Below are 144179 nucleotides of genomic sequence, written 5' to 3'. Positions count from 1 at the left end.
AACCATGAGACATATCACAATGAAAATACTTAAAACCAATAATATGATATAAAATCTTAAAAGTAACCAAAGAAAATAGATACAGAAAGGCAATTTTTAAAAAAGGTCTTCAGGGGGCTTCCCTGGTGGTGCAGTGGTTGAGAGTCTGCCTGCTGATGCAGGGGACACGGGTTCGTGCCCTGGTCCGGGAGGATCCCACATGTCGCGGAGCAGCTGGGCCCGTGAGCCATGGCCGCTGAGCCTGCGCGTCCAGAGCCTGTGTTCCGCAACGGGAGAGGTCACAACAGTGAGAGGCCCGCGTACCACAAAAAAAAAAAAAAAAAAAAAAAAAAAAAAAGTCTTCAAAATGAAAACCTCTGTACTTTGAAAGACTCCACTAAGAAAATGAAGGGCTTCCTTGGTGGCACAGTGGTTAAGAATCCGCCTGCCAATGCAGGGGATACAGGTTCGAACCCTGGTCCAGGAAGATCCCACATGCTGCAGAACAACTAAGCCCGTGTGCCACAACTACTGAGCCTGCACTCTAGAGTCCGTGAGCCACGACTACTGAGCCCAAATGCCACAACCAGTGAAGCCCACGTGTCTAGAGCCCATGCTCTGCAATGAGAAGCCACCCAATGAGAAGCCCGTGCACCGCAATGAAGAGTAGTCCCTGCTCGCCACAACTAGAGAAAAGCCTGCGCGCAGCAACAAACACCCAATGCGGCCAAAAATATAAATAAATAAATATATTTAAAAAGAAAATGAAAAAGCAAGCCTCAGACTGGGAGAAAATATTTAATACATATATCTTTCAAAGGAATTGCACCTAAATATATAAACAACTCTTACAGTTTCATAAAACAACTCAATTTTTTTTTTTTTTTTTTTTTTTTTTTTGCGGTACGCGGTCCTCTCACTGTTGTGGCTTCTCCCGTTGCGGAGCACAGGCTCTGGACGCGCAGGCTCAGTGGCCATGGCTCACGGGCCCAGCCGCTCTGCGGCATGTGGGATCTTCCCAGACTGGGGCACGAACCCGTGTCCCCTGCTTCGGCAGGTGGACTCTCAACCACTGCGCCACCAGGGAAGCCCCAACTCAATTTTTTAAATGGGGAAAAATGTTTGGACAGACAGTCCATAAAATAAAGTATGCAAATTGCCAATAAGTACCAGAAAATATGCTTAACATTGTGCAAATTAAGCACATGCAAGTCAAACCCACAATGAGATGCTACTACATGTCCACTAATTGTCTAAAATTTAAAAGCTGACAACATCAAGTGTTGATGAGAATGCAGAACAATTAGAACGTTTGTATGTTGCTGGTGGGGAAATAAAATGGTGCAGACTTTAGAAATCAATTTGTCAGTTTCCTATAAAGTTAAACTGTGAGACCAGAGGAGGGGTTGGGATATCACAGCACATTACCTTAGTCGTGCTCTCCTCTTGTTCTCTGAAGACCCTCATTTCTCCAATTTCCAAGTCTTCTGGAAGCTGCCTTCCAAAGAGAGTGGCTGTGAGGAAATCACCTTTCAAGAAAGCTCAAAGCTGGAAGCAGGACTTTTGTTTGCTCATGGACTCGTGTAAATTATTCCTGAGCAGTGACCCGAGCCATGAAGGCTGACAGATCTGTGTTCTATGGAGTCCAGGGCCTTGGCTGGTCCAGGTGGGACCTGGTGAGCCAGACATGGGATGTGTTTGTGTGGGTCCTTCCTGTCCATCCTTCCCACCTGTGCCCTCCACTTGCAGCTTCTCCTATGGTGCCTGCTTTTGATTCTTCCAATGAGTATGTGGTACTGTTTTCTACAGTGGTAAAATACACATACCATAAAATTTGCCATCTTAACCTTTTTTTGTTTTTTTTTTTTAATATTTATTTATTTATTTTGGCTGCACCGGATCTTAGTTGTGGCACACGAGATCTTTGTTGCAGCATGCGGGATCTGTAGTTGCGGCATGCAGACTTCCTAGTTGTGGCATGTGGACGTCTTAGTTGCAGCATGAGAACTCTCAGCTGCGGCATGTGGGATCTAGCTCCCTGACCAGGGGTCGAACCTGGGCCCCCTGCTGGAGTCATACCCACTGGACCACCAGGGAAGTTCCATATTAATCATTTTAAGTGCACAGTTCAATGGCATTAAGTACATCACTGCCATCCATCTACAGACCTTTCTCATCTTCCCAGACAAACTCTGTCCCCATTAAACACTAACTCACCATTCCCCCTTCCCTTGGCCCCTGTCACCCACCATCCTACTTTCTATCCTTGTGGATTTGCCCTAGATATCTCATAGAAGTGGAATTATACAGTATTTATCTTTTGTGACTGGCTTATTTCACTTAGAATAAAGCCTCAAGATTCATCCACATTGCAGCCTTTTAAGGCTGAATAATATTCCCTGTATGGATGGGCCACGTTCTGTCTACTCCTTCATCCGTCAGTGGATACTTGGGATATGTTTCTTCTTGAATCAAAAAAAACATTAAGTGTTGAAAACAACATTAATCTCATCTCTCAGAAATTCCTTTAGCTCTGATGGCGTCAAGCACTGAGCTCTGAAATGCTTCCGATTCTTGCCTTCGGTGCTGGGAAGCTTGAGATGACACCTGGAAAGCTTTCTCTCTGCGTGTCTGCTCTTACTAACGTGCAGCTCTGGAAAAGGGTCTTCACTCTCTTTCACACGTGCGTGAGTGTGTGCTGTGTGTGTGTCTCCATCACAGACACACAGGCCAGGGCTCTGTGTTACAACGTCCTCGGCCAGGGTGAAAACACGGGCCTCTCATCCAAAACACAGGGGGAAAGTGCTGTGAGAGCTACATTTAAAGCCTTTTCTTTCTTCCAAGATTGTTCTCTTGACTTATTATATTTTTTATTTGCTATTCATCATTGTTCTAAGAAAATCTAAGAATTTCAATTATGCATGAATTTTACTATTCTTTATGTTGTGCAATACAGTTTTAAATGCAAACATCAGAGCGTTTAACTTGTATGCAGAATCACTGAAATGACGCCAATTCTGTTTGTTGGCTCGACCCTGGACGATGCCTCCATCCACCAGCAGAGACAAAACAGGCCAGATGGGGCAGGGCTGGAAGGAGAAAAGGGCCCCTGCACACGGCAGACAGCAACACCAGGGGTCAGTGTGACCCAGCTCCAGCCAGGCCGAGGCGCCAGCAGGGTGGGCGGGGAGGATGCAGGAAGGGGGCAGAGGGGCAGGTGGCTCCAGGCCCCGCACACACAAGCACAGGTCAGAAGACAGGGTCATTGAGAAGCTGGAGACACAGTCCCTGGCCCAGGCAGCCAGTGTCCATCAGCCATCCAGCCCTCGCACAGACGGCTCCTCCCAAGGGATGAACAGCTCACCTGGGGCCTCTGCCCAGCAGCAGGGGTCATGCCCTTGACCCTCCAGCTAACACCCGGGCCTCTCTCTCCCAGGGTCCTCCCAGGACCCCTTTGGAGTCCCCAGGGGCCGGTCAGCTTGGCCAGGTGGGGTCAAGATGAGAACTCAGGGAGCAGCCCCAGTGGACAGAGCATGCAGGGCACCAGGACACCCACCATCAGCCCCCTCCTCTGCCCAGTGTTAGACTAAAGGAAGCCTTCATCGTTATCTACAGGAAGGTGCAGGTGCTGAGCGAGAGCTTCTATCAGTTACAGCTCTGGCCCAGGTCCCGTCCAAGTTCCCTTCCCTTCCCTGGTTGAGCCCCGTATGTGTCCTGTGCTTCACGCATTTCTCCTCTGCCTCTTTCCAAAAAAGGACTTGAGGCAGCTGCTTGCCCTGGGTATCTGGAACCACCCCCAGAAGCATCTTTCCACTAGAAGTTTAACTGGTATTCTCTCTTGAATTTCCTGCAAAAAGAAAATTACTTTCTGTACAATGTGGATACTGGTAAAATCTCTGATTTCATCCTTAGCTTTAAAAACCGCAGCTAACAGTACGGTAGACTCTGGTGAAATCAACCTGGTGGCTCAGAGAGGACATCCCACGTCCAACACTTCTCCTATTTTTACACCCAGAAATTCATTTTGGCTTTGATTCCTTCTTTTCATCTTTATGGATTTTAAATTTCACACTGTAGCAGCGTTTGTCTGTATGCGCAATGAGATACCGGACAAACTTTGAAACTCTGACCTGAGCAATCTCGGCGTGTCAGCCCCTCCCAGTGCTTCCCAGGAGATTCAGAGGGCCATGTGCTCTCGGTAACCAGCCAACTGCAAAGCTCACAGCACCCCCAAATAAATGGAAAGTTCTCTTCCCTGCCTTGCTGTAGTCCCACTTGGTGGGCTCTCTGAAGGGCCATTTCACACTTCCTGGGCTCTTCCCCTTAAGAGGCAGAGCAAATCACAGCCCTGCCAGGCTTTCCCGGGGTCTCCACTGTATTGGCTGTTTTGGGAAACAAACAGGAGAGGGTAGAGGAATGTTGGCTGGGTGGTTTCTAAAGCCCCCTGGCTGCGTGGCAGACAGAGAGGAAAGTGCACTTGTTCAAAAAGCGCATTCATGACGGAAGGGGTGAAAAGGCAGATTCAGGATCCTGAGGGGCAGGTACCGACCTGGGCCTGGCACAACACTGCCCAGCGATTTTCAGATGTGGACAATGGCATTGTTGGCAAGGTGACTTGGGGCAAACTGGGGTGAATTGGGGACTTTGGCGTCATGATATGAAGCTTGGCAAAAAAAAAAATACACTGCGTTTTCTTTGTAATTATGTAGACGTGACAAGAAAAAATATTGACTTTGCATAAAACTTCCAAATGAAATCGTTTCAAAAAACCTTGTAGGGGCTTCCCTGGTGGCGCAGTGGCTGAGAGTCCGCCTGCCGATGCAGGGGACACGGGTTCGTGCCCTGGTCCGGGAAGATCCCACATGCCGCGGAGCGGCTAGGCCCGTGAGCCATGGCCGCTGAGCCTGCGCGTCCGGAGCCTGTGCTCTGCAATGGGAGAGGCCGCAACAGTGAGAGGCCCATGTACCGCAAAAAAAAAAAAAAAAACCTTGTAAAACTTGATTTAGAAAAACATAACCTCCTCACAGCAGGATTTAGCCTTGAAACGGCCACACGTAAGTCCTTACCGAGACCTTCTAACGACGCACTCTTCCAAGTCTTGACACCCGCTTGCAGTGAGAAGCACAAGGAGAATTTCGAGACAATTTTGTAACCACCTAAAAGTCAAAAGTTGGAATTTCATCTAAGATTTTGGTACCTCCCTTCCTTTCCCTGTAACATGGGCATCTTTTAAAATTTTATTGAAAAAAATGTTACTGTAGTAAGAGCACTTAACACAAGATCTGTCCTCTTAGATTTTAGGTGCCAACCCCGGGCTGTTACACGTGTGGTACAGCCTGTGGGGGATTGGAGCCCTGGACACTGGGGCTGGCAATGCAAATGGTTGGCATTTCTTATCATCTGAATGGATCTGGAAACCAATCAAACTCCCTCAACGTGGAAGGCCCCCTCTACTATGTGCGGGTGCATTTTAAACAGTTCCCGGAGGCTGGCAGCAATGGTGGGAGGGCAGCTGTGGAAGGAGAAAGGGTGGAGAAATGGGGGCGGGGCTGTCCCAGGACCTCGGCCGCCCGTCCCCACAGGACACAAGTCCCCCGGCAGCGCACAGGCCCTCGGCCACTCGGGGCGTGCTCTGCCCAGGTGCCAGGGACCGGTAGCCCTGTGGCTCTGCTGCGGACAGGAGGACCGACTGTCACTCTGGTACCCGCCGCCTACAGGGCCGGGGCCCCCCAGACGCCACCCCTCGGGTCAGGCGAAGCTGCGTGAGGCTCTGGCCTCAGGTGCTGGCGGTTCCCACCAGGCATGTGGGCGGGGGAGGATGTGCTGGAGGGCTGGGCGGGGTGGAGCAGAGACAGAGCCCCAGGGCTGCAGCCACGTTGTGGGAGAGGAGAGGTTGGGTGTGACAGACTGGGACCCAGGGCTGAAGAAAGCACCGCAAAAGACAGGTGAGACAGGCTCACACAGACACGCAAGAAAGACAACATGAACTGTCTCAACAATAATTTTTATATTGATTTCATGTTGAAACAATATAATGGATATGATGTTTAAGTAAAATATTTTATTAATTTTACCTGTTTTTTACTTCCTAAATGTGACCAGTAGGGAACATTAAATGTCCGGAGGGCAAGCGTCCTGTCACCATTGCACACGCCAGGCTTCCCGGCCGGCTACCCGTTGATTAAAGGCTGCTGTCACCTGGGCCCCGTGCCAAGAGTTCAGGTGACTGTGTCGGAGCCAGGTGACACGAGAACACCCCCTGGGACCTGTCAGGGCAGAAACGGAGGCGGGGTCAGCCTGCTCGGGTGACACAATCTCTGAAAAGATCCTGAATCTGGAGAGATTTAATTTCAAGAGACACAGGCAAGTCTCAGCACTGAGCCAACCCCAGACAGCACGGGTGTGGGTGATGGAGGAGACGCAGCTCCTGGCGATGGACAAGAAGCTGGGGGTCTTATTGTGCAGGGAGGGGAGGGTCGTTTTGACCAGAGTCCAATCACCTTGGCAGTAGCTGAAGTATATTTGCTGTTCGTTCCCTCATTCGACCACCAGGTGCTGGACCCCCGCCTACGCCCAGGGGTCAGGAGTGATGGGCTGGCCTAGCACACAGGCAAGGACACAGCCCATGGGAGAGGCCAGGAGAGTGGAGCTGGAGGGGACGGAGAGGGATGAGGAGTTGGGGGGTGGCTTCTGAAGTGGGACCAGACAGGGCCTGGGGTGTGCTGGGGCTGAGGGGGCAGGGGCTGGGTGCTAGGTGTCAGGAACCTTCTAGAAGGCGCTGGGAACTTTGGGTTTGATCAAAGTGCTATGGGTGAGGTGGTGGATTCACACTTTCCGGTGGCCCTGGGGACACGAGCCTTGAAGTGGAGTGTTGAGAAGGGGCTGGATTTGGGCAAAGCTGCAGGAGAAGGCCAGCCACCAGTCAGAGCATCACACTGGGGCCTTCTCTGCAGAACTAGGGACATGGAACTGTCTTCAAGGGCAGGAGGCAGACTGGAAGGGAGCTCCCGGGGAGGGGACACCCTTGCTCTTCAGTGAAGGAGCTGCTGGGCAGTGGGCTGAGCAGGTGGACGTCAGCTTGGCTCAGAGTGACCCTCCTGACCCCAAGAGTCAGTGTTTCTGAGAAGAGGGAGGTGGATGGAGGCTAAGAGCAGGGCCGGGCAAGTTCTCCAGGCGGCACCGAGGGGCCTGCATCCCCATGAACAGCTGGCACATTGCACTTCAGTCCCTCTGACCTCAGAGTGCTGGTCCCTGCCCCAGAGGAGAAGAGGGGAGGAGGAGGGGAGGAGAGGGGAGGAGAGGGGAAGAGGAGGGGAGGAGGAGGGAGGGGAGGAGGAGGGAGGGGAGGAGGAGGGGAGGGGAGGAGGAGGGAGGGGAGGAGGAGGGGAGGAGAGGGGAGGTGGGGGGGAGGTGGGGGGAGAGGAGGAGAAGGGGAGGGGAGGAGAAGGGGAGGGGAGGAGAAGGGGAGGGGAGGAGGAGGGAGGGGAGGAGGAGGGAGGGGAACCAGCCCAGACCCGGCCAGCCTGCCTCAAACTTCACTGTGCTGGCCCATCCCTACGAGACCTGGCCCAGGTGGTAGTGGACCAGCTGGTCGTGGGGCCTGAGAGTCTGCATTTCTGACACCCGCCACCACCCCCTGCCCCAGGCGATGCCTGTGCTGCAGAGTGGGTCAAACTGAGCAGAACAACGTGACCTGGACTCTGTGTCGTCCAGCAGCTGGAGGGGAGGCCTAGAGAGCGCCTGTGAAGAGCGAGGAGGCTGAACATTGTGCAATCTTTTCAGAGTAGTAGTATTCTTCTCCTCGGGATACTTTGTGCAGCCCCAGGGCGCCCTCAAAAATTCTGGCTCTGACAGGAGGTTTGAGTGGCCTTTCTAGATGTTTGCCTGGGGCCCAAATCTGAATCCATGCGCTGCTTCGGAGGATGGCAGCAGTGGGCCAGTGACGGCCGAGCACTTTCAGGAGGACTCGCGTCTCATCCCTGTGTGGTTTTCCCAAGTCACCGACCCTAATCCACAGGCAGGAAGGACTCCCACAAAAGCAAAGTTAACAGTGAGAAGCTCAGTGCTCACGCGGAGCTTTTTGGCAGCTGGACTGCAAAGATGTCCCCGATGGACATGCCCCAAGTGGTCCCTCCCCTTGACACTGGGCCAGCCCCCTGAGGCCAGCAGAAGACAATGGAAACTTCCAGTTGGGTTGGAAGCCCTGCAGCTGCCATCCTGCTCCGGGGAAGGCAGACACCACCCCGAGTCTGCCTGCCCCAGGCAGGGAGGAAACCCAGGCTGGCTGCGTGGAGGCAGTGTGGACACAGGGGGGCCCCGGCACAGGTGACACGGAGAAGATGGAGGGACCCGGCAGACAGCTGGCCCCAAGGACCAAGCTACCTCCGCTAAGACACCTCTGCTCTGCCTGCATTCCTGACCCACAGAATCACGGGCGGATTAAAACGAGTTTTGAAGGTGAATGTGTTGCCGTGACTGGTGACCGAAGCAAGTCTGAGGGTGATGCATAAGCAGTAACTAGTCACACAAGCACATGTAAAAGGTGGTGGCACTAATCATGGGAAAGAGCAGAAGACGGCTCTCTCAGCACAGGAAGTAGAGATTTCCCCAGTCAGAGAGGTCAGGGAAGGCTTCCTGAAAGAAGCAGCATTTGAGATGAAATCCAAAACCAGCAAAGAGGGTTGAAAGCGGAGGAAACAGCAGGTGGAAAGGCTCTGAGGTCAGAGAGCTCCATAAGCCCAGACGCAGAGGGCAGGGAGAGGGGGCTGTTGTCTGAGGTGGAGCCGAGAGGGGGGTGGTGCGCTGGGAGGCCCTCAGGGCACTAAACAGGGAGGTGACAGCATCAGGTTTGGTGGGAGTGGGGGGGCCTCAGATCTTAGCAGCTGGTGGGGCCTCTTGGGACAAGAGCTGCTGAAATGAAACCCACACACAGCAGCGCCTGGGCCCATAAGCCCCCTCTCCAATCCCCTGGGGCAAGACACGTCCCCTGGGCCTGCGGTCAGTTGGTCAGTCGGTTGGTGTAAAGGAGGGTGGCTCGTGGGACACTCCCCTCTCCATTGCCCCGCCAGCGCCACCCCTACACACCGGGACCCCCGCACCGCAGAGGCTGTCGTGTCAGCAACCCCCCGCGCCCCCCAATGCCGTGACAGCTCCCTACCTGCGGTGCGACCATAGGACAGTCTCCAGAGCAGTGGCGTCTCCTCCACCCCCCCTGGAGCCGGTCAGGCCTGTGAGGGCTGGCGTTGGAGGTGGGCTTAGAAGGGCAGCGGGCGAGGCTTTAATTTCCCTTCCACCTGTGTCTGCTCCCGCCCACCTGCAACCCGGGCCTGGTGAGGCTTCCGGGAGAGAACCCGGGGGATCCTGATGAGGCCCACCTGGCTCAGGCCTCAGGCGGGACGCCCGGGCCACGGCGAGGCCCCTGGGTGGCCGGCGGGTGGGGTGGGGGTGTCCAGGGGCTTCGAGGGAGGCGAGCAGCTCACAGCCCCTCACAGGATGTGCTAGAGGGGGCGATGCTGCAGGACGTTCCCCAAGCCTCCCTGACCCTGACCCTGACCCTGACCTGGAGGCTCATGGGAGACCCAGCACTCACCTGGGGAGGCCACCCCACGAGCCGGGCCGGGGCCCCAGGGCCCTACTTCCTGCACATGAGCCCTGCCTCCTCCCTGACAGCTTGGCCGCCTGAGAGGAAGCCGCTCCACAGCTTCTGGGAGGGCAGCCCATGGCCCCAGCTCCAGGTGCCCTGGGCTCCATTCGGCCTGTAGGGCCAGGCCCAGGAGCCACAGAGCAGAGAGCTTCCAGGAGATTCTAATGCGTCATCAGTGAGAAGCCCTGGTCTGAAACCAGCTTTCTGCCTTCAACCTAATTCCAAGGCAGCTGCTGTAAATCCACACCCGGCCGAGGACGCCTTCCCTGAAGCTGGGAAGGCTTGCCCTGTTCTCTGAGGACAAAGCCCAGAGTCCGCAGAGCTCCGCCCTGGGCCAGGCTGCTGGCAGCCCTGCGGAGACGGCTCGCTCTCCTGGGTTATTGAGGTCAGGTGCAGACCCCCGGCTAAGCCCTCAGCAGCTCCTCTCCAGCGCCTGGCAGGTGGCCAGGGAAACACTCAGGCCATGGCCACCGTTTCCTGGGAGGCTGGAAGCTGGGAGCACTTTGTCCTCGTGGAAGGCGGGTGACCCATGGAGCCCGCCGCCCCAGCATCCTCGGGCAGACCTGCAGCCGGAGGGTTTCAGAGGCGTGCTTCCCCCCCTTCACCGTCCCGCTGATGTTTGTCCTATTTATCCTGCAGTGATGGGCCCTTGACATTTGCCAAGTGTGTTGAGAAGACTTGTCAGCTCACCCTCTCGTTGCCTCGATGGGAAAAGGAGGACCGTCTGACGTGAGGCTCTCGAGACGGCTGAAAGGCACAGGCTGCATGCTTTGTGGCCACCTGGGTCGCACCTGCTGGCCAGCATCCCCCTCTGATCACCCGAGACCCAGCCCGGCTTTCCTGGGCTGTAGGAGGGGCTCCTGTGTGGAGGTGGAGGTAATATCCTAGATTCCTCTTCCAGGGACCCCAGGCCTGCCCATGACTGTCCAGAGGCTGGACAAGGCTCCTGGGCTCTGCTGTCCCCCTCCCCGTCTCCCCGACTGGCTCTTCTGTGACCACCTCCCAAATAAACTACGGGCCCCCAAACACCGGCCTCAGCTCTTCTTCGGGGAAGCCGCAGCCCGAGTCACGTGCACATGGGCTCCCAACAGAAGTGGGTTATTTCAAGTCCCCCTGGCTCCCCGCCCCACCCCAGGCCTGGGCAGCAGGGAGGGCCAGCAGTGGGGGAACGGGGTTAATCAGGGATCCACACGTGGGCTGAGGCCTGGGGGATGGGAGGGTCTTCACCTTAAGTAGACTTTTTTGGGAAGTTGTGACTCTGTTGTCCGAATGCCGTGGGGAGAAAAGACAAGAGAGCAAATGAGAGTCAAGCTGGAAACCAGAACCTAAGCATGTTTTGTTTTGGGCCCAGGATTTGCCCTCTCTCTGCATCCATCCCAACACATCACAGCCCCTGAGGCCAGGAGCACCTCCTGCAGATGCTGGCCCACTGTCACCCCCTCTGGGGGAAGGTTGCCTTCTACCTGGGAGAAGTGAAGTGATCCCAACCCTCCTGGGGGCAGGGATGCCCTGTTGCACACTCGGATCTGTGGTGGGGTTTCCTCTGCCCTCACCTGGTGGGAACCAGCCCAGACTTGGCATCAGACTCCTGAGTTGGGTCAAAAGACCCTCCCAATCCCCGTGCAGGGAGGATGAGTCATTCCTTCCTTCACGGCAAATGCCTCTTAACCACTGAGTCAGTGCTTGGAAATGCCGTTTTTAGAGCCTCACTGAGGGCTCAGTGCCAGTGAATCAGAATTTCCACTATTGAAATAGAATTTGCAGAAGTGCTATTTCCCAGCAGGCAGAGCAGGAAGGGAAGGAGCCCACGCAATGAATGAAGACTCCCACACAGGTCCTGGGACCCAGCCTCTTCCAAGGGGGTCAGGCCCTGCGGCCCTGCAACTAGATCCAGCATGTGGAAGGAGGGTCCACATGGGGACGGGACCCAGGTCTCCACAGAGGGTCCACATGGGGATGGGACTCAGGTCTGCAGAACCCAGTTTGAGCTGTGTCTGTGTGCACACTGGTGGGTGACTATTGACCCCAACAACCAAAGTCTTCTGGGTGAGGCCAGGTGAGAACTTGGAGCCAGGCCCTGCTGCCCTGGTCAGCGGGCTGGAGGGGACATGGCACGTCTGCAGCTCACACTGCACTCACATGGCTCAAAGTGACACCTGGACTTAGAGGGCTGCTCTCCACAGCGTGAGGCTTGATTTCCCAAGAGAAGTGTTACTGAACTTTGACAGGGTCTCGGTGGGAGTCCCCTCCAGGACACACTAAGGACTGGCCGGGTGTCCGAGGTTGGTCGTGGTGGCGTGGTGACTCAGGGCAATCTCTGGACAAAGGCTGGGGCTCCCTCTGTCATCCTGAAGCACTCGGCCTCCCAGGGAAATGCCCCATCACGCAGGGGACGGTCAAGGCTGCCCCTGGGGTGATTAATCAGAGTGGGGCCCTGTGGGCACTGGAGACACACACGCCTTGAAGGGGCTTGTACCCTTGGATGACTCCGTCTTTGGCCCAGGAGAGCTCAGAGAAGTGCAGAGCCCTCCCGTCCATACTGCCAGGACAAAGCACTGCCGTGCACAGGTCACGGGCTTTTGTGGCGCCTGAGGGAAGCCACGTGCCAGGCCTGCCAGACTGTGGTGGGTGGAGCAGGCTGGCCACAGGCAGCCACTGCCCTGTTCGCAAGCCCTGACCACCCCAGTGGACGGACAGCACCCTCTGCCCCGGCTCTGCCCCTCCTGCTAAGGGCAGGTACGCCGCCTGCTCTGTTCTCTGTTGCTTTGCGGGGCTGTGGCCATGGTTGGGCAGGGAGAGTATTTATCACCATCCTGGGAGTAACGCTAAGGGTCAAGCCCAGGGTCAGAGTCCAGTTGAACAGGCTGCACTTGGAAGTTACACTCAGACAAGAACAAACACAGTAATGGTTGTAATGGCTATCCACGGCTGTGTAACAAATGGGCCTTGCTCAGCAGCTCAAAGGCACTGACGGTTGTAATCTCAGTGTCTGGCTCTGGAGTCCTGGCGTGGCTTAGCTGGGCATCAGCCAGGGCTGCGAGGTTGAGGGACACCATCCCTCTGTGACCTGATCTTGGAAGTGACATTCCAGCTCATTTCCCACATTGACTTTCTCCTCAGGATATGGAAGAGTTGTGCTGGGTCCAGCCCATGCCCGGAGCAGGGCCACAGCACAGAACACAGCAGCAGAACTACCTTCCCCGGCACCAGCACAGGCTCCTCACGATGCTGAGGGGCCTCACTTCCCCACTCAGATGCTCGGCCAGCATCCTGCTGGCAGGGAAGCCCCCAGATTGAGGAGGGCCAGCCACAGCCTTCCCACCGCAGACAGACAAGTGTGCTGAGCCGGGACGGGAGGATGGGATGGCCAGAGTCAAGTGGAGCAGGGCATGTGGGTGGTACCACCTGGGGTCCCTGTGGGACGGGCAGGAGGACCCAGAGTGCTGGGTGGAGGTGGGAGGTGGGCTCCCCACCATACCAGGAGCAAGACTGCGGCCCCAGGGAGGGAGCCCCATGTCCCCCAGGCTGCAGGGACAGCTGTGGGTCCCCGAGCCAGGCCCGGGCACCATGGCCAGCACAGCATAGGGGCCCCATTGGGTCCCCCTCCATGGTGGGACAGCACCTTGGGCTGTCACCCTGTCTCACCCATGCTTGTGCAGTCTCAGGGCTTGCAGAGGACCGTGGGCCATCTACACCTACTCAGGCAGGAGCATCTCATGAATGCTAGGTAGGAGGTGCCACCGGGCCTCACGTGGGGGCTGGACCCAGGCCAGACTCCCCGCCCAGCACGTTCCCAGAGTCTCTCGTCTCTCTCTCTGTCTCTCTCAGAGAATTGGTCTGTGTGGGAGGTGGGTTGAGGCTGATGGGACACGGCGCAGGAAGGGTGGCTGGGCCTGGGGCTGGGTGGTCCTGGGGGAACAGGTGGTCCTCGTGGGTGCAGCTCCCTGTGCTGAGGTGAGGGAGGGGGCTTGCTGCCCCACACGCAGGGAGGGGGTGAACTGGAGTCCTCCTCGGTCCTGGTCTCAGCATTTTCATGTGATCTCCTTCAATCCTCTCCAAAGACCCTGAAGGTCGGTTCTATTTCCCCCATTCGTCAGGTGTGTAAACTGGGGCTCAGAGAGGTTAGGTGACATGCCAAAGGTCACACAGCTATTAAATGATGGAGAACTTGGACCCCGGATGCATCCCCTTGGCCTCCTCGGGCTGCTCGGGAGCTGGCAGGGCACCTGTGCCCCAGCACCGGCACCGTCCAGGGCCTCTCTCTTGTGGGAGGGGGGCTGATGCATCCAAAGCTGCGCTGTCCCTGCCTCAGCAGAGAAACGCGGCTCAGGGGAGCAACTCAGCCTGTGGCTGCGAGCCCTCTGCACCTCGGGCTGTCTGGATGGAGGGAGCCCAGGTAGGGGTCTCGCAGAGGGCCCGCAGCACAATGGGCATTTGGCCTGAACCCACAGAGACAAAGTGGTCTCGCTGTGCAGACGAGCCCCAGAGATCCTCCAGGGAGGGGGACAGGCTCCCCGGGGAGCTGTCATTCCAGTGCCCCCTCCCAAAGCAGCGCCACCCAGTGCAGCACCTTCTCCCAAAGCAGCTCCTTGAAGAAATCATTAGACAGTGCAACAAACACGAGTCCCTCACACTTCACCTCCTGTTCTGTCTCACGCACCCAGGCACACACGCACACACACACATACACATACACACTCATGCACACACACAGCTTTACCTACAAAGAAAACCATGTGTGCCCATAACTTGCCTGTCGCCTGCTCAGGCTTGCTTTTTACTTCCTCCTCGGTATTTCTTCGTGGGCTGGCCCTGCTCCGTTGAAAGCCCAGGTGGCCGCACTGGCCTCTCCCTGCCCCACTACCGCAGCCCCGCTCTGGGTGGAGCCATGCCTGGCTGTGGCGGGGAGGGGCACCTCCGTGAGCTGCCTGACCTGTGGTTTTAGACAATCGCAGGGCCAGCAAGACCAGCGCTGCCCAGGGGTGGCCACTGGCCCTGGGCTGCTGGCTCTTGAGAAAAGGTGGGGCCGGCAGTTGTGCAACACAGCTGCTCCCCAAGGTAAGTGTGAGCCCCCGTGGATAGTGTCTGATACTCACTACCTGTTGAAGTGATGGTGTTTGGGGCGTACTGAGTAAATAAAATTCATTAAAATCAGCGTAGCCTGGCTTCGAGGCAGGTTATAGCCACACCAATGCCTCGCACTACATTTCTACGGGGGGGCGCGGGCCCAGGCTCCAGAAATAGCTCTCCGACGTGGGATTGGCGGGAGGACTTGCTGCAGCCACTTTGGGTGCGTCTGTGCAGGAAGCGGGGCCCCAGGATGGGGCGGCGTGGCGCCCTCTGCCCTCCCTGCCCGCCCCCTGCCCAGATCCACAGTGGGCGTCACGCTCGGTCAGCCTGTCCCTGTCTCGTCTCAGACGAGAATCAGAGCCGATCGTTGAGGCTGAAAAGAACCTTAGCAGCGCCGATGCAGGGGCTGGGCGGTGGGCCGACCCTCTCTCGTTTAGAAAGTGGGAGGCGGCCGCTGCTGCCCTCACGGCCCCCGAAAGCCAGCCCACGGCCCTCCTCGGTCGCCAGGCGCCGAGCACAGATGCCTCCAGAGGGAAGCCGCCCTCAGCCAGAGGTGCGCGGAAGGCGCTGAGTCACAGAGTCACCCAGCGCCCCCCCACCCCCACGACTCCCAAGGCGCCGGCGCTGCAGAGAGAAGGGCTGCGGCCCAGGGGCGCCGGGAGCAGCCTCCTGCAGCGAGCGAGGGTCCAGCCCCTCCTGCCCGCCCCACGTGACCTCTACACCGCGGCTCGGCTCGGCTCCCCTCCTCTCCGGAGCGCTGCGCCTCCGAGTAGCGTTCCTCTGCGCTTCCGGAGCCACTGCTCCTGCATTTTCATTTGTCAGCTTCTGCTGCAGGATCAGGGGCTGAAATCACCTGCCTTCGCATCCTCGCCGCTCTTGTAGCTCCACTCACCTTGCAACGCTGTGTACACAGCTGTGCTGCTTTCCACCTTTTGGAAGCCAATCCTGAATCATTTCAGGTTGGCAGTAAATCGTTTGACTTATGGAACCAGGCTGTTTTCTTCCCCCTGAGCTAATGCGGGTGTTCAAAAAGCAGATAAAGCAATTATAACAGTGCACCAAAGCAGTTATTTTTTAGTATTTCATTGCTGATCTCCTTTCTCCTTCTATATTATGTACTCAGCTGATTAGCTCTAATGAGCACCAGAAAGTAACTGGCAAAACATTAGAGGAATTCGTCACCCATAAATGGGGGAATGACGCTGTCTATGCTTGGAAGCGGTTGCGTTCAGGTGGCGCTCGTCCAGGAAATGCACCTGACGCTTCTGAGCGCACGACCCGGTTGAAACCGGATGGAATGTGCAGGCTCCTCATCCTGACAACCGCTTGTTTCCCGTCAGCTCCTGCTTTCTCCCAATTATAGAAACCAGAACCCCTTCCAGCTCCGCGAGGACCTGCCGCTGCGGCACCTGCTCCCGGGCGTCCTTTCTGCTGTCAGCGTGGTCAGCCGAGGCTCCCGAGAGCGGCATTCCCAAGTGCACGGGTAGCTCCCAGCCCAGCCCCACGCCCAGCACACGGCTTCCCGTCCAGAGGAGGGCCGTGTCGTCACTGGTCCCCGCCCGCCCTCCGCCTGCACAAGCATCATTTCTGAGTCTCTCCAGAAGGAGGCAGGAGGGTCCCGGTGTGACAGAGCCGCTGGGGGAGTGGGGAGAAGGGGGGAGCCAGCGTGTGCTGCCAGGACGGCCGGCTATGCTGCGTCACAAGCACCCCGGACTGGGCCGCTCTCCCGCTGGCTCCCACGGGTGGCACTCCAGGGCAGCTGAGCTCACCTGTCTTACCTCCGAGGCTGCACGTGCACACATGGGCCAAGGAGGAACCTGAGAATCAGGATACAGCTCTCAGACACCCCCCTTGGGGAAACGTCGCCCAGCTCCCTCATGCTGGTCAAAGGGCGCCGGGGCGGGGGTTCTCCCGGGGCTGACCTGGAAGGAGGGCGAGCGGCAGCCACCGGCCTGCGACGCGCACTTTGCGGAGCAGGGATGCCGCAGGTCCAGGCCTGGGGACAGCGTAGAAGGAGGATAGAGAGGAGACAGAGGCAGGGTTTTCCCCACAGAGGACATGCAGAACATCGGGATAGGCTTTGAGTAATCGGGGACACTGTGGGCGCCTTTATAGCAAACGGGCAGTGGATCCTGACCAGGGAAGAGAGCTAATGCCCAGTTCAGAGACACCCATGGAGCCAGAGATGGGGGGACAGAGCTCCCAGCTCCATCCAGGGCCTCGGGGCATCGTGTGGTGTGGTTGAGGTCAGAGGTCGGAGGAACACAGAGGGTGGCACTTAAGAGCTTTCAATTCAAAGCACAGATTAGAATGATTCAATGTGAAAACTCAGTCCTCAGGCTCTTCCCTGTACAAACTGAGACAGAACATAATTACTTTTCATAGACAAAAAAGCGTGCAGGTGCCAAGGACCCCAGGTAGAGGGGGGCTCCCTCCCTCCCTGCCCTCCAGCCCCCTCCCCAAAAGCCACCACAGGGCCAGTTTCTGCTGTCCTGCTCCGTCTCCCGTGGTGTGGAAGTAAGGAGAGGCTTCCTTTTCTCCCAGCGAGCACAAGACCTTGCTGGGTGCAGAATGTTCTTGTCCACGCAGGCCGTCCGCCTGCACCTGCCTGGGCTGGTCTTTGGCCAGCTTCCATCTCCCTGAGCGACTGCACCGGGACCAGGACCGGGGTGGCTCCCCACATGACCTGCTGGATGGTGACACCCCCCCGCCATGTGCACTCTGAGGTCCCACGGGCTGCGTGCTGTCTGCAGTGGGGGACACGGCACAAAGGCACCGTCTTTAGGCTGGGGAGACAGTGGAACAGGAAGCAGCCCAGCCAGCACCGAGGTCTCAGAGTCCAGCCTCCAGAACTGTGAGAAATAAACATCTGTTGTTTAGGCCAGTGTCTGTGGTGTTTTGTTGCAGCAGCTGAGCTGCCTGAGACACTCTGGAGCCGTGAAGTGGATGCTGTGTAACAAACACCGCAACACAAGGAAGTGGCTGTGGCCTGGGTGAGTGTGGAGGCTGGAAGCTTGGGGAGTTCGTTAGGAGAAGCCCAGATGGCAAGAATAGACTGTTGGTGGAAATAATGGCGACTCAGGTGGGAGCTCAGGAGAGCAGAGGAGGGGGAGAGGTAGCGTCTGTCACTTAGGGAGCACGTGTCACCACGAGGGGGACGGGGACGAGGGAATGCTGGCGGGTGCAGTGGGGAGGCCGCATGGAGCCAGGGACGGCAGTCCTCATCAGGAAGCAGCAGAGAGCTCCGCTGGGCCCCCCAGAGCTTCGTGGGAGGTGGACCCGCAGAGATGAGACTGGGCGTTTCCCCGGGTAGGGGAGGGGCAGACTCTTCTCCTGGTGGTGGTAAAACGTGAGGAGACGGAACTGAAGGGACTGCTCAGCAAAAAGGAATCAGAACTCGGAGATTTGGAAAATTCTCAACCTGTCTGCATTGCGAAAAATGAGTGTGTGTTGTGGAGGGAAGCCAGGGTGTGGCTGGACCATCAGAGATTTTGAGTGTGAACCATGCCCCAGAGGGAGCCAGGATAGGACCTGAGCGTGCCCCCCGCCGGCCCCGGCCAGCAGAGACCCTGACAGATTTAGCTCCAGGGGACAAAGACAGGACAAGATCAAGGCAGGCTCTCAGATTCTCCAGGACCAGACAGCCACAGACACGCTCCATCCTTCCAGAAGAGAGTGACCCCTGGCGGTTCAGGGACAGGCACCACAGGCCCAGAGTGTTGCACGGGGCGAGGCTGCCTCATCCTTGGTTTCACAGGCCAGGATGCCACTGCCCAGGGCTGAGGGGGCTGGTGTACCCCAGCAGCCTGGAGGGCAGAGCATTCTCCATTTCTGAGATCTGGTGGAATTTCTTTGCTTCGCGTGGGACTTGCTTGGTACCTGTCGCCCTTCCTTCCTTCCTCTGATCTCTCCCTTCTTGATGGGAACGTCTATTCCATGCCTGGCCCATCATTCTAATTCAAAAGCACACAGTTCACTGGGTTAAATATATTCACAGCTGGAGAGGAATCTTGCGTCTGGATGTAGGGTACCTGGAGTCTCACTCAGACCCGACATGGATGGTGTTTCTGTGAGACTGTGGACTTTAGAGTTGGTGCTGGAACCAGCTAAGATTTGGGGGATGTTGGGATGGGATGAACATATTTTGCATTTGAAAAGGACCTGAATTTGGTGGGGGTGCAGGATGGAAGAGGAAGGAACATTTCCAAGCTTATTTTACAAGGCCGGCATTACCCTGATACCAAAACCAAACAACAACATAACAAGAAAAGAAAATTACAGGCCAATATCCCAGATGAACATAGATGCAAAAATCTTCAATAAAATATTAGCAAACCAGACTTCCCTGGTGGCACAGTGGTTAAGAATCCACCTGCTAATGCAGGGGACGCGGGTTCAAGCCCTGGTCCAGGAAGATCCCACATGCTGTGGAGCAACTAAGCCCATGCGCCACAACTACTGAGCCCGCGTGCCACAACTACTGAAGCCCGCGCGCCTAGAGCCCGTGCTCTGCAACAAGAGAAGCCACCACAATGAGAAGCCCGTGCAATGCAACAAAGAGTAGCCCCCAATTGCCGCAACTAGAGAAAGCCCGCACACAGTAACAAAGACCCAAAGCAGCCTCTCTCTCTCTCTCTCTCTCTCTCTCTCTCTCTCTCTCTCTATATATATATATATATATATATATATATATATACACACACACTAGCAAACCAAATTCAACAATACTTTAAAAGGATCATATACCATGATCAAGTGGGATTTATTCCTGGGATGCAAGGATGGCTCAACATCGACAAATCAATCAGTGATACACAATGAATGTGAAAATGAAGGATAAAAATCAATCATCATCATTTCAATAGATGCAGAAAGCATTTGACAAAGTTCAATATCCATTTATGATAAAAACTTCCAACAGAGTGGGTACAGAGGAAACATACCTCAACATAATAAAGAGAATATATGACAAGCCCACAGCTAACATACTCAATGGTGAAAAGATGAAAGCCCTTCCTCTAAGATCAGGAACAGACAAGGGTGCCCACTCTTATCACTCCTATTCAAGATAGTATTGAAAGTCCCAGGCAGAATGATTAGACAAGAAAAAGACATGAAAGGCATCTAAATCAGAAAAGAAGAAGTAAGACTGTCTCTATTTGCAGATGACATGATTTTATATTTAGAAAACCTTAAAGACTCCACCAGAAAAACTGTTAGAATTAATAACCAAATTCAGTAAAGTTTATACAAAATCAACATACAAAATCAGGAGTATACTATATACACTAATTAAAAAAAACTATCAGAATGAGAAATTAAGAAAAGAATTCACTTACAATTGCATCAAAAAGACTAAATTACCTAGGAATAAATTTAATCAAGGTGAAAGACCCGTACACTGAAAACTATAAAACACTGATGAAAAAAATTGAAGATGACACAAATAAATGCAAAGATATTCCGTGTTCATGGATGGAAGAATTAATATTGTTAAAATGTCCGTACTATCCAAAGCAATCTACAGATTCAGTGCAATCCCTATTAAAATACCAATAGCATTTTTTACTAAAGTAGAATAAACAATCCTAAAATTTGTACGGAACCACCAGACCCCAGATATCCAAAGCAATCTTGAGAAAAAAGAACAAAGCTGGAGACATCATGCTCCCTGATATTACAAAGCTATAGTAATCAAAACAGTATAGTATTGGCATAAAAACAGACATACAGATCAATGAAACAGAATAGCCCAGAGGTAAACCACGCATACATGGCCAATTAATCTATGACAAAGGAGCCAAGAAAATACAATGGGGAACAGACAGTCTCTTCAATAAATGGTGTTGGGAAAACTGCAAAAGAATGAAACTTGACCACTTTCTTTTACCATAGACAAAAATCAACTCAAAATGTATGAAAGGGGCTTCCCTGGTGGTGCAGTGGTTGAGAGTCCGCCAGCCGATGCAGGGGATGCAGGTTCGTGCCCCAGTCTGGGAGGATCCCACATGCCGCGGAGCGGCTGGGCCGGTGAGCCATGGCCGCTGAGCCTGCGCGTCCGGAGCCCATGCTCCGCAGCGGGAGGGGCCCCAGCGGTGAGAGGCCCACGTACCGCAAAGAAAAAAGAAATGGATTAAAGACTTGAACATAGGATCTGAAACAATAAAACTCCTAGAAGAAAACATAAGTAGTAGGCTCCTTCACATCAGTCTTGATGATGATTTTATGGGTCTGACATCGAAAGTAAGACAAAATCAAACTAAAAAGCTTCTGCACAGAAAAGTAAGCCATCAATAAAATGAAACAGCAACCTACCGAATGGGGGAAAATATTTGCAAATCATATATCTGATAAGAGGTTAATGGCCAAAATATAAAGTAACTCATCCAACTCAATAGCAAAAAACCCCAAATAATCCAATTTAAAATTGAGCAAAGAATCTGAATAGACATTTTTCCAAAGAAGACACATAGATGGCCAACACGTCTAAGAAAAGATGCTCAACATCACTTAGCATTGGGTAAATGCAAATCAAAACCACAGTGAGACATCACCCCACGCCTGCTGGGATGGGCATCATCAAAAAGATAACAAATAACAAGTGCTAGTGAGGATGTGGAGGAAAGGGAAGCCTCATACACTGTGGGAATGTAAATTGGTGCAATTACTATGGGAAACAAAAAGTTAAAACAGAACTACCATATGATCCAGCAATCCCACTTCTGGGTATTTATCTGAGGAAAATGAAAACACTAACTCGAAAAGATATCTGCACCCCCATGTTCACTGCAGCATTAATTATAATAGTCAAGTTATGGAAGCAACGTAAGTGGCCATTGATGGATAAATGGATAAAGAGATTGGGTGAATGGATAAAGATAATATTATTCAGCCATAAAAAAGAATGAAATCTTGCCAACTGAGACAACATGGATGGACCTTGAGGGCATTGTACTAAGTGAAATAAGTCAGTCAGAGAAAGACAAATACCATATGATCTCACTTATATGTGGAATCTCAAAACAAAACAAAACAAAACAAGCAAGCTCATAGATACAATGAACAGATTGGTGGTTGTAAGAGGCGGGGGTGAGGGGTGGGTGAAATGGGTGAAGGAGGTTAAAATAAAATAATTAAGTCCTGGGGATGTAACGTACAGCATGGTGACAATAGTTAACAATACTGTATTGTGTATTTGAAAGCTACTAAGAGAGCAAGTATTAGATATTCTAATCACAAAGATATAAAAGTTGAACCAATGTGAGGTGATGGATGTTGACGAGACTTACTGTGAGCATGTCACAATACACACATGTATCTAATCACTATGCCGTAAGCCTGACACTAATATAATGTTAACTGTCAATTACATCTCAATAATTTAAAAATCATTTAGTACCACCTCTTAGGAAATGTAAACCTCCGGGGAAACACCCGACGTTGGCCGTGGCATCGATATGAGTCAGCAAAGAGGCTGGAGACCAGAGGCCTCACGCTTCTCCCGGAGAGGCACGAAGCCTGTCCCCTTCTCACGCGGCACAAACACGACGCCAGCCCTCTTTACTCCCCATCGTTGGTATTCTCTGTTCTGGCTCTCGGGACCCTCCACCCACTTTTGGGGAGGTGTGATTTCGGGAACCTGGGCTGGGTCTCCTCCAGCTGCCCACGACCTAGGGCATCCTGTCCCCGAGGCCTGCCCACCGCAGGGGCAGAGTGCACAGCTGCCCTGGGGGCCATCTGAGAAGTCCCCACAAGAACCATTTGCCCAAAAATAGCTCCTTACCTGCCAGCATCGTCGCTTGGTGGGTGCTGGGAGCTGTGTTCCCGGATGCCCTTCTCTCTAGGCTCAGGCGTTATGCCCTGAGCAGTCGCCCTTTGGCCCGTGGGTCTGGCAACCCTGCAGGTTGCTGGGCCTGCCCACAGGTCCTACCCAGCAGGTCAGGGAACTTGCATTTCTACAGGTTCCAGGGGAGCCAGCCTGGGGACCTCACTTTGAGAAGGACGTGAGCATTTCACGGTAGGAAGAGAAAGATGAAGGGCTAGAGGCAGGCACGTCCATCCTGACCAGAGCCCTGAGCTCACTTGGTCAGCAGACAGGCACAGACCAAAGAGAAGGTGTGGAGACAGCCTCACCCATCTGGCCCCACTGAACCAATTAAATCAGACTCCGCAGGGTGGGGCGGAGCTTCAAAGTAGTCCCAGGTGCTTCTGAGAATGTTGAGCTGCTTGAAATCAGGTGATGCTGCTGAGGAGGGCGTTGGAATTCTGCAGGTGTGCATTTGTGTTCATCCCATGTGCACACGTGTGTGTGTGCAGGCTCCACAGCCGTCTCAGGCAAATTCGGTGGGGACACACCTACCGTGGGCAACACCTACCACGCTAAACAACAACAAACCTGGATTCCTGTGTTTGGTGGCGCCAGACCTCCGGGGTGAGGCCCAGGAGCCTGTGCTCCAGCAGGTGCTGGCTGACTCCACAAGGCTGGCTGGCTGTGGGCTGGGCTGAGCCTGGCCTCTGCAGCCCTACCCAGGGGGAGGAAACATGAGTGGTCCTCAAGCTGGCTGGGCAGGAGCCTGTGGGCGGCCCTTGGAAGGCAGGTGTGGCCCATCCACACCCGGAATATGTATGAAAAAGTAAAAGTATGTTTTACATATTTGAAACTTCATTTTAAAAGTCTAAAAACCTCTCTGTTTCTTTTCATGGTTACTGTTGAGGGAGCTGCACCAAAGCCTGGCCTCCAGGCCGCTCTGTTGAGCGGGGTCTCTGCACAGTGGCAGCCTGTGTTTTCACGGATTTCTGGTGTGTCAACACACTCCAGAGAAACACACAAATGGGATGCGATGGGGCTGGGATGGGAGGAGATGGTGGGACCCAGATGTTCAGAAACTGAGCTAAAACTGGTTTCTCTTTGGTGTTTCTGCTTGGCCTCGCTGGCTCTCATTTGGCTCCACTTTCATTCCCTCAAAGTGGATGAGTCTGAGGGAAAACTGGGGAAAGCCACATTATTCAGACTTTAAACAGTGTTGTTGAATATTTTTAATATTCAAATCCCTGAGCTGGGCTGAGGGGGAGGCTCCTGAGGGATACAGGAGAGGGCTGAGGGCAGGCTGCTCACGGCAGGGCGGTGTCCGCAGCTGTGTGTGTGCACAGTTTAATCCATCAGTCTCTGGGGACATGTCCATTCTTCAGGGGGCTTATTTGATTCTGTAAAATGGGCAGGGGTGGCCACTTATGTTCAGTTCAAAGACAGATTCATAAGGGCTCAGCGAGATTACATTTGTCCCAAGTGTCAAAATGGGCGACAGGAAGTAGTGGGGCTAGGCTTTGAATCAGCTCTAACAGTCGAAGGAAAATATGTAGTAGTTGTAGTTTTGTGTGCTATCGACGAACAATAAGAAACTGGAAAAATACCATTTACAATAGCATCGAAATAGGAAATATAGAGAGAGAAACTTAACGAGAGATGTGCAGGACCTGTGCATCATAGTTACAAAGCATCGCTGAGGGAAGTCAAGAAGAATTCAGTAAAGGGTCAGGAGACCTGACATGGTTGAGATTGACAGCTCCAACAGAATCCCAATCAAAATCCCAGCAGGGCTTTCTGTAGAAAGTGACAAGCTGGTCCTAAAATTTACATGGAGATACAAAGAGCCTCAAATAGCCGAAATAACCTTGGAAATGAAGGATGCCGTTGGAGGACGAACACTACCTGATTCCAAGATGTGTTTCAAAGCTATGGTAAACGAGAGGGCGTGAAGATGGAAATATGGACCCACGGGACGCAAACGGTCCATAACAGATCCAAACAGACCCCAACAGCAGACTTTCAACAAAGGTGCCAAAGAAACCCCGAAAAAGATGTTTTTAAGAACTGATGCTGGGTCCACAGGAGTACCCACTGCATACTCACACCTTATGCAAAAAGTAAAAACAGTGGGTCACAGACCTAACACTGTAGAACTTTCAGGAAAAACATGGAGGAAATCTTTGTGATCTTGGGTTTGGCAAAGTTCTACTCTTAGAGACCCAGGATTGAAAAGGCAGATGACAGCTGGAGAAGTATTTGCAGTGGGTCCATCCAGCAGAGGGTCGGAACCCAGAACACAGACAGACTCAGGGTCCACAGGAGCGAAGGCTGCAGCTCAGGCCTGGGGCTTGCGGTTGTCAACGCCTCTCCCACCCCCATCTGGTGGGGGCCTCTGGTGTCAAGGCCTACAGGGGCTGCTCCCAGCCCTTCCTCCAGGTGACGACACAGCAGGAAGACCCCGTCTGTGAACCAGGAAGAGGGTCCTCACCAGACACTGAATCCGCCGGCACCTTGATCTTGGACGTCCAGCCTCCAGAACCGGAAGAAATAAATGTTCACATCCACTCCACACACAAACACACAAAAAACAACACGGGGGCGCTCACGTGGCATTTCCACTGGGGCTCTGAGCTGGGCCTATGGAGCTGGCGAAAAGCCTGGGCAGGGTCTGTAGAAAAGGCCGAGAGAAGCCGCCTCCCCCTGCCTCCTTCACACACACTCTCACCGACACATACCCACATACTCCCGGGGCGCAGCCGCGGAGGCGCGAGCACTGCTCCGAGGTGTCCATCCTGGGGGGCGCGGACAGAGGCGCCCAGATCCTGCTCAGGTGCCCCGTCTGCACAAGTGCCCCCACCCCGACCCTGACTCCGGTCTAGGGGCTCTGACCCGAAAGGGGCTTCAAAGGTGCCCTTTGTGTCGAGCCGCGAGCGCCCAGCCAGCCGGGCGGAGCCCATTTTGTTTCAGGACCTCGGGTGCCGCCGCAGACAAGGGGCCCAGGGGGAGGAAGGAGGCGACCCGTGCGCGACACTCACGGCACCGGGATCCCCGCTCCTCTCGGGGAGGACTCGCCCCTCCCCCCCACGCCTCCGCCCCCCACACACCGCATGACTCCTCCAGACGCCCACACCGCCTCCGGGAGGCGAGGGCACCTGCGGGCCCCGCCCCAGTCTCTCCCCCACGCCTCCGCACCTGCGCCGCAGCACTATCCGGACCCGCCGAGAGGCCCCCGCCGACACGCGCGGCGCGGGCTGGGTCCGCAGAGGCTAGCGCCCCGGCTGGTCCACCTTCCAGGGGCGACCCCGCAGGCTGGTGTCCGGCCCGAGGAGGTCCCAAGAGGTCAGGTCTCCGGGTCCCAGGACTGTGACCTCGGCTCCTGTGCGCAGAGGCCAAGAGCGCCCCCAAAGCTCGTGGCCGCGGCGGGGCTCCCCCTCCTCCCTCTGCCCAGGATGCTCTGGACGCGCGACTGAAGCGCCCACAAGATTCCTTACGGGAGACTTGGCGGGGGTGTGTCTGGGGGTCCCCGCGGGGCGCGTTCCCACCGCGGTCACCCCTGCAATCTCCGAAACTCCGACCCCGTCCCAGGTCTGCGGGCTCCGCAGTACAGGACCAAAAAGCAAAAAAAGAGTAAAAATCTGAAATGTAAGCATTGAGGGTTTCACAGAAATGCGAACCGCAGCTGTGCCGGCGAGCGGGCAGTTAGAGGGAGAGGTCTGGGGGGCCCCGTGGGTGACAGTGATTGGGACAAAGCAGGTCTTCTTACGTGGCTGCTGAGTCAACACGTGAGTGGGTTTGTGATCCATCCCTCCAGGGCCCGGCGGTGCTCCCGGCCCTGGGGAGACAGAGGTGTAGACGCGGACAAGGTCTGAAGAATTGGCGCCAAAGACGGGAATAGGAATAAAATAAGAGGGACCAGATAAGAGGGGGCCCCGGGTGGGGGTATCGGAGAGGGTGCTCAGCATATGCTCTGCGAGGGGTCAAGATCTGAACTGAAGCTCGGGAAAAACGAGGAAGAGATTCCCAGTGCAGGAGATGCTGAGTGCGAGCCGGGTGTGCGGAGTGGCTGGTGTGCTCAGGTGGGGTGGACAGCGCCTGGAGAGGGGCCTGGAGGCCACACTGGTGCTCGGGCTTTATTCGGCCTCCCGAGGAACAATCACGGGGTTCTGAGCCAGGGAACCACGAAAGGCTCCAGAGCTGGGCATGGGGGACCAGAGGAGGCCCCCTACGAGGCCCTGGTAAGAGAGAACTGTGGCTGGACAGGGCGCGCGAGGGCTGGGGAGCACGTGGAGGCAGGGCTGGCAGCATCGTTGATGGGTTAGATCTGGGAGAGAGAACATGGGGGACGGAGCGTGGCTCACCTTTCTGACTGGAGTAACTGGGTGGATGGTGGTACCAGTTGAGATGGTGTTTTGTGGAGGTAACAAGGGCCCTATTTTGGACCTACTTTGGGCATATCAAGTCTGAGATGTTGACTGAATTCGGATATTGACTCCCCGCCACAAGCCTGGAGTCTGAGGGGCAGTGGGGTTGGGGTACATTCCAGGGTCAACAGTGGGTGCAGCTGGCTGCCACTCCGTCTTTCCTAACAGAGTTTGGGTGTGTCCAGGGCCCCACCCCAGAGCCCCAAGGGTGACCTAACTGGTCTGGAAGCCCATTTCCCTTGATAGTCACTGGGTCAAGAATAGTAATGGGTCCCAGCTCTGGCTGAGACGTGAAATTTACTGGCAGCTTTGACATTATTCCTAAAGGCCACACATCCCCCCAGATGCTAATGGGTCTGCCCACAGCATTCTTGCTCTCTGTCCAAGGAAGACACTGACCCCGATGTGGCAGAAGAGGGTGATGTCAAGGATACGGGTCCTCCAGGCTCCGCTCCCCCTCGTGCATCGTCCTCCCGCCAGCTCCCTCATCACGTCCTCAGCCCACAGCACCCAGAGGCAGAGGAGGAATTTCAGGTTATCACAGGAGTTCCTAGGGTCTCACTCACCTGCACTTGGTCACACGTCCACCCTAAGCCAATCTCCATGGCCAGGGGTGTGGTATGCCCTCTCTCGTTTAGCCAACAGGGGGACATGCCAGTACCCAGACTTGGGAATCATACCACCCAAGCCTCTGAGAACGGAGGAGGGACAGTTTCTCAAACTCCTGGGCCCTGGCTGCGCAGGGCATGCGTTCAGGTGCAGGGGGTGGCACTTTCAATGTTCGCTGTGTCTTCATAACAACCAGAGGAGGTAGGCACTGTGCGAGTCCCACTAAAAAATAAAGGTCCAGGCTTAGCAACACTACATAACTCGCTCAAGTTATCTGTAAGGAGAGGATTCCCTGGAGGAGAGACTGACCTCCTGCAGAGCCCACTCTGGCAAACACATCTTCAGGCATAGAATGTCTTTTTAAAAATAATTCCTGATCTGGGAGTTAAGAATCAGCAAATTATAACTCCCAGGAAGGCAAGAAAGAAAGAAACAGAGGGAGCAAGTGGAAAATAAACAAACTGGCCGGCGTAGGCCAGTCAATAGTTACTTTACGTGTAAATGGTCTGCACACACTAGTGAGCAGAGAGAGATTGGCCGAGTGGATTGAAGAACAAGACCCAACTATATGCTGCTTACAAGGGACTCGCTCTAAATATGACGGCAGAGGCAGGTTGAAAGTAAAGATGCGAAAAGGTGCATCTCCAAACATAAAGGAAAAGAAAAGCAGGAATGGGTATATTAATGTCAGATACAGGAGAACTTGAGGGCAAAGACAGTTACTGGGGACCAAGAGGGAGATTACTGACATTAAAGGATACACCCCCAAGAAGACACAGCCATCCTAAGAGTGCAGGCACCCAACACAGCTTCAAAATACATGAAGCAAAAACTGAGGGGAATGAGAAACAGTGAAACACAGGAAGACAAATCTGTCACTTTCGTTAGGGATGTGACTGAGAGAACCAGGCAGAATGTCAGCCGGGGTGTGGACTTGACGGCACCTCGCCCCCCAGGATTGGGCCCACGTTACACACTCAAGCAAGCTCTGCATCTGGTGCATGTTCTTTTCAAGCACCCGTGGAACAGTCACCAGGGTGACCACATCCAGGGTCACAGACAAGCCCTAACATGTAAGTGGACTGATCACACAGAGCGTGTTATCTGACCACAGTGGACCCTGGTCTCGCAGGGGATCCAGCCCATGGCTGCGTCCCTGCCCCATGGCTCCCCTGCCATGACAGCCCTTCCCCTGGTCGGTACCAGATGGCCTCCTCCGTAACACCATCCTGAACCTAGTGGGTCCTGCTGACCATCCTTTCCCTCAGCTTCAGTGGGACCCACAGATGGCATAGCCCCGACATGGAAGACACGGACCAGGCCCACTGAGCTGGGCACCCACGCTGGCCACGCTCCATGGCGCTCGAGCTCTGAGAACTGTGGGAAGTCTTGTTAAGACCCCCAAACCTTCCTGCAGTACCGTCTTTCTCATATCTCCCCCACCCACCACCCATGGTGAACTGGGAACACAGTATGTAAAGGGGAAGAGCCCCCCACACCTCAATCTAGGTGGCCCAGCACTTCATCCGGATCAGGAAGCGCTAGTGGCCCGCCAGGCCCAGCTGCCTCGGTGCTGGGGGTGCTCCTCTGACTGCTGGTTTTACCCAGTGATTTAGATAAACAGAGGGCTTTAACGTTAGTAAAAAAAACATGCACATGCCAAGGAACGGAATGCAACGACTGCAACTTCTTGGTGGAGGGGGAGGTGCAAACATCTGGGGTCCTTCGGGGTTCAGCTCTGTGCCACTCCACGGCCACAAGAGAACACGCCTCGGCTGGCCCGCGGACGACACACATGGCCACGAGCTGTGTGTCCCTGGCCAGGCCCAGAGCGGCTGACGCGCACCTGGGAGCAAGAGGGGTCGAGGGCTGGCAGAGCTGCCAAGCTGGGCGTACATCTGCCAGTCCCGATGTATGACTTGTCATTTCAAGCCACTGAGTTTGCGAAGAGTTATCTGGAAAAGGCAAATCAACACATCACCCCATTTCTCCCCCAATTTCCTATGCCAGGGCTGTGCATGGAGAACACATAGTCAGCAGATACTTCATCAACTTTACAGGTATTTATTGAGCTTCTACTATGTTGCAGACAGTGTACTGAGACCAAGGGGATACAAGGGTGACAGAGACGGGCTTGATTCCCACCTTCAGGGAGCACTTCGAATTATTTTTGTGATGAGTCCTACGAAGGAAATTCCTAGGAAGGCAGAATGGTGGGTGAGTGGAATTCCACGGTGTCCGCAGAGAAATGAGCCCAGAGGCACAGACTAGAGAGGCTAGAAAAAGCTGCCTGTGCAGGTGGGAGGGAACACCAAGTAACAAGAGTGGCACACGGATCAGTGGAGGAGTAATGAGCTACTCAATAGGCAAGTTTCCACATGGCAAAAAGTAAAACTGGGTTCTCACCTCAGACTACACACACCACACACAGACACACAGACACACACACACACACATCAATCAATTCCACATGGGCTGAAGACACATGTATTCATCAAGGGAGATTGTCTTCATGGCTCTGGAGTAGGGAGACTTCATAAACAAGACCAAGACACTCAACCATAAAGGAGAAGATGGGTCAATTTTACTACATAATTAAAAACTGTAAGATAAAAGCTACTCTAAATAGAGTTTAGACAGCTGGTAGGGATTGAGAGGAAATATCTGCAACACGTAACAAAGAATGAACAGCCAGAGACAAAGAAGCCCACATCAACAAGGGAAGGATAACCAAGTAGAAACACGGGGGAGGGGGTGCGCAGGTCAGTCACCAGCTGGCAGACTAGCCATCACACTTAACACATGCTGGAGGCCCAACCACCGCTGCTGGCGTCACCCTGATTTAGGGTGAAGTCCATCACCGTTTCTGAGGCTCACTTAGGATCTGAACACGATGGCCCCACCTCCACCCCAGGTGACTTTATGGGGATGTCTCCTGAGACGTTGCCATTTAACACGAGAAACAAGAGCCCGACACAGGGATACTTATTTCTGTGGTAAACCTCAAATTTAACAAAATGTGCCCTCACGAACACTGGCTTGAGGGCCAACCCTGGAGGCCCACAGCTGAGCTGCTGGGCATGGTGCCCCTGCTGCGACGACTCGGGCTACGATCCGAACATGGGTGGACGGAACCCGCATTTCATTCTCACGACACAGATGGGTTCAAACAAAATACTATTTTTTAAAAAGGTGCACTCTTGAAGAAAATTTTAATTAAAAAAAAATGAAAAGAAAACCCAAACAGTGCCTAAATCTTTATTTTTCATAACCTACATTTTTTCAAATTAGACAGTTTTACACTGAATGACACAAAGGAAACTTAAATTACCAATAGTTTACACATAAGCTTGATTCCAGTCTTAATGAAAAGAAATAGAACAGAAACAAAAGCCCTGGCGAGGCGTCCGCGTCACTGCCCTCCTGCGAGCTGGTGCCGTGGCCGCTCCTTCAGGCCGATTGTCCGCCGCTCCCCGCGGACGCAGATGCAGACACGGGTTGTACCTGCCCCCGAGGCCCGCGAGGCCCCAGACTGGCCTCCACACGGCACCGTGGTGGCCCTGACCACGTGGCAACTTGACAGGTTTCTTGCCACCACTAGTGACAACCAGTGATGCAGTTACAAGAGGGCCTGATCAGAAACATGATGACACGGACTCTTAAAAATCAACGACTCTTCTTGAATTCATGTCTGGTGAAACGGGGCTGGGTTCTCATTCTTATCTCTCCAAATGACAAGTATCATCACACAATTGTCCAAGTTAAAATGCCATTTGTGATGCTGTGTCTCTGACTCTGTACCTTGAGGTACTGCCAGGGGAAAGGAAAGAGTTATATTTTACACGGACGAAGCCAGACACCAGCTGTGCATGGCGGGGCTGCCCGTGGGCTGGCGCCACAGCTTCCCACTGTGCACCCCCTGTGCTTTTCTGTGAGTGGAAAACCTCAGGAATATCAGAAAGGTGGAGGTTGGGGGACATTATATAGCTCTTTGGCATATCGCCCTTGCTTAATTAAAAAAAATGCTATAAAAATCACATCAGAGTGAAGTCTTAACTCGGCTGCGGGAGCATAGGCCTCATGTGCCCAGCCGGCCATGCCACCTGGCTGGGCCCGGCTGCTGTCACAGTCACCTTCATCCCAGCTGCACGCACAGCTCCACCCTGGTCACACAAAGGGCGGACAGCACAGCTGGCCCCCCACACCTGCCTCCAGGGAAAGGATCTGCCACTATTAAAAACCAGTGTCTGGGCTGCACAGGGTTTGGGATTCGGGGATGGTGCTGACAGCATCGCTCCCTCCTCCAGCAGAGACCGCCATGTCATGGGATCCCGGGGGCTCAGAGCTGGCCTTTCCAGCTCTTTCTACAGTACTCATTAGTTTGGGTGTAAGAGGTCAATTATTTCTGATTTTTTCAGTCAGCAATTTCAAAACTACAAAGAAATTAATTCCCCTGTTCCTTTTAACAGGCATTTGCAAATAGGAGCGCTGTGTGGGTGTCTAGGTATTTGAATAAAGACGCTGCTCTGAAGGAGATGGGCTTGTTTTCCTCTGGCAGGCAGATCATGCCTATTAGCTATTTGTAATTTTAAGTAGATTATTTTTTACTTTCACTTGAAGACCCTGCCAGTTTCCACTTTCCAGATTATACCTCAAAAACCCTTTCAACATTAGCTGTGATTAGTACATACTTACATATGTTTAAGAAGAGCATGAAAATATTCGAACATTTTAGTAAAACTTTCCATCTCCCTTTCACAGCAGCAAAGAGGCAGAATCAGTTCAGCACACCAGTATAAGAGAAAAAGAAAAAACCTCAACAAATTAAAATAATACTCAAACCACAACACTGAGTTTATCTACATCCAGGTCAATAGCAACATTTATAATATATCAATTTTTATCAGCTTTTTCTCTTTAGGGTACCTTTTTAATATGTTCTGATTATTTACAACTGTACAAGCAAAGCACACACGCCCAAGTGCACATATTTAATACAGTATCGACTATTTGCATTTACAGGATTTTTCAACAGTCTGAAAAAAGATCAACTGTGTAAGATCTTCCAGGTAAATTACAAACATGACTGCTCGCTCTTCCTACAGTGCTTACCCAGTAACACCGTGACAGCAGACCCCACTCACGCCAACACAGGCCGGTCTCAGGAACTCTAAGCTGTCATATACAAAAGTTAAGGCAAAGTCATTTTCAAGTTTAAATAAAATTCAAGTCTTTAAATATTGGATGGAAATAATCTCTTTTTTAAAAAGAAAAAACCTTAGTCTTGTTAAATAACATTTTGTGGAATAAACTGTATGGTTACATTTAGCAGGAAATATTCTTATTTTAATGTCTGCTGCTTAGAATACTTAAAGAAAAAATTTAGGCATTTTAAAACAAAATAATTTATGTTTATTATCAACTGCTAGCTTTAGTGCATGCGTGTTCTTGGAGAGCAGCACTTAGAGAAGGGATCACAGACCCTGTCTTGGAGGTAAAGAGAGAGGAACTTGGATCCTCCAACACCAGAGGGCACCACAAACACCTTCTCCCACGATCTGTGTGCCGTGTGCAGAGGTTCGGAAAGGCACCCCAGGAGGGGTAAGGTGGGGCAGACTGGGGCAGACGAGGGAGCCGGGCTCCATGTCCTCCCCACCTGCTCTCGGGAGCAAAACATCAGGGTACAATTTCGTGGTAACATGACAATGGGCAACAAAGTTTATGTTCCATTTAAGTTCTATTCACAATGTGCTTTGAGTTTATCTTACATAACAGCCACTTGAGACTGGAGTGAGGAGCTGGTTACTTGCTGGCAGGACATCAGGACTCTCGGTGCTCTGCAGGGTTACTCTGCCCAGTGGACCAAAAATGGGCTCTACTTAAAAAATGCTAGAACCACTTGTTAGGCTTCTGAATGAAAGGACAACTCCCAGGCCAGCGTGTGGCGCCATTGGACCCCGTCCCTTCCCCAGGATACACCCACAGCATCGCCTCATGCCCTCAATTCCACGGTCCTCAGCCTCACCCGGCAGTCTGGACATCTCAGAGATACACACTTGCTAACCAGTTATTTTAAAAAATGAAGTAGCATAGTTCCGCTTAATTTAGAAAAACTCACTATATATATATATAGCTTGCATTCATAGCCACATGGAGGCTTAATAAAAAATATCAATTTGTTAGGATAAATGCATTTTCTATCCTGAAAAAAATCAGACTTATGCATCACCTCCAGTTAAGCACCAACCTAAAATAAGGTTTATATTAATTAAATCCTGAAAAATAGATTTTTTTCAAGAGGGGGGAAATCCGACTCATAGAAGAAAAATAACTTGCAGGCACCTTGTAGGCCTCATCTACACTGCAAGCTCCTAACCAGCGGCTCACTCACATCCCGAGCAGGACAGTGCTTAGTTGTGGCGACCTCAGCTCCTTGAAGCCCTCCCAGACCTCGGCGCTCACTGAGGGGACCTGGGTGGGGGGCTCTGTTCTCTGTGCAGACGCCGCCCCGAGGCTGGGGGAGAGGGCCGGCGGCCTGGCGGTCTCCTCTGGTCTTTGGGTGGTCCTGGGCTGGACTTGGGGGCAGAGGGCTCTCTCTCCGCGAGCTTCTTTTCTTCCTTCCCACAACCAACAGTGTTTGGCTTTTGTTCTTTCTGGGGCTGCAATGGGGAAGATGGTGGCTCTCTATTCGTCCTCTGACAAATCTCTGCGTAGCTGGGTTTTCGCAATTCCTGGGAAACAGACACAGCTCTGGGATTATATGACAACATGCGAAAATAAGGTTCACTTGAGGTAGACGTAAAAAAAGGTTTCAACTGTAACCACATTCAAAATTATTTTAAATAAAGAATTCCTACATTTTAACAACTGAGGTTCCCCTGCAGCACAACTTTCCCTCCAAGATACTCTAGAAATATATTGTAAAAATGGTTAAAACTAGAAAAGGCATGGAGATGAAAAGTGCCGACTGAACTCTTTCCAGCCTCTGGCCTGTAATCACTTCTGAGCCACATACGAGCCTGAAAGGCGGCAGACAGCAGACACCCTAGAAAAACACAGAAGCAGCATCTGCTCTCCCTGCCAGACAATCTGCCTCGGCACAGAGCAGGTCTCCTGGACCCAGGAAGAGGTCCGGCTGTCACTTATGGGTGACCTTCAACAGCTGTCTCTGCAAAGCATTTGTACACACTGCAAACTACAGAGGGCTGGAGGTGTGGTTGCAGGAAAGTCAGAGGTAACAACAACAAAAAAGTAGGGTTTTCAGGTAAGTGGAAGCATGAAGGCTAAATGACAGATGAGAACATTTAGAAGTCTGTCACCTCCATCAACCATTTGTAACTTAAAAATAATTTAAAAAAAATAATTTTAACCTATAAAAAAGTTTTCTTTAAAGATTCAACCTAGCAGACAATAAAGGGTTTAACTCCCAAATCTAAACGATAAAGGCCCACCCAAGATCAAACTAGGGACAACACAAATCAGAATTTAAAAAGCTGGACTGAGCACCCAGGGGAGGAGAGAGGAAGAGGAGCTGGCGGTAGGCCTGTGTGGACCCGGGCGGGGTGGGAGGTGGGCGTCCCTCTGATCCGCCCTTGGACCACCCTAAGTCCTAGGGGCACAGGAACTGGAAGCTGTGGCTCCTCGGGCGACAGCCTCACTCTACTGACCCTGAACAAGATGACCCATGGCTGCAGGGACAACGAACAGCCAGATCGGTTAGTTACAATCATTAGCAAATGCCCAGGGTACCCTGCACAGAAAGCGAGCTCAGTGTGCACACAGGCGGCCACCGCTCCAGGGAGCCCCTCCACATCCTTGCCCCCGACATACCGAGACGGCGCCGTCCACCTGCACCGATTTACTTGCAGTCGTGCTCAGGGTGGGAGGAGGTCTGTCCACACTCGGGGTTTCCTTCTGCTTCTCCACCACCTTGGGATCCCTGGAAAGACGCCACCAGGCAGACACGTGAACATCCGGGCCCCACGGGCAGCCCCACAGTGAGCACAGCACGGGGCACGGGCATCAGGTGCAGGTGGACTTACTCGGGCGGGTGAGCAGGGGAGGGGGCACGCTCGCAGGCTGTGGACACGGCACAGGGCACTGAGGGCTCTCGGGGGGGCACCGCGGGGAGAGTGTTCGTGCTTGCGTCTGCGTTCAGGCTCTGAAACCATCAAAAACAGTTTATCACTGCACAGAAGCACGTCCGTCAGATCTTTCTCAATGATCTTAAACACACAACAATGGTACCGGCTTCGCCGTCCTCCCGGGAGCACGGGTGGGCCAGCCCGGAGTACAACTGGACACACTGTGGCCAGGAAGCAGCCCCCGGTCTCCCCTTCCTCTTGGCAGACGTCTCACCGATCTGAGGCCTCCCTCTGTGCATGAGCACGATTGCCTGCAAGCCTGCTTTCCCACCTGAACAGGTACTGAAACCTCCACCCATCTGACACCCCAGTGCCCAGCACCGCCTGGCACGTGATCTGTGAATGTAGAGTCCCCAGCACAATCCAGTACGGCTCACCCGTTTTTACAGGGAAAACCAACAAGGTTACAGCTCCATCCCAATAAACCTGAGTGCCTTGAGGGGTGCAGGTGCTGACATCAGTTCCCACCTGAAAGCAGTGTGTTAACTCTCCTGATTTAACAGGGAACGAAACTGAGGCTTAGTCTGTTTAAGGCAAACACCTGGAGAATGCCAGCCCCATGAGCAGTAACCACTCACACATGTAGCCTTCTGTTAATTAACAAAAAAAAAAGGCAGCAGAGCAAATAAAGAACTGGAAGGGAGACTAACTGCAAACAAGCGTTTTCTCAAAATCTCACTTTTCAAAGCAGATAAAAAGTTCAGAAGTGAGAGGTTCTGGAGGGAGTGAGATGGAGGGAATAGCACTGCCCCCCACCATGGGGCGAGGGTGGTGGTGATGGAGACATGGGGCCCCTGAGAACCACCACCTCTCATGATTTTGTGCTCAAGGCTGGTGGAAACACAGGCATGGAAAACGCCTCCTTCTTGTAAAAGCTCCCTCACGTCCAGAGCACGCCCGAGACCGCCCCCTCCCGTCGGAGGCCTCCCAGGGCCCCGCAGAGCCGCCGAGCACTTCACCAAGAAGCAGGGACACAGTCTCTTCCACCTAGAATTGGGCTCAGGCTTCTTAAAAGTAGCAATTCTCGGGCTTCCCTGGTGGCGCAGTGGTTGAGAGTCCAGCTGCCGATGCAGGGGACACGGGTTCGTGCCCCAGTCTGGGAAGCTCCCACATGCCGCGGAGCGCCTGGGCCCGTGTGAGCCACGGCCGCTGAGCCTGCGCGTCCGGAGCCTGTGCTCCTCAACGGGAGAGGCCACAACGGTGAGAGGCCCGCATACCGCAAAAAAAAAAAAAAAAAAAAAAGAGGAGCAATTCTCTCTTCAAAATAAATTTTACACAAACTCACAATGTAAAAACAGTAAAAATTAAAAAAAAAACCAACAACAAAATACTGTTTTTGAAATGGGGTGGAGGCCTGCTTGTTCTCTTCCCCTGCCCATCCCCAAGGGGAGTAAGGTCAGGGTGAAGCCAGGACTCAGGGTCTCTAACATCATTCCATGGGGCACTGATAACTCAGAATTTAAGACTGACAATAACGCACAAGACATGTCACATTTAATAAGTGCTTCTCTCTCCAAAATACAGGGTCTTGGAATCCTCTCAACCTTGAAGGCTAAAAATGGGAGCAGTAACCACACACTAGTATGAAGACAACTAAAGACCTGGCTTTATAAATCCCACCATGACTCCGCCTGGTACTGAGAGGCGACCCCACCCCTGTGGGGGCTCTGCAGGTGTAGACGGTCTGGACACGGTCTGCAGGGCAGTGCCTTCCCCAACCCAGAGGCCAGGGGTTCTGACTCCTTAGGTCTTCGGGCAGTACAGGGTGCTGGTGGGTGGGTTCCCACTGGAGAAAGACATGGTGGGTGGCTGTGGTGGAGCGCCAGGCTGAGAACTCAGCAGGCGCTGGATGAGGCATTCTGGCCACCTCTGCCCTGGTCTGCTTGTCGACTGCAGCAGGGCCACGGGGAGCCCCCGGGCTCTTGCAGCACTTGCTGATTCCCGGGATGTAATCGCTGCAGAGGCATGAATACCACAGAGCTCGCCGACAGCCACCCGTATTACAGTAAAGTTGCCCTGGACTTCTGGTTATTCATGTAGATTATTAAAAACGTGTTACTTCTGGTATAATTCAGATTTTTCTTTTTTATTCTGCTGACTTGTAAAATAAAAGCAAATCGTGAATAGCAAGAATAAAAATGCAACCTGAGTTTCTGGGTGAGTGAGTGTCTGTACAGTACACCAGTGCAGGGCTCCACCTCTGACCCTACCGCTCAAAACCTATGTGGCCTCTGCAATCACTTATCCTCATAAACCTCTTCCGCATGTGAAAAAAGCACACATGTAAAGAGCGGGACGCCAGCGGTGAGTGAGCATCAGGCTTGGGATAGCTTACCCTTTCTTTGGACGATCCTGTGAGCAAGCCAGACAGCCTGTTCTCAAACAAGTCCTCCGTCTTCAAATGCCCCGCCGCCCCAGGCAGTGGGGGGAAGCTGGAGAGGCCTAATTCAAAGCTCGGGGAGGGCGGCCTGGGCGGTGTTGGAGACTGAGTCTGACTCCTCTGAAAGAGAAGAACACCGTGGAGTCGCCCTGGGGCGGCTGGGTAGGAGGGGCTCAGAAATACCGCAGGTGAGCGATGCAAACACTCGCTCCCTAGTCTTCGAAGGTCCACACCTGTCTGGAGAAACGGATGGCCAATCCAACCCCGCCGACTTGGTCACCTATCAAAGGTCATCTGTCAGGCAACTTCGACCATGAGAGCAGAGCTGAAAAGACGAAACCTCAGGGCTGCTCCCGGCCACGGTCAAACACGCCGGTAAGAGCTGTGTGTGTACGACACCCAGACCCCCGGCAGCCGACAGAGACCAGTGGGGCACAGCAAAGTGACAGATGCACAAGAGCCTAAGTCTCGACATTAAACTTATTCACCTCCAGACAAGTTTTGTGTTATCGCAGCAGAGTCTGTGATCTAAGTCATAAAAGAGAAAGTAAAAGAAAACAAAAGCCACTCTCTCAACTCTGTACAACTTATGTAAAAAATTTCACAAAGATTTCCATTAAAAAAAGTTTAACAAAAAAGGGAGGGAGCTGCAGTTATCTGAAAATTAACTTACTGAAACTCCTTATATTTTTAAAAGGGAGGGGGCTTCAGTTACCTGAAAATTAACTTACTAAAACACCTTATATTTTTAGATCAGTATGTAAAAGCATGGTATTTAATATGAGACTGTTATCACATTCCCTGACTTCAAGAAAGTAAGTGAACTCAGCAAAATAATACCCAAGTAAAACTTATATGCCAAAGAGAAAGGCAGGAGTCTCAGAAGAAAGGCAGTGATATACTTTTATTGAAACACTCTTAGTCAACCTGCTAGGTAGGAGTCATTCTGTAACATCCAGTTCCTTGGCTGAAACAGACAAGAAACAGAACGGGGAAATGAGTTTGTATTAGGTAGAACACAGGCATTTTTAGTTGAATGGTGGGCTACTTGGACTGGAAGCAATGATCTCGTGGGGCTCACTTAACTTGAAAGGCCAAGATTTCCCAGAAACTTATACCAACTGGAAGATTATCCCTACAGAAGTAAAATCTACAGAAGATCTGTTACAGCTCAAGTGAGAGCAGGTTAAGGATGAAATCGGATCCATGCTGAGCACAGCCCACCTCTCCTTTGGGCCTCCTGCTGCATGTCTCCTCCTTGGCGTAGGTGTCTGAGGGCTGCCTACCTTGCTCGCGTGTGTGCCCTCTGAACCAGGCTGCACGGGTAACCGTGTGGCTACAGCGTGCCCTGTAGTTCAGCATGCTCTAGGTTATGCTCATCTCAAAGCAATTTTTAGAGGCTTTATTTTAAACATCTGCATGTTTCTGAGGTGAACCCAGCTTTTCAGAAGATGAGCGTTTCTAGGAAGAAAGACCTGAGAAAAAATTGACTAAGTATCAACTTTCAGGAAGAAAAGAGGCAATGTTTAATGTTTTTAGGGTCTGAATGGCTTAAGGCAAGGCATGAATGTCAACCCCTGGTCCCGAGGGCGTGGCCAGGCCACCTGCTCACACATCTGCAACCTGCCCCCAAGCTTCTCAGGTGTTCAGAACACCCAGTGCAGCAATGGGCTCACTGTCGAGTACACACACCTGAGCCACATGTGTGGGCATCTGAGTGGTTCCAGGTATGAACACGCAGATCAGGAACACAAAACAGAATGAAATGGAAATGGCAATAGAAAAACATTTCACCTTTGCAGGTAATGCAGTGACCAGGGGCAATGATTCCTGCAGGGTAACTAGTACCTGAAGAGATAGTCAGATGCCTGTCTTGTTAGTCCAAATGTAACAGGAATTCATGCATTCCAACTGGAACCAACCGATATAAACTGCCTTACCACAGGGTCACCAAAAACTAGACTGAACTGACCAACATGGTAAAATTAGGGTGTTCATTTACTACCAATTTGCACTTTCTAAGTTCTAGGCAAATACAGTAATGAGAATGTACACACTCAATGGCTTGGGGTCCAGACCAAGAACTGTCTCAAGGCCTTTTCCAGGCCCTGAATGTGGAGCTCTACGAGAGCCCACGTCTACATGCACACCGCCCATGCTCTCCCCTGCAGAGCACCACCCAGAGGGGGAGCTGGTCAATCACCCTAAGCAGACACAACCACGTCTCCTGTACTTACCACTCACATAAACCCATCACTTATTTTGGGTTTGTCCTGACCCTAAGTTACATGCAGCAAAAATCAACAATGCTTTCTACACAGTGGATACAGAGTAAAATATTTTGAATGAAAAATACTGATGAGCTAATTCCTACGTGAGAGAAGTTTATTCTGCTTGCCCAAACTCGTGATTCCGGTGATTTCAAAGTACACTACCTGGTCACCCACACAGAAAGCACTCATCTGGACAAGTGTAAACAGACCACATATGTGCATGATGCACTCCTGGGTGCACCTATGTGCCGCATAGGACACGCAGGTGCCAGCAGTTCCTCAGGAAACCAGCCACCACCACCTCCTCTTTAGAGCATCAAAAAAAGGTCTATTATCACCTAGCGGACACCACATTACGAGAAAATCTCTTTTGAAAAGCTCTTTCTCACATCTTAATTAAATCTCAGGTTTGTTTAGTGTAAGCTAGGTTTAAGCATCTTGTGAAAGTGGCACAGGCCTGATGTACTCACTGTGAACTTCTCCTCCCGTTTCTTCCGGTAACCAAAGGAATTTTTCCTAGAGGAGAGGAAAGCAGAAGACTGTTAACTTTTCCCATTTGAAACAATTTCACTGAGCACAGTATGTGCAGACACATTCAGTCTTCATGACTTTGTAATCTTTTATAGATGACTTTTGATTTTAAAATCCCAACCTTAAGAAGTGTAAGCAAAACAAAAAAAAATTTATAGTAAAGAAGTAAAATTGAGGTCTAGATAGGTAAATAAAAGAAAATATTTATTGAAGGAATTTTCCCATTTAGAATTTTTGTTATGATATGAACATCTGAATATCCATTCAGTTGGAGTGGCAAGATATGTAAAGTGTGACACTGAGCTATAAAGGTGAATTGATAAAAAATGGTAATGACAATCTATCCAATTTATCATCAAAAGGAAAAGCTCCCAAGTAGCCTAGTCCACTCCTGCACCCCTGGCCCTCACTCCAGTGAACCACATGGGGTTTCTGAGCTCCAAGCACTTCCTCTCCCCATCTGCCAGCCTTCCACTCCACAGTTCCTGAGGCACATTTCCAACATCCAGAGTCTGACCCGCCAGCATTGGCGCCGTTCCCTGCACAGCAGCTTAAACCGCAGCAACAACCCCACCTACTGAGTGGATGTCACGGCAGGCCCAAAGGCACCAAGACACTTCACTGCCCGGACGGGCTTCCGTGGCCTAACAGTTCACACATTAATTCCCATTTATAATTTCATTTTTATTTATTTACCCTTTGTCATTTCAGCTGAACGCAAAGACTCCCTAAGGGCCCGTATTATGTAAGTTGAAAAGGAATTTAGAAATAATCTTGACCAATTCCACCCCTGATGGGCCCAGCAAGGCCTGACTGCGAAGACGGAGCCGCCTGGGGTCCCTCCCGCTCCCACAGCACCGGGAGCACACACCCCCCGCCAGAAGGAGCTCCTGGAGGCAGACCACGTCCTCCGTACATAATACTCAGAAAAGTAGTCTTTACTTATAGGTTTCAAAGTGGGTTTACAACAGGAAAAGCTTATGGAGGCTGAGCCCACGCTAGATACGCTAGATGTGTGCTGGAGCACACGTCCTTCCTGACATGCCGCCGGGGGGGGGGGGGCGCGGGGGCGGGCTGTCCGTTCAGCTCTCCACACATAATGACTGTGACCCAAGGCAGCCTGGCCCACCCTCAGTTCCCACTGAACAGTGTCCTGTTACCACAAAGATGGAACTGGTCAAGTCTCTGCTCTAAAAGTAACACCCCTGAGTAATTATATAAAACCTTGGATGGTTACAGCCTTCCATTTGATTTTCTGTGATGGACTTGAAAATAATGATTATAAAACACATCTGAATTAATGGAATCTGACACTACGAATAGTTTCTAAGTACACAGTACCTGTCCAAATGAAACTGTAAACACTCACCTCCCTCTACCTAAGCCCGGAGAGGACTCGAGGCTGCTCTGTTCCACCCGCCCGGGCCCCGCGTCTCTCTTGGCGTAGACTGGAGGGTTCTGTAGCCGAGCTCGAGGCTGACCCGTCTGCCTCGTTTGTGGGCTCCGCACACCGTTCATCAACCGGTCCGCAGTGAAGTTAAATATCGAAGGACTTTCTAACAGCCCGGGCCCTCTCTCTGCACTGGGAATGGCATGGCGCAGATGAGATTTACTAGGATTCCTGTAAATAAAATGTTTGTATACGCTCAGTTCTAAAATGATCATGGCATTATGAAAAAAGCGTGCTAATGCAGAAATGGCTAAGCTAAAATGTGCTTTCTTTTTAGGAAAAATATTAAAAATGTTACTTAGTTAGTTCACAATATGTCTGATAATGCAAATCTAAATGCAGTATGGACGTTCTGCTGGGCTGTAGCCCAGGTCTAAATTAAAAGCAGGCGCATGCAGATGCAAGCTGTCCCAGAAGCCTTTGTCTCACGAGTCTACCCTCTACGTAGGCGTTGCAACACGCATTTCAGGGTTTAATGCTCACAGAATGGAATTCCACGCCTTGAGTCGTTTTACTCCTGGTGGACATTACTGGTGGTCAAATCTACCATTAGCCAGCACAGAACAGCCTCTTCACTTAGTGTGACTCACCCAAATGGTGAGAATGACGGAGGTTTAACACATTTGCTTTTGCTTTGCTTTGAAAATATACAATGTGGCAGTGACCTCTTGTTACAAACCCTGGGGAAATTGCAGCCTTTCAACCCCTCACGGGACTTGCCTGCTCCTTGGAGGGTATTGTCTGAGTGAAGTCAGAGGAGATGCTGCAGGTTTGAAGGTTGGAGACGTGAACCCATTTATAAATCCAGTATTTGGAAATGGCGTTACCTAGATTCATTAAAAACAAACAGACTTCAGGCTGGTTAACACTGGTCGCTGACGTTCCATGTCATACTTGGAGTGCTCGCCGTGGAGAAGAGCACTGGGTAGGACTACTGCTAATGGCCAAGACTTCTTGATCCAGGCTGGGGCCGAGACCTCACAACAGCCCCACGAGGAAGCCGCCTCACACGTGTGGAGGGAAGCGTCTGCCCCCACCCCGCCTCGCCCGGTGCTGAGCACAGGCTGAGCACGTGATCCCACACTCTCAGCCCGGTGCCCGGACTGACACCCACGATGTGCCGACATCAAGTCAACAACTCTTCATTCCTGATGACTTTAATAAAATCCATCAAAGCTCTCAATCTTGGGGGCATTTAGGGATCTATTTCACAATCACTGCCTTTGAGAATGCCCTTTTAGCCTCACCTGCATGCAAGTCTTGCTGAGTATCACGATATTTTCAGGTCATTAACAATTATGTCCCAAGTCACAATTTATGGCGATATACTTCATAAACATATACTGACATATATGTCAGAAGAAAATTAAACAGGGTCACAGTGCCCTTAAAAGATACAATCCTAAACATAATCTTAAAACATTAAAAAAATTAAGTACAGAATTTTAAATATCAGCCAACTACTAAAAAATCTAGTCACAACAAAAATAAGATAGAACTTAGTGTTGAAATAGTTTTTAAAAATCATGAAAAGAGCGATCACTCCTGTTTTCTGGATTCTGAACATGTGGTTTCACACAATTTCTGTATAAACAACATTCCCTGATGGATTGAAAGGCATTTAACTCCTTGGTGCCATCCAGTTCCGACCTCACGTTTTCACTAAATTGAGAGATACAAATAGGCCACTCCTCGTTTGGGGAAAAGGAAAAGACAAAAAGCCGGCAATTCCTCTTAACTAGAGCTAACCAAAAGCTGTAATAGGATGATTAAAAACAGCTTAAGACCAAAACAAATCATTCCAAATTTTGAAAAAGAAAATGAAAGCAATAAAAGGGAAATGCTGAGGGAGAAAGATGCAGTTAAAACTGTGTTAGGGGACTTCCCTGGTGGTGCAGTCGTTAAGAATCCACCTGCCAATGCAGGGGACAAAGGTTTGAGCCCTGGTCCAGGAAGATCTCACATGCCACAGAGCAACTAAGCCTGCGTACCACAACTACTGAGTCTGTGCTCCAGAGCCCACAAGCCACAACCACTGAGCCTGCGTGGCACAATTACTGAAGCTTGCACGCCTAGAGCCTGTGCTCCGCAACAAGAGAAGCCACCACAATGAGAAGCCTGAGCACTGCAACGAAGAGTAGCTCCCGCTCGCTGCAACTAGAGAAAGCCCGAGCACAGCAACGAAGACCCAATGCAGCCAAAAATTAATAAATAAATACGTAAATAAATAAATTTATTTTTAAAAAAACCGTGTTAGGGACTTCCCTGGTGGCACAGTGCTTAAGAATCTGCCTGCCAATGCAGGGGACACGGGTTTGATCCCTGGTCCGGGAAGATCCCACATGCCGCGGAGTAACTAAGCCCGTGAGCCGCAACTACTGAAGCCCATGCACCTAGAGCCTGTGCTCAGTAACAAGAGAAGCCACCAGAATGAGAAGCCTGCACACAGCAATGAAGAGTAGCCCCTGCTCGCCACAACTAGGGAAAGCCCGCGTGCAGCAATGAAGACCCAACGCAGCCAAAAATAAATTAAAAAGCAACAAGAAAAAACCTCCAAAAAACTGTGTTAAGATCTCCAAAGCTCTTCTGAGGAACTACCATATATTCAGAAATACATCTATCACACCAGAACCAGAGTTTGAAGATTGTAAATCATGATAAGAACAATTGAGACGAATCATTTCATACCTGTAATTTTACATATAAAACCCTGGTATTTAAGTAATTTTTCTCAAGAGTTTAAAAATAAATTGGTTGCTAACGCAGTAATTTAACACAACTTGCTGAGAATTAACAGGCCTCATCTTGTCACTTCTGCTCAAAATGACGCAGTCTGTTTTACAACGGGCCTCACGTGGCCCAGCCAGATCAAAGGAACCAGCTGCACGGCCAGACTACCACCCAGGAAGCGAGGGCCCCCACTTGGGACAGGGACAAATACGATTAAGAGAGATTAGAAAAACAAGCACAGCAGTGAGACTCCTTTGGAGGAATCATTCAACCAAGAATTGACGGATGCTATTCCCCTTGAAGATTTCCTTGCTCACGATACATTAACTGTATGGCTCTCGGTACACTTCCACGGAACGCGGTGAGGATTTCAAAACAGCAGTGTGTTTTCTTACCATAAGGATTCACTCAACAGAGACGGAGCGCTACCTTGTGTGCTCACTGCTCTCGTCCCACGCTGGCCCTGGGCTCCTGAGGGCTGTCCCTCATCCCCATCCATCCTCCCGGCCCTCATGCCTCAGGACACACTCAAGGCCTGGACAGTCTGGCCCTGACAGACCTTACCAACCTCCCCTCCCAGTCACTGCTTCAGCCTCTGCTTTAGCTCAGAAATACTCAGAGATTCACACAACTGTCGCCTGTCCGACATGTGCCTTTCCTGGACACGCATCTTGACATTCTGTGCAAAACAGGCACCAGGTACCCAGGTGCACCAATGCTCCCTCCCCCACGCCTGCCCTCTCACCATCAGTGGTCCCGACTATCCCCAGACTTGGCCACAGCCATACCTTCAGGGTTACTCAGTTCCTGCTCTTTGACCACAACTCTCCCCATGGCCCACCCTCCGCAGAGCAGCCCTGATTCTCACATCCCGCTCCATCAGACTCCTGCAATCGCCAGACATGGCCCGCCAATCACGCTAACATCTAGAGCAGCACAGCTGGAGAAAAGTGATGGATCCATTACACATCTATCGAGTCTAACCACAGGCCTTAAACAGGCCAAAATCTGTAAAAATTAATCACTCCAGCCAGCTGTAGGGCTGGTGTGAGAAATAAAGCTTATAAGACAGTACAGGCAGACCTCAGAGATACCATGGGTTCAGTTCCAGCAATAAAGCAAATGTCACAATAAAGCAAGTCACACAAATTTTTTGGTTTCCCAGTGAGCATGAAAATTATGTTTACACTATCCTATTGTCTAAGTGTACAAAAGTATTATACCTTACAAAAACAATGTACACACCTTAATGAAAAAATACTTTATTGCTAAAAACTGCTAATCATCCTCTGAGCCTTCAGTGAGTCTAAGATCACTGATGACAGATTACCATGACAAATATAATTATAATGAAAAAGTTTGAAATACTGTGAGAATTACCAAATGTGACACAGAGGCACAAAGTGAGCACTGTTGGAAAAATGGCACCAAAAGACTTGCTCAATGCAGGGTTGCCAAAACCTGCAATTTGTAAAAAAAAGAAAACCAAAAAAACGGAGTACCTGCAAAGCGCAATAAAACGAGGCCTGTCTATATGTCTTCCACTTGTCCTGGATTGTTAGAAGCCTATTAAACACCCTTTTCTCCTTCAAACCATGTCCCGTTGGGTTCCCCTCTGTGCTCAGAAGGACCCCGGCTAGCCTACAACTCGTAATCACATTTTGTGTTTTTCTAGGGATTACACAGCTTAGGAAAGGAAATGCTAGACAGGAGGGGAGGCAAACCAGGCAAAGGATCGGGATCTCATTATTGGAAAGGTTTTTAAAAATTTACACAGTTCCATATTTATCTCTCAATTAAACTGAAAATCCACCAGAGAACTTGAAGGCCTGTTTTACTATGGCAAACGGCATCCTTACTGGTTTCCCCGGTTAGAGGAAGATCTTATTCTCTAAAGCACCCAGTGTCTGCCACAGGGTTGTCTGCCATAGAAGCTCCAGTGAAGCCAGGACTCACCAAGGGCGGATCAAGATAGCTATGTGTCGCTGACCATGTCTGGGGGGCGATCAGGCTGTAGAGAGGAAACTGCTGCTGGGGGCTGTAGACTGGAGGTAAGTAAAACGATGCGGTGTAGCGCTGCTGTGTGTAGAGGCTCATGTCCAGAGGTCTAAAGCCATTCTTTGGCAAAAATGTGTTTATAGCTATTGCCTTCGCTTTTATCCGTGCCTGTTTGAAAACATGTAAGTTTCTCTTAGAACACTTAAGGACACTGGTTTGCAGATAAAGTATAACCAATGATCTTGCTTACCTTAATTGGTTTTCCTTGAAAAGTTTTGACTTCTTCTCGCAGATATTTGTAAGCCTGAAGACAAAATCATTCATAACACCATTGTGTTAATTTTATAAATAAGATGAACCTATAATTAATTCAGCACCTCAAATAAGCAATTATATAGTTAAAATATGGTGGATAGGACCTAGCACAGTGATTCTTAACCTTTTTGGGTCACAGATTCCTTAAAAGATCCTGATAAGAGCTATGGAGCCCCTATCCAAAATTCTCATTAATGTAATACTGTAAATTGACTATACGTCAATAAAAAAGAAAAAAAGGAAAAAAGTTCTTATGAACAGTATTTGTATACAATTTTGTAAGTGTTAATAGAAACCATAAAAGCATCTCACAGATCATAGGCTAAGAATCCTTACCTGGGAAAACAATGGATACCAAGGTCCTAGTAATAACCCCAATATGAACTTGGAATTACAGTTTAGGAAATGAAAGGATTACGATTGCAATATTCAAAAGTCATTATTTGTGAAGCTCCTGATTCTGCTCCAAATTCTCCTGCATAACTCCGAAGGCTCTGACCCATGTGACTCAGCCTCAGGCCATATTCCCCACGCAGGTAAGGGGGGCTTGCACCTGCCCCACAGACCTGCCTTTTCTCACCTCCCATCACCTTGCTCCTCCTAGTCCTTCTTTCCCTTCCATCCAGTTAAGACCCATCTTTCAGATTCTTGTTTCTCTCTTCTGAACCCACAGCAGCCTCAAATGTGTTAACGCCTCACACTCTACTGCCATTCCTTTACGCAGGCTAGAGTTTCCCCTGAATATGATGCTTCCTTCAAGGGCAGGGAGCCGTCTGAGCTCCATGCCTCTCACAGAGCTTCTCAATGCCTTTTCAAGCACCTTGTAATACAAGGCTGCCCAGGGAAAGTTAGAATTAGGTTCAAACTTCCCAAACACTTTTCCAAATATTAAAACCTTTATCTGTACAGAGATAAGAAAAGAACTAGTTTTCCTAGGCTGCCTGTCTTACATGTCCTTAGAAAATAACGTCTATGCTTTTCACATCGCTACAAAACTGTCTACACATACACCTTTTCAGGTTTCTTCAACCTGATTTCCCTGCACCTTATGTTCACACTCAACACCACATGTGATCGTAATCTCCGTGCCCACATTTAGTCCCACTATGTACTGACTGCTAAGTACTGGTAAACTCTGTCCTTTGTGGCAGAACAGGGTGGGGGGTAAGGGGAGGAAGAGCTTACCTGTTGTGCATCTGCTTCTGTTTCAAATGTAATAAACCAATTATCATTATAGGCAAATTCACAGTTTATAAATCTCGGTAAGTTATCTCCTTTAAATAGTGCTTCTACTTCCTACAGGAAACAGAGAGGTTAGGAATTAATTCTCAACTACGCCACTGTTTGTCCTCACCAAAGAAACACGGTGCCCACTCTTAAGGACAGATGCCTAGAAGACAACCCCAGCACACCGAAGTCCAGGGCCCTCTCTCAAGGTGGCTGAGGAGTTCAGTGTGGCTTCCAGAATTAGGATCCCATTGTCACAGGAAATAAAATTCACAACCCACTGACAGCTTTCCTGATCCCTAAGAGACCCGAAACTAAATTAATAGGAAAATATTTTATTTTACCCGTAGCCAATAACTACACAATTTGGAGCCAGAGAAAGGTAATTTAAGAAATCTAAAAATTAGCTGGCCTTTTGCTTCCAGCCAAGATGGACTACATTTACCCTCCCATATGAAATAATTACAAACAAAAGACAAAATATATGAAATAGCATTTTTCAGACAGTGGACCTCGGGCCATGCAGGACAGCAATCCCTGAGAGGGACAGGTACACACAGGTCCTCGAGTGCCTGACTCACATATGGGGCTTCCAGGCCGTGGTGCCAGGAGGGTGGGCACAGGCCCAGCCCAAAGCTGCAGAAATAGCAACCTGAAGTGATGAGAGGTTTCCCCTAGAGCTCTCTGGGATCGAGGAGTATCTCCACCAGCCTGAGTGGAAAACAATCCTAACTCAGGACATCAGGTGGAGCTCTCAGGAAGCACTGCCCCAGGGGGAGGCCAGTCTGCTTCCACCAGTTCCAAGTCACTTAACTGAGCCTCGTAACAGAGCTCAAGAACATGTACAGAAAGGAGTACAAAAACACTCTGTACCCAATGAAATAAAATCCAAAATGCCTGGCTGGCATCCATTCAAAATTTGCAAGGCACACCAAGAAATAGAAAAATATGACTTATAATGAAAAAATCAACCAGTCAAATTAAACCCAGAAATGCACCGATACTGGCACGTCGGCTCAAATCAAGCACAGGCCACACTGGTGTTCATTGCATCCTTCTCATCGTGAAAATTTGTTTTGGAAAGTGATTTAACATAAAAATATGTTCTCTGTCTCAACTTGTTGGTTTACTATTCTTATTTTTAAATGAATAAATATTTAAACCTTTTCTCTTTCTAACTTCGAAATACTGAAGTTACCATAAACTCTCACTACTTTTTTCAGCGTGAAATGTGTAATGGAGTCCTGAGACCAAAAAGTTTGAGAACCACTCTTACAAATGAATCACACTGTAACTATCAGAGTGTGTAAAATCTTGGGAAAAAAGTGTTAGTGTACGTATTTCTGCTTTAAAATACATCTTCCAAAAACCACAGAAACAAACAAAAAACCCACCCAAAAAAGTCCAAGTTTCCTTCAGAGGAGAAATGACTTACTTCTACAGGGGTGGATTCAGGTATTTCACGTAATATTACTATGCAACGATTCTGATTTGGCCTTACTTTTTCTCCCTTCTCATCCACTTGGACTAAAGGTAAAGCTGTAAAGAGAAGAGAAATGGATGATACACAAATATTAAAACAAAGCAACCATTTGCACTACATTGGGACCTAACGTAGATACTCTAGCGGGACGTGTTAGACTACATCGCCAGACGCATTAAAGAAAGCCGTATACAACGGGAAAACTATCAAAAGTCTTGATAGCTTAACACAAGCTATCAAAAGGTTTTAGACCAATCTTGCACATTACAATTAGGGGCTCTGGGGAGCCCTGTGGGAGCTGTAACAGAGGTAACGCTATGACACAGGTTCTCCATAGCTCAAACAACTCCAAGTCGGTCACAATGCAGGGCTAGAGGCTTTCTCTTTCTACAAGTCCCCAAAACAAGACACTTTCCTGTCTCCTTACGACTTAATTTTGAACTCACAGAAGTTGTCAAACACCCTTCACTCAGCCTTCCCTAACGATGGATCTTACATGACCACAATCCACCACTGAAACAAGGGTCAACGCTGCCAGCACGGGGACAGGCCCAATTCAGGTTTCACCAGCTTTTGCCTTATCTCCTTTTGTTAGGTTTTGTTTTTTGGTGTCACTCTATGAAATTCTATCACATGCAGACTCAGGTCATAGCACACCAGGATCAAAATCAGGGCTCAGAGCTGTGTACCACCACGAAGACATATATTACCAACATCAGAAATGGAAACATCCCTTAGTACCAACGCTAACTTTTGGGAAGTAGGATCCATGAGAGAAAAGAAAACTCAAGGCCCATGTGGTTTCTGGAGAATCCTACCAAATGTCAAGAAAAAAAATAACAATTCTGTAGTACAAACTCTTCTGAACTTAAGAAAGTACTTTCCAATTCAACCTATGAAGCCAGCAGTTCTTTGATACCCAAACTAAACAAAGGCATTACAAAACAAGAAAACTATAGACCAATATCTCCCATGAACAATAAAAATTCTTACCAAATTTTGCCAAATTGAATCTAACAATATATAAAGATGGGAATACAAAATGAATGACAAGTGGATTTTTCTCAGTAATGCAAGGTTGGTTTACCAAAAGAAATAAGCAATATAATTCACCATATTAATGGACTAAAAAACAAAAAAAAAAAACCCCACACAACTATCTCATAGATGCAGAAGCATTTGACAAAATCCAACATTCATTTCTGATAAAAATTCTCAGATAACTAGGAATAGAAGGGAAACCTCCTCACCTACAAAAAAAACCAACGTCTAGCATCTTTCTTACTAGAAGATGGGCCAAGGCAAGGATGCTGACTCTCCCCACTTCTATTCAACACAGCACTGGAGGCTCAAGCCAGGGCAATAACACAAGAAATAGAAATTACATACACCCAGACTGGGTGTAAGAAGGTAACCTTTTCATTCACTTTCATTCAAGCTGAGCTCTATGTAGAAAATCTGATACAATTTCCATAAAAAACTAGGATTGTGAGTTTCAAAAGGTTTAAGTATACAAGATTAATATTCAAAAATAAATTTTATTCCTACACACTAGCACCGAACACCTAGAAATTGAAATAAAAATATTTATGCCCAAATATGAAATACTTAGTTATAAATCTGGTAAGATATGAAATACCTGCACTATGAAAACTGCAAAACATTGCCAAGAGAAAAATTTTTAAGATTTTTCTAAATGAATGGAGAGATATCCTATGTTCATGAATTAGAAAACCCAATACTGTTAAAATGTCAATACTCCCCAAACTGATTTATAGATTTAATGTAATCCCAGTAAAAATACCAATAGGACCTTCTGAAAGAACAAAATGTCGATTCTAAAATTCACAAGGAAATGCCAAGCATTTGGAAGAGCCAAAACAAAGCTGGAGATTTTGCAACTACTCTAAGATGTACTATAAAAGCCAGTACCATCCAGACACTGCAGCAATGGCATCAAAACAGACAAAATAGATTGAGCACAGACATACGGCCCAGAGAGAAACCCACACATACAGGGATACATGATTCTCACGATGGCACAAAGGCAGTACAGTGGAGAAGTAGAGTGTTTTCAACAAATGGGCTGGAAGAGCAGCACATTCACATGCAAGGGGGTAGAGAGCTCATACCACATACAAAAATCAACTGACAACAGATCACAGACCTAAAAATGTAAACCCTAAAACTAAAACTTCTAGGAGAAAATCCTTGTGACCCTGAATTAAGCAAAGATTTCTTAGGCACAATACCAAAAGCAAGATCCATAAAAGAAAAAAATTAATAAATTGGACTATATAAAAAAACTGAAAACTCTGCTTTTCAAAAGACATTATTAGAACAAAAAGAGAAGCCACAGACTGGGAGAATGTATTTGCAAATCACATCTCCAATAAGGACAAATACAGATATGTGCATCTCAAATTGCACACAAATACACACTCCTTAAATCTCACCTGTAATAAAACTAATTAAAAAAAAAGTGGTGGGGGTGGGGCATCTGCACAGACAGCTCAGAAAGGCAGCACATGAAAAGACTGCCCAGTGTCATCAGGCAGTAAAGAAACAGAAATTAAAACTACAATGAGATACCACCGCCCACCTGCTAGAAAACCTACAGTGGCCCATCTGTGACGCCAGGCCTGGGTACCTTAGCACGAATGGCTGTGAATCTAAGCATCACACTGGCAAGAAAAATGCTGTCAAGACCACGTACGATGCAGCCTGGGCTGCAGTCTACTTACATCTCAGCACTTCGACAATCAGGTCTATGTCGGTGCTGAGCTTCTTGATGTGGTCCAGGTTAGCTACCGTGGTGATTGGCACGTACTGATCACTGTCCATCTGCGATATAAGGTACATGTCACTAGCAAGGTTCTCCCTGGAGAAAGAAGACAATCTGTCTTAATTCACAACTTCTTTAAAAGGAACCTTCACAAGAGGCACGAGTGTGGTACGGTACTGCCCTGGAGTGAGAGCTGAGTTCAACCCCCACCCCGCCGCCGCGATTTGCCATCTCTCTGACCTTACGTCGATTTTGTAAAAGACATCTGGGGAGGCAGAGAGAGCAAAAGTAAAAGTGTACTGCACTTTATATGATCAAAATTAATGAGCAGGTAAATCTTTAAAAAAATGTATTTATAGCTCATCTTTGTTCTAAAAAGTGTTTTGAGTAGCTTTTTAAAAATAGAAACACAGGGCTTCCCTGGTGGCACAGTGGTTGAGAGTCCGCCTGCCGATGTAGGGTACACGGGTTCGTGCCCCGGTCCAGGAGGATCCCACATGCCGCAGAGCGGCTGGGCCCGTGAGCCATGGCCGCTGAGCCTGCGTGTCCGGAGCCTGTGCTCCGCAACGGGAGAGGCCACAACAGTGAGAGGCCCGAGTACCGCAAAACAAAAAAAACATAACAAAAACAAACAAAAAAAAGAAACACAATTTCTTTTTTTTTACATTGATATTTATTTATTCATTCATTCATTCATTCATTCATTGCGGTACGCGGGCCTCTCACTGTTGTGGCCTCTCCCGTTGCGGAGCACAGGCTCCGGACGCGCAAGCCCAGCGGCCATGGCTCACGGGCCCAGCCGCTCTGCGGCATGTGGGATCTTCCCGGACCGGGGCAGGAACCCGTGTTGCCTGCATCAGCAGGTGGACTCTGAACCACTGCGCCACCAGGGAAGCCCCGAAACACAACTTCTTAAAGTAAGGAAACGCAGCTAAGAGAATGAAAAAGTAAGAAAAATGTGATAAGGCCAAGAAAGGCTGGTGCCCAGAGTGCTTGCAGTTCAGGCTGGAACACTTGTCAGAGGGGCTGTGACTCCAACTCTGGCCTCAACAGCCCTCTGTAGCAGAGGACGGAAAAGCAGTAAAGTGAGTGACCAACAGCACGACCCAGGACTAAAACCTGTGAGGCTGACCACCTATGGCTCCACCATCAGAGTCCAAGTCCGTGGGCAGGGGATGGGGGTAGGGGGGATCTCGACTTCCTACAGATGGACGTACAGACACAGATGTTAACAGATACTCCTTCTGCATAAAGCATGACATCTGTACATAGTAGCAGTGCACAACACCTTAGATATCAGACACTAGAAAAACACTACCATCCTCACCTAGACAAGCAGAATTCCAATGTTTTTTTAAGTACTTCCCGGGGGTCTTCCTGGCTTTCTGGTTGAGATTCATTTCCTCCTACAGAGAAGCAATGGAAAAACGGCTTAAATTTACCAAGCACGTGATTCAGTATAGCAATTCTAATGTTTTCAATATACACAGTAATTTATCTACATAATGTATAGAGAATATAAGAAAAATGATATTTTACAAGGCAATCAGAGGCAAAAAAACAAAATAAAAAAAACACTCTCCCCCAAACAAAAACACAGTTTCAAAAAATAACCTGAGGGCTTCCCTGGTGGTGCAGTGGTTAGGAATCCACCTGCCAATGCAGGGGACATGGGTTCAATCCCTGGTCCGGGAAGATCCCACATGCCGCAGAGCAACTAAGCCCATGCACCACAACTCTAGAGCCCGTGAGCCACAACTACTGAGCCTGCGAGCCACAACTACTGAAGTCCAAGCACCTAGGGCCCGTGCTCCACAACAAGAGAAGCCACCACGATGAGAAGCCTGTGCACTGCAAGGAAGAGTAGCCTCCATGCGCCGCAACTAGAGAAAGCTCGCATGCAACAGCGAAGACCCAATGCAAAAAAACCCTGAGGAGTAAGATTTATTAGCAAAGTTTAGCAGGTGCTTTTTATTACAAAATAAGTATAAGCTTATTTAATGCTTTGTCTCAATTCAAAAAGGATTTTCAAGTAACCTAGAAGCACACGAGATACTAAACATGTAATAAAATATACAGGAAATAATCAAAATAACTAAAAGTTTTTTTGCACACTACTATATAGATTTGCATGGCATAATAATACATGAAGAACTTCCTAACAAGAGACACTTGTATTTTAAAAGTCAAAGTTAAAGACCATCAAAAAAGCAAAGACAAAGTGGGAACACTGATGACAAATAAGGACAGAGAGCTTGTGTGTGTTTTATGTAAAGAGCTTTAACAAAATCCATCCCCCCACCAGCAAAAAACAAAACAAAACAAACAAAACCAATGGAGCAAATGAGACAAAATCAGAAACGGCCGTTGAAACCACAATCTCATTTCATTCCTTCATCCAGAAAGGCCTCTCCTGAGCACCATTTAAATTCACATTGAACAGATATGTCCTGTCCCTCCTTTAGCTATCTCCTGCATGCCGGGCACTGCTGTGGAACTGCTTACTCAGCCTCAATGAGGCAGTCTCTGCTCTTATTGGGAGGCAATCAATAGTCAAACAAGTCAACAGTAAACAGGTAGAATGTGACACAATGGAGAAAACCACAGGGCGCGGGCAGACCTAATTGTGCAGAAGGAAGAATCAGCAAGCTCGAAGACAGGTCACGTGTAATTAGCCAGTTACAGGAACAAAGAGAAAAAAGGATGCAGGACAAGGAAGAAAGCCTACATGACTTGTGACATACCACCAACTGTACTTCTATACACTAACAACAAACTACCTGAAAAAGAAATTAAGAAAACAATCCCATTCACCATTGAATCCAGAAGAATTAAATACCTAGGAATAAATCCAACCAAGGAGGAGAAAGATCTGTAAGCTGAAAACTTTAAGATACTGATGAAAGAAATTAAAGACAAATGAAAAGCTACCCCATGTTCCTGGATTGGAATAATTAATACTGTGAAAATCTCCATGTAAAAATTTCCAAAGCAATCTACAGATTCAATGCAATCAATTCCTATCAAAATTCCAATGGCATTTTTCACATAAATACATCAAACAATCCTAAAATTTGTATGGAAACACAAAGACACTGAATAGCAAAAGCAATCTTGAGAACCAAGAACAAAGGTGGAAGCATCATACTTCCTGATTTCAAACTACTTTAAAAAAAGCTATAGTAATCAAAAAAGTATGGTACTAGCATAAAAACAGACATATAGACCAATGGAACAGAACTGAGAGCCCAGAAATAAACCCGTATATTTATGATCAACTGATTTTCAACAATGCTGCCAAGGATACTTAAGGGGGAAAAGGACAGTCTCTTTAATAAACAGTGTGGGGAAAGCTGATGGCCACATGCAAAAGAATTAAATGGAACCCTTATCTTACATCATATACAAAAACCAACTCAAAATGAATTAAAGACTTAAACGTAAGACCTGAAACTGTAAAACCACCGAAAAACATGTAGGAAAAAATGTCCTAAACATCGGTCTTGGCAACAATTTTTTTGGATATGACACTAAAAGCAGGCAAGAAAATCAAAAATAAACAAGTGGGACACTACATTCTATTTAAAAGCTTTTGCACAGCCAAGGAAAGCATCAACAAAATGAAAAAGCAACCTACTGAACAGGAGAAAATATTTACAAATCATGTACCCGGTAAAGGGTTAATATCCAAAACATAAGGAACTCACACAACTCAGTAGCAAAAAAAACTCTGATTAAAAAATGGGTAAAAGACCTAAATAGACATTTTTCCAAAGAAGACATACAGATGGCCAAGTGGCACGTGAGAAGATGTTCAATATCTCTCATCACTAGGGATGTGCAAGTCAAAAACCACAATGAGGATCACCTCACACCTGTTAGAATTGTTATTATCAAAAACAGGTAACTAATAACAAGTGTTGGCAAGGATGTGAAGAAAAGGGACCCCCTTTGTATTATTGGTAGGAATGTAAATTGGTGCAGCCAATGGAACACTATGGAAAAGTGTGGAGGTTCCTCATAAAATTAAAAATAGCACCCACTACCACATGATCCAGCAATCCCACTACTGGGCATATATACAAAGGAAAGGAAGTCAGGATCTCAAAGATATGTCTGCACCTCCATGTTCACTCGATTATTATTTACAATAGCCAAGACGTGGAAATAACCTACGTGTCTACTGATGAATGGGTAAAAAAAATGTGGTATACACACACATACATACACACACACACACAAATGGAATATTATTCCACAAGAAAGAAGGAAATCCTGCCATTTGCAACAACATGAATGAATCTGGAGAATATTATGCTAAGTGAAATAAGTCAGACAGAACCCAAAAAAACTACACAATGTCACTTATATGTGGAATCTAAAAAAACTGAACACATGGAACCAGAGGGTAGAACCATAGCTGCCAGGGGCTGGAGGTGGGAAAATGGAAAGATACTGATCCAAGGACACAAACTTTCAGTTATAAGATGAATAAGTTCTGGGGACCTAATGTACACCGTGGTGATTATAATTAATAATACTGTATTGTATACTTGAAATATGCTAAGAGAGTAGATCTTGTGTTCTCAGCATACCAAAAAAAAAAAAAAAAGGTAAGTATGTGAAGTGGTGGATATCAAACCATCATGTTGCTGTATACCTTAAGTATAATTAATTTTTATGTGTCAATTACACCTAAATAAAGCTAGAAAAAACTGTAACCTACCCTACCATGCTTTGTCTTTTCCACTGTGTTTTATCACCCTTACATTATATAACATGAACTTATTTATTATGTGTATTATGAATAGTCTGTCTCTGCCCGATAAGATGTAAGCACAGTAGGGCAAAGGCTTTCATTGATCATATTCACTGATGTGTCCTAAGTAAATCTGGCATGTGGTGGGTTTTGAATGAGTTTTTTTTTTTTTTTTTTTTTTTGCAGTATGCGGGCCTCTCACCGCCACAGGCTCCAGACGCGCAGGCCCAGCGGCCACGGCCCATGGGCCCAGCCGCTCCGCGGCACATGGGATCCTCCCAGACCGGGGCACGAACCCGCATCCCCTGCATCGGCAGGCAGACTCCCAACCACTGCGCCACCAGGGAAGCCCGAATGAGTATTTTTTTTATTTAAAAAAAAAAAAAAAAACAATAGGTGAAGCAAGTTTTCCAGATGTAGAGCATCGGCTCCTGAGCGATAAAGACACACAACGGTCGTGGGCCTGGGCTCAGGAAGCGGGAAGCAGATGGAAGCCAGCGGGCTCAATGAGTTCAGGGCGTGGGACAGAGTGCACTGGGAGGGCGCCCAGAGGCGTGGGGAACCCCCGGAGGCAGGTGCGTGTTCTATGCACATCACAGGTATGATGGACTCCCTGAGGCCAGGAAAGAACCACTTGAAAGGAAGAAGGGAGCTCACATATCCTGCTGCACAGTGCCTGCTCCACCAGCTGGCCTGGAAGACCTCACGCTCACAGAGCCCCAAACACACTGGCAAGAGGAGAGAAGGGTCTGGCCTCAGAAGTGGGAAATAATGAGCCCCAGACTGAGCACTGCTCCACTCATGCCTAACAAATCATAAAACAAGATATGAAAGGATCCATTTGTTTCCAAGTAACTTTGTGGCATCCTGGAACAAGAACCAAAATATCTATAGAAATATAAAAATATTAAGTACCTAACAAAGTCAAATCCAGTCCAACCAAAAATTACAGTGAGTGTAAAGAAACCTATCCCACACAGATGTTAACATTAACTGACAAAGACATTGTAATGGTTATCCTACCTGTACCCCACATGCTCCAAAGGTTAGGTAGAAACATGAAAAATATAAAAAAAGACCCAAATAGAATTTGTACAGATGAAAACTACAATGTCTGATATCAAAAATATAGTTTGTGAAATTAACAACTGATCAGATAGTATAGAAGACTAGTGAACTTGAAGATATGAGAAACTTTCCAAAATGAAACAGAGAAATAAGATTTTTTTTAAAAAGGACAGAGGATCACTTCGAGGGACTTAATATAGGTATAACTAGAGATCATGTAGGAGAAGAAATGGCAAGGTGGGGGAGGAGCATTTGAAGATATTACAGCCAAGATATTCCAAGTTTGATGAAAACATTTATAAATCACAGATCAAGAAGCTCAACAAAGCCCAACCACAAGAAACAAGATTACCTTTAAGACTAAGATACATCATAATCAAAATACTCAAAACTACTATAATGAGAAAAATCTTAAAAGCAGCAAGAATTTTTTTTTTCCAGTACGCGGGGCCTCTCACTGTTGTGGCCTCTCCCGTTGCAGAGCACAGGCTCCAGACGCGCCGGCTCAGCGACCATGGCTCACGGGCCCAGCCACTCCGCGGCATGTGGGATCTTCCTGGACCGGGGCACAAACCTGTGTCCCCTGCATTGGCAGGCGGACTCTCAACCACTGCACCACCAGGGAAGCCCTAAAAGCAGCAAGCTTTTAAACAGTGGAACAAAGTTAAGGATGATACAGTTATCAGAAATAATGCAGGTAAAAAGAGAGCACCACAGTATCTTTAAGGCCAAGAGAGGGAGATCAGGATTTACACATAGGAATAAAGAATACCAGAAATGCTAACTGCATGGATAAGTATGGAAGCTTGCTTTCTTATAAAATACCATTTTCCAGTACAAGGAACCAAGGTTCCTTGGAGAAATGGCTGATTCTAGGACCAGAGCAGCCAGAATGAGAACAAAACAACAAACCCTTCACCGATGGGATAGGTCAGATGGAGGAGCCAACTAGAAGAGCTTCCAATGGCCAAAAGTAGAGCATCGGAGCAATCAAATAAAGAAGTGATGATTTTTACACATGGATACAATAACACCCATGAGTCCACACTGATACAAGTCAATGGCTGAACAAATAAATAAATGAGAGGGAAGAGACAAATCCCTATGCATAAGAGTTCCAAGTTATTTATGGAGATTCTCTGCCCTCACGAAGGGGACATTCCTTAAGTGTAGGTTGGGTACAGTCAGTGACTTCCTTCCAAAGAGCACCACATGGAAAGAGGTAGGAAAAAGAGAGTAACTTCACAGTTGAGAAAGCTAATAACAAACCTACTTCAGCCAACTGGTCAAGGTCAACATCAACCGTAATAAATCATGCTGATAGTATGTACCCTTAAAATGATGGGATGAAAACTGCTCTTGACCTCTGTGGTATTCCTTCCCTCAAATCCATCACGATGAGAAAAACATCAAATGAATTCCAGTACCATACAAAATAAATGACCAGTACTGCTCAAAACTATCAAGGTTATCAAAAACAAGTAAAATCTGAGAAACTGTTACAGCCAAGAGGAGCCTTAAGAACACATATCAACTAAATGTAACATGGTGTCCTGGGACAGAAAAAGGACATTAGGTAAAACGTACCAACACTGGTTCAGTAACTGTGGCAAAAATATCATACGAATGTAAAATGTTAACAGGAGAAAATGAATGCTGCGTCTATGGGAACTCTCTGTACTCAATCTTCTCAATTTTTCTGTAAGTCTAAAGCTATTCTAAAACAAATAGCAAGGTGAGAGACTCAAACCTAAACATATCAATTACCACAGTAAACATTTATGTTCTAAACATTTAAATTAAAGGTAGAGACCATAGGATCTGACTTATGATCCAAATACTGGTTCTCTGATATGAATATAATCGACAAACCTCTACCCAGATTGACTAGGGGGAGGAGGGGAGAAAAGACATAAATTACCAATAACAGGAATGAGTGATGTGACATGACTACAGATTCTACAGATATTAGAAGTATAAACAGAGTATTATGAGCAATTCTATGCAATAACTGAAAATTTAGATGAAATGGACAAAGTACATAAGTAACCAAAGCTTTCTCAAGAAGAAATAAACCTGAGTAGCCCTATATAAAAAAACAAACTGTAGCTGACAACTTTCCCACAATCAATACTCTAGGCTCAGATGGCTTCATTCTTCATTTAAGGAAGAAATAAACTCTTCCCAAAAATTTAATAGGAGGGAAAACATCAAAAATACAGCTACAGAGCAATATTCCTCATGAACACAAGTGTACAAATTCTAAGCAAAATTATGGCCAGTCTAATCCAACAATATATCAGAAGTGTATTACATCCTGACCCAGTGAGGCTTACCCCAGGAATTTAAGGTTGGTTAAACATTAAAAAAAAAAAAAAAAAAAAAAATCAATGTAATTCATCTTAACACACTAAAAAAGAAAAAAAATATTTGGTCATTGCCATAGATGAAGAAAAAAGTATCACAAACTCCTCTTCAACCATTTCTCTTTAAAACTCTCAGCAAATCCTAACAGAAGGGTACCTGTCAACCGATAAAGGTCATATACGCAGAACTACAACTAACATTATACATAATGGTGAAAGACAATGTTTTCCCCCCTAAGATCAGTCAGATATTTGCTCTCACCACATCTGTTCACCTTTGTAAGGAAGGATCTAATCAGCGCAACCAGGCAAGATAAAGAAATAAAAGGCACCAAATTGGATAGGAAATAAAACTGAATTTATTCATAGATAACACGATAGCCTATATAGAACATGCAACAGAATCTACAAAATAGTTTCTAAAACTAATAAGTGAGCTTAACAAGTTTTCAGGGTATGATATCAATTTATAAAAATTAATTATATTTCTATCTACTAGTAACAAACAGTTGCAGATTGAATTTTTAAAAATGACTTACAATAGCACCAAAAAATATGAGATACTTAAGGATAAATTGGACAAAAGATATGAAAAGCCAGTAGGCTGAAAACTGAAAAATACAGTCAAGAGAGATTAAAGAAGATCTGAACAAGTGGAGACATACACCATGTCACAAACATCTAGCCAAGATGTCAATCTTCTCCAACTGATCTACAGAGTCAATGAAATCCCAATAAAAATCTCAGCATTCTACAGAAATTGACTGGCTCATTCTAATTTGCATGGAAATGAAAAGGACCTAGAATAGCCAAAATAACTCTGAAAAAGAAAAAATCTGGAAGACTAATACTACCTGTTTTTAAGAATTATTTACAGTAAGCAAAACAGCGTGGTTTTGTTGTCCCAAGAGATGGATGGAGAAGAGACAGTCCAGAGACAAACCGACATACTCAGGGACAAATGATTCTGACAGAGGCACAAAGGCAGTGCAGTGGGGAAAGGAGAGTCTTTCTGACGAATGGTACTGGAACAGTGGCATATCTGCATGTGAGAAAAAAACAAAAAAGAACTTTGCTTCACACCTCAGACCACATACAAAAATTAACTTAAAATGGGCCACAGACCTAAAAAATGTAAAATTTAAAACCATACAACTTATAGTAGAAAAGCTTTGCAACCTTGGATTAAATAAGGATTTCGCAGGAAAAACACCAAAAGCAAGATCCATAATTGGACGATATAAAAGATTTTAAACTTTTGCTTTTCAAAAGATATTGTTAGGAGAACAAAAAGACAAGCCACAGACTGGAAGGATGTATTTGCAAGTTATATATCTGGTAAAGACTTGTGTCCAAAGAACTCTCAACTCAATAATAAATCAACCCAGTAAAAACATGGGCAAAAGACTTGGACAGACCCTTCACCAAAGAAAACATACACAGATGAAAAGATGTTTTGCACCGTTAGTCATTAGGAAAATACAAAGTAAAACCACAATAAGATTCCACTGCCTACCTTTTAGAATGGCTAACATTAAAAGATTGACCGTGCCGGTGAGGACGTGGAGCTGCTGGAGCTCTGATCCACTGCAGGTGGGAGTGCAAAGGGTGAAGATAAACCTATGCCTAATAGATGATGCATCTACTCCATTCCTATGTATTTACCCAAGAGAAATGAAAACATATGTACATACAAACCCTTGTTTATAAATGTCCATAGCAGCCTTATTTGTAAGAGCCTCAAACTGGAAACAATCCAAATATTCATCAGCAGGTGAACAGAAAAACAAACAGTGGTATATGATGAACTGGAATACTATTTGGCAATAAAAAGGAAAGGCCCATAAATGTTATTACATGAATGAATCTCAAAATTAGTAAGTAAAAAAAGCCTAAGAAAAAGCACATACTACAAAACTCCGTTTACATAAAATTCTAGAAAACCCCAAACTAATCTACAGTGACAGGAAGCAGATGAGCAGTTGGCAGGGACAGGGAGCGGGCAGGAGGAAGGGCACAGGTAGCTTCGTTATCTTGACTGGGTCATGGTTTTTCATGTGTACACACACCTCATCAAATTCAGTAGAGAAATCAGTGAGGAAGGGAAGAGTCAGCAAGTCAATTCTAGAATGCACTGAATACTGTGCTTTAAACTACGGAAAATAAAACTTATAGAAAGGTTAGGGTATTCCAAACATGTGATGTTTATGGTACATCAATTATGCTTCATTAATGCTCTATACCCCAAGGTTGGTAGATGTGAAATAGCCATCCAGAAGCTGGGCTGCACGGGGCCACGCAGCCCCTCTAGTCCGAGACCGTGAATGGAAAATGAGACCATTCCACACTGCTATAATCCTTTTCTTCACCCACATCTGTCTATCTGCTCAGGAACAGACACAGAGTAGGTAGAGAATTATATTTAAACAAGATGGAGGCATTTGCTAAGCAACTGTGAAGAAGTTAGATGCAAGGAAGTAACTGAAATGATGGTCTGTGTAATCCAGGCAGAGTGAGGAGGGAAGCGAGGGTCCAGGCAGGCATGTGACCACAAAGGTCAGTCAGTGCCAACCGAAGCAGAAACCGTGTGGATGAGGTCTTCGTGGGGCCCCTTCAAGGGGAAAATAAACAAATATTTAATGCCAAACACTTACACGGTGCTTATTACATACCTCTCGTACATAACATCACAGCTGGTGGTGAGAAAGGGAGGACAGGCTTTCTCAGTCATGTAACCTTCTCTAACCCAAGCGTGTCTCTAGACAGTCACACAGGGTCCTGAACATGCTCCACAGGCAGTTGCTCTGCTCAACTGCTGGCAGCCAGTTTCAGGGAGTTATTTCTTTCCACTCAAGCTTTCCCATCCAACTGGCAATAATGAGAGTGTAGTCTACCCCTAAGGTCTGTTGGGGTTTTAAAAATTGTTTGGTTCTTTTAGATCAAGGCAGAAACAAAATCGGAGGTGAGCAATTGGTGTCCCATTACCTACAGCCATTTCTATGCTGGTCCACACCCTGGACCCCAAAAGAGAACTGCTCTCTTCCTCTTTTCCTTCTTCTGAAAAGCTTTAAATATCCCTTTTATAGAAAGCCAACTCCTTTTGGGTTTGACTCTCAATTTCAACATTAACGTTCCCTCTCTGTACTTTTATCGACGTTTTGCCCTACAGTCAGTTTTCCGCTTCTCCTATTTAAATCTGATTTGCCGTTCAGGAACTATTCAGGTCTTACATTCCCTGTGAGGCCTCTGGATCAGAACCTCTCACCTCTGCATCAACAGAAGAGTCAGTTTAAAGGAGAATCAAAGGAAGCAGTGAAAGGCACATTGTTTAGGGAAAGATTTAACAAGCTGAATTTTTAAAAGCACACAAACCTCTGAACAGGGCAAGGGTGGCCATTGTCGGTACATATGTGCACAGAGATATTGGACTAGAAATGGCCTGGGGCTCTGACGGCGTGTTGGGACCACCTAGTGTGCACCCCAGCTCGCTCCAGCCCCTCTGGCTCTGGCCCGCTCTCCACTAGGGTGGAGGAACCACTGCGGGGTCGGGGGGTCTGCACACATTTAGAGGGAATGGAACCAGCTCAAACCCAACCCTCAAGGCTTCTGTTCCAGCACCATGGGCCCCCCAACCCCCCCCAGCCATGATAGTTACCTGTTTTATCTAATTTCATAGAGACAGAGAAAGTTAAACAAAATGAGAAGACAGAGGAATATGTTTCAAATGAAAGAAAAGGAAAAAACCCTGTAAAAACCCCTAATGAAACAGATAAATAACTTATCAGATAAAAAATTCAAAGCATTAGTAATAAGAATGCTAACTGAACTAGGGAAAGGAACAGATGAACACAGTGAGAATTTTAACGAGAAACTAGGAAATATAAAAAAGAACCAGTCGGAACTGAAGAATACAATACCTGAAATGAGAAAGACAGTACAGGGAATGAAAGCAGACTAGGCGACACAGAAGAACACATAAGTGATCTAGAAGATAGAATAATGGAAATCACCCAATAAGAACAGCAAAGAGAAAAATAAATTTTTTAAAATGAGGATAGTTTGGGACTTCCTTGGTGGCACAATGGTTAAGAATCCACCTGCCAATGCTGGGGACACGGGTTCGAGCCCTGGTCCAGGAAGATCCCACATGCTGTGGAGCAACTAAGCCTGTGCACCACAACTACTGAAGCCCGCGTGCCTAGAGCTTGTGCTCTGCAACAAGAGAAGCCACCACAATGAGAAGCCCGAGCACCACAACAACGAGTAGCCCCCGCTCGCCGCAGCTAGAGAAAGCCCGCGTGCACCAACAAAGACCCAACACAGCCAAAAAAATAAATAAGTAAAATGAAATGAGGATAGTTTAAGGGACCTCTGGGACAACATCAAGCATACTAACAATCACATTATAGGGGTTCCAGAAGGAGGAGAGAGAGAGAAGGGGGTAGAAAATGTATCTGATGAAATTATGGCTGGAAACTTCCCAAAGCTGAAGAAGTAAACAGATATCCAGGTACAGGAAGCACAGAGGGTCCCAAACAAGATGAATCCAGGGACCCACACCACAACATATTATAATTAAAATGGTAAAGGTTACAGAGAGAATTCTAAAGACAACAAGAGAAAAACAAAGAGTCACATACAAGAGAACCCCCATAAGGCTATCAGCTGATTTTCCTGCTTAAACTCTGCAGGCCAGAAGGGAGTGACATGATATACTTAAAGTGCTGAAAGGGAAAAACCTGCAACCTAGGATACTCTATACAGCAAGATTATCCTCCTTCAGAATTGAAGAAGAGATTAAAGAACGTCTCAGACAAGCAAAAAACTAAAATAATTCAATACTTAAACCTACACTAAAAGAAATGTTGAAGGGTCTTCTCGAAGTGGAAAAGAACTAAGAATCTATTGGAAAGGGAAAATTCCACTAGGAAAGGCAGACATATAGCAAGGAATGAAGATTACTTAAGTAAGTCAGTATGTAGATAAGGATACAAACTGTAAAAGCAACTATAACTACAATACACAGTTAAGGGAGAAACAAGAATATACAAAATGACATCAAAAACAAAATGTGGGGGAGGGGAGTAAAAAAAGAAGGATCTTTTAGAATGTGTTTGAACTTAATGACTATCAGTCTAAAACAAGTAGATATAGTTATAGGTTAACATCTACAAGGAACCCCATGGTAACCACAAATCAAAAACCTACAATAGATACACAAAAGCTACAGAGAAAAGAACACAAGCATGACACTAAAGAAATCATCAAACCACAAGGGAAGAAACAAAAAAGAAATGAACAAAGAATTAAAAATGTAACATAAAGAAGCCCATACTCTATATGAAAATGAATTCATAAAACAGCTTTACCCGTCTCGCTATTTTCAGGCGGTGATTCATACTCTGAGTGGTCCAGACCCAAAGTGCTCATGGCTGTCTGGTCTGACTCCTGTAAATCTGACAGTGCAGCATTCTCATGACTTTTGTCACCATCACCATTGGTGTCCAATCCTGTAATTAAGAATTTCACCCCAAAAGGCAGGGTTAGAAGAACAGCCTTCTCTTAAAACAAAACAAAACAAAAGACTTATACCTGCAGTTACCTGACCTTTTTAACTTGACTGTGAGAAACCTCATTGCTCTTAAATACTGTCACTAACCATGACACAGATCTTAACAAACACTTTCCCAAAGATGAACTACAAGGAAACAAAGCCAAAGCCAAGAGGAAAGATGCCCCTCGCCCCCACCCACTCACCCTCCTGGCCGCGGCCGGGCGTCGCCTCCCAGGCTGCGCTCACACTGCCATCCGCTGCACTACTTGCTTCCAAGTGTAACACAGGAGTCCCCCATACTTTTGCATTAGGGTTTAGCTCTGAAACCTTGGCCGTTGGTACCTAAGAAAAAATGTGATATATTCATTTGTATCCAAATTTCAATCAAATGCAATTTTACTTACTAATTCAGAGTTAAAACACATCCATCTTAGAGAATTTATGGGAAAAAGGCTGAACCTATTTATACGTACGTTTAGGATGAAATCAAGTGAAAAAGTAATAAAAGTTGATGTACTCAGAACTCAACTCACCAGTAGATTTTAAGTTCTTACTAAGTAGAAGGCTCTCTAGAAACAGGAATGAAAGAGTCCCTGCCTTCATGGAGATATCTGATCAACTGTGTAACTGATAAATAACTGGTGATCCAATTATCATTTCTGTTCCAGATTCCCAACACAATTCACAGATTTAGAAATCTGAATATCAATGGATAAAATGTTAAAATAAAGCTCGAACACTCACAGAAGTAAAGGCTGCAGAAAATGAAAGTCTGTCGGAGAGGTGCCTGGTGCGGCCACTCTTTGTGCTCATTTCCAGTTACTCGGCCTCCTCGCTGTTCTGGACACACCGGGCCCTTCTGCTTGCCCGGCTCCATTTGACCAGAACACTCCCAGACGTCCGCACGGCTGGCTCACGCCTTCACACCCCTTGGGGATTGCTGAGGTCTTCCCTGGCACACCCTACTAAACCCACAACCACCCCTGGATTTTTCCTCTCCTGCTTACAAACCTTGAGTGGCTCCCAAAATCTAAAAGAAAGTTGATGTCCCGGGGACAGCTGCCCCCCAAACTAACTCCAGTTCTACTGCCATGATTCCTGAGCAAAACCTAGCCAAACGATCTGCCTTTTCCCAGACACCATAAGCCTTAACACCTCTGTGCAGGGGCCAGAGCTTCCAAAGGGAGGGAGACAAGGTTCCAGGTCCCAGAAGCCCCCAGGTAGTGACAGACAGGAGCTCCAAACTGGGAGCAGCCTCACTGCATGACCCCAGAGATGCCGTCTCCAAGGTCAGGGGCACCATGATGAGCCAAGAAGGAAAGAACATGTGGGTTAACAATCCTAAAAAATAAATTCACCCTAGCTGGGGCGATTAAAGTTTGTAGTGAAAGTTTTTCTGAAATTGAGCATAGAGACTGATGTGGATTAAAACTACAGAATATATTCTGTTCATACCTAGGAGGCATGGGCAATAAACTTCATGCCCACAAAACCAGGGACCTAAGTGAGGGCCTATCTGGAGTCCTTTTAAGTAAAGTACTGGATAGGGCAAAGAATAGGGTCCCCCTTCTCCTTCAAGAATATCATTCTCAAGAAGCACTTACTCTTCAAGCTCCCTTCTTAAATGACATCTAAACTTCCAGCTCATTTCTGGTCTCTGCTTCTGCACATCCACTCATCTCTCCAACAAATTCTGAAATTCTCACTAAGTGCCCGGTACAGCACGAGGCGATCAGAGTATCATGGGGAACAGGCAGAAACAACTGCTGCCTTGAGCACAGCAACGCAGAAGATGCTCCGCACCTCACAGACACCACTGCCCTTCTCAGCAGTTACACTTTTTCAATCTGTTCTCTCTTTTTTTTAACTCAAATCTTTATTTTCTTTCCTATTCTAATACTAGCGTAAATCACCTTTTCTGGTTAGACCCAGTCTCGTTCTACCACACAACACACATCAAGTTTCCCACCCACGGAACATACTCCCCTGACCTCATGGACATGCTATACATTCTCTAAATTCCCAACACCAACCCACACTGGTCTTTTCCATTTTTAGCACCATCTTCAGTTGGCTACACTGCATCACCGACACACATTTTTTAGCTCACTAACACACACACACACACACACACACACACACACACACACACACACACACAGACACACACACACACACACACACACACGGTCCTGGGAGCACCCTGCCTGCAAGCAGCATCCCAGGGCCGCGTGCTCCTCCCCCTCTGCTCGCACCGCAAGGACATGTCCTGTCCTCTCTGCGGCCCGAGGGTTCCCGGACGTCCACCCTGGGCACACTTCACGGCTGACACCTGGCAGTCCTGAGCTCAGCATGGAGCTGCCTGAGAAACATGCAGAAGGAATGAATGTTTAATAACGTAATAACAAAATTCTACTTTCCACTATTTGACAACTTGTGCAGGTTTTATGCCACAGCTGAATGGAACCATATCTGTACACAATTTACTACTTCTAAAGCAGTAAATCAAGTATTAGGGATTTACCAGTTTTGAGCAGTTAACAAGTATTCAAGAGGTACTCTGAGGTGTGACATGGGATGCAAGAACAGAGACATGATTAAGGGGGAACAACATGACAGCTAGCACGAGGGCCTGCTGGGTGACAGGTGCACACCACGCACATACCTGCGTTTAATCCTAACACCCTAGGAGGCAGTGGTCATCACACCCCATTCCACAAGGAAGAAAACCAAGGCAGAGAAAGGTTAAGTAACTTGCCAACAAAAATTATGGTAATTAGAAAACTGTATTCTAATATCAGGAAAAACAAAACATTTATCAAGAGTTCATTAACTTCATGTAACTCACATGAGAAACAACTTGTACTAAAAATATTTCTTTAAAAATGTAGCTACTCTCTTGCAGTCACAGGGACCTCCAACTGATTATCAACAACTCAAGTTTCATCTGCACACCTTCCTAAGTCTTATTTTTCCACTGAAAAATCATGGCTAAGCAATGGTTATTAGAACCAGCGGTGAGCTGACCTTAAAGGCTACATGCTGAAGCCATCCTATACAAATGACCAATGTTACTCTTTGAAGAGTACAGTATCCCCAAATTCTTGACACTCCAAAGAAACTTTCTAAGCCTCTAAATGCTACGCTCCATTAACAAAAATAAATAACCTACCAACTCAGAAACTTACATTTTCTGGCCAGGAAACAGAATGGTCCCACTGACAAGTAACTGAGTAGGAACTAGAGTAACTAACACCAGAGGAAGGGAAAGGCACATGGAGAACATAAAATAGGTGAGATAATGGAGGAAAAGAAGCACTCGTTTTCTATTTTAAGTTAGCATGGACTACTCCTGGATTTGCCACTAAGTTTAGTAAGGTTTTACAGTCATGACATCTGTAACTCTGGCTTTTTATTTGTAAAATGGAATAACAGTGGCTACTTAAGACTAGTTTAAAAAGATGTCTGTACAAGCACTTTGAGAACTGGAGTTCTGAACAAAGAGCACTCTCATTAAATGTAGTCTGTCAAATTAGAATACTGTTGGGCACATCTCACAATTGAAAAGCTAATTCAGAACAGTGCACACGTACCTCACCCATCTGTGTAAGAGCAAGACCCATGGGCACTCTACTTGAGGTACAGGCACGGACTCTCGCAGCCAGGTGTCAACCACATCCACTGATGGAAATGATTAGGTAGCGTTTTGCCTCCATAACTACTTAAGGAACAAAACTGATTAACTTGAATGGAACTGTTTCTGGTAAAACTCCCAAATGTGGGCATGGAAAGGAAAGAAAGGAGGTTAATGGATAAATTATAGGATTTAATTTCTACTTGTTTATTTCCATATAATAGGCATAACACTGGAGCCACATCTATCTCCTTACTATTACCATTTTTCTTGCCTAATGCAACAAAAATCACTAAAAATAAACTACTGATTGAATGAGATTTTGCTATTACAAGTATGCAGGTCCAAAGGACAGCTTTAAGAGCAAGACTAACTTCCTGTTTGTTGAATGTTTCACTTATTACAGAAATTCTAGGAAGATGCTCAAACTAGCTGCCCGTTGCAGGATCATTTGCGAAGGTTCTCCCAAACCAGTGGGGCCTGAGCACTGAGGTCCAAAAAGCTCTGCAGGTGCTTCTGACTAAAAGAAGACAGAACCAAGATTTTGGAGCCAGTTAAAAGCATCAAGTTCTACCTCCCTTAGATGGTTACCATACAAAAACAGTGGAAAGCACAGATTTTAATGCCTCTACATTCTGCAAGTGTAAACTTCTTAGAAGTGACTTTAAACACCCAATGGGCCAAAAGTTTGTTCCGCTCCAACGAGGGGCTGGTGGTGAAGACAGGATGGATGAAGACTGAGGGGAGCAGCCTCTGGGGGCACATGCATCTGATGACCAGCATGCAGGGGTTAGTGCTAACGAGAGTTGACACGTAGATTCTGGCTTAAATATACTAACCAGTGAACCAAATTCACGTTCTTCAGTTTGGAAATGGTTAAATTGATGTTATACTAACTTATAGCTTTACAATAACATTCAAACGACTGCCAATTGTTTAGAATAAATCTTTGTTAATCTGAGTTAAAAGCAATCAAAATGAAAGATTAACACATCACTGCACAATAATAAGAACTGGTACAGCATACTTACTAACTGTCCACCTCTCTCTTGCCATCCCCAAATAACACCATCTTCTGCCACTGGTAGCTGATAAGGGGGCTTTTCCATCCAAAACAAAGAGATCTCTAGGTCCTGTGGCTTACTGTGCAGGTCCTCACTAAATATCTGCTCTTCTAATGTGTCTTTCGCAGCTGTATTAGTCCACGGGCAGCCCACTTGATATCCACAACCGTCTGCCAGCCCTTCAGAAAACATCTGTCTTGCCAACTCTGCCATCGGGTAACAGGAAAGTTCATTCAAAAACTGGGAGTACAGTTCCTCTGGGAAGCTCTGCAAATCCCCCTTTGAGGGCTTTTCAGATATGAGTGGTAGAACAGTGTCCTTGCAACCTGGTACTGCTATTTCCTTGCTGTCACCTGGGATGACGGGAATCACCTGCGGACCATCGAGAGGAGCAGCTGAGTATCCGTCCACTTCGGCAGGGTCAACACCAGCCAAGCAGGAGCACCCCGCACGAGCGCCCCCTAACTCCATTCTTCCAAAGATCACCTTTGAACTTCCCACCAAACCCACTTCCCTATGTAACCCAGGTCCCTGCACAGTGGGCCTGGCACCCCTTTGTCTGAAACGGCGTGCATGTCTACTTGTCCCGCGCAGACCCACACAGCTGATGATGCCGGGACCACTGCCGCCTTCCTTCAGACAAAGCATCTCCTCCTCTTCTCCACCGAGCAGCTCTGGTTTTCCCACCCCCAATGCACGTCTACCGGAGGCATAAAAAACTTCTTCAGCTGACTCGGAGAAAACCTGCTTCAGTTGCGGGCTCCCACCATTGTCCACAGAGTTCATCTGCACTACTTCTGACTCCCGCGCACCTGGACTCGAACTCTGGTTTAAAGCTGGCACAAGGCTAAGATCTTCATATCTGTCGTCATTCACTCTACAAGTTTCATCATTTTTTTCTACTTGATTTGTTTCAAAGTCAGGGTTTTTTGCTACACTAGAACTAACACAAGCCAGCACATCCTGACTGTGCACCACCTTGCATTTTTGTGCATTTGTTTCCCAGTCAAAGGCTGTTTTAGGGTCTGACTGGACACTTCCTATGTCAATTTTACTGGTTTCTCTGTGATTGGCTCTCAATGATTCTTGTTCAGCACTTTCTAGTCTGTGAGGGTGACTCCCTGAGCTCTTCACACACGTTTCATCCTCTGTTTCACATTCGTCTTCAGCGCAGGTGGAAATACATGCAGAGGAAATGAAGTCACTCTTGAGCCACCTGGAGCCACAGAGAGACTCGCCGTTTCGGGGCACTTCCTGTGAGTTTCGGAACACTCCCTCCACGTCTGCTGCCTGCACTGCACACGTTACATCACTGATCTGGGCCTTGCTGGCCCTAATGTCTGCACTCAGATGTACCTGACAGGCAGCTCTCCATTCAAAAGCCCTCGAACCACAACCCTCATCTTCAAAAATGCTAATTTCATCCTCATGTTGATAAGATGAACTATTTTGAGACTGCAAAGACAATTCTGCTTTGTTTGCAAGCTGGCTGCTTCCCACTTCCAAGCTGTAGTCACCCTGGTGCTGCTCCTCAAGCATCACTGGCCCCAGGAGGAACTCAGGGCCTGGATCATCACATCTGTTAGGGGCTGATTCTTGGATATTTGCATGAATAGGAAGACACTCATTTCCAAAGCTCAGTGAAGTGATACATCTTTCTGAACTTAAATTGATTCTATCTAGACTTATGGAAAGGAGACTGTCTGATCTGCTAACGTCTAAACTGGAACAATCATTGTCTTTTAGTGGTTTTATAGAGTTATTTTCTCCTTCCTTTTCAGAGTTTAAACTCTGATGTACAGTAGCTGTTATAGCACCAGAATCACCGTTTCTTTCAACGTTTGAAGTGCCATTAATTAAATTAACATGTGAATCAGCCACCTGACCTCCCGGTCCTGAACTGCAGTGCTCTCTCCCTTCTGGAACAGTGCACACACACAGTAGCGAGTCAATGTCTGTGCTGATATTTAATGTGGGGAGTGTGCCAACATTACATAATACACTCCTTTCTGTGTAATCTTCAGGAAACCTGGTGGAAGTCTTTGCCTGCAGGTCACCGATGTTTACTTTACAGGGTGGGTCACCATCACTCAAAAGTTCAGAACTAGGTTCAGTTTTCTCGTTAAAAGCTTCCTTCCTTTCCCCTGGGAGTGGCCTGCCCTGCAGGGATGGCTCTGCCCGCGGCGCCTCTGACTCCCCTGGCCCTTGGGCAGCATTGTCTGGTGGCCAGGCCCCTCCGCAGACCCCCTTGGAGGTGACAGCTGGACGACTCTCTGGAGCCGCAGCTGTTCCATGCACATGAGCACACAGCTCATCTCCAACGTCCGGGCCGTCAGGGTCAATAACACAAATACTGTAAAACCCGCTCTCTCGTGAATTCCTACATCGTTTGTGGTCACCACAAATAGGATCTCCACCCTCCCTCTCCCCACGATTCAAACCTGCAGAGTTAGCAGCGCTGCCAATCTGAACAGTTACCGCTACCTCATTCTCTACTGCAGAGCTTTCCCAGGTGGTTGGGTGACAGCAGGGAGGGTGACTGCCAAGGCCCCGGTGGGAGGGCACCCGGGCACGTGAGCGGGGTCCCTCGCCCTCAGGGAGGCCCCCGCTCAGAGGGGCGCAGGCACCTTCACCACCCCACCCGACAGCAGAGACGTCGGGGTTCTTGTCAGCCTCACCCACACTTTCAGACCCAGTTAAGAACCCAGATGTGGGAGAGGAGACCGAGTTAAGTGGCTGCCCTGGCATTGTACCCTGTCTGTGCACCGGCCTCACAAAAACCCCGGCCCACACACCGGCCCTGCGTCCCACTCCATGAAGTTCCTCACCTCCAAAGGTACCGAATAATGAAGATAAAGTTTTACTTATCTTGTTCTCTGGTTCCTTCTCCTCCACAGATTTTTCTAACAGGCCAGTTTTTTCACTGTCATTGTCACTACTTAATTCTTTGCTGAAGCAACAACCCATGTTCGAAAGTTCAAAAGCTCACATAAAAATGCTTGTCGCTTTCTGAGCCTCCGCAAGTGCATCTCCCACTAACTTTCTATAGTTTCTGATGAGAAGCCGACACCCAGATCCCAAAAATAACCCTCGCACAGCAGTCACATGTCCCTGCCACTCAAGTCCAAAATCCTAATCACAACAGACCCTGTCCAACAGCCATTCTATTCCACACATTAAAACCCAAATGGCACACGGAATCCAAAGACTGAGAACACAGCAAAAAGATTTTCGTATTATTTTTCTTATTCTCATAAACTCAATAAAAAAATAACTAAAATTATTATCCCAGACAGAAGAAGGAATTTAAGACTTTTGCTTTTTCTACAGTGTTTCAGCATTCTCTGAATTATATTTCATGGAATGGTGGCAACCAAAGGAGTTAACATGTATATTCCCCAAAGGGAAACAAGTGTAAAAATTTGTTTTTTAAAATTCTTAGGTACTTATAGTTGAATCTAATTTTCTGCCTTAAAGAAATAAAGTCTGTGAGTGTTTGGGAATGATCGTGCTAGGCAAGAAACTGGAATGGTGTCTGTTAGAGATGCATGTTGAAATGTTTACGGCAAATGGCACGCTGTTAAATCACACCTGGCCTGAAAATAAATAAGTAAATACATACAGACATAACACTTTTTAAAACTGTGTGTGCAGAGGGGAGGAAAAAACAAAATAAAAGCGAAATGTGAGGGTGGGAACTGTTCAAGTCAGAATGGGCACACTGAGGTTCATTTTATTACTCTACTTCTACAGATGTCTGAAAGTTCTAGTTAAGAAAACAGAAAGAGCAAGAGAAAAAGAGAAAGAAAGAAAATCTGCACCTGCCAATCCAATACAGGAATCCCCTTGAAAGCTCCCAAACGAAGCCCTTCTTCGAGCAGTAGGAGCACCGCCACCCTGCACCCTGTGGTCCAGGACCGCTGACACATACAATGGGTCCGAACCTTCTTCAACATCTGTAAGCTTTGTTCTCAGTATAAGAGATTCTTTTTCTTATTATGATTCAGATATGCTACTCTGAAAACAAAATAATTCTGTTAACTCCTCTGCAAGGAGATTTTTCTACTTTAATCTACAAGTTATGGCTGGTGTACTACTAACATTTTACAAAATGCTGATATCTTTTATTTTTTAAAATAAATTTATTTATTTTATTTATTTATTTTTGGCTATGTTGGGGTCTTCGTTGCTGTGTGTGGGCTTTCTCTAGTTGCGCCGAGCGGGGGCCACTCTTCATTGCGGTGTGCAGGTTTCTCACTGTGGTGGCTTTTTTTATTGCGGAGCATGGGCTCTAGGTGCAGGGGCCTCAGCAGCTGTGGCTCATGGGCTCTTAAGAGCGCAAGCTCAGTAGTTGTGGCGCACGGGCTTAGTTGCTCCGTGGCACATGGGATCCTCCTGGACCAGGGCTCGAACCCGTGTCCCCTGCATTGGCAGGCAGATTCCCAACCACCGCGCCACCAGGGAAGTCCCAATGCTGATATCTTTGACGAAAAAAGTTTAGGAGTTCTACTTAAACATGAAGATAACAGGGACACTTCTAAATGTACATAAACTCAAGGACTGAAACCACAGCAGATGATGGTGATGATGATGATGATGATAATGGTAGCACTTATGTGCTATAAGAATCTAAGCACACAAATATTTTCATTTTGTCACACATTTATTTGAATTCACACTCCCAACAACCTGGGGTAGATGTATTAACCCCATTCTACCGATAAAGAGGTCTGTCTCTATCACTATAGAGTTAAATATCCCTACAAAAAATGGATTCTTCACCCAGGAAGACACAAACCCTTCATATCTGTGACATGGAGTTAAATGGAGCAGGAGTTACAGGGGCAAATTCATAAGCTTATCTGCCTAGGTATGTGCCGGTTAGCTTTTACCATGTGTGTAAGCTTTGGCAAATTATTTAGTCTCTTTTTCTCAGTCTTCTCACTTGTAAAATGAGTTGTCGTGATGCTATTAAGTAAAATACTTAGAATCAAACCCCAACATCACTTCAAACTCCTCATAATCTGACCCCAGTCCACCTCTATAATTGCCTCTCATTCTAAGATGCCATCCCCCTCAGCTCCTCTATTTCATCTAAAAAAAACCCAACTGGGAACTCCCTGGTGGTCCAATGGTTAGGACTCGGTGCTTTCACTGCTGAGGGCCTGGGTTCAATCCCTGGTTGGGGAACTAAGATATGTTAGTTTGGCAAACCTCGCAGCACAGCCAAAAAATAAAATAAAATATAAATAAATAAATTAAAAAACCCCAACTGAATAACCCTGGCATATCCTATCTTTGCTCAAACGGTTTATCAGGTCTCCTCCCCCCAATTTCCAGATCGCACCATCCTTTATAAGGCCACCCCTCTCAATTTTGCAAAACGACTCTCTCCTATCCCCACACACTGCCCCATTCTTCAAGCCCCTGGGAAAGCATCCTAATAGCAAGTCAGTGTCTGCACCATCGACTCAAAGTGGGGGAATCTACAGGCTCTCTAAAAGAATTAAAGGATGCAGGGCTTCCCTGGTGGCGCAGTGGTTGAGAGTCCACCTGCCGATGCAGGGGACGCAGGTTCGTGCCCCGGTCCGGGAAGATCCCACATGCCGTGGAGCGGCTGGGCCCGTGAGCCATGGCCGCTGAGCCTGTGCGTCCGGAGCCTGTGTTCCGCAACGGGAGAGGCCACAGCAGTGAGAGGCCCGCGTACCACAAAAAAAAAAAAAAAAAAAAAAAAAAAAAAAAAGATGCAAATACAAAATTTTAAAGATATGTCCATGTTTGCATGTAGGTTTAAGAGTGCAGTGGTGCTATGTGACAACACCTAAATTAACCTAATTTACTGAGAAAAGAACTGGATCTAAAACGTCATAAATTCATTCAAGCCCAGTGAAGGCCAGGTGACACCAAGGTGCACCAAAGAAACGAATCAACAAAAGCAGTAAGAAGTTATTCACTCGAAATTCTGCAGTTTAGGTTGTGGTAAACTCAAAGAAATTCTGGGTAAACTAGTACCACAAGTACTTGGTGAAACAGCTTTTAGTTTCAGCAAAACATCACCTGCCAGACGAAATGAATGTCATTAATTTGCATTTTATAGGTTTGAACAATCAAGTTTTATATTTGTATAAGAATTCTTATTACATGCAATAAGAATTTATCAGTAGTTCTATGTTATTAAAAAGACAATTTAAATCAATGACAACCTGGAAAAAGTTCTCACATAAAAGGTTATGAGAAAATGTGGGGAAGGGGAGTAAGAAAATACAGATCTTTTAGAATGTGTTTGTGCTTATATGACGACCAGTCTAAAGCAAGTAGATACAGTTATGCGTTAACATACTTGAAAACCAGGGTAACCACAAATCAGAAACATAAAACAGATTCACAAAAACCAAAAAGAAAGGAACTCGAGCATAATACAAACGAAAACCAACAAACCACAAAAGGAAAAAGAAGAAATACAAAATTAACTGGAAAACAAGATTTAAAGTGGCAATAAATACATACTAATCAATGATTACTTTAAATGTCAATGGACTAAATGTTCCAATCAAAAGACAGAGTGGCAGGGCTTCCCTGGTGGCACAGTGGTTGAGAGTCTGCCTGCCGATGCAGGGGACGCGGGTTGGGGACGCGGGTTCGTGCCCCGGTCCGGGAAGATCCCACATGCCGCGGAATGGCTGGGCCCGTGAGCCATGGCCGCTGAGCCTGCGCGTCTGGAGCCTGTGCTCTGCAACAGGAGAGGCCACAACAGTGAGAGGCCCGCGTACCACAAAAAAAATAAATAAAGACAGAGTGGCAGATTGAATAATAAAATAAGGACCTACAATATGCTGCCTACAGATCACTTTAGGGCAAAAGTCACATATGGACTGGAAGTGAGGAGACAGAAAAAGTCATTTCATGCAAATGGAAATGACAAGAAAGTGGGGGTAGCAATACTCATATCACACAAAATAGACTTTAAAACAAAAGCCATAAAGAAGGACAAAGCCGGACACTATATAATGATAAAACCATCAACAGAAGGAGTGGATATATGCACCCAACATAGGAGCACCTAAATACATAAAACAAATACAACAGACATAAAGGGAAAATTCGATGGGAATATAATAAAAGTAGACTTTAACACTCCACTGACATCAATGGATAGATCTTCTAGATAGAAGATAAATAAGGCAATGAAGATTCTGAATGACACATCAGAATAGTTAGATTTAGTTGATATTTCCAGGACACTGCATCCAAAAAAACCCCAGAATACACATTCTTTTTAAGTATGCATAGAACATTCTCTAGGGTACAAAACAAACCTCAACAAATTTAACAGTATAAAAATTACTTCAAGCATCTTTGCTGATCACAACGGCATGAAACTAGAAATTCACCACAGAAAGAGAAACAAGAAAAAAAACGATTACAAGGAGACTAAACAACATGCTACTAAGAAACCAATGGGTCAACAATGAAATCAAAGAGAAAATTTAAAACATACCTCGAGACAAATGACAATGAAAACACAACTGTACAAAATCTATGGGATGCAGAAAAAGCAGTTCTAAGAGGGAAGTTCATAGCGATACAGGACTTCCTCAAAAAAAAACAAGAAAAATCTCAAATAAACAACCTAACCTACCACCTAAAGAATCAGAAAAAGAACAAGTGGAACCTAGTGCTGGCAGGAGGGAGGAAATAATAAAGATCAGAAAGGAAATAAATAGAGAGTAAGAAGGAAAAAAACAGAAAAAAAATCAATAAAACCAAGAGCTGGTTTGTTGGGGTTTTTTTTGTGGTACGTGGGCCCCTCACTGCTACGGCCTCTCCTGCTGTGGAGCACAGGCTCCGGACGCGCAGGCCCAGTGGCCACGGCCCCCGGGCCCAGCCGCTCCGCGGCATGTGGGATCCTCCTGGACCAGGGCACGAACCCGTGTCCCCTGCATCAGCAGGCTGACTCTCAACCACTGCGCCACCAGGGAAGCCCAGAGCTGGTTTTTTGATAGGTTAAACAAAAGCAACAAACCTCTGGCCAAGCTCACCAAGAAGAAAAGAGAAGGGATCCAAATAAACAAAATAAGAACTGAAAGAGGAGAAACAACAACCAACACCACAGATTTTTATGGTATTTTAACAAAATACCATAAAAAATATTATGAACAGTTATACGCCAACAAAATGGACAACTCAGAAGAAATGGACAAGTTTCTAGAAACATACAGCCCACCAAAACTGAATCAAGAAGAAACATAATTTGAACAGACCAATCACTAGATGTGAAACAGAATCTGTAATAAAAAAAAAATTCCCTGCAAACAAAAGTCCAGGACTGGATGGCTTCTCTGGGGAATTCTACCAAACGTACAAAGAAGAACTTATACCTAACTTCTCAAACTCTTCCAAAAGACTGAAAAGAAGGAAACACTCCCAAAGTCATTTTATGAAGCCACCATCACCCTGATAATAGAACCATACCAAAAAAAGAAAATTACAGGCCAACATCTTTCATAAATAAAGATGCAAAAATCCTCAACAAAATATTAGCAAACCAAATAAAACAGCACATAAAAAGGATTACACACCATGATCAAGTTGAATTCATTCCAAGGTCACATGGATGGTTCAACACATACAAATCAATCAATGTGATATACCACATCAACAAAAGACAAAAAACACATGATCATCTCAATAGGTACAGGAAAAGCATTTGATAAAATTCAACATCCACTCGGGATAAAAACTCTTCCCAAAGTGGGTACAGAAGGAACATATCTCAACATAATAAAAGTCACATGACAAACCCATAGCCAACATAACACTAAACAATGAAAAGCTGAAAGCGGGACTTCCCTTGTGGCACAGTGGTTAGGAATCCACCTGCCAATGCAGGGGACATGGGTTTGAGCCCTGGTCTGGGAAGATCCCACATGCTGCAGAGCAACTAAGCCTGTGCGCCACAACTACTGAGCCTGCACTCTACAGAGCCCACGAGGCACAACTACTGAGCCCACGTGCCTAGAGCCCATGCTCCACAACAAGAGAAGCCATGGCAATGAGAAGCCCATGAACCACAACGAAGAGTGGCCCCAGCTCACAACTAGAGAAAGCCCACATAGCAATGAAGACCCAGCACAGCCAAAAATAAATAATTTTTTTTAAAAAAGAAAGAAAAGCTGAAAGCCTTCCCATTAAATTCTCAAACAAGCCGAGGATGCCCACTATCACCACTTCTATTCAACAAAGTATTGGAATTCCTCACCATAGCAATTAGACAAGAAAAATAAAAAGTATCCAGACCAGAAGGGAAGAGGTAAAGTTATCATTATATGCAGATGACATGATACTCTATATAGAAAACCCTAAAGACTCCACACAAAAACTATTAGAAGTGATCAATGAACTGAGCAAGGTAACAGGATACAAGATTAATATGCAGAGATCTGTTGCACTTCTTTACACTAACAATGAAATATCAGAAACAGAAAGTAAAAAAGCAATCTCGTTTAAAACTGCATACAAAAAATAAAGAAAAAAGAAAAAGAAAAAAACCTAGGAATAAACCTAAACAAGGAGGTGAAAGATTTATGCACTGAGACCTATAAAACACTGATAAAGGAAATCAAAAATGATTCGAGGAAATGGAAAGATATGCCATGCTCTTGGATTGGAAGAATTAATATAGTTAAAATGGCCATACTAACCAAAGCAATCTACAGATTTAATGTGATCCCTATTGAATTACCCATGACATTTTTCACAGAACTAGAACAAATAATCCTAAAATCTATGTGGAACCATGAATAACCCAGAATTGCCAAAGCAATTCTGGAAAGTACAGAGGAAAAAGGAACAAAGTACAAAGCTGTAGGCATAACCCTTCCAGACTTCACACAATACTACAAAGCTACAGTAATCAAAACAGCATACTATTGGCACAAAAACAGACGTACAGATCAATGTAACAGAACAGAGAACCCAGAAATAAACCCACACACCTATGGACAATTAATGTTCAACAAAGGAGTCAGAATATACAGTGGAGAAAAGACAGTCTCTTCAGCAAGTAGTGTTGGGAAAGCTGGACAGCCGCACCTAAATTAATGAAGGTAGAACACTCCCTCACACCATACACACAAAAAAACTCAAAACGGCTTAAAGACTTAAATGTAAAACATGACAACATAAAACTCCCAGAAGAGAGCATAAGCAAAATATTCTCTGACATCAATCATAACAGTTTTCTTAGGTTGGTCTCCCAAGGCAAAAGAAATAAAAGCAAAAATAAACAAATGGGACCTAATCAAACTTAAAAGTTTTTGCACAGCAAAGGAAACCATAAACAAAACAAAAACACAACCTACAGACTGGGAGAAAATATTTGCAAATGATGCAACTGACAAGGGCTTAATTTCCAAAATACAGAAACAGCTCCTACACCTCAGTAACAAAAAAACAAACAGGCCAATCAAAAAATGGGCAGAAGATCTAAATAGACATTTCTCCAAAGAAGACATACAGATGGCCAACAGGAACATGCAAAACTACAATGAGGTATCACCTCACACCGGTCAAAATGGCCACCATCAAAAAGCCTACAAATAATAAATGCTGGAGAGGGGGTGGAGAAAAGGGAATGCTCCTACATTGTTGGTGGGAATGTAAATTGGAGCAACCACTGTGGAAAACAGTATGGAGGTTTCTCAAAAAACTAAAAATAGAGTTACCATATGATCCAGTAATCTCACTCCTGGGCATATAACTGGAAAAGATAAAAGCTCTAATTCGAAGAGACACACACACCCCAAGCGGCACTATTTACAACAGCCAAGATATGGAATCAACCTAAATATCTACTGACAGATGAATAATAAGAAGATGTGGTGTATATATATATATATATATATGTATATATAATGGAATACTACCCAGCCACAAAAAAGAATGGAATAATGCCATGTGCAGCAACATGGATGGACCTAGAGATTACCATACGAAGTGAAGAGGTCAGAGAGAGACAAATATATCATTTATATGTGGGATCCAAAATATGATACAAATGAACTTATTTTACAAAACAGAAATAGACTCACAGACACAGAAAACAAACTTATGGTTACCAAAGGGGAAAGGTGGGGAGGGATAAATTGGGAGTATGGGATTAACAGATGCACATTGCCATATATCAAATAGATAAACAACAGGTTTTACTGTATAGCATAGGGAACTATATTCAATATCTCGTAATAAACTATAATGGAAAAGGATAGAAAGAAGAATATAGATATCTACATACATATGTATAACTGAATCACTTTGCTATACATCTGAAACGAACACAATATTGTAAATCAACTGTACTTCAATAAAATAAATAAACATAAAAAATGAATTACGCAAGTGTAGGATTGAGAAAAGCAAAAAAAAAGGTTATGAGAGGTCAAGCAAACTGGTGAACTAGGAAGCTCCAGGCTCTCATTCCTTCACAGAAATATCATGAAAAAAACAGAAGTTTCTGAACACACTTGGTAGGAGCTCTGAAAAACAATCACAGTTTACAGCAACTAAGCAAAGAAACAATCACGAAAAGGCTGTGCTCGACATGGCAGGAACGTTTTGTGGTGTGGTGTGACCTTGGTCTGGGGTGGCAGCAGCCCAGGTCCCAGATCCCCTCCAGGAGCCAGAGGGAGCAGGGTAAACCTTACTTGCAAATTAGTGTGTCCATCTGTTCTGTCTTAGCTGGAGGCTACCTAAAGGACTGACTTGCCTCTCCTATCTCACATAACTCAGAACACAAATGGGAAAAGTGGGGAATTCCCTGGCAGACCAGTGGTTAGGACTCAATGCTTTCACTGCTGGGGTCCAGCTTTGATCCCTGGTCAGGGAACTATGATCCTGCAAACTGCACAGTGCAGCCAAAAAAAAAAAAGGCGGGGGCAAAGTGTCAGGCACTGCTCATAAAAGCTATAAGGTGACTACAAACCCACACATGCCAGGGCAGAAGATGACACGCAGAGACATGCAAGAACCACCTAAAGCCCCTAGAAGAGGCTGGAGTGTAACTCCAGGAAATTAGGACACTCAAAAGCAGCCATGTATATGGGGAATTCAGAAAGCTACAACCAGGCAAGATGTGTGCTCAAAAACATCCTGAGAAGACCTTCAGCTTTCACTTCAGGCTGATCTCTAGTGTCCAAGGAAGTTGAGCTACTCAGTGAGGGACTGTCCCAGCACAAAGCCAGTCTACAAAGACTGGGAGAGGCAGCTCTACTCCCTCTCACTGGGGGGAGGGTTGGGGGGGTGGGGCAGGAGGGGGCCACCAGGCAGGGCAGTGCTGGACTGACTGTCTGCTTCAACTCACGACATTCAAGGAATCTCTGTGAAAACATCAGTTGAACACAAGCAAAAGGAACAGAGACATCACTGAATACACATGACAAGGAATGGTCTTTACAAAAATAGTTTGGAAAAGTCTCAAAACCATGAGACTACTATAGCCTTCAACAACAGTGACAACAAACAGCAAACCCTGGGTAAGAAGCGAATCTGACATCCAAAGTTAACACATTACAAATGTAATCAAATGTCCAGTTTTCAACAACAACAAAATCACAAGGCACACAAAGAAACAGGAAAACACAGCTCATTCAAAGGAACAAAATCAACTGTCCCTGAGAAAATCAGACGTGGAACTTACTAGATGAAGACTTTAAACAATCATCTTAACTATGCTCAAAGAGCTAAGGAAAAGACATGAACAAGGAACTAAAGTTAATCAGGAAAACAAAATGTGACTGAAATGAGAATATCAACAAAGAGATAGGAACTGTAAAAAAGAACCAAACAAATATTTCAGAGCTGAGAAGTACAATAACTGAATTGAAAATTTCACTAGAGGGGCTCAATAGCAGACTTGGACAGGCAGAAGAAAGAATCAGCAAATTTGAAGACAGGACAATTAACATACACATTGTGGGAGTCCCAGGATGAGAAGAGAGGAAGGGTAAGAGAGAATATTTGAAGAAATAATGGCCAAAAATTTCCCAAATTTAATGAAATCCATGAATTTACAAATCTCCACAAACTTCAGGTAGGATAAACCCAGAGACCTATACCAAGACACATTACGATTAAACTGTCAAAAGACAAAGAAAGAAGCTTAAAAGCAGCAAGAGAAAAGTGACTCATCAAGTACAAGAGATCCTCAATAAGATTATCAACCAATTTATCATTAGAAACCTTAAAGGCTAGAAGGCAGCGAGATGAAGGAAAAGTGCTGAAAGAAAAAAACTGAGAATTCTTTATCCACCAAAACTGTCCTTCAAAAATGAAGGACAGGGGCTTCCCTGGTGGCACAGTGGTTGAGAGTCCGCCTGCCGATGCAGGGGACATGGGTTCGTGCCCCGGTCTGGGAGGATCCCACATGCCGCGGAGCAACTGGGCCCGTTAGCCGTGGCCGCTGAGCCTGTGCGTCCCGAGCCTGTGCTCCGCAACGGGAGAGGCCACAACAGTAACAGGCCCGCGTACCGCAAAAAAAAAAAAAAAAAATTAAGGGCATTCACTTCATTTTGGACATTCCCTGGAATGTTACAGGAGGGACATTCCCTGGGAAAGGACATTAGCAGATAAACAAAAGCCAAAGAATTTAAAAGGCAAATGCATAAAAACAAGCATAAATCTATGGTATTGGGCACATAATAATAAGATATAATTTGTGACACCAGAAATGGGGGTGGGGAGTTAGAACTTTATAAGAGAAGAGTTTCTGCATGCTACTGAGGTTATTAAGTAGGCAACTTAAAATTTGATAGTTATAACTTCTGGATGTTATATGTAATCCCCATGGTACCACAAAGATATATATATGATATACACAAAGATAAGTTTTTAGGATGAATGACTAAATTATCAATTATGCCATGTTGATGTTAACAAAATTTCTTTTCAATTTAAATAAAGTATGACTTGCAGAGAACTATCAACGAGCTACATTACATAGTTCCTGCCCGAATGGGTCTTAAAACTCCCATGACAAAGCAAACACATTTGAAACATTTAAAAAATAACACAGAACATAATTTATTAAATAAATTTTAATCAAATATACATATAAGGAAGTAATACAGGTGACTATGAAAAAGATGAATCAGTGAAGCTAACAGTTATAACTGAGAATGCCCTTGAAAGACATAAAACTTCTAAGATGGGCAAAAATATTACAGAAGGAAAAAAAAGTATTAGAGTTGATTTTATTCTAAATGGCAGCTCAGTTACTTTTTAATTGTAATTTTTAATTTTAGGTAACTCAGTTACCTAATCCACATAAACAATAGTAGCTTTAATATTCTTTTCTGTGTAATAAAAACAATAAAAAAAATCTGTTTATTCCAGATTTACATCTCAGGGCCTAACCTCTCTAATCAGGTCCAACTGGCACTGATGACCCAATTCACTGCTCACTTAAATTTATACCAGGTGGATTTTCCCTCCACAAACCTTTCCTTCTCCAGTTTCTCCCATCTCGAAATAAATGAAACCACCATCCATTAAGTTGCTCAACTATCCTTGATTTACTTTTCCCTCACCCTAACCCCTAAATCCAATAAATGGTGCCATTGAATCCACCTCCAGAGTAAATCTGAAATCCATTCATTCTTAGTCTAAGCCACCATCATTTCTCACCTTACTTAACAGCTTTTTAATTTGGTTTCCATACTTCTATACTTGGCTCACTACAATACATTCTATTAATATAATAAGGTCAAAATAATGGTCAAAATAATCTTCTTAAAATATAAGTCATGCTATTCCCCACCTAAAATCCTCTAGCTCTATCCCAAATTAATTTCAACCACTTAGAGCCAATGCAAATAGTTCCCAAATGGTTGACAAGAGCGAGGTTTTGTCTCTCGTATTACTTTCTACTTGTTGTTTCTCTTTCTAAAGGAAATAACAGATGCCAAAGAGGAAGTTCTCTTCTCGAGTTGGCTCTGAAGCCAGGTTGCCTAGGTTCAAATCCTGGACAGCTGAGCAATCTTGGGGAAATTACTTAAGCCTCTCTGGGTCTCAGTTTCCCCTAGCTAAGATCACTTTTTGGCTGATTGGCTAAACTTGTAAATAGTTACTACTCAATAAGGGTAGTATTTTATAGGGGGAGGGAGCAGGGAGCTGTATAATAAACAATTGGTATTACCAATGAATAAATGCAAACCTGCTCCTTAATTATCCAGACATTTATTTCGGGATCACTATGGCCATTCTCCTCCTACTTACACTGCATCCAACTTTGGGGGGAACACTAAACCTTAAAGAAAATGGTTCCTAAATTAGACTGCTAACCACATTCACCTTCCAGTCATACAACTGCAGACCACTGAGGATCAGCACTCAGAGCCACCACACCAACTATGCTATCCACACACTTAGGTGCACCATGATAACGCTGGTTAGAAAAATGTTCAAAGCAATGTCATTTATAATAGCAGGAAAAGGAGAAACAAGTTAAGTAAATGTACCCAAAAACCCAACAGCTAAAGAAGTGACGGCAAATCAACATAAAGAAAATACCACAGGGCAAGTACAAGGGGATATACAGATGAAATCTGCTATGGGGGAAAACATGAGGTGAAATATATATATATTGATTACAACTTCATAAAAGTTGTAATGGATTTCTTTTATTTTCTATAAAATGCAAGTTTGTTTTAAAGTTTTAAAGAACATACATGTTGTGAGCCCAGACGGTCTCTTATGGTCCCTTCCAGCTCTAGTATTTAATGATCCTATGAAAACCTCAAGTGTGCAATACCTTGAAAAACTGATAAATAGTATATGCACGTTACAATATCAGGTGTCAGAGATGTGCTCTACCCAAGAGACTCCAGGGGTACTGGGTTGCAGGACTGGACCAAGAACTAGTCATATAATATTCTATTGTAGTACCTTGACCCTTTAAAATGACAAAGCATGTGTAGGCAGTACTAGTTGCAAATTATTTCGCCACAGAAATGAAATATTGAATTCTGGCTAAAGTGTTACACTTCTTTTCCACATAGGTCTCTCTCAGTTATTTTCCACGAAGTAATTTTAAAAAGCAAGCAAAGAAACACCAAACCAAAACCCACCCATAGAATCCAAATATCTAGTTTTATGCCCTGAAATATGTTTTAAAGATGTTTGAATATTATATTGGACCGCAAATCAACCAAGAGGAAGAGGGAGATTTGATCTGAAAACAATTATTTTAATCCATCAATGATTTCTGTATAAGTCTTATATTTGGATTTTGAAGTACTTAAGATATTATAAAATTCACTTAAAAAATCAATGTAAAGTACAATATGCAAAAACCCTACATACATAATAGAATAACAACAATGAAACAAAGTAGTTTGGAGCGGATCCCTCATTTTTTAAAATTCTGCCTTACTAAAAATAGATCAACAGGGACTTCCCTGGTGGCGCAGTGGTTAAGAATCTGCCTGCCAATGCAGGGGACACAGGTTTGAGCCCTGGTCTGGGAAGATTTCACATGCTGCGGAGCAACTAAGTCCGCACCACAACTACTGAGCCTGTGCTCTAGAGCCCGTGAGCCACAACTACTGAGCCCACGTGCCACAACTACTGAAGCCCACGTGCCTGGAGCCTGTGCTCCACAACAAGAGAAGCCACCGCAGTGAGAAGCCCGCTCACCGCAACAAAGAGTAGCCCCCGCTCGCCACAACTAGAGAAAGCCTGCGTGCAGCAATGAAGACCCAATGCAGCCAAAAATAAATAAATAAATAAATAAATTTATTATTATTTTTTTTAAAAGATCAACAATCCAATCCCCGCCTTTAGTTTCTACATGAGCTGCTTATATTTTCGGGGTGTAGATGAGGTTGACTATAAATTTAGTAAGATTACTCTTAAAAATTTACTTTTACTTTAAAAAAAAGACTTACTTTTAAAATTTTGTAGGATTTATGAGATCACTTAGAGGACTGCCAAGCTAAATGCGCCTGACTCCAAATGCACCTGACATACGCAAATGCAAACGGTGTAAAGCAGGATTTAAAAACCAGTGGATCTCTATTTCCTTATTCTTTCATTAATCACAGCTAAAATGTGAAATCAATTTTCTTACTAAAAGCTTACTATCACTTTTGTGCTTTAAGGAACACAGGCTATTAAAATGTAAAGTTAATCATATACATACAATAGATGATCAGTGAACCATTAAAAACACTGTGAGGAATACATGAAATTAAATTAATACACATGGCACACTGCTGTCTGTAGAACTATACACATACACACACACACAAGCCAGAAAAGGATATACAGTACTGACATATAGTGTACCCAGGTGGTGGTTCCCCCCACTCTCTTTTTGGGGAACACTGACATTTTCTAATTTTTTTTATAATTAATATTTGTTGTTAGGCAATATCTGTGAGCCTCAGCTGTGATTAATCTCTGAACTGAATTACCTGACTCAAAGCTGGGATGGAGCTTGTCTGAGAAGTGGTTTGAGATATGGGACCATTCATCTGTAAAATTGAAAACACCAAACACACCATCACAACAGTGTAAAGAAACATATTTTCAAACCATAGTAATTTAGTAAAACAAAACCCACTGAGAAAAGCAAATTTTTACATGACAAAGAAATTCAATGAGATATTCAAAATGATGTAGGAGTCTTGAAATTTAAAATATTTTGAAATTTTGACTGAACACCATTAAGTAAAATTCCTTGTAGTTTCCACAGGGAAAATTAAGAAAACCTACTTTTCCCAATGTCATTTAGAAACTTTAAATATTATTGCTTGACATGATAAAATCTTACAATAAACAAATGCACTCAAAATTAAAAACTTACATAATTCTAATTAACTCTTTAAATAAATACCACTACAATGACTATAATGTTATTAAACTATTTACAAATCACTGCATTTTTCTTGGTGATTTTAAATCCAAAGCTTTAAGTATTCAGAGCTATAAATGACATCTGTTTTCTCTATCACTTTGAAACTGCTAATTTCCTCTACTAAGCAACCCCTAAATTTACTCAGAATATAACACCTATATTTCAGCATGAGATACGCTAGTGTTCCAAGTGTACTGTAGGATCTGTTATCAGAAGAGAAGAGAGGTACACCAGGCCAGTGTTGGCCTTGGATGCCCACTCACCAGATGAGCGCTGTCTTTGCCTTCCTGGACTCGCTGGCCCTGAGGTTCAGCCACGACCTTAGCGTCCTGATCAGAAGTCATGAGCTGTTTACTTTGTGGCTCCACTGGGAGAAGTTTAATGCTAGCCGTAGGATACTGTAAAACAAGAGACAGTAAATTGGTAACTTGAGGTGCAGAGTGTAATTAATTCTAAAATGATATTACTAAGCAGTTTTAAAATCTTCAAGTTTTCCAGGACATATGTTTATCCCTCTGGAGTCTAAGTAGTTTAAAGAAATTTGCCCATAATTTCCACCTTACGCACCCAAGAAATAATACTTGTTTTTTAATAAGTTTCTTCTTCACACTGATTTGGTAACCATGATAATATCCTAAGACTTAGAAACTAAATGCTAACATATCCAAGCCCACTCATGTTCAGAAAGTTATTTTTTAAAAACAGAAAATTACAAAATTAATAGAACTCCAATTTGGGATTGATGAATCCCAAAAATATATATATATATATATATATACATACACACACACACACACACACACATATATGGTTTTTGACCAGCCCCATTAATTTCATTCTGTTCCAGGAAAACAGCTGTCAGGAGAAATAAACAATAATTCATTTAAAAGGAATCCCTTCGCAATTTCTGAACCAAAGAAACCAAAAACAGTCTAAACAGGGCACAAGTATGCAAAGCAGCCTCCGCAAAGCATTCACTCAGCTCAGAAGCTGGACACTGAACTTCACATACAGTATCTCATTTGATTTTCCCAAATGGCTTATGAAGTAACTCTGGCTCAGAAGGGATAATAGTTTGCATGATTTCATATTATGAGTATCAGAACCAAGATTCTCAGACATCCAGGTGTAGCTTCAGGCACTCCCTCTCTTCACTGTAAACTACACTGCTTCACAAGATAAAGAAGTTGATTTAACCCAGATTTTTCAGGCTGCTTCTGAAAACACATAGTATCCAAGTGGCAGATAAAGAAATTTAAAAGCTAACTGTTCTTGTCTCACCAGGTAACCATGTAGGGTTTTTTTTTGCGGTACGCGGGCCTCTCACTGCTGTGGCCTCTCCCGCTGCGGAGCACAGGCTCTGGACTCGCAGGCTCAGCGGCCATGGCTCGCACACGGGCCCAGCCGCTCCGCAGCATGTGGGATCTTCCCGGACCGGGGCACGAACCCGTGTCCCCTGCATCGGCAGGAGGACTCTCAACCACTGCACCACCAGGGAAGCCCACCATGTAGGTTTTTAGTTTCTATTACGGCACTCCTTATTCTCAATAACCTGCTTGTGATAAATTCTCAAAACCCTTGATAATAGTCTGATGGTCAAAGGTGATCTCATCCTTTGTCAAATGTATAATATCATCAACCACAAAAGCACAAAATCACTGAAATGCTATAAGACACGTTTGGAAATGTAAACTACTAACAGAGGAGAAATGCTTGAAACAAATTAAATCAGTTTCACAGAGATCAATGTTTCCCACAATGTAGGATGAATGACAAATATGTTAAACTGTAATTATTTGCAATGTGCTAAATTGTAAAATCCTGAAAATATAGATTGGTACCCAGACTGACAGTCACAGAATGGGGTGTAGATGCATTTTACCACTATTAACTTGATTTTTAAGATTACCAAAGGAAAAAAAGTTTGGTTGAAAACAAGATATGATACCCAAAAGAGAAAAAAATCAATAGTCCTTTATTATATATACTACCTATATTTTTTCAGTCAGAAATTATGTACCTTATAATAGAAACAGCATCACTACCAGATAGGAAGTAGTCTTGCAAAACAAACAACAAACCCAGGACGTGATCTTATTACAAACTTGTAGCAAGCACAAGCACAGAGGAATGCCAAGGGGTTCAGCGAAGCTCGCAATTCCTGGATGAGTACCCTTGGCTTCTTCAACACAAAAGGAGACAAGATACACATACTGGCCAAACTATGGCTTTATTTTGTTTATATGGCTTTATCTGATGCAAATAAACTGAAACCAAAGACAATCAGGGAAGCAATAGTGATGGGATATTTGACAGTATTAAAGAATTCCTGTATTTTCTTAGATGTCATGATATTGTGGTTATGTTTAATAATAATAATAAAAGTGAGCCTACCTTTCAGAGCTGCATATTTAAATACTTACAGGGGAAACACCATGATGTGGGGCAGAGACATGGGGGTTCACAACTGTTCTTCCCAGAAGAGGTGAATGAGGGTTCATGATTCGACCCCATCTACTTTTGTATGTTTGAAATGTTGTATAATAAAAGGTTAAAAAGGTAGCCATGGCAGTAGCTTGTATAACAGAACAGTGGTCCTGATCTGACCCATGCATCCTATCTACAAACAAGTAATCTTTACATCACACGACTATATCTCTTTATTACTGACCTGACACACGTTTTTTTTTTTTTTAAAAGTCCAACAACTGGAAAAGTTGCCAGAAAAAAACCATAATTCAAAAAGACACATGCACCCTAATGCTAACTGCAGCACTATTTACAATAACTAGGTCATGGAAGCAACCTAAATGCCCATCGACAGACGAATGAATAAAGAAGATGTGGTACACATATACAATGGAATATTACTCAGCCATAAAAAGGAACGAAACTGGGTCATTTGTAGAGATGTGGATGGACCTAGAGACGGTCATACAGAGTGAACTAAGTCAGAAAGAGAAAAACAAATATCGTATATTAACATATATATGTGGAATCTAGAAAAATGGTACAGATGAACCAGTGTGCAAGGCAGAAGTAGAGACAAAGATGTAGAGAACAAACGTATGGACACCAAGGGGGGAAGCAGGGAGTGGTGGTGGGGTGGAGGTGGGATGAATTGGGAGATCAGGATTGACATATATACACTAATATGTATAAAACAGATAACTAATAAGAAAAAAAAAGTCCAACAACTGGAAAAGTTGCCAACAGAAGGGGTTACTGATATGCACCTCATTAAGCAAGCTGTACAGAGATACACAGCATTAAAATTTGCATTAAAATTAACCTTATTATCAAATATCTGAATCTGAAATAAGACTAAGAGTATGATGAGTATGATGATGAATGTATGATTGACAACAGTTCCAATAAATAACAAAATAACTTTTTCATTACTTGTTCAAGAAACCAAAACTATTTTAAGACTTACCACTATACAAACTATTGTTTCTTGGCATAAAAGTAGGTCTCTAGGTTGTGAAGACAAATAGGCAAGGGGGGAATAGATCTACTGTCAAAGCAAAATATTTCCTGGCATAAGACCTAGTAATGTGACAACCTGATAGTGGTCAGAGGCAGCTTTCACAAAGCTTTAACGAGCTGAACAAAAGGAGTCATTTTCCTGATTTGATTTCATTTTCTCTTTACATGAAAAAACAAAGAGATGAAATCAGAGGGCCCACCTGCCTACTTAGTGGTCTTTCTGCTAGCAGACCTGGTTAATTCCATCTGTCAAAGCTCCACCTCAAAAAGTTTTATTAACCTTATTAACTACTTGGGAGAGTATAGTTCTCTTAGTTCTGTTTCTAAACAATTCTTTTCACATATACCTGAAATGTTTGTTTCAGAATTAAATATTTATTTAGGTCTTTTGGGACAAAGAAATCCTTAAAAAAATATAAATCAGTTTCAAATAAACATAACTGTATATCAAGGTGGCATAAATATCCAGAGAAGAATTATTCTAAGTGATATTAAAAGATAGTATTTGCACACAAAATCCTAAAAACTCACCAAGAAATCTTAAAATGCACCCAGTAGGCTTGTTCTTTGGGGTAAATGTTGGTATTATTTTGAAACTATTTTACATATTATATACACACATACACACACTGTAATACGATAAGGTAAATAAGAATTACATTAATATTAAGTATTCATTTTTAGCATAAAAGGAAATACAAACATAAAATCAAATAAGCTAGGTAAGATCTACATAATCTTTTTTTATTTATTGTAAATGTAACTTTTTAAACTACAGTTGGCCCTTGAACCACGGGGGTTGAGGTGTGTGGGTTCACTTATATGCAGACTTTTTTCAATAAAAAATACCAGAGGACTACACGATCTGGATCTGTGGTTGGTTGAATCCAAAATGCAGAACCAAGGATACCAGGGTACAAAACTGTGGATATGGAGGGCTGCATGCCAAGTTACATGCTGGTTTTCGACTGCATGGGAGTCAGCGCCCCTAACTCCTACGTTGTTCAAGGGTCAACTGTATAGATTTTCTTTGGCTTTCACTAGTTTTTCTACTAGTATCCTCCTTCTACACCAGAACCCACTCTAGGATCCCACACGGCACTGAGCTGTCACTTCTCTCCAGTCTCCTCCAACCTGTGACAGCCCCTCAGTTTTGCCTCCTCATTCAGCCACACTTTTGCAGAACGTTGCTCAATTTGAGATGAACCTGGCACACCTTATCATGACAGCAAGTAAGTGCTCCAAGACTCCTGTGGTCACATCACAGGAGCAACAGGAAAGGAAGGGAGGGGCTCCAGATGGCCAAAGACAGAGAATGTGAGGGGCACAAAGAAAGAATGGAAACAAACATATAAAAATCCACAACAGTTCAAACGCCACCACTATACTAGTCACTTCTGGACGCTGTTATGATACCAACTTCTTTTTCTGAAGATTACTCTAGGAAACAAGCATCAGCCTGCCTTTCCTGGATGACTATTTCAGCAAAACCAAAGATCAGGGCACACAGTTCACTATACAGGAACCACAATTAAAAACTCATAGTGAATAACAGCATTAGAAAATCAAAATGTTGCAACATCTAATGAAATGATGGTTGATGTCTGCTAAAACTAGGGGAAGAGCTGATGGGGAACTTATAATGATTGGCTCAGAGGGACTGAAGCTACTTTTCAATCTTATCACTAACGTGCAACAAGTAGGTATCACACTCTTAATGGGACGAAGAGTATCAGATCTATGAAGTATTCTTGCCAAAAAAAAAAAGAACCTGTATTCAATCAAACCTCTATATCCAACTCCCAATTTCAAGGAAATTCTGGGAACACTATGTGTTAAATAACACCAACACAAAGCCACTAGCTAAACCCAAAACGTGGGGCATACTACCAACAGATGCCCTCATTTCTACAGCAAATCTACGACATGAAAAAAAAAAAGGGAGACTTTTATTGCTACAAAATACAAAAGCTTTAACCAAAATAACCGTATGTAATGTGAGAACTGTATCTGGATCCAGATTTGAATAAATTAAGTTAAAATGACATTTTTCATAGGAATAATTGAACGCTGCCTAGCTGATAAAAGGTGATTATTAATTTTGTTGAGTGCAATGAAGGTGCTGTGGCTGTTTACTCTTAAATGTCTTATTTTTAAGAGACATAAACTAAAAGACCACAGATGAAATTACACATCTGGAATTTGCTTTGAAATATGCTAATAACTTTTTTGTAAGTTTAAGGAAAGAGAAGAAACAGAAATACAAGAATGCAGCAAGTTAATGGTAGCTGAAACTAGATGATGGGTACAGTACGTGGAGGACTGCTATAATGTCCTCCCTACTTGTGTAGTTAAAATTTCCATAATAAAAACCAAAAATAAAACTCTAACTAGGATATAGTATAAATACACATCCAAAACTTCCCATACTTACTTCTATTTAAAATCTGTACTAATGAAACAATTCAAAAATATGTAAACCATTTTATAAAAAATGTTCATGGAAGCTTTAGTCAAAAAAGGGGAAATAAAAACTACAGAAAAGCAAAAAAAAAAGCAATATATTACAAGTATTAAAAAATATTCACAAAGATTACATAAAGTAAAAAAGCAAGATATAAAACTGTGGACAGTATAATTACAACTATGTTTTTAAAATTCACAGAGCTTTGTGAATATTTAAAAATTAAACAAATGAAACTAGAAGGAAAGGACACCACATGAGTAACAATGTGTGATTAAGATTAAAACTCAAGGATCATGTTCCACTTTGTTTCATTCCTGTAGGCTCAATTTTTTGGAATAATTTATTATTTATATATCACACATACTTAATAAAACTCACCGGCTGGCTGATTCCACGTTGACAAACCACCCACCTAATCCTTTAGGGTTGAGAAAAGTCTCTCCTGCAGAAAGAGCAGGTACTGACCCAGCTGTCTGTCAATATGGGTAATAAAACTGTCATTCAGTTATCACGACATTTTCTCATGAAGTTATACTATCAGTCTTGTTCTCTGAGACAGGGGGTCTCAAAGTGTGGTCTGGGCTCCATCAGGGGTCCCAAAGGCCCTTTCTGGGGCAACGAGGTTGAAACGAATGCTGACATGTCTTTTTCACCCTCATTCTCTCCTCACAGAAGCTCAGTGGAGTTCTGGTGTAAGATCAAAGTTCAAGGTTACATGAAAAGACTATTAAAAACTCACCTTCCCAAACTGAAAGCATTTCCACTAAGATCAGGAACAAGACAACGTTGCCTACACTCACCACTCTTATTCAACATAGTTTTGGAAGTTTTAGCCATAGCATTCAGAGAAGAAAAGGAAATAAAAGGAATCCAAATTGGAAAAGAAGAAGTAAAGCTGTCACTGTTTGCAGATGACATGATACTATACATAGGGAATCCTAAAGATGCTACCAGAAAACTACTAGAGCTAATCAATGAATTTGGTAAAGTAGCAGGATACAAAATTAATGCACAGAAATCTCTGGCATTCCTATACACTAATGATGAAAAATCTGAAAGTGAAATCAAGAAAACACTCCCATTTACCATTGCAACAAAAAGAATAAAATATCTAGGAATAAACCTACCTAAGGAGACAAAAGACCTGTATGCAGAAAATTATAAGACACTGATGAAAGAAATTAAAGATGATACAAATAGATGGAGAGATATACCATGTTCTTGGATTGGAAGAATCAATACTGTGAAAATGACTCTACTACCCAAAGCAATCTACAGGTTCAATGCAATCCCTATCAAACTACCACTGGCATTTTTCACAGAACTAGAACAAAAAATTTCACAATTCGTATGGAAACACAAAAGACCCCGAATAGCCAAAGCAATCTTGAGAACAAAAAACGGAGCTGGAGGAATCAGGCTCCCTGACTTCAGACTATACTACAAAGCTACAGTAATCAAGATAGTATGGTACTGGCACAAAAACAGAAAGATACATCAATGGAACAGGATAGAAAGCCCAGAGATAAACCCACGCACATATGGTCACCTTATCTTTGATAAAGAAGGCAGGATGTACAGTGGAGAAAGGACAGCCTCTTCAATAAGTGGTGCTGGGAAAACTGGACAGGTACATGTAAAAGTATGAGATTAGATCACTCCCTAACACCATACACAAAAATAAGCTCAAAATGGATTAAAGACCTAAATGTAAGGCCAGAAACTATCAAACTCTTAGAGGAAAACATAGGCAGAACACTCTATGACAGAAATCACAGCAAGATCCTTTTTGACCCACTTCCTAGAGAAATGGAAATAAAAAACAAAAATAAACAAATGGGACCTAATGAAACTTCAAAGCTTTTGCACAGCAAAGGAAACCATAAACAAGACGAAAAGAAAACCCTCAGAATGGGAGAAAATATTTGCAAATGAAGCAACTGACAAAGGATTCATCTCCAAAATTTATAAGCAGCTCATGCAGCTCAGTAACAAAAAAACAAACAACCCAATCCAAAAATGGGCAGAAGACCTAAATAGACATTTCTCCAAAGAAGATATACAGACTGCCAACAAACACATGAAAGAATGCTCAACATCATTAATCATTAGAGAAATGCAAATCAAAACTACAATGAGATATCATCTCACACCAGTCAGAATGGCTATCCTCAAAAAATCTAGAAACAATAAATGCTGGAGAGGGTGTGGAGAAAAGGGAACACTCTTGCACTGCTGGTGGGAATGTGAATTGGTTCAGCCACTATGGAGAACAGTATGGAGGTTCCTTAAAAAACTACAAATAGAACTACCATATGACCCAGCAATCCCACTACTGGGCATATACCCTGAGAAAACCATAATTCAAAAAGAGTCATGTACCAAAATGTTCATTGCAGCTCTATTTACAATAGCCCGGAGATGGAAACAACCTAAGTGTCCATCATCAGATGAATGTATAAAGAAGATGTGGCACATATATACAATGGAATATTACTCAGCCATAAAAAGAAACGAAATTGAGCTATTTGTAGTGAGGTGGATGGACCTAGAGTCTATCATACAGAGTGAAGTAAGTCAGAAAGAGAAAGACAAATACCGTATGCTAACACATATATATGGAATTTAAGGGAAAAAAAAGTCATGAAGAACCTAGGGGTAAGACAGGAATAAAGACACAGACCTACTAGAGAATGGACTTGAGGATATGGGGAGGGGGAAGGGTAAGCTGTGACAAAGCAAGAGAGAGGCATGGACATATATACACTACCAAACGTAAGGTAGATAGCTAGTGGGAAGCAGCCGCATAGCACAGGGAGATCAGCTTGGTGCTTTGTGACCGCCTGGAGGGGTGGGATAGGGAGGGTGAGAGGGAGGGAGACGCAAGAGGGAAGAGATATGGGAACATATGTATATGATTCACTTTGTTATAAAGCAGAAACTAACAGATTCACTTTGTTATAAAGCAGAAACTAACACACCACTGTAAAGCAATTATACTCCGATAAACATGTTAAAAAAAAAAAAAAAAAAAACTCACCTTCCCAACCACATATTTGTGTAAGGCCAGGTTTTCCCTCTTACACTTCAACCAAAATAACCCATCACTAACAGAGCAAATGCAGAAGCAGATGAGATTACAGCCGAGATTCTATTAAATCAGACATTAAAGAGATTCACAAAAACAGAAAATGATGCCACTTTCCTCATTAAATTACTTTTTGTTTTTGGAAAAGACTGCTGTTTTTTCACAGGCAATGTTATTTATATTACATGCAAGGAGTTTGTTATTTTTAAAGAAAAATACATTTTTAAAATTTTGAAGTCTTAATTTTTAATATAATATAGATGGAAATAAGTCATGTAAAGAAAAGCTCTTAGGGACCTTCAATGTTTAAAAGTGTAATGAGGTCCTGAGCCCACAAGGTTTGAGAACCACTGACAAAAGACATAACTAGTTCTCATGGACAAGTGCCTGGTGTTCATGGATGGGATGACGTGCTACTCTTATGGCCAACACTCCCCAAATCAATCCACAGAATCAATGCAATCCCTATCAAAATCCCACCTGCCTTTTTTGCAGAGACTGATGAACTGATCCTAAAATTCCTATGGAAATGCAAGGGATGCACGATAGCCAAAACAATCTTGGAAAGAACATAGTTGGAGGGACTTCCCTGGTGGCACAGCGGTTGAGACTCCGTGCTCCCGATGTAGGGGTCTGGGTTCGATCCCTGGTCAGGGAACTAGATCCCACATGTGTACCGATACCAATCCTGAGAGTTCCCATGCTGCAACTAAGGAGCCAGCGAGCTGCAGCTAAGAAGCCCACAAGCTGCAACTGAGGAGCCTGACCTGCTGCAACTAAGACCCGGTGCAACCACATAAATTTAAAAAAAAAAAAGAACAAAGTTGGAAGACTGATACTTCCTGATTTCAAAAGTTACTACAAAGCTATAAAAATCAAAACAGTATGGTGCTGGCCAAAAGACAGACATACAGATCAATGGAACAGAATTAAGAATCCAGAAATAAACCCTTATATTTATGGGCAACTGAGTTTCGAAAGAGTGCCATGACCATTCAATGGGGAAAAAATACTCCTTTCAACAAATGACTCTGGGACAACTGACTGTCCACATGCAAAAGGATGGAGTTGGACCTCTAAACTTACTCTCTCTATAAAAATTAACTCAAAATGAAGCAAACACCTGCCTATAAGAGTTAAAACTATAAAACTCGGAAGAAAATAGAGTGAAGCTTCATGAGCATGGGCTAGGCAATGGCTTCTTAGCTGGGACACCAAAAGCAGAAACAACAAAAGAAAAAATAAACTGGTCTTCATCAAAATTTAAAACTTCTGTGCTTCAAAGCACACCATCAAGAAAGTGAAAAGATAATATGGAGAACGGGAGAAAATATTTGCAAGTTATATATCTCATAAGGGACACATATCTAGAATAAAGAATTCCCAAAACTGAGACACAAATAAGTTAAAAATGGGCAGAGTCTGAATTGACATTTCCCCAAAGAAGATATACAAATGGCCAATAAGCAGGTGAAAAGATGCTTAACATCATTAATCATTAGGGAAATGCAAATTGAAACATGAGATACCACTCTACACTCACTGGGGTGGCTACAATCAAAATGACAAAAAAAAAAGCGCTGACAAGGATGTGCAGAAATGAGAATCTTCATACATTGCTGGTGGGAATTTAAAAGGGTACAGCCGCTTTGGTAAGCAGCTTCAAAATGTTAAACAAAGAGTTACCATTATGACTCAGCAATTGCATCCCTAGGTATACACCCAAGAGAACTGAAAACATATTTCCCCACCACAACTTGTACATAAATATTCATAGCAACATTATTTATAATAGCCAAAAAGTGGAAACAACCCAAATAGTAAACAATTAGAGGTTAAGAGCCTTATTTTCAAACACATGCCTGGCGCACTTCAATAGGTTTTCAAATAATAAGGACAGAGAATTTGATAATTTCTAAAACAGTCAAAATAAAGATATCATTCTCGGGACTTCCCTGGTGGCGCACTGGTTAAGAATCCGCCTGCCAATGCAGGGGACACGGGTTCGATCCCTTGTCTGGGAAGATTCCACATGTCCCGGAGCAACTAAGCCCATGCACCACAATTACTGACCCTGCGCTCTAGAGCCCACGAGCCACAACTACTGAGCCTGCGTGCTGCAACTGCTGAAGCCCGTGCGCCTAGAGCCTGCGCTCAGCAACAAGACAAGCCACTGTAATCAGAAGCCCGTGTGTCACAACGAAGAGTAGTCCCGGCTTGCCTCAACTAAAGAAAGCCCATGCAGAGCAACAAAGACCCAACACAGCCAAAAAAAAAAAAAAGATATCATTCTCCTAAAACAGCATGAAATTCTTTTTCTTAGTACAAAAAGGTAACATGGAAACATGGATGATTTGTCTCTAGATTAGAATCAGCATCTGGATCTCTGTTGTGCAACGATTATTCTAAGTACTTTACATAGTACTAAATTAACCTTAATTCTGTTAGGTCTCACGGCCACCTAGCAGACTGGGAAACTGAGTTCAGAGGACACGCAGTCAAGGCCACAAGGCTAGTAGGTCCAGTGAGCTGGGTCACAGGCACCTGTGCAGGCAGCTCACCCTGTCAGTCCACACTAACGGGCACACGCCCCACTGTGACGGGGCCTCAGACGTACCTATAGTTTCCTTAGCTGCTCTTCGTTCCTTCTTCCCTTTTATGGTAATATTCATTTTCTACCAATGTGCAGATTATGATTTTGGCACTTAAAATAAGCGGTTTAAAAAAAAGAAAAAACATGGTGCCTAAATATAAGCCAAATACTTCATCTTTCTTTACAACAAAAAGTGATCTGATTCAATGTCAGAATAAAAAGTAGAGTGTGGAGAGATGATACACTGCACCTTCCTGGGGAATTTTCAAGGGTAGAGACAATTTTTGCTTTATGAGTTGACCTTAAAAGGTACACATTTCACATAAGACAACTCTCCACTATATGGGTGCCAAATACAAAGCCTCTTTTCTGAATCTAAAAACATTCTGAAGTCAGGAAGTCTGGACAGACTTCCCCCCACACTCTGTATTCACTGAACCCTTGAATACTTCCAGACCTTTCTTTGCATTCTGTTCTCCTGGCCTGGAACGCTCCTCCCTCCTTCCTGAAGGCAACCTTAGATTCCCCTTCTCATTCCCTTCCTCACGCACCACAGCCTCTCTGCTCTTTACAGCAGTGACCATACATGTACCTCTCCCTTACCATCCTTAGTTTCTCAAAGGTATCCATGTGCTTCTTCTTAGTATGTATAGGACACAACAGGAAAATATATCCCACCAGTGATATATTACAATTTACCCCAAAGAGCTTCGTTTTGTCAGTAACACTCAAATACATATGGTTTTACTATCCCGTTGCCTAAATACTCTTTCTGCATCTGCAGCCACATATGCTAAGGTCTCTTCTAACGCCTAATAACTGTGTGTGATCAAGAGCAATGAGTTAAGGAACACAGCACAAGCAGAGGAGATGGATGATCCATGATGCAATCACACAGACATATGTTCTAAGAACTCCAGCCTAACAACTGGAATCATTTTACAAAAAAACAGTAAATATTCAACTAGAAAAGTAAACACAATTTTATCTATATATGAAAAATGGATTATTAGTAACTTCAGAGGTTGTCTTAATTAAGTAGTGTGTGACCCCTTTGACAATCAATTAGAAAAGTTAAAATCTGTTACTTTCAATGTCTAACCATACTTTTTAGAAAGACAGTTTACCTCCCAGACATGTGAAACTAAATAATCTCATTAGAAAAAGACAAAAATGGTCAAAGAAGCTAAATCAAATCATCAAAGCACAATTCTAGCATTTTGGGACTGTAAGGATGTGTGTTAAGAATTGTACCTTAAATATTTTATGAACTCAATATGTCCAACTCTAGATAAAGAGGTGTAAGAAAATCAAACACCACAATGGGAATGACAGTTATCAAATACTTGTCTCCTACTGCCGGCTGGGCTGTACTGTTTACCTCACAGCTGTCTGCATCACCCTACAGTATCTGAAGTGCATATTCCTGTCTCACAGCAGAATAATTCATATTGGGGCAGATCAGCTTATGCACCTTCCACAGCACCTTACACAGATTATATCCTCAACTGAATCTGTAGGCCTGAATAGTGGGAACATTTACAGAGCAATAGACGGCTGTCGCCAGGAAAGCTGTTACTCTAGCTCTTTTGCTTTTTAAGATTCAATATCTCTATGACAGTCCATTCTTTCCACTGAGTCTTCCTACAGTGATGATGAATGAAAAGAGCAATCCAATCTCAGTGGAGTAGTTGTTTAATTACGCTTTCAAACTGGCACCCAGTATGGAAATACGTATTCCTAAGCAGATGCTGCCAATAAACTGATATTAATTTTTAAAATTTCCTTTTATACATGCATACCTGTGCTTCTACTGAAAAAGACAGTAGGAGGAAAAGGTAACTCTTTTTCATAGTTTGATCTGGTTCTGCTCCTAGGGAGGGCATAAAATCAAACACAACATGCAAAAACTTATTTCTTAGCGAAACAGGAATGGGAAAGTATCTACATGACACATATACCATAAAAATTACATTATAATTTTTTTCTACTAATTGCTTCCAATTTAGATCTTTACTAGATAATTCCACACAAAAAAGTGAAAAAGGTCCCTTGCAGCTTTAAGACTTATAATTGGTTTATGACATATTATCTTGCCCTGGAGAAGACAAATATTTGAGAAGATTATTTTACTAGGTTATAAGGAACCCTAAATAAACTATTATTTGAAACAAGTAAAGCAATATGAAAAAGATTTTAAAATCCTTCTCTTACTTTGCAAGTGGTCGTAATGGCTGTTTTGTAAAATTTTGGTAAATGTGAGTGCAAAGGTGAAGCAGAGAATCACATCCTTAGAGATATAGCCTTTCTGCCCTCAAAGTATAACCTCTTGCTCTTATCATGAGTTGCTCCTTTTCCAACAGAAGAGCATCTCCTGAAACAGCCACATATTTTTTCACCAGTGCAAGCTTTGCTAATTGACACATCTTTCTGGACACGACCAGGAAGTGCCAGGGCCAAACTGGCAGCCTGCACAGGACACAAGGCAGCACGTCCACACCACTCAGCCTAATGTGGAAGGAGTACATATGCCAAGAAATACTTTTATTTTAACAAAGATATTCAATTTCATAGTTCGAAAGCTAATGGTCCTGAGTCCAGCCTGTTTAGAATGTATTCTGACCTCCATTCATCTGTTTATCAGCATTTTTTCAGTAAGAACTACTTCCCAGGTTGAAAGTGAGGGCCCCCCCACGTGCCAGGTGCACAGGGTCTGGCCAGCAGTCTGCCAGGCTGAGAGCCCCCCTATACCTCTCCTGCCTCACTCAGGCCCCCTCACTTCCACCCCCAAGTCCTTCTCACATCAGTCTGCTCACCTGCTGCAAAGGCCCTTCCAGCATGAGCGCCTGCGCCTCTTATTCACGTGTCTCTGTTCTCAGACACACACTAACCTTGCTGATAGAAAGCTGAACGTGTCTATAGTCCAGAGCAGGAAAAAACAATCACTGCTGACCTTTCATGCATAATATCACCCTTTGGACAAAGAGCAGAACTGCTTCATTCAGTATCTTTCATAATTTATTTTTACCTTAGGGGACTGAGCATATATAGGTTTTTTTTCCCTAAACTATACAGCTTTGTTACTTTCATTTTGAACATGTGATCACTTTCTTGAGATTATTGAAACTCTCCACAAAAATCACTTTCTCTCATTTACATTTGAAAACAAAAAATGCTGATAGCCAAATATACCAATAGTATACACCTGTACCTAAAGTCTGAACCAATACCACAAAAGTGTCTTTCAAGAGACCCAGAAGCCCTCTTCAAAAATAAACTCTAGACAGTACATTTCTTCAACTCTTTTTATGGGAAAAAGTCTCTATTCACCTCACCCTTTTAATGAATCTTGCATTTTTTCAAGGACTGCCTATCACGTTCTATTGTGCTTTCCAATTTATAATCACATAACTACAGTTTTTCAGTTGAAAGAGCACAATACTCTTTAACCTGAAGAGGAAGACGGGTGGGGGGTGGTGAGCAAACTTAGAACTCAACATTTTAAAGAATGACAGAACGTCAGAGCTGGAAACATCTTAGAGCTGCTTTAACCCTGTGCTGCTCAAACTGGGACATGTTTATTATTCCTAGGAGGGCGCCACAAAACCAGAACTAGAGGTGGCACGATTGTTCGAAGTTCTGGAACCATATACAAATTCAGTGATTTAAAAAAACTGTACACCTGATACTGACAGAATATTTTCACTTCTTCATCCTGTAACAGACCAATTTCTTAAAGTACTATCAACATGTAATTTTCAAGTATGTTAAATTAAAAGAAAAGCTTTGGGGCTTCCCTGGTGGCGCAGTGGTTGAGAGTTCGCCTGCCGATGCAGGGGACACGGGTTCGTGCTCTGGTCCGGGAAGATCCCACATGCCGCAGAGCGGCTGGGCCCGTGAGCCATGGCCGCTGAGCCTGCGCGTCCGGAGCTGTGCTCCGCAACGGGAGACGCCACAACAGTGACAGGCCCGCGTACCGCAAAAAAAAAAAAGAAAAGCTTTGCTGTGGGGAAAACGTACTTCTGATCTACATTAATCAACTAAGCAATAAACCAAAACAAAGCAAGAACATCTTGAATATGTAATGTTTCTCCAAAGGAAGGACAATGAAATTCCCACAGGGTCTGCAGAGCTCCAAAGCAGTAAATAGTTGTATTTGATGCAACAGATGGCCGTAATAAATAGCGCAACCTATCTTCCTCAAGCCCCATGTACAGCCCTATGGGTCTTCCCTAAAATCTTGTTACCTGACATGCAAATCATCTTCCTTAAAAATTAAAAGCCACTTAACAGCTTTATAAGTAGCGATAAAATATGACTTATTTCAAGATCTACGTTAATGTGCATCTTTCCTTTCCTGAATTTAGTATTTCTAATAGACCTATATTTCTTAGCACTTTGGTGAAAGGGAAATATTCCATAACAACTATAATCTTATATAGCTCTTGAAAACTAGACCTCAAAAGTCGAGGCAAGGAACCCAAATACATACAACCTGCACCTAAGACAACTTTTAAAAACTTCATGAAAATGAATGAGTTTTTCTCTGCAGTTTCTATATCAGAGAAGGTTTAGAGAAAAAACTACCTGTTAATTGTAAGAGCGCTGGTCATTTATCTGTGGTCTGGATCCCATTCCCTTCTCTTTTCCTTTATCTTCAACCTCTTCCTCCTGTCCCTGTCTAAACATGCCCAGCCCGTGCTGTCTCCAAAGGCAGAGCACAAGGGAGGGAGAGTGGAGACAAGAGAAGCAGAACAAAACCAAGTGACTGGGGGGGGTCCTGGACCAGATGCAGCCTCTCCAAGGACACTGTTCCTTCCAAGACGGCCACTCGCCTGCCTGACACTAGATGGACCAGAAGGCGGCCTCTGCAAGCGCTCTCTTCCTCATGTGCCTGCTTTTCTGCTCCTCCTCTCTGACCCTCCCTGGATGCTCTCTCAACCTATGTGACAGGAAGTAACTGTATAGTAAGGGAGGCGATTCTGAAACCTGATACATGAATCCTGAGCCACCTGAACTTGTATATACTCATCACTTGGGCCTTTTTCTTAGACTGAGTTAGTCTATTGGACGTTCTTTTATTTCTTTCTCACCTAAACCACATCCTAATGAATCACCTAAGACTTTCACTTGTTTCCTTAAAGTACAACTGAGATACTTAAAAAATAATCTGAATGGTGCAATGCTTCTAGAATAATTATTCCCCAATTTTTTATAGTTGTCATATCCATCTACCTAATTTAATAGCAGTTTTGGTGATTTGTTTTTATTGAGACACTCCAAAGTTTTCAAATTAGTTTTCCTATGATAACTGTTTTGTACTATTTTTATCAGTTTATATTAGTTAAATCATCTACTAATGAGTACAACTGCCCTGAACAAACTCGGGGACAAACTTAATTGGCTTGTGTAAGCAAACAACTCAACTGGTAGGAAAAGGAACAGAGAGAAAACAAAGAGCAGCCCACCAGCCCCAGCACTTTGCTGCCCACATGTAGCTGGTTTCACCAGGAGGTCATCACCTGGAGCTTCTACCTCACTGGGCCTTCTGCTCTCAGCTTTTCCTGATTTCAGTTAACACCATGTGTTAAATTTCAGTGCATCTAAGCAAATATCTGGCAAACATTTTTTGACCTATGGATTCCTCAAAATCAACCATTTAAAAAAATCCATTCTCATATAAAACAAACAAACAAAAACTGACAATTCCTCAATCTCAAGGAAAGACAGTACATCATCTACCCTGCTGCTCTAACCAGAAACCTGCAAATAAATTTCTAACCCCTTCTCTCACATAAGCTTATACCTCCTCACCTCTACTGTCACTAAACTGTTCCAGTAACCATAATCTTTGCACAGAATGACTACCTCAACCTCCTAGGTCTTCCCCGTCCCACCAATCCTTCCGCAGAATGACACTCCTGAAACAGGAGACCTGCATCCCACCCTCAGCATACATCCACCATGCAAGCACTCAGGACACTGGGACACCAACCAGCCAGCCCAGCTGGAAATGTCACTCACCATGCTCTCCACAAAGCCTGAGTTGCAAACCCTTTACACGCAGCAAGGCAGCCATCTCTCCAGTACTGGGAGGGTGGGAAAGTATCTACTTTCTTGACCGCTGTATCCTGATACAGTACCCAACAGAGCATAATCTCAGGAAATGTGTTTAATCATCTCATCTTTCATGCACTAAACATGTGGGAGGAAATTCCTAGTATTTAAAATATAAAGCTCAGAAAATGAGATGACTCCAAGTGAAAGCTTCTGTTGCTGAATATTCCAAATGATGTGTTAATATGGGAAAAGGCAACATTCTTAGATCACAGTAAAATTACTTTGAGTTCACTTTCATTTTATTTTAGATACTCTCTAGGTTTTGTATATGTGTGTACATGTGTGTACATACATGTAAGTGTGCACTTGGGATCTGAACATACAGAAGAGTTAAATACAAAGTGATGTTGGCAATAAAAAATTACATTTAATTATCAAAATGACAACTCACAGAAGAAACTCCTAAGCGGCAAACACACAAAACCTATTATTTGTATTGAAAGTAGAGGTCAGGACTTCCCTGGTGGCTCAGTAGTTAAGAATCCGCCTGTCAATGCAGGGGACACAGGTTCGATCCCTGGTCCAGGAAGATCCCACATGCCGCGGAACAACTAAGCCCATGTGCCACAACTACTAAACCTGCGCTCTAGAGCCTGTGAGCCACAACTACTGAGCCCGCACGCCACAACTACTGAAGCCCACGTGCCTAGAGCCTGTGCTCTGCAACAAAAGAAGCCACCTCAATGAGAAGCCTGTGCACCTCCAAGAAGAGTAGCCCCCGTTCGCTGCAACTAAAGAAAGCCTGCACGCAGCAATGAAGACCCAACACAGCCAAAAATAAATAAATTTAAAAAAAAAAAAAAAAAAAAAGAAAGTAGAGGTCAAAGATCCTTCTGAAAGTATGCTGAAAGTTATGACTCCTTTCACTGGAAAAATGGACATACACTAGAAATGTTAAACACAAACCCAGGAGCTCAAGGATTCCCTCCTCACCCCAAGTCCACCTATGACATCAGGCTGGGCATGGGATGAGGACAGTAAGAGCAGGGACCCCCACCCAGCAGGTGGTGAGCATTTTTAGGGCCTGTCAGCACAGAGCATGTGCTCAAACAAGTGCCAGCAAACAACCAGGCACCGGCTCCAGGGAGCTATGAAACACAGAGATCTCCCACTTTGCCAAAGTTTGCTTGTACGAAAGGCCTATGTTAGTACCCGTTTTTGCTAACCAAGAGACTTGAAGAGAACTTTTGCTTTTGCGAAAATCAAAAATGGCGGCTTGGCAGCTCTCTGCGTTCGTTTTGCAGCAGTTACAGAGGCATCGCTCACTAGAGCAGTGAGAGCAGCCTCGCTGAGCTTCTTCCCCCGCCACACTCAGCATCTCAGCACCCAGCCACCTGGCTGTGAGCTGCGTCTGTGAGCATCTGGGCTTTACCTCTATCTATTCTGTGCCTCCCTTAACAAGATGTGTCCTAAGGTAACTGCTTCTTTGCTTTATACCATTTTGGCTTATGGAAGGTTCCAGAGGAGTGCTCCACTTCCGAATAGGACAGCAGGGACACCCGTACCACATTGTACTCAGAAAGTAACAGCCACTGAGTCCAAGCACAGAACCTAATCACGATCCTCAAAGATTAGGTGTGACAATTGAACACGCTTTCATGTTTTCCAAAATGACTGTGCAAATCAGTTAATATTAAAATACATCAAATACCCCCTAACATGAAGCATTCCTTACAAAAGTGATACCATGTTTGAAAAAAGAATTTATGTTCCACAGTTATAATTCAAAAGCATGTACTACTTTCGATAATCTTTCAATTTGATATTCCAACATAATACCATCTCCATTTTGTAAGTAACTGGATCACAAGTCCTAGCCCACTTAGGATTACAGTTCAACAGACGATGAAACTAATAACATCACCATAAAAGTTCCAAGCCAACTATGAGGATCAGAATCAGCTCCAATAATTTTGAATTACTGCTCAGCAAGGTAAATGACCTTCTCTCAGACTTCTGTTGTGGGCTACCCCTGACCTCAACAATCATCACTATAAAACTACTACTAAAACTTTCTAATTAAAGCCAGCATTTCTGATGATTAGCTATGCTGTGTTTATTGCTCTCAAATCTATCAGGTTACTGGACCTAAGACACCTTTATGCAAGACACCTATGCTTTCTGAGAATTGGGCACTATTCGCAGTGGACTTGGAAACAAGAAGTTAGGCAAATTCCATTTTCTGCTCTTCTCTCTTGTGTGATATAAGGTACCTGTCTCCAGGCCTCAGTTTCCTAAACAGTAAAACAGATGTTCCTAAACAGTAAAACAGATGTTCCAAAGAACAAATGGGGAAAAAAGCAGCAAGGGCTTTGGGTCACCTGAATTACAAGTCCAATACACTGCGGAGGATGACCTGCGCTCAGGTCTCCGTTTAGGAAAGCTGCAGGCTGTGGAGGTGTGAAATCACTGGGCACACGGCCGGAAGGAACAGAAACAGACAAGGCCGAACTGAAGGCCTGGAGAGGTGCTCAGAGCTCTGGAGCCCGCCCTCCTCTTCACAGATAGGTGGTGGGTGTGAACACAGGGGCTGCTGCTTCCAAAGCCTGAAGGCAGAGCCCTGCACCGGGGTGCGGATGTTAAGGTCTAAATGCTTTAGGAAGGAAACCACTGAATTTAAATGAATTTTCCTTAGACTATTTCTCAAAGACGAGTCTGAATATATGATACAGACAAAAGACCTGTTAGCGCCTTCCTAATAGGAAGGATTTTAAATGGATTAAAGCTAATAGGTTAAATTATCTAAAATGGCAAACAAAACCCTTAATTTTCCTGGAATAAAAACATTAATTCAATGTTTTAAAAAGCACAGTTTAATGGCTGCTTTACAAATCTGCTTTAAAAACATAACAATAAAATGCTGACTTAAAATTCTATAGGATACATAAAACTAACACTTTCACCAATTTCAATTTTTCTTTTGAAATTCCACTGTTAAGGGTATAACTTGAAAAGTATCCTACTGAGTTCTATTAATAGTGGACCGGGGTTTCCCTGGTGGCGCAGTGGTTGAGAGTCCGCCTGCCAACGCGGGGGGCGCGGGTTCGTGCCCCGGTCCGGGAGGATCCCATATGCCGCGGAGCGGCTGGGCCCGTGGGCCATGGCCGCTGAGCCTGAGCGTCCGGAGCCTGTGCTCCGCAACGGGAGAGGCCACAGCAGTGAGAGGCCCGCGTATCGCAACAAAAATAAATAAATAAATAAATAAAATAAATGTGCTGTGTCCCTTTAAAAAAAAAATCATATTTTTAAAAAAAAATAAAAAAAAAAAAGTGGACCGAAGTTATAGTCCTCACTCTGCCACCAGCCAACTAGCTGTATTTCTAATTAATTTTACTTCTGTGGGTTTCAGTCTCTGAATCTTTTGAGCTCTAAAACCCTCACACTACAACTGTAATACTACACAATTTTTCTGGCAGTTATTTTCAGAAACTATTATCAAATCTCAGTTAATAAAATAATGTAGACCAAAACTCAAAGTCTCAGAAAATGACTTACTTCAAAGTGTTATTTCATTCACACCAAACATTACATGAATAGTCAAAAAGGATAAAAGGTTTCCCTCTCAGTCTTATAATTCCAGGCAGGTAACAACGGCACTGATAAAAACAAACTACTCGGGGTTCCCTGGTGGCGCAGTGGTTGAGGGTCCGCCTGCCGATGCCGGGGACGCGGGTTCGTGTCCCGGTCCGGGAAGATCCCACATGCCGCAGAGCGGCTGGGCCCGTGAGCCATGGCCGCAGAGCCTGCGCGTCCAGAGCCTGTGCTCCGCAGCGGGAGAGGCCGCAGCAGTGAGAGGCCCGCGTACGGCAAAAACAAAAACAAAAAAAACCAAACTACTCCGTGTAACTGGATTAAGGCTGATTACGTGTATTGTTAATTATTAAACACTTAGTACACTTATTCTTCACCAATTATCAATAAACCTACCTAACCTCACCCCCACGCACCAAACTGTAAATTGGAAGTTAATGATCTAGCTTTCATTTGCCCCACTCAGAATATTACCTAACATAGTAGTCCCTCCCTATCCGTGGTTTGCTTTCCATGCTTTTGGTTACCCAGGGTCAACCATGGTCCAAAAATATCAAGTGGAAAATCCCAGAAATAAACAATTCATAGGTTTTCAATTGCGCGCCATCTGAGTAGCACAGCCCAATCTTGCACTGTCCCACCCGGGACGTGACTCAACCCTTTGTGCAGCTCGTATCCCGCCCATTAGTCACTCAGCAGCCAGCTGGCTATCAGATCAGCTATCACAGTCTGGCAGTGCTGGAGTTCAAGGGACCCTTATTTTATTTAATAATTGCCCCAAAGTACAAGAGTAGTGATGCTGGCAATTTAGATATGCCAAAGAGAAGCTGTAAAGTGCTTCCTTTAAGTGAAAAGGTAAAAATTCCTGACTTAATAAGGATAAAAATTGTGTGCTAAGGTTAAGATCTATAGTACGAACACTGAAAATTGTGAAGGAAAAAGAAATTCGTGCTAGTTTTTCTGTCGCACCTCAAAGTGCAAAAGTTATAGCCACAGTGTTTGATAAACGATTAGTTAAGATGGAAAAGGCATTAAATTTGTACAATAAGGTACTTTGAGACCACATTCACATAACTCCTATTATGGTATATGGTTATAATTGTCATATCTTATTATTATTGTTAATGTCTTACTGTGCCTAATGTATAAACTTTATCCTAGGTACAGGAAAAAATTATATAGGAGTTATGGCACTATCCGCAGCTTCAGGCATCCACTGTGGGAATGTATCCCCCACAGACAAGAGAGGACCGCTGTAATATGACTTGTGGCCATACAGTGAATTTGGGAAAACACCTGATCTACGGTTTTTTATCTTGAGCTGTAATCTTGCGATTTCACGAAAAACTTAAAACTACATTAACAGATTAAAAACCTCCACAATGACAATCAAACACACTCTCAACATTCTAAACTTCAAAGAACAGTATGCTAAGAGTGTCCATGACTGAAAATACTAAAATTTATGGTCATTTTAGGATCCCAAGCCACTCTTTTGTAGGAAAACATTTCACTCTAAACTGAAAGTTTCGCCAGGTCACAGAGACTTTCAAATTCTATCTGTGTGCCTGAATGCTTCTGCAATTTTATTTGGTGATCCTATTTTCTACTTCCGGTCCTTTCATGTTTAGGATTAGCTCTCCTGCACTGAGCCCTGAAAGATAATGATTTCAGCAGAATAAAGGAAAATTTGTCAATGTATACAAAGAAATAGGAAGAGCTGTGAAAAACTAAGGGCCACACACACAGACAGCAAGTACTACGTATGAGCTGCTTTAATCACTGCATCCTTCTGTCCTCACCAGCTGCCCTTCCCCTGCCTAGATATTTAAGGTGTGAAGAAGCAAACACTGCTGACTCATAGTTACTCACTTGTACAATGGTCTGTACTCCAAGGGAAATGGTCTGTACGAAGGGAAACTAGAAATAGCATTCTAGTCTGACACCAAACATCACTGGAGATACAGATATGAATCCAAAAGGAACATGGACCTTACAATAATGCCAGAGAAAGGTTTATCCCAAAAGGTTTCCACACTGAGCTTCTGCACTAAATGACAACCAGCATACCATAAAACTACAAGCAAAGATCAAATGCTTTTGCCTTCTAAATACCCAGATTTTTAAAAGGCAACTCTCTCCATGGGGACTTCAAGTCTGCTTTTAAAGGCTGCTGTTATTCCCTGACCATGGGAGTTGTGAGAAGCCAGGCAGCAATGGATTACAGTACATACTATATGCAGTGTGCTTATGACTCACACACACACACACACACACACACACTGTTGACTCAACAACACAGAACTGTGTGGGTCCACTTAAACACAGATTTTTTTCAATAAATATGTACTACAGTACTACACGACCCAAGGTTGGTTGAGTCCACGGGTGTGGGACCACAGATACAGAGAGCCAACTGGAAAGTTCTATTCTTATTTTCAACTGTGCAGAGGACTGGCTCCCCAACCCCTCCGTTGTTCAAGGGTCACCTGTACATGGCAAGGCAGAAATTATACAGATGGTAGAATCTCAACAATGAAATACAGAGACATATGTAATCAACAAACAGAAATAAAAATGTTCAGAAAGTATTAAGTATTTAAAGAAGAGGTTTTAAAGGACTTGTTTATTTCCAGAAAAAAATATTTGAAAAGGGAATGTTTAATATATTCAGAAAGAGATAATAATCGAGGCAACTTGTAAATCTATATCCAACTGGTCACTATGTTTTTAATCCCTGTATTTTCAAGCTTTGACAATAAAACAAAGCTTTTTGAAATCTGAAAACAAAATGTTCTCATTTTTCAGAGATGTTTCTAAAAAAGGAATCTGTTAATTAGTCTGCCTTAATAAAAGCTGAAATAACAAATATACTTTATACTTTAAACAAGTATACTTTAAACAAATGACAAATGCTACCAGGTTTGAGGCCTATTTTTAAAGTATTTTTTAAACACATATGATTATGTGTAATACAAATGAAAGGCGTTCTAAGCAACCTATTCTTCATTTAGACCAGGGCTTGGACTGTTCCACTGTGACAAACACAAGTGTAAGCAAGAGAGCTTGCCACCCTGGGGCCAAGTAAAACCAGTCTGTATGCATCCATTCCTCCCCTTCGACACAAGTCTCTGTAAAGCAGAAGGATTGCTTAAAAAGGCAATTCTGGTCTTGGAATACTCCTGTTTCAAACCCTCTGACTGCTTCTCACTGTTCTTAGGATAGAAAGCACAATTCTCATCCATGCCAGGAGCTCCAGACCCTGCAGGACCCCGCTGCTGCCTTGCCCACCCCATCCCTGTCGCCAGCCTCTCTGAATCAGTTCCTAGCTCAGAGTTTTTGCACCATTATCCTCTGCCTAGAAGGCTCCCTCCCCTTGCCCAATCCCTCAAGGTCTACATGACAACCTCCCAGCACAACATTATCTGTTTGTCTCCCTGCCTCAGTGGACAGAAAGTTCCAGAGAGGAGGGCAATTTTCTCTTTTGTTCACCATTACAACCCTGGGATTTACTCATCAATTATTTAGTGCATACTGTTTTCTAAGGTCTGGGTTCATAGCAATGAACGGAAGAGACAGAAACCCTCAACTTCATAGGGTTTACATTCAAGTACAAGAAGACACAAGGTACGTAAAATACAGAAATTACATGGCATGTTATAACGTAGTAGTAAGTGCTACAAACAAAAATAAAGCAGGGAAGGGAGATGAGGGATGTCCACCACACTCCACACTACAATAAACTCGACTGTCCTAACGGGACTGCTCAAGGAAGCGTGGAGTGGAGAGTCCTAAAGAAGTTTCACGTACAGAGGGTTCAAGAGTCCAAAAATGCTGGTCTACTTTACTTTAAATAAAACAATTCACTGTCTTAATTCCTTCTAGACCACAAGCCTTAGAGAAAAGTTCTGGTATCATTCATCTTTGTACTGCTAATGTGTGGTTGATCAAAAATACCCGCTCAAAAAAGGAATGAATGAACTCTCCTCTTTCCTCTCAGTGGCCCTGCTCTGCACAAGGTCATGGAGCAATGATTCTCAAAAGGGAATAAAAAATTGAAAAATCCACTGAAGTTTAAAAATACATTTTCACTATTGTAATTGCTTTGTTTTTGGCTAATATAATTTGTTTTCATTTCAAAGCAAAATAAAGAAGGTAAGAAATATTGTTATCAAAAGGGGCACATTTTTAAAGACTGAGAAAGAATATCATATAGAGGCCACGTAGTTAAATCACTCCACCTAAAATAGTGTACGTGCTAGATGTAGCTATCAAGTCAGTTAACATTTTGTAAGTAGAATTTTTATGCATTTTCTATTGCATTCTTTTCAAGTAAAAATTTGCATGTTTGTTTATGAAAGCATGCAAATAATTCCTCTAAAACTGAGGTGGGAGGTACCTTATCCCTCTAGTGAAACAAAGTTTCCTCAACATCTGTAGTGCAACACTTGGCCCCGGGCTGGGCAAAGAGATTAGGGACATAAAAGGATCTTGCCCACAAGAAGCTTACATTAATTAATTAGTGCAATGCCTTGGGGTGCTATGGAAACAGAGAAGCACTCAGCATGACATTAAAAATTAAGGCAAGCATTCCTGAAATACCTTTTTAAGGATGGGTTAAGGAGCTAAGTCAAAAAAAAAGAAGAAAAGACCTTCAATTCCAGGCAAAGGAAAGAGAGAGCAAAGACAAGGCCATGGTTTTGGGGAGAGGACTGTGGCCAGAGCAGGCCAACCAAAGGTGGCCCAGCCGGCAAGGAGAAGGCAGAAGTGGCAAGGCCCCTGGGCACTTCTTAGTTAGGCAGGGGACAGTCACTGAGGAGTTTTTACAAAGGGCCTAACAATCAGGATATGCCTTTAAAGCAACCTCTCACTACAGTGTGACAAAAATGGTGTGTGTAAATAAAAGAGCATTTTATTTTTATCACACAAATAAATATCACCCTAATTTATCAATTTTTAAGCCAAAACTTTTGCATATCAGATTTCAAAAAGAACATTTTCAGTGAAGACTAAGTCTCACCTCAAGGATTATCAAATTTAAGTTAAATAGGAAATGTCCACCATGTTACAGAATGCACTCTGTGGCCCAGGTCTCACTATAGTAGGGAAGTAGGTCTGACACTAAAGAGGAAACCAGACCATGACATAAGGCACAAAAGGGGTGGCATCACTCACCTGCAACCCTTCATGATTACACAGGAACCATGACTGCTTCTCCAAAAAAATGATGAAAAAGTTTATAAAGCACTGAAGGAACAAAAGGTTTGGGGTGGGGGAGGTGAGAAGGAAGGAAACATAAGCTGACTTAATCATTTTGCCTGATCATAAGGAAGACATTTACATGTGGGAAAAATAAAGCGCTAGAACATTAGGGAAAAAAATTTCCATGTTGGAAATATCCTCCTCCTTTCAGTAAGAGAACCTAATGGTTATCTACCTTACAATTCCACATTCTAATAAAGAAATTCATTTTCTAATCAAGATAACTCCAGAAGTAGAGTAGCTCCAAAGATACCAACAAGTGCAACAATTAGGAGCAAAAAGTTCAAACTGAACTAAATTAAAATCAGGTCTGGTGAGTTTAACCCTCTCAGAAGGTAGTGTGCCTCCTTTACTAGGTACTCTAAAATTAGCTCTTACAGAAAAAGGAGAACTCTTTACAGGAATAAAGTTTTACAAAGGAGCATAAGCGACCAAGCCCTGTAGCAGTGTCTGTTTCTTTTAACAATGTACTTTCCATAAACACAACTTCAGTGCTTGTTTTCTTCTCTCCATTATTAAAAGGTTGAGTCAATGGTCTTATAGGAGGAATTACAAGAATATACATGATTTTCTTGCATTTACCAATCGGGAAAAAAAAATCCTTAAATATGAGAGAACCCTGCAAGAGTACAGCATGTGTTATGAAAGCCTATTTGAAACTTGTGCCTTAAATATTAAGACGAAAACAAATGGAATTTAAAGTAATATAGCTACAGAGCTTTTTGCAATCTCAAGGGACAATCATAAAGAAAACACAAGTTACTAAAATTAGAAGACCTAGGTTATAATCCTAGTTATCACTACAGAAAGTATGAATTCCAGCAGCAGGACACTGAAATTAACAGTGAAAGGAGTTTGTCAGCCACTTGGTTGGTAACATCAACTACAGCTCTATCATTGCAAAAACTTGTAATATTGTTGCAAATCTATGTTAAGCAGTGGGGCTACTTTAAAGCACTGTTTATTGTTATTAACATTAAAAACATGATGTTCCCACCTTGCACTTAAGTATTTTGGAACTGTTTTATGATAGATATATGAAGACTGCTTCATTAAAAACAAGTGATTAAGTAAAATATTTGTTTCCACAGATTTTAAATACGTATTTGTCTAAACATGTGCTTATCTGTGAAAACCATATTAATATCAATAAGTTCTCCAAATCTCAATTTTTTTTAAAGTGCAATTCCTAGGAAACTTAAATAAAATCAAAATCTTCCCTGAACATGTTGCCATTTAATTTTGGCTACTCTTCAACAAAACACGTTAAAATAAATGCCAAGAAACTTCTGTTCTCATATTATCATCCATTTTCTCTCTGGCTCCTACTCAAATATAGTATAAATCCTTTCTCCAACTACACATTCTGTCCTCAGACCTGCTTTCTCTGCCCAGATACATGTGATAAAGAAAAAAAAAATCTGTTAATAAATTAAAACTGACATTCACTAAAAGAATATTGAAAACAGTAATACGGTAAACACCAGTTTCAAAATTCTGAATAAGAATCTGAGTAATTAAAAAAAAGAGCAAAAACAGCCAACATCAATATGTTACAAACAGTCCAATGAGGCTGATGTTATTATAATCCTCCTTTTAGAGATAAAAAAGTGAAGCCCCAGAGGGTAATTTCTAATCAATAAGAAGCCATGTCTCTCTTCACACACCCACTTTTTCATCTTACAAAGGCAACACACATCAACTTTTCAAAATACAGGATGAAATTTATTTCTAACTAAACACAAGTTTCAAAGCGAAGTACACAAATCAAACTTATGGTTGAATAATAAACTTGCTAACCTGATGCCTTTCATAAAGTATTCCACCTTAGCAACTCAAGCAAACTTACATCAAGCGATTTCGTAGAGCCTGATTATAAAACTGCCCTTCAGAATATTAAATACAGAGAAAAGTTGACAAGCCACAACCATTTCAACTTCTGTAAATTACGCTGACTGTAAATTAGAGGGAGCCAGGCAGGTGGGGAAGTATGGAAATTGCACACTGCACATATTATCTGACCTCCAAAGAAATGAACGTCACTCTTCCCCACTGTGGTCTTTGCAAACTACAACTCAGAACCTATTTCAAAAGCATTTTAGATACTTAATACAAAATAAGAGACCAGCTAAATGTCATGAGAAAAACTTTAAAAACAAGAAAATAACTTGTATGCTTACAATATTCAAGTTGATATTATCTTTTTCTAAAAACCCTCACACTACCTGATTTCCCTGAACAGTCCAGGGAACTCTTCCCATTCCTTCAGTTATCCAAAACTTCAAACTTCCACTTAACATTTAGGGCAAGTTACTGAGCAGCCAAAGAGAGGGTCTCAAACGCACAGGATAGCTACCCTACAGATAATCTTCTCAAGTTTCACCTCAGCCTAAATTAAAGACCGTTTTATGTAGAAATGAGGGGGAAGACAAGATGACCTGCACGGAAAGTTGCAATACAAAATGACAGTGAAGTCTGAACAAGTCTTAAGTTTTACGTTCTGATTGGACACGACTGAGAAGCAGGTGGTAAGAGATTCCTGACCTGCCCCTTTCTCGAACACAAGGCGTCTTTAGAATTTTTTCTTAATTCTTCCAGAATCTGCCTCTGCTCAAACCTCTCTGAGGAGAGCGGGACCGTCCCAAGCATACCCGGAGCAACAGGATCCTACTTCCTGGTCCGAGTGACCCGGGCCCTCCCCGCCCGGCCGGCCGCGGTCCCGGGCCCGGGCGGAGGGCAGGGCGAGGCCGCCGCAGTGCGGGCCGGACGGCGGTGCTGCCCGTACCCTACCCCTGCCCCGGCCCCCGAGACCTCGGCCCGGCCCTGGCCGGCCCCAGCCCTGCCCGCCGCCCCGGTCCGCACCCAGACCCCTCTGCCCGCGCCCCGGCCCGGCTACACTCGCTGGGCCCTGCCCGGCCGCGTCCTCCGGGAAGATGGCGGCCCATGACAGGCGGGCGCGGCGCGGGTCCGAGGCGGAGGCCGGGCGCGACGCGGCGGGAGCGGAGCAGAGCAGCCCGCCCGCCGCCGCTCTCACCTGTCAGCACCGCCGCCGCCGGGCCGCCGACCGCCGCAGCCCCGGTGCCCGGCAACCGCGCCACACGCGGACGGGCCGTGAGGGAGGGGCGGAAGCAGGGGCGCGGCCGGCCCGGACGAGCGGCGGGGGTCGGCGCGGCGCGGACTGGCGGCGGGGCGGCGGCAACTCTTTCCCGTTTCGGGCCGAAAAATATCTCAACCTCGCGACTCCAGCACCCCAACGCTCCTTCCCGTTCGCATGAGAACACACAGCTCCCGCTTCCGGGCCCCGCCGGAAGTCCCGCCCAGCGCGCTCCCGCGCCCGCGCGCCCGCGTACCCACCGCCTGGTCCGCCGACTGGCGCTCGGCGCCCTTACGTCATGACGGCACGGCGCCCTGATTGGCCTCGCGCAGCGCCGGGCCCGCCCCCTCCTCCTGGCCTCTCGGTGCTCGTGCCCCTCCCGGCGACGCCTGTGATTGGTGGGGGCGCGCACGCAGCCCCACCCCGCGCACGCTCTCCGTACCGCCCCCGCCGCGACCTGAGGAGGGGGTGCTGTCGGCTGGGACCGCGACCCCTGCCCACTTTAGCCGGGGACCGAGACTCCCGCCCCCGGCCTCATCCCGGGACCCCGACCCCGTCACCCCGGGATCGCGACCCCCGTCCACCTCGGCCCAAGACCCCGACCCCTCCCTCCCCTCATCCCGGGACCGGACCCTCCCCGGGGCCTTCTGGCCATCCGGGTGGTCGGGTCAGGAGAGCCCCCTGAGCGCGCCCGGGAAAAGGGAGAAGGCGGCGTCGCCTGTCCGTGGAGCGGGTGCCCTGGGCCGCTCGTCGGCCAACTCCGTTCTCCGCGGTTTCAGGGGAAATGCTGAAGACTCGGGATGTCTTCCCAAACCCGAGCATGTGCCACCCACCCGACCCATTCTATGGGGAGGAAAAACAAAAGTAAAGTATGTTCACCGGCTTTAAGCTTGCTGCCTGATTTCCTGTGTGCCTGCTCCGCTCGGCTGTTGATTATGTAGACATACATGTGACCTGGAAAGGCTTCTCTGGGTCACTCTGTCCAGCCTTATCCGTGCACCGGTGCTTCTTACCTGTTCCTTCTGCGGGTCCGAACGCCGACAGGATGCGCTCTGGACTTCCGTGTATTGACTGGGAAGATCACATCGGTGCTGGGCGCCTTCTGCTTTGGCATACGTTGTAACATCCTCGCTCTAAAAAACTTGGAAGTTCAATAATGCTATTCATAGCAATGTCTTTAAACATAATCACGTAAGACTGAGATTTCCTGTAATATTCAAAGCAAGTACATATTTCTGGAAAAAAAGTCGCGTTTAGAGTTCACTTTCCAAGAGAACCTGTTGGATATGTTGCAGAGCCCTTCTCAGGTACCTCCGCTTGGAACGTTTTAGACTGAGGCCCAGGAAGTCATCCCTAGGCCGGGCCCAGTGATGTGGTCCACCTCTGAAAGGTCAGGAATTCTCCAAAGTTATTAGGTTAGATTTCCATCTTTTTTGCTGGTGTTTACATTCTGGCAGACTTTTTGATATACAGATAAGTTCCCATATTACAAAAGAGACTAAATGATATGAGAATAGTTTATATTGAAATGACATCTGTCACTTTCTATTTGTGTTGGGTGATCCTTCCTAAACAATCAAAACTGGCTTTTTATTCGTGTGTGATTTTTTTTAACCTGTGCTTCAAAAGAAGCACCCATTTTCACCTTGGGATGTGAGATTATAACAAAATGAATTTTTATGGCATTTCTACTTAGAAAAATAAGATCAGTTTTTAAAAACCACTTCTCATCTCAAGCAGTTACAAGTCCTACCTATTCTATCTAAAAGCTTTCCTTCTCCTGCTTATGATGGATTTGCCTGCTGTTACTTCTCTCCCAGTTTGTTTCAGTAGCATCACAGCTGGTCTCTGCCTCCCCACCTTTCACCATGCCAGCTTACATTTCCTTTAAAAGCCTCCTCACCATCCCACTCTGAGTCAAGACTTGTTGAAGTCCAAGTTGTTTTTCATGGACTAGCAGGCCCTTCACAAACTGGCTCACGGGCCTCTCACATCTCCTTTCCTGCCCCAGGGTTAGACAACCTAACCTTCCAATCACATTGTCTTAACATGCATTTTTGAAGACCTTGGGGTAGTCTCTGGGTGTGGATGTGAATGACACACAGGCTTTACACTCTATGACCCTACTGTTTACTGACAGGCCAATCAACTGGCAGTCACCACAGTGTGATAATTCCTGTTAGAGAACAAAACAAAGAGAGAAGCATTGGTTCCCAAATGTTTGCTGCGCATGAAGTTGTGTGTGGAGTGCCTTCGTTTCTGAACACTTTGGTCCTCTAGTGTCCTTCATCTGTGCTCTTCCTTCTGCCAGAAGGGTCGTCCTCTGCTTCCACTTCTGGCAAAATCTGGCTTATTTTTCCAGTTACAGCTCAAGTGTCAGCCATTTACATCTTTTCCTTTCAGACAATCGGTTTCCCTTCTGGGTACTCGTAGCACTCACCAAGTCCCTGCTCCGCTTTAGGGGCAGTGCTCAGTGCTGGGGAGATGGCACAGAGCAGTACCGACCAAAAGACAGGTGAACAGGTAGTGGGGGATAAAGAGGAGTAAGGTTTGCTATGGAGTGTGTGCAGATTGCCCAGGTAGCAAGCACATGGGAGGGTCTGAAGCCAGCTTGGGAAGGAATCAAAGAAAGAGATGACCGAGCCAAGGCCAAAGACACCAGAGTGGAGGGGCTGCCAACACACCTTCCAGCAGGGAGGGAGAGGCCAGTCCTGGTCAGAGAAGGAAGTATTTGAACATGACAGATCATAAAACCAATGTGGTAAGGTGAGTGGAGGGCATAAGAGCCTGGGGGGGTAAGCAAGGCAAGAATCCCAAAGGTCTTCCGAGCACTTATGATGTTTGAATTCGATAGTGAGTCAAGATTTGTATTAGAAGGTAAGAGAGGGCTCATAAAAGGTATTAAGCTCATAGAGAATCTCTGGCCCCCAAAAGCCATCCAAATAGAAATGCAATAAAGAACTAACTTAGTCAAATTAGGTGGAAGTATCAAAATGAAAATGACAGTAATACATGAGAATACATTGGAAAATAAAAGAATCCATGAGTTCTTACTAAATATAAACAAATGTGTGAGTAAAAAAAAAAAATAGAGATGAGGAAGGAAAAGGGAAAGCTATTCTTTACAGTAGAAGGCTGACTAATGAATGAGAAAGAATTGTTTTTTAAATTACCATGTTGCAACTATCGTAGCATTTATTCTGGCAAGAGTCATCAATGTATGCTAAAAATCATTGGATAAAAGTTGTTGAGTAAAAAGTTGTGAATGCCGTTTCACAGCTTATTAATTGCTTATTCCTTATTAATTTCAAAGAGGGGAAAGGTATTTTTACAGTGGATAAATATGGTGGACCCCATCTTAACTGAGAGGTGAAAGTTGGCATCCCCAATAATGGTGGCCTGCTGACATCACGTGATGTCAGTTATGTCGTGTTCCTGTCAAGCCACAAACTAACCATGAGGAATAATCACAAACTGAGGACGTTCTACAAAAACTCTGACTCTTCAAAAACCCGTACTCTTCAAAAATATCAAGGCTTGGGAATTCCCTGGTAGTCCAGTGGTTAGGACTTGGTGCTTTCATTGCTGAGGGCCTGGGTTCAATCCCTGGTTGAGGAACTAAGATCTCACAAGCCGCACGGCATGGCCATAAAAGACAGTGAAAGGTTAAGGAACTTTTCCAGATTTAAGGAGACTAAGGAAACATGACAACTAAATGCAATATGTAATCCTAGACTAGATTCTTGATTGGAGTAAAATTTGCTATATGGGTCATAATTAGAATTTCAATATGGACTCTATTCCAGTCTTATAATCAAGGTTAAATTTCCCAAATTGGATTTATTTATAAATTGTTTTATGGCTCTGTAAGAAAATGTCTTTGATCTTAGAAGATATAAACTGAAGTATTTAGAGGTGAGGGAATCAAGATATCTGCAAGTTTCTTTCAAATAGTTTAGTGAAATACACACACACATACTTATACAGAAAGAGAATATAACAGAACATTAATCGGTGAATCTAGGTGTGGGATATGTTAAATGTTTGCAACTTGCCTGTAAATATGAAGCTCTTCAAATGGAGAATTATCTTTTAGAGATACATACTGAAGTGTTTATGAATGACATGATATTATGTATGTTTTACATTTGATTCAAAACAATCTAAAGGAAGGTGGTCAGTTGGAATACAGAAGAAATAATGGGACAAGCTGGTGTGTTGAAAATTGTTGAAGCTGGATGATGGATACATGGGGGTTCATGAAACTCTTCTCCCTGCTTTTCTATATGTCTTAAATTCCTCATGATAATAGAAATACAGTGATGAAGTGGAGGGTTTTAATTCATTAAAGATATTCCATGAACATGTATTGCTCAAAAAGCAGTCACAGAGGAGGACTACATTTCCCAGGATACTCCACAGCCTTCCTGCTGGAGAAACAAAGGGGCAAAACCTCTGGGTCTCAAAGCTGAGAGACCAGGACAGGGGGGCAAATTTGTGTTGGCAGGTGCCAGCCCAGGCGGAGGAGGCCTGAGGGCCTGTAGGGGAGATGCAGGGTTTGCATGAATGTTGGAAACAGGAACCATATCTAGAGAGAGTTTCTGAGAAACTTTTTTGTGTAGTGTGCTTTGTAATACCCCAGGGCTAGTTCCTAGTAAAGACCCTGGCCAGTCCTTCAAGGCTTCTGTAGTTGGATCGTGTTTCCTTTGAAAGTAACTCCTTTCTTGGCGGCGGGTGCTGCCTGGGATGGCAGCTTAAATTTGTACTATTGCTGGCAGATATCTTCTGGGGTAGTTGACCTACATAGTACCTCTGCAATGAGGCAAATGTATTACTCTAGGCCTCAAAAAAGATTGCATTTTCACCATGATTGCTGCCTGCCTGTAGCTCTCATAGAAAGAAGGATGAGTTGATGAGTCATAAGAGACATTTTGGAGAGACTTCCCAGTTTGGATGTTTCAGGCAGAGAACCAGACTTAATAAGCATGTTGTTTTTATTAGATTGAGAAAAATTAACTTCCTGGAGATCTGGCAAAGTGGACATTCTTTTTAGTCCAACATCCATGTACATTCCTCTAATGGGAGGGAAGGTCGATGGCTAGACATCATTGCCTTTCTTCAAAGTTCTAGACTATGCATGGCAACTGCCAGACACTCTCCTGTTTTCTTCCATGCAGTCACTCCTTGCTTTCCTGGCCCCTCTTCTCCAAGCTGGAGTTGGTCCCAGACGCTCTAGGATGGAGCGCTAGTGCCAGCTGCCCTTTGGTAGGCTCACAGGCGTCTCCTGAGAAGTGTGCTTCTCTCCCCCAGGCTCCTCTGATGAGGACTCTCCACCTCATTACTTTAAGAAACGGGCACACCCACCCAGTAATCCAAGATGGGCAGCTCCTGTTGCTCCCTACTGGTGATGAGCTGTCAAGGTCGAGGAAAGGAGCCCCTGAACAACAACATGCTCTGTTTTTGAACCCTAACTACAACCGCCTGAAGGGGCTTGAAATTTCCCTCCCTGATCCTGGAACTGACTGGAGTTTCCTGAGCACACTAAGCCACTCCACCTCTGTGTTTCTCCCCCTCTGTCTCTCCCCTCTTCTTTCTGGCCAGTTGTCTTCCACAGTTTCCACAGCCTAACTCAGACACTTTGACCTCCTCCAGGAAGCCTTCTCTGAATACCTGCCCCCTAACCCATCCCCGGCGGGATCAGGGCCCATCCAGGGTGTACCTTTATCACAGTTCTTACTGAGTTGAGTAGGAGTGCCAGTTTGTGTTGTTGTTTATCTCCTGCTCATTATGAACTTTGCAAAGGCAGAAACTTTATTTATCCTCATCATTTTTCACAGTGACTGGTCATTAGTAGATGTTTGCTGAACTGAAATCATCCCAACTTTGCTAGCTCACCCACCAACTTCTGAGAGGTTTCTGTCAATTCTTAGTGAGCTGCTTTCATTTTTGACACCATTCACTATAGTGAATCTAGTAGACTTGGAATTCTTATCATTTGCACTTGGTGTTTTGTTTTTTTTCCTAGATTTCATGGTGATAGCTATTTTTGTTTCCTTGTTTATTTATTTTGACATTATAACCTTAGATACCATATACCGAAGTTGAGTGAGTGATAATTTTCCATACATCAGCATTTTTACAATCATGTTTGCTCTGGATATATTTTAGTCACTTTGATTAGACTTAGGAGACACTGTTTCCTTCATCCAGTTAGCGCAACACTTAAGTCTCATCAGAAACACAGCAGTCACCACGGGTGGAGTCACCACCGAGAAAGTGAATCTAAACTAGTGCATGTCCATTCTTTTTTACCTTCAAAGGGTTACATCTTCTGACTTTATCCCCTAACTCTGGTGGTGTTACCCTGTTTGAACATACCATCTGCACACATTTGTCATGTGAGCAAATATGTAACACACACATAAAAAATACGCATTTCAAATTTTTCATTTTGTCAAATGTTTGAATTTATCTTTTTCTTTGGAAGTATCTCCTCACATGCAGGGTTAGAGTATTTCTCTCACACCCAAGTTCCATCAAAGTCACAGTTAGTGGAATATCCATTGTCTTACATATGGGAAAAGTGAGTTAATGCAGGGTTTTCATGCTTTTTTAAAAAAGCCAAGACCATAGTAAGAAATACATTTTATATTACAGCTCAGTACACACACACACATACACACACACACACATACACACACACACACAAAGCAAAAGTTTCATGAAATATTGTTGATGGGGGTACAACTTTGTGAATGTGCTTTAATGTCACAGATCTGTGCTTAAAAATGATTAAAATGGTAAATTTTGTTATGTATATTTTACCACAGTTTTTTAAAAGTTTCATGAGATAATATTTACCCTTACTTTGTGAGATTTTCTCTAATCTCTTCTGTTTTATTTTTGTTAATTCTAGTTGTAACCCTTTTAATTGATTTATGACTCACTGTGGTCACAACCTGCCTGCTGAAATGCTGACTTGAGGGCCAGGAAGCTGAAACTTATTCACTCCATTTTCACAGTTTACTGGGCACTTAGCTTTTCCAAAGCATTTGAAACAGTATAATTAAAAAGAACAAGTAGAGCTTCCCTGGTGGTGCAGTGGTTGAGAGTCCGCCTGTCGATGCAGGGCACACGGGTTCGTGCCCCGGTCCGGGAAGATCCCACATGCCACGGAGCGGCTGGGCCGGTGAGCCATGGCCGCGGAGCCTGTGCGTCCGGCACCTGTGCTCCGCAATGGGAGAGGCCACAACAGTGAGAGTCCCGTGTACCGCAAAAAAAAAAGAACGAGTAAAAAGCAAGCTAATAATTCCCTATATATGTGTGTATAAGTCACTATTTTTGAAGGCCGAGCTTGGGGCCATATTTAGAAAATATGACTTAATCGTATAACTGTAAATTATATCTTAATTTGCAAATCTTCCCTTCCTTAGTTTGACATTTGTAGGTATGTGATTCTGTTGATTATTATTTTTATCTTTAGTGCTAGAGGTTATAAATGCAAATGCCTTTAGGGACCAGACATTTCACATAAATGTGTGAACTGGCTGGAGTGATAAAAGGGAGTTTGCCCAGCCTGGAGGCACTCACATTCTGTTAAAAACAAACACTCAAACTGCCGTGTCCACAAAGGAGTGATCCGGAGCCTGTGTTTGAGATCTTGGTTACAGACAGTTGTTTCAGGAAGTTTGACCGTAAAGGCCACAAAGGAAAAAGAAATAGTAGGTTCAAGAAGGTACCATGGAGTGACAGGAGAGATTTTTAAGATGGGAAAGACTTGAATGTACAGAATGAGAGCATGGAAAACATCACAGCAGTATACAGAACTGCTGCGATCCTGCTTTTGGATCTATAATGTTAATATTGATGAAGATGTTATTTGTAGTTCTTATCGTATTATAGAATTTTACCAGCACTCCAAAGTGCTTTTATATAATATTAATAATTATGACTCTCATTTCTTTACCACTTTGAATTTATAAGATGTTTTTCACATGCACAATCTCATATCCCTAAAATGACACTGGAATGTAAATTATCACCATTTCCACTTTAAAGATAAGGAAAGTGAACTCAGGGATGTAAAATAATCTGCTAGTGAGTAGAAAACCAGACTAGAACTCCAGATTCTGTGCAATTTCCACTATCCCATAACATGTACTGTGTTCTCTGTCAGCAGAATGGAGGTCCCATCATGGAAATCTCACATTTCACTAGGTGGAATTTTTTTTTGTTACACCTTGCTTAACATGGCAAAGTGGAAGACAAATAACTTTCTATATAAAGAATTAATCAGACTTGTGCTCACTTCAGTAGTACATATACTAAAATTGGAACGATACAGAAAAGATTTGCTCAAGGATGACACACAAATTCATGAAGCATTCCATATTTTTAGGTCCTACTGTATAGCACAGGGAACTCTACCCGATACTCTGTAATGACCTATATGGGAAAAGAATCTAAAAAAGAGTTGATACAGTAAGTCCCCTACACATGAACCTTCAAGTTACAAACTTTCAAAGACGCAAACGTGTGTTCGCACATACAGTCACGTAAGTTAGTTCACGTGTCTGGTGTACATTGTCACGTGCATGCATCCTCTACAAGTGGTTGTGCTTTTGTGTACTTTACTGTACAGTACTGTATAGAGTATAGTAGTACAGTACCTTTATTTCAAGCCCAGCATGTCCAGAAGCAAGTGTAAAAGCAGCAGTGATATAGCTGGTTCTGCTAGGAAGCGCCAAGTGATAATGATGGAAACGAAAAGTGAAAATAATTGAGACAGTGGAGTGACAAGAGGAAGAAGAAGTAACTGAAGGACCAAAGAGATTCACGATGCAGGAAATGGCAAGAGGATTTTCTTTATTTGAAGAGGCACTGTTAGTTTGAGGCACAGGACCCAAACGTAGAAGAGTACACGAAGGTTGCAGCAGCCCTTCAGAATGCAAACCAGTGCTACCATGTCATCTATGACGAGAAAAAAAAGCTACTACCCAGACATCACTGGATCATTTTTTGCAAGAGGGTAGATAGAATTGAATCCAGCAAGGAACCAGAACCTGTGCCATCCACATCAGGCATGAGTGAAATTGCAGGTTGCTCTCCGTCTCCTATTGCTGTCGATCCTTCAACTCTACCATCTCCCACCTCCTCTCCCTCCTCCTCCCTCCTCCTCCTCTCCCTCCTCCTCAGTAACTCTTCTTGCCTGTTCACTCAGTGCCAGTCCCTGTATGCCAGTGGTTTTACTGTACTACTGTACTTTTCAAGGTATTGTACTATAAGATTAAACATGTTTTCTTTTTGTGTTTGTTTTTTTATGTATTATTTGTGTGAAAAGTATTATAAACCGGGCTTCCCTGGTGGCGCAGCGGTTGAGAGTCCGCCTGCCGATGCAGGGGATACGGGTTCGTGCCCCGGTCCGGGAAGATCCCACATGCCGCGGAGCGGCTGGGCTCGTGAGCCATGGCCGCTGAGCCTGCGCGTCCGGAGCCTGTGCTCCGCAACGGGAGAGGCCACAACAGTGAGAGGCCCGCATACCGCAAAAAAAAAAAAAAAAATTTATTATAAACTTATTACAGTACAGTACTATATAGCCGATTGTGTTAGTTGGGGACCTAGGGTAACTTTGGTGGACTTATGAACCTTGGACTTACGAATGCACTCTTAGATCGGAACTTGTTCTTATGTAGGGGACTTACTGTATATGCATATGTATAACTGATTCACTTTGCTGTACATCTGAAACTAACACAATACTGTAAATCAACTATACTCCAATAAAAATTAAACAAACAAAAAAACTACTACAAATTGTTATCAAAAAAAAAAAAGAATTAACCAGACTTACTATATTGCTCTCTGATAAAATTCAGTCAGACTGTGACATCTTTGCTCAGAGAAGAATAGCTTCATTCCTCCTGGAAGACATTAACGTGTCCTACAGGTCCAGCTCTGGTTATAGAACCTTTGCTGAATGAAGATACGAGTTATTTTAAGTCTACTTGAAATTAGAATTCTTTCAGTCTTGAGATCTTGGTTCTATCACCATGTCCTAGTGTGTTTGCAGGTGAGCATGGTTCTTCTTGATATGCTTCCTCAGCCACACTCCCCCCAAAACAGAACTATTTAATGAACACTTATAAAGTTCCTATTTTGATCTTGAGTATGATGTTATTTATTAAGCAGTATACAACAAAATGCCTCCTTTTTGTAAATATGCAAAAGAAATAGTAGGTATGTTAGGGGCTGTGTTCTCAAAGTTATTACAGTGTTTGGAGAGAGATGAGACATTTATGAACAAAACAATATATAACAAATGCTGAATATATATATATAAATATATTTGAATATTTAAATATAAAACAATATATAACAAATATATAATAAATAATCAGAACACAAAACGTGTTATACTGAAAATAAGTGCTGTGGGTACCAGGGGGAGGGGAAACAATTCAGCTAGCAGTGTTGGGACTTCAAGGATTGACAGGTTTCCCTCAGTGGGAAGAAAGGAGAAAGCCAGACTAGATGGATCAGAGAGTGGATGGTGGGGAAGTAGCGAAAGGTACATGAGAAATGTAAGCTGGTCCCAGGCTGTGACTCAGCACCAAACCGAGGAGTTTTGACTGGATCCTGAAGGCTCTGGAAGACTTTGGAAAGATTAAGTTTTAGAATTTCACTTAGAAATTGTTCAATTTAGGTGAAAATTAGAGGTCAATCTCAATACTGCAGAGAACGAATTGAATATTGGGTGGAAAGGTGGGCCTTAAGATCTTGACAAAATTATTGGCTTAATGAATAAGTGGAGAGGTTAGTGTTGGCAAAGAAGCAGAACTTTGTTCCTCTAAGGCTGGGGGGGCTCAGACCCCAGAACTTCAGGTCAGGTTGTTTGGGAAAATGAGGTTGACTAGCCAGATGGAGAAGTGAGACAGTCTGTAAAAGTGGTTGTGAGGAATGTGCTTGGAAGAAAATGAGTGTTGGCAATGCCCTCTTTATTGCTAAGTCTGCTGTGTGGGTTGAAGATACTCAGCCTGCTTTTCTCTCCTGTCTACTGTTGTCACCTATCCTGCTTATAGAGGTCCTCCTCCTGCCCTGACCTTCTCCTTCTCCTGTTAAGAATGGATGAGCAGGGAGAGTCCCAATTCCCCGTAACCTTGTTATTCCTTTTATGAGATTGCAGTTCCATTTGGTGTCATCCAGTATTCCATGGTATGCTTAAATACTGAAACAGCAGTGCTTTTGTTGTGTTACATCATTATTTCACGATGTATTTTTCTGAAATCTGAATTATATATGTCTTGAAATATATCTAGGGAATTATACATTGATTAAAATCTGGAGGTGAAAATCATGCCCATGTTTAGAAGACATTCTGACCATATCTCTCCACTGTTACAAATTCTCCAAGGTATCTGTTTTTGCTGTTACTTACATTTCTTATGTTAACTAGTGCACTTCATATGTTAACTAGTGAGCACATTTTTGTATGTTTGTTAGTCATTTCTATTTTCCCTTGGTCAGTTTAGGTTCAGATTTATTATGAGACATCTCTGATGGAGGCAGCTTAGAAATGGGGGGTGGGGTAATTATGTTAAGAAACACAGGAGGGTACAGTTGGGGAAATAGGGAGATAAAGGTAGAGAAGGGGAGGGAGCTTCTCCTAGACCCCCTAGAAGCCCAACCCCCTCATCTCCTCCAAGACCAGATTCCATATGCTCTCCCCATCCCTCCACTTCTCTCTGGGCCAGAGCCTTTTGTCCAGGTCCCCATTCCACCCAAATGATTTATTTTAACAAGGATCTTCTTTCCCAAACATCCTGTTTGCACACACTTAAGCCAGGAGGTCAAAAGAGACTTTGTCCTGGAAGTTGGTTCTGTTTCAGATGGAACAGCCTCCGAAAAGCATGGAAAACAGTGGATTATCATATCTCACTTTTAAAAAGAAAATATTGACATAGCGTCCTAATAGTAGGAGTATTAATATTCAGCTTTGAATGAATGGGGAATGCCTACAGGAAGAGCATCATAAATATGGGAAGTTCTGATAATTTCATGACCCTGTGATATTTTTAGAACCATGGTCCCCTTTCTTGGGTCACTCACTTTGAGGGAAGCCAGTTGACATGTCATAAGGATATGGCAGCAGCCCTCTGGTGGGGCTTCTGTGGGGAAGAACTAAGGCCTTCTGCCCACAGCCATAGAGGCCCTCTGGATAGTGGGTCCTCCAACCCCAGCCAAGACTCATGGGATGCCCTGCATGAAAACCACCCACCTAAGCCTATCCCACGTTCCTGACTCCTTTTTGAAATGGTAAACTGGAACTTTGCTGGTTCTGTGTTATTCTGAGGGTTAGACTCAATCAGCTTCCTCCTTCTTTAACTTATTTCTAACTGTGAGATGCATGTTGGTGCCTTTTCCCATGAGAACATTGAACATATGCAAGGATACAGATCAGAAGCCAGTTTTCAGCCTTAATTCTGAATGGGAATGATTTCTACCAGATTTTTTAAGATGCAGGTTAACTGGTTGAGCTAAGATTGACACTTTAAAGTCTTTTTTTTTCCTTTTACTGGCAAAGTTGTGTAGGAGAAATTGGGCAGTAGGGGTAATGGAGTGTTGAGGATTGATGCGTGAAATACTGCAGGAGATCAGGAGACCTATGGGAAAGAAATACCACTTGAATAGTAATGAGTTGTTTCCTATCTTCTTTTTGGCCTATGTGTAAGCTCCATGATATCAGGGACATGGTTTTATCCCTAGCCTCTGGCATTCCCTTGCTACTAGTACTCCGAGGGCAATGGGTGGGTGGAGTACTAGTAAAAGTTGGTCACTTGATGTTCCTGGTGGAGGAGGAGAGCATCTAGAGTTGGGAAGTAGGGCTAACAGAGGAGAAAGGAAGGGAGGGCTGGTGGTGAGGACGGTACATGACCCCAAAGTCAATCCTACTGGTATAGGACAGATGTGAGTTAGGAGAAGATGAGCCAGAAGGACATTAAATTCTGAAGTCCACCTTTTCCACCAACATGGTTGCATGGTTGCATCTCCTTAGAATTCTCAATAAAGTTCTGAACATTGGAAGAACTCATTGTTTACACACTTATCATTATGTCACTAAAGACTAAACTTCAAAATTGATTTGTTACCAATTTGTGAAGAGTGGCATGAATAGTGATTGGACAGGTTGCCTCATCATAAGAAGGGAAATCAAAATTTTCATATTAATACAATTATATCAGAGCTTGGCCAATTTCTTTTCTCTACAGGGTGTACGTGGAAATCTTGTTCGGCATCGTTGGCCTGAGGTTACATCCCTTAGAAAACTGGGGAGGGGGCATGGGTCTTGGAATGAATGGATTTGGATTTGAATCTCAACTTCCACGCTGGTCCCTGCCCCAAAAGCCTTAATCCCATAACAGTTCAATGGACAAGTGCCTGTCATTCAGTCAGTTTCAGGGAAAAAATGAATTTCCCTTCCTGGTAACACTTGTGCTTTGGACGTTTATTCTTGGCCCTTCCTGTGTGTGTTGACCCTGCCCTGCCCCTGTACTGCTTTCCACTCAGTTTGCCCTGCTGGCCACGGCTGCATACATTCTGACTCTGAGTCCTGTGTCTGATTTTGAAGTGCTTTGTTCTGTTCCAGATTCTGTTTCTGTGCTCTTCCTTGATGTCTAATTGAAATCAGCCCATAATCAGTTTCCTAAAAGTTAGTATCTGAAGGTTGCTTTTCTGATGCTTTAAGCTGCAGGGGGTACATCATAGTCCAAGTTGTATGCATAGTTAGTGGATAGTAAATTGTTGATAATATGTGACAGAATTTGAAATTCACTAAGTATTGTTGATTCTTATGTTTCTAGATTCTTAAATGTTTCCAATTTTTCGTGTATTATAAAAATAAAAGTAAGTGTATATTAACTATGGTTATAATTCATATTTTATATGATTATATTCTTGAACGTGAAGACATTTTAGCATTACTATCTGTTATGGATTGAATATGTTTACCCAAAATTTATATGTTGAAGCCCTAACCCCCAGTATGGCTGTATTTGGAAATGAGGTGTCTAAGGAAATGATTAAGGTTCAAAGAAGCCATAAGGGTGGGGCCCTGATCTAGTAGGATTAGTGTCCTTGTAAGAAGAGACACCAGAGAGCTCTGGGGCACCCTCTCTCCTCAGGTATGACTGAGGAAAGGCCAAGTAAAGACAGGGCAAGAAGGCGGCCAGGAAGAGGGCTTCACCGGAAACTGAATTGGCTAGAACCTTGATCTTGGACTGCTAGCCTCCAGAACTGTGAGTAAACTAATTTCTACTGTTGAATCCACCCAGTCTATGGTACTTAAGGCCAGGAAAAATGCAATTATGAAAGAATTGATCCCTAGGGGAAAAGTCTCTCCATAAATATTACTTGCTTCCTGGTACTTTTCCCAATTTATCTGTTCTCAGTTAACATCACATTATAGAATACTGAAAATCAACTACTAAAAATAAACTTTTAATTTCTACATTCTGTATGAAAATTTCTCAAAAGGTCTTTACATCCCTTACCCTCCTCACTGATTGTGTGTTTTATATCAGCTCTTAATTACATAGGCTGGTTTTTAAATGAAAATATAAAGATTTATAAAGATTTTTAATTAGTTAAATTAGGGAATATTTGTTATTTTTATAAATAAATACACATTTGTCCCAATTGCTTTTCTGATAACTTTTAGGGCAATTAGCATACGTTCCTCCAGTTATTAAAAGAATCTTAAAAAGCCAGGGAAATAAACATTTCCTGTAAGGTTTGTCTTCTAATGCCATGTGGTGGCATAAGGGAAGGCGGTGTGAGTGTAGGGAGTGCAGGACTGTGGACCCCAGTTCTAAGTAACGTCCAACAAGTTATTTCAGCCCTTTGGGGTTCATTTCCCCCATTTGCTTAATCAAAGGATTGAACGAGAAGCTATACTATAACTAAACAAAGCAGCTACATTAGATTAAAAAAAGACACTCAAAAAATACTCTTCATAAAAAAAAAATTAGGGGTAATGACTTCAGTCAAAGCTAACTGGAAATGAAAACTGCCATAATTTTGACTCTGAAATACTTTTATCTGCTGAGCTCCAGAAGTAAACATACTTTGGGGTGAAAAGGAAGCAAGAACCAGCATTTCATCATCAAAACCAGTGTATCTTGCCAATTTTTGCCAACAAGCAAACAAAAAAACGTTTTGTTCTGCTTCTTTCAGGCATGGAAAAAATATGACTCGGTTCTATCCGCAGTACAAGTGGCAGAGGCTCTGTGGTTCTCTGTGTAGCAGATGGTCTGTGAGTGACCCACACGTTCCAATCAGAGGGTGTTAGACCTCGGCCATGGTTAGTGGTGGTGCACACTGAGATACCAGGAGCTGGGGAGGAAGTCTGTGACTCGGTAGAACCAAGAAGGAAGTAGGCTGTGGGCTTGGAAGGGGAGGTTAAGAAGTCTCAGATTTTCTTGATTGACTGAGGAATAGTGGTTTCTTCTTTAAATGTAAAAAGCTCCCAGAACATGAGGGCTTGCCTGGTAGCGCAGTGGTTGAAAGTCCGACTGCCGATGCAGGGGATGCGGGTTCATGCCCCGGTCCTGGAAGATCCCGCGTGCCACGGAGCAGCTGCGCCTGTGAGCCATGGCCGCTGAGTCTGCGGGTCCGGAGCCTGTGCTCCACAACGGGAGAGGCCACAGCAGTGAGAGGCCCGCGTACCGCAAAGCTCCCAAATCATGAACTTAATTATACAATTTTTAAAAGCTAATGAATCAAACAAAAATGTCTTCAATCTTGGCATGGTCAGACGGCTGGCAGTGTTATGGTGACTGGAGAAGGACAGAAAGACATCTTGAGGGCAGGGTCTGTGACAGTATGTTTACTGTTTCAACTGGCAGGCCTCCACTCTGGACATGCTGTGTGCAGCAATACAGTGGAAAAAACGCCTCCAAATATAGAAGGCACACTGACTTACTGTTTCTTAATTAAAGTTTTAATTTTGAGGTAATTGTAGCTTCCCATGCACTCATGTAATGTGGAGAGGTCACATGTCCCTCTCCCCAATTCCCCCATTGGTGGCATCACGCACAACTGGAGTGCAGCATCTCAATCAGATACTGACATTGATGCAGTCAAGATGCAGAGCACTCCATCAGCACAGGACCCTCTTGCTGACCTCCTCCTTAATCCTGGCAGCCACTGATCTGTTCTTCATTTTTTCATTTCAAGAATGTTCTGTAAATGGAATTATACAGTATGTAACCTTTTGGCATTGGCTTCTTTCATTCAGCCTAATTCTCTGGAGAGTCATTCAGATCGTTGTGTATGTGTATCAGTACTTAGTTCCTTTTTGTTATGGAGTACTATTCCATGGTATGGATGGACCACAGTTTAACCATTCACTCATGGAAGACATCTGAGTTGTTTCCAGTTTGGGCCATTACAGATAAAGCTGCTGTGAACATTTGTGTACAGGTTTTTGTGTGAACATAAGTCATCATTTCTGTTGGATAAATGCCCAGGAGTACAATTACTGGGTTGCACGGTTAGTTGTATGATTAGTTGTTAAGAAACTGTCAGACTGTTTTCCAGAGTGTTTGCACCATTTTACATCCCCACCAGCAGGATATGAGTGGCCAGGTTTCTCCCCATCCTTACCAGCATTGGACGTTGCCACTATTTTTTATTTTAGCCATTCTGGTAGGTATACAGTGATAACTCATTGTGGTTTTAACTTGTATTTCCCTAATAGTTCATTATGCTGAATATCATTTTGTTGAACATCTTTTCCTGTGCTTATTTGCCATCTGTATATCCTCTTTGGTGAAATGTCTTTTCACATCTTTCTCCCATTTTCTAATTAGATTATTTGTTTTTTACTGTTGAGTTGAGTTTTGAATGTTCTTTATGTAGTTGAGATACTAGTCCTTTGTTGGATATGTAGTTTGTGAACATTTTCTCCCAGTCTGTCATTTGTCTTTTTATCTTCTTAACATGTTTTTTTGCAAAACTATCCAAAAGGTTTTATTTTTGATGAAATCCAATTTATCATTTTTTCCTTTCATGTGTCATATTGATGGTCTGAAGTCTAAGAAATGTTTGCGTAGCCATAGATCCCAAAGATTTCCTTTTTTTTTTCTAAAAGTTTTGTGGTTTTGTGTTTTATGTTTAAGTCTGTAATCCATCTTGAAATAGAGTAGACCGAGTCCATTGCTTTATTCTTCTTTTTCAAAATGGTTTAGCTATTCTAGTTGCTTTGTCTTTCCATATAAATTCTAAAATTCTCTATACTAAATATCTTGCTGGCATTTTGACAAGAATTGCATTAAATCTGTATATCTGTATTATATCAGTGTGGGGACAATTGGTATCTTTACTGTGTTGAGTCTTCCAATCCATGAACACCCTATATTTCTCCATTTATTTAGATCCTCTTTGAGTTCTTCCATTGACATTTTGTAGTTTTCAGCATACAAATCCTGTACATGTTCTGTTAGATTTACACTTACGTATTTCTTTTTTTTTTCTTTTTGAGTGATTGTAAATTGCATTGTATTTTTAACTTGAAGTGTATTCATTGCTAGTATATATAAATACTATTAACTTTTGTATGTTTACTGTGTATCCTGTGATCCTGCTGAATCCACTTATTAGTTTTAGGGGTTTTTTGGTAAATTCTTTGGAATTTTCTCTGTAGACAATCATTTCATCTGCAAATAGGGGCAGTTTTCTTTCTTTCTTATAGTTATGCCTTTTATTACCTTTTCTTTCCTTATTGCAATGGCTAGGACTTCCAGCACCATGTTGAATAACAATGGGGAGAACAGACCCCTTTGCCTTGTTCCTGATCTTAGGGGAAAAACATTATCTTTTACTAGTAGATATATTATTAGCTGTAGGGTTTTTTGTAGATGTGTTTTATTAAGTTGAGGAAGATCCCTTTTATTTTTTTTTTCTGAAAGTTCCTTTTTTTAATCATGAATAGATGTTAATTTTGTCAAATGCCTTTTCTGCATCCATTGATATGATCATGTGACTTTTCTTCTTTAACATGTTAATGTGGTAGATTACATTGATTGACATTTGAATGTTGAGCCAGCTCTATTTATCTCTATAATAAACTAGGTCATGGTGTAGAATTCTTTTCATATATGCTGAATTCTTTTTGCTATTTTGTTACAAATTTCTGTATCTATATTTATGAGGATGTTGGTCTATAGGTTTCTTTTTTCGTACCATCTTTTGTTTTGGTATCAGCTTCATGAAGTGAATTGACAAGTGTCATCTCCTATTCTGTTTCCAGGAAGAGATTATGTAGAATTGGAGTCAATTCTTTAAATGTTTGGTAGAATGCTGCAGTGAAATTATCTGGGCCTGGAGATTTTAGTACTTTGGGCAAAGTACTTGCTTTCTGTGTATGATTTGATGATACGTCAGTGAAAAACACTCATAAAAAATGAATCATATAAAGTTGGCACGTATTAACTTAATAATTCTTAACAGTTTATACAGTGAGTTATTGTTTATGTATGCGTGTTCCATTAGATCATCATATCAATGCTGTGAATTCAATGGGGCAGGATTACTCTCACCTTTTTTATTTTATTTCAGTTAAAGAAACAGGCTCAAAATTTGAATGACTCATCCAAGTATACTTAATAAGCTAAGAAAGAGCAAAGAAAAGCTTGGCGCTCAGATTTTTTCATGATGGGAAATGTGAGATTATATTAGATTAGAATTTTTAAAAATAAACTAAGCTATCCGAGAAAAGGCAAATGAACATAAAAAAGTGTGATTGTGAAAGCCAATTTTCCTAGATGTTACTTTATAGAAGCAAATTCTCAAGGCACTTTAAAAACTGAAGTATAGTTGACTCATACTATTATATTAGTTTCAGGTATACAACATAGTAATTCAATATTTTTATAGATTATACTGAATACAAAGTTTTTATAAAATATTGACTATATTCCCTGGGCTGTACATTACATCCTTGTAACTTATTTATTTTATACCTAGTAGTTTGTACCTCTTGATCCCCTTCACCTATTTTGCCCGCCCCACCAGCAACCACCTGTTTGTCTCTATATCTGTGAGTCTGTTTGTTATATTTGTTCATTTATTTTTTAGATTCCACATGTGTGATAACATACAGTTATTTGTCTTTCTCTGTCTTATTTCACCAAGTGTAATACCCTCCAGGTCCATCCATGTTATCACAAATGGCAAAATTTCATTCTTGTTTGTGGCTGAGTAGTATTCTGTTGTATGTATGTATGTATTTATGTATGTGTGTGTGTGCGTGCGTGTGTGTGTGTATGTGTGTATACCACGTCTTCTTTATCCATTTACCTGTTGATGGACACTTAGGTTGCTTCCATATCTTGACTACTGTGAATAATGCTGCTAAGAACATTGGGGTGCAGATATCTTTTCAAATTAGTGTTTTAGTTTTCTTCAGATAAATACCCAGGAGTGGAATTGCTGGATCAAATGGTAGTGCTATTTTAGTTTTGTGAGGAACCTCCATACTGTTTCCCATAGTGATTGCACCAATTTACATTCTCACCAACAGCGTATGAGACTTCCCTTTTCGCCACACCCTCACTGACACTTACTACTTCTTGTCTTTTTTTTTTTTTTTGCAGTACACGGGCCTCTCACTGTTGTGGCCTCTCCCGTTGTGGAGCACAGGCTCTGGACACGCAGGCTCAGCAGCCATGGCTCACAGGCCCAGCCACTCCGCGGCATGTGGGATCCTCCCGGACCGGGGCACGAACCCGTGTTCCCTGCATCGACACGCGGACTCTCAACCACTGCGCCACCAGGGAAGCCCACTTCTTGTCTTTTTGACAATGGCCATTCCAACAGGTGTGAGGTTCTTAAGGCACTTAATGCTTCAACAGGCAGGTTTTAAAAAATATATTGTGAAAGGAGATCTGGACGGTTTTTACTCCACCTGTAACCATGGCATCCTACTATGTCTAATAAGTAGAGAGGGTCCTTGGAGGTGGGCAGGAAGTAGGAGAAGAGAGCTTCAGGTTTTCCATTTATTCCCTCCACATACAGCCTCTCCTCACCCCAATATCTGCCTTCCTTGCCACTGCCCAGAGATATAGTTAATGAGGAAGATAAGCAAGTAGTCAGTAGTGCTATTTATGCTCCACAAAATGAGAGGGAAAGCCAGGAAATACTACCTGACAGCATCTTACCCTCCACTACACACACACACACACACACACACACACACACACACACACACTCAGAAGGCTCTACTTGCTTTTTTCAGATTATTTGACGCTTACCCATCCTGCAAACACTGCTCACATCTTCTCTCCTCCGGAAGCCCCCTACACATGGCATACCTCCTGCCTCCGAACAGTATCATTAGCACTGCTTTGTGCTGCTGCACACATTTTGACTCTGAGTAGACAGTAAACTCTTGGGTTCTGGGATCCCATCCTTTACAAGTTTATTCACTTCCCAACTCTGTGTGTCAGTTGCAGGAAATGCACAGGCCAGCATTAGGCCAACCGGTCTCCTTGCTGTGCCCTGTGCGTGCCTCGTGCTTCTCGCAACCGTTCAGAACCTGGCTCTCACCTCTGCCTAGAAAGTCCTCTTCCCTTCTACCAACTTTGTCCTTGAGTCATTCTAATGAGGGGAGCAAGCATCAGCTGTGCCTAAACAATGATCGTCCCTGGTAGGAAAGAGGGTAGGAGATGAGTTGGCAGTGGGGCTTTGAGGGGGTTTGATTTATTCCTTCCCCATCACTTGATATGAACATTTGCAAATATATTGAAATATTGAAGGAATGGTCTCTGTGACATCCATATAGCCACCACCCACGTTCAACTATTGATATTTTATTATATACTATTTTGAATAGCTTGTATTTACTTTAGCTTATATGCACAGTTCTTTTTTCCATTAATAAAGTAGCACAAATTAAAGTATTTGTATAAAAAGTCATTTGGTCCGGGGTCCAGGTCCAAGCCTGGGACCTTTGGGTGGCTAAGCGAAGGGCCTCCCTCTTGGGCTGCAGCCTTCTTCTGCCTAATGTTTGCTGCCTCACTTTAGGCTGGCTTCTATCTTAGCTTCCTGCTGAAATCAGTCTTGCCCAGAAACCTGGCCTGTTTGGCCAAAACCTTGACACCTGTGCCGGTTTTCCTCCCCCTTCTGGGTCCTTCTTCCCCTTTCCTTCATTTCCTGGAACTATGCTGTTGCCTCCTTGCAGTTTTGAGTATCACCCACTATTTATTTTTGCTGTATGGCCCATATTCTTGTCACACTCTTCCAGGAAGTGAGTTTCTGTCTAGATCAAGTCTGAATACTGCATATTGGACTGTCCTCTGGGTCAAAACCTCCTCCTAGATCCTTGTTTCCTCCTCTTTCTCACTTCCCCAAGGCCAGTGACTCCACGGTCCCAACGTGTGTAGAAACTGAGCCAACACGGGTTTTGCTAGTGTAAAAGTCATCTCATTCCTTTAAGTTGCTGGAAACATCGTTAATATGGCCCTAGCTCTGTCTCTTTGAATTGCAGTTATCAAAAACATCTTATTTTTCCTTACCAGATTTTAATCTGTAAGTGGCATAGACAATTTCTTATGTGTTTTATACCCCTCATAATGTCCTGCATTTGAAAAAGTGGTCATGTATTTCCTGAATTTATTGAATGAATTTACTGACTAAAGGAAAGAATAATTGTGGTGGAGTGAACTTAGAAAGAGTTGAAGGTGTTGTGGTGATCTGAATTTAAAGAGGGGGATGGTCATATTGAGAAGGAAGGTAGAAGGCTCTGAGAGCAAAAGGAGAAGGAGAGAGAAGCTTCCTGCCAACAGAGGAATAGACACATCTGCGTGCGTGTGAATGCCGCTGTGTTTGGTGGGGACCGGAGATGAGGCTGGTGAGGCGAGGGTCAGTTGGGGAAGGTGAGAGGCTGTGTTGGATGGATGACGTGCATGCAGAGGTGGAGTGAGGGGCCTTTCAGGAAGGGTTCTGGACAAGCATAGTACGATGACAGTTTTTCTTGTTAGCAATACACAGGATGTTTGATAGGCAAGGAGACTGACAAATAATAACATCTCATCTTTGGCTCTTTCCCCTTTGCCCCAAATCTTATCTTTTGGTTCCCTCTGGGCAAAGGGGACATCCTCTCCTCACATTGGCCTGGATGATGGGAAACTTCAACTTTTAATTTTTGCAGAGAGAAGCCAGCTTTTTAAGTAAGAAAATGTGGTGTGTGGTAAATATTTTCACAAACATTTCCTAAAAGTAATCAAGAGAGAAATAAAAATGGAACATCCGATGAGAAAAGTCTTAAAGTAAGGCCATTGTTTATTTTGATATTCCTTCTTGGAAATCAAATAGTTCCAGCAAGATATGTCAATTGGCTGATGCCACCATTCTTTCCACATTTAGGAAAGTTCAAGAAGTTGTTACTTAGAAAATCACTGGGAAAGCTGACAGCAAGTACATGGCCTACATAACTTGCAGGGTTTTGCCCTTGTGTGCTTTGCGCAGGTGCCCAGAGAAAGCCTGCTCCTGTTTGCTTATTTATCTTATTTGTAAGATAAGCATTCTTACTTCCTATCGCTCTTTCTTTAAAAACAATAAAACCCTTTCTATTTCTTGGCTTGAAAACACCTCTCTGCCTCTACTGTTGCCCAATGTCTGGACTATTCTTCAATTACATATTCTTTTTCTTTTCTAACCTTCAAGTAAAATACTCAGATTCAGTCCTTCTGGGAGGTCAACACATAGAACATCAGAAACTGCAGGGTGTGAACTGAGTGATTATCCCAGAGACCTGCTGACATGAGAGGCCTGGTCTCCAAGCACCACGACCTCAGAAACTGCAGGGTCTGGACTGTGAGATTATCCCAGGGCCCTGCTGACACTAGCAGCCTGGTCTCCAGGCACCATGGCCTCCGGGTCTGGCACTTTGGAGGGCCTTTGGGTTCTACCTACAGTTCTAATGAGTGTGAGTCTGAAGAACACACTTTAACACAGATGGACTGCAGCCTCCTGACTACACTGGCGACATTTAGGGTGAGGCAAAGCGTGTTTCATTCTCTGGGTTGTGCCCACCTTAGCGGGGGGGTCTCAGCAAATGGATGAGGACTCAGCCCTCTTTCAAAATCTGAGGGAAGTGATGGACACTCTCCCTAGAAAAATACCCGTGATTTTTTGTTATTTCGCACAACACAGACCTGAAGGCCCTTCGGCGGAACCACGGTGTGAATCCCCACTTAGAGCTTGGACTGTGGCCTCTCTTACCCACACCCCAAAAAAGCCCTTGACAAAGTCAACATTGACACCCACTCAGCAATAACAGAGCAAAATGAGGTGTTTTATTCATCGTCCTTGTCCAGTTGACATTCAAAATCCCAGAAACATTTTCCTTTTCTTCCCATTTATTTGTCGTATTTTCCTCTTAGTTTAAGGAGTCAGGGGTTTTACGTGCTGGCAGATTCTGTGTCTGGTGAGAACCCCCCTCCTTGTTCATAGACGACGTCTTCCGTGTCCTCACATGGAGTAAGAGGGGAGGGGGCTCTGTGGGGTCTCTTTTATAAGGTCACTAATCCCATTCTTGGGGGCTCCACCCTCATGACCCAATCACCTCCCAAAGCCCCCACATAATACCATTACCTTGGGGATTAGGACTCAACATATAAAGTTGGTTGAGGGGGGACACAAATATTTGGCTCATAGCACTAGCTGAAGGTGTGAGTGAGGGGGACAGGTTGGGGATGGTGGGTCACCTTTACCCACCCTTGTTGGATTATACAAGGCCTGAAACATCTCATGGTGGAGAATTTGGAGTTGATTCTGCATCCAGTAAGGAATCACTGAGTGTTTTAAATCAAAAGCATAAAAGTATCTGTTTAGGATTGAAGAACATCATTACTTCATATTTCTTCTGGGCAGAAAATGGATTGGAATAGAGCAGTGGTTCTCAATCCATGAAGATTTTTATCCCAGTAAATATTTGGCAGTGTCTGGAGATGTTTTTGGTTATCACAATTGGTAAGGGGAGGGTGGGGAGGGAGCTGTGGGTCTGGAGCGGGTGGAGGCCGGGAATGTTGCTCACACCTTACAGTGCACAGGATGGCTCTGCTCAGTGACAGAGAATCATCCGGCCCAAATGCCAGCTGTGCTGCTGCGGGAACGGAGTGGGTGCGGCAGGGACCTACCACAGCTGTCTGGGGGGACGTGGATGGAGCTGGCAGCTGGAGCCAGAGGAGGGTGGACATCTTCCAAATACATCAGGAGCGTAGAGAGCAGGACTTGCTGATGGGATCATGCATGTCTGGAATGGAGGCAGAAATCAAGCAGGAGTCCCAGGTTTCTGAGCCACCATGTTGACAGTGGTATTACTTATCCAGGTGGAGAAAACTGAGAAACTGTTTGGGATGGGCAAGTCGAGATTTATGTCTGGATGTGTTTGGTTCAAGAAAAGCATGAGACACCTACGTGCAGATGTCAGGTCAGCTGTCTGAAGCTCAAAGGAAATGTCAGGACTGAGTTGGAGTCTTCTATGTATAAAATAAATAACTAATGGGAACCTACTGTATAGCATGGGGAACTCTACTCAGTGCTCTGTGGGAACCCAAATGGGAAGGAAATCCAAAAAAGAGGGGATATATGTGTACATATAGCAGATTCACTTTGCTGTACAGTAGAAACAACATTGTAAAGCAACCATACTCCAATAAAAATGAATAAAAAAATAAAAATGCTGGCGTCTTCAGTATATACGTGGTTTTGGAACCATCGAAACTGATGCGATTGCTTAGGGAGCTTAGAAGGAGAAAACCAAAAAGACACAGGATGAAGCCCTGAAGTACTCCTATTGTAGTAGGCTCATTAATAGTCACTAGAAGTTCCTTTTTGAATTGATAATAACCAGAAAATCTCTTGAAACTGAAATCCTCAAAGTTCACAGAAGTTGGTATTTACTGCATTACAATCTAATCTTTATTTTGATTTTAAAATATTGTTCTTTTTAAAAGCCGCATTTTGATCCTCTTCACCCCATTTCTAACATCGGAAATACTGACATTTTTGTTAGACTAATCGGGGGATTCCCACTCCAACAGCCTGTAGGATACATGGCCTGGGTGGAATGTGGACCAGGCCGGGGTGGGCGGCAGGTTTCTGAGTCAACACGGCGGGGTTGGAGTCTAGGCTGTGGCCTCAGCCAACTGGAGTCACAAAAGGCTTCTGCTCCTGCTGTGGGTCCATGATGCTGGACACACCAGCGCTCAGCAGAAATCTGGTGCGTGGCGTGTTTAACGTCCATTCTGAATAGTTGGATACGTAAATATCCTATG

At 44.5% G+C, this 144179-nt stretch overlaps 1 protein-coding gene, 1 long non-coding RNA gene and 1 pseudogene across 6 annotated transcripts; 2 read left to right on the top strand and 1 right to left on the bottom strand.

Annotated features, from left to right (window-relative positions):
- Window positions 1-30771: 30771 nt before the first annotated feature.
- On the bottom strand, window positions 30772-119068 carry LARP4B (La ribonucleoprotein 4B). 5 transcript variants are annotated; one of them, XR_007475413.1, is made up of 19 exons: window positions 89465-89599; window positions 88759-88818; window positions 71258-71662; window positions 66796-66934; window positions 66408-66548; window positions 54173-54251; window positions 52805-52941; window positions 50013-50116; window positions 48536-48646; window positions 47286-47339; window positions 46994-47203; window positions 43028-43134; window positions 42227-42478; window positions 40797-40842; window positions 38009-38173; window positions 35572-35690; window positions 35360-35468; window positions 32225-34260; window positions 30772-31339 (listed from the first exon to the last, which is right to left on the bottom strand). XR_007475413.1 is itself a non-coding variant. In XM_049705671.1 (19 exons), exons 2-19 carry the CDS (start codon window positions 89543-89545, stop codon window positions 33988-33990), a joined length of 2592 nt encoding a protein of 863 aa, XP_049561628.1. In that variant the 5' UTR covers window positions 89546-89599; window positions 118985-119068; the 3' UTR covers window positions 30772-33987. The 5 variants fall into 5 exon arrangements, 4 of the variants coding, with proteins under 4 accessions (XP_049561628.1, XP_049561627.1, XP_049561629.1 ...); XM_049705671.1 differs by adding an exon at window positions 118985-119068 and having other exon boundaries at window positions 30772-34260; XM_049705670.1 differs by adding an exon at window positions 118786-119033 and having other exon boundaries at window positions 30772-34260.
- Window positions 119069-119161: 93 nt separating this feature from the next.
- LOC125963438 (uncharacterized) lies at window positions 119162-134531 on the top strand. The gene is made up of 3 exons (XR_007475425.1): window positions 119162-119714; window positions 133023-133136; window positions 134074-134531. It is a non-coding gene; the product is annotated as an uncharacterized LOC125963438 (long non-coding RNA).
- Window positions 127146-127241, top strand: LOC117196030 (uncharacterized; annotated as a pseudogene).
- Window positions 134532-144179: the final 9648 nt, after the last annotated feature.

Source organism: Orcinus orca, chromosome 2 (assembly GCF_937001465.1).
Source record: "Orcinus orca chromosome 2, mOrcOrc1.1, whole genome shotgun sequence".
Classification (NCBI taxonomy): Eukaryota; Metazoa; Chordata; class Mammalia; order Artiodactyla; family Delphinidae; genus Orcinus; species Orcinus orca.
The sequence above is the reverse complement of the archived record's forward strand: the minus strand, read 5'-3'. Positions and strand labels throughout refer to the sequence as shown.

What these genes read in the sequence shown, in the direction of transcription:
- LARP4B (XM_049705671.1), bottom strand. Translation starts at nt 89,545, where the DNA reads ATGACTTCTGATCAGGACGCTAAGGTCGTGGCTGAACCTCAGGGCCAG. An exon ending in GATTGTCGAAGTGCTGAGAT is followed by an intron (nt 50,117 to 52,804) that starts GTAAGTAGACTG and finishes TTCTCTTTACAG; the next exon opens with CTTTACCTTTAGTCCAAGTG. An exon ending in CAGGATCGTCCAAAGAAAGG is followed by an intron (nt 35,691 to 38,008) that starts GTAAGCTATCCC and finishes TGATGGTTTCAG; the next exon opens with AGCCTGAACGCAGACGCAAG.